Source organism: Syzygium oleosum, unplaced genomic scaffold, assembly GCF_021117445.2.
Source record: "Syzygium oleosum isolate NSW1041296 unplaced genomic scaffold, Sole_v2.1 Sole_v2.17, whole genome shotgun sequence".
Taxonomy (NCBI): domain Eukaryota; kingdom Viridiplantae; phylum Streptophyta; class Magnoliopsida; order Myrtales; family Myrtaceae; genus Syzygium; species Syzygium oleosum.
This window is the reverse complement of record NW_026607501.1, coordinates 7,325,043-7,461,090: the sequence shown is the minus strand read 5'-3', so window position 1 is coordinate 7,461,090 and position 136,048 is coordinate 7,325,043. Positions and strand designations below refer to the sequence as shown.

At 40.8% G+C, this 136,048-nt stretch overlaps 17 protein-coding genes and 1 long non-coding RNA gene across 32 annotated transcripts; 8 read left to right on the top strand and 10 right to left on the bottom strand.

Moving 5' to 3' along the window:
* The first annotated feature begins 5,724 nt into the window (after nucleotides 1-5,724).
* Nucleotides 5,725-6,961, top strand: LOC115678730 (uncharacterized). Its single transcript, XM_030602148.2, has one exon. It carries the CDS (start codon nucleotides 5,791-5,793, stop codon nucleotides 6,718-6,720), a length of 930 nt encoding a protein of 309 aa, XP_030458008.2. The 5' UTR covers nucleotides 5,725-5,790; the 3' UTR covers nucleotides 6,721-6,961.
* Nucleotides 6,962-10,886: 3,925 nt separating this feature from the next.
* On the bottom strand, nucleotides 10,887-16,811 carry LOC115678869 (1-deoxy-D-xylulose 5-phosphate reductoisomerase, chloroplastic). The gene is made up of 12 exons (XM_030602338.2): nucleotides 16,379-16,811; nucleotides 15,668-15,837; nucleotides 15,376-15,462; nucleotides 14,948-15,073; nucleotides 14,625-14,687; nucleotides 14,279-14,428; nucleotides 14,097-14,164; nucleotides 13,547-13,658; nucleotides 13,331-13,435; nucleotides 13,030-13,151; nucleotides 11,920-12,066; nucleotides 10,887-11,506 (listed from the first exon to the last, which is right to left on the bottom strand). Exons 1-12 carry the CDS (start codon nucleotides 16,470-16,472, stop codon nucleotides 11,338-11,340), a joined length of 1,413 nt encoding a protein of 470 aa, XP_030458198.1. The 5' UTR covers nucleotides 16,473-16,811; the 3' UTR covers nucleotides 10,887-11,337.
* A 2,577-nt stretch (nucleotides 16,812-19,388) lies between these two features.
* LOC115678845 (peroxisomal membrane protein PEX14) lies at nucleotides 19,389-25,510 on the bottom strand. 3 transcript variants are annotated; one of them, XM_030602308.2, is made up of 13 exons: nucleotides 25,310-25,445; nucleotides 25,088-25,139; nucleotides 23,453-23,679; nucleotides 23,161-23,200; nucleotides 22,831-23,024; nucleotides 22,268-22,457; nucleotides 22,055-22,144; nucleotides 21,257-21,330; nucleotides 21,089-21,131; nucleotides 20,924-20,991; nucleotides 20,555-20,599; nucleotides 20,410-20,478; nucleotides 19,389-20,184 (listed from the first exon to the last, which is right to left on the bottom strand). In XM_030602308.2, the coding sequence occupies exons 2-13, from the start codon at nucleotides 25,122-25,124 to the stop codon at nucleotides 19,714-19,716; spliced, it is 1,548 nt and encodes a 515-aa protein (XP_030458168.2). In that variant the 5' UTR covers nucleotides 25,125-25,139; nucleotides 25,310-25,445; the 3' UTR covers nucleotides 19,389-19,713. The 3 variants fall into 3 exon arrangements, with proteins under 3 accessions (XP_030458168.2, XP_056175147.1, XP_056175148.1); XM_056319172.1 differs by lacking the exon at nucleotides 25,088-25,139 and having other exon boundaries at nucleotides 25,310-25,510; XM_056319173.1 differs by lacking the exon at nucleotides 25,088-25,139 and having other exon boundaries at nucleotides 21,089-21,128; nucleotides 25,310-25,510.
* Nucleotides 25,511-37,953: 12,443 nt separating this feature from the next.
* On the top strand, nucleotides 37,954-39,966 carry LOC115678933 (uncharacterized). The gene is made up of 3 exons (XM_030602453.2): nucleotides 37,954-38,111; nucleotides 38,277-38,365; nucleotides 39,586-39,966. Exons 1-3 carry the CDS (start codon nucleotides 38,082-38,084, stop codon nucleotides 39,737-39,739), a joined length of 273 nt encoding a protein of 90 aa, XP_030458313.1. The 5' UTR covers nucleotides 37,954-38,081; the 3' UTR covers nucleotides 39,740-39,966.
* An 829-nt stretch (nucleotides 39,967-40,795) lies between these two features.
* LOC115678746 (anaphase-promoting complex subunit 8) lies at nucleotides 40,796-44,226 on the bottom strand. Its single transcript, XM_030602164.2, has 4 exons — nucleotides 43,920-44,226; nucleotides 43,144-43,450; nucleotides 41,247-42,497; nucleotides 40,796-41,153 (listed from the first exon to the last, which is right to left on the bottom strand). The coding sequence occupies exons 1-4, from the start codon at nucleotides 44,003-44,005 to the stop codon at nucleotides 41,064-41,066; spliced, it is 1,734 nt and encodes a 577-aa protein (XP_030458024.1). The 5' UTR covers nucleotides 44,006-44,226; the 3' UTR covers nucleotides 40,796-41,063.
* Nucleotides 44,227-52,683: 8,457 nt separating this feature from the next.
* On the top strand, nucleotides 52,684-55,491 carry LOC115678747 (pentatricopeptide repeat-containing protein At1g74900, mitochondrial). Of its 4 annotated transcripts, XM_030602165.2 has the most exons (3): nucleotides 52,684-54,750; nucleotides 54,848-55,046; nucleotides 55,131-55,491. In XM_030602165.2, the coding sequence occupies exon 1, from the start codon at nucleotides 52,746-52,748 to the stop codon at nucleotides 54,282-54,284; it is 1,539 nt and encodes a 512-aa protein (XP_030458025.2). In that variant the 5' UTR covers nucleotides 52,684-52,745; the 3' UTR covers nucleotides 54,285-54,750; nucleotides 54,848-55,046; nucleotides 55,131-55,491. The 4 variants fall into 4 exon arrangements, with proteins under 4 accessions (XP_030458025.2, XP_056175381.1, XP_056175378.1 ...); XM_056319406.1 differs by lacking the exon at nucleotides 54,848-55,046 and having other exon boundaries at nucleotides 52,684-54,423; XM_056319403.1 differs by having other exon boundaries at nucleotides 54,848-55,491.
* Nucleotides 55,492-55,849: 358 nt separating this feature from the next.
* LOC115678748 (aminoaldehyde dehydrogenase 2, peroxisomal) lies at nucleotides 55,850-61,065 on the bottom strand. Its single transcript, XM_030602170.2, has 15 exons — nucleotides 60,910-61,065; nucleotides 60,377-60,519; nucleotides 59,957-60,037; nucleotides 59,725-59,873; nucleotides 59,320-59,412; nucleotides 59,103-59,226; nucleotides 58,898-58,963; nucleotides 58,737-58,803; nucleotides 58,490-58,566; nucleotides 57,781-57,894; nucleotides 57,194-57,271; nucleotides 56,939-57,090; nucleotides 56,722-56,782; nucleotides 56,495-56,601; nucleotides 55,850-56,250 (listed from the first exon to the last, which is right to left on the bottom strand). The coding sequence occupies exons 1-15, from the start codon at nucleotides 61,016-61,018 to the stop codon at nucleotides 56,160-56,162; spliced, it is 1,512 nt and encodes a 503-aa protein (XP_030458030.1). The 5' UTR covers nucleotides 61,019-61,065; the 3' UTR covers nucleotides 55,850-56,159.
* A 3,000-nt stretch (nucleotides 61,066-64,065) lies between these two features.
* On the bottom strand, nucleotides 64,066-64,595 carry LOC115678784 (uncharacterized). The gene has a single exon (XM_030602219.2). The coding sequence runs from the start codon at nucleotides 64,514-64,516 to the stop codon at nucleotides 64,271-64,273; it is 246 nt and encodes an 81-aa protein (XP_030458079.1). The 5' UTR covers nucleotides 64,517-64,595; the 3' UTR covers nucleotides 64,066-64,270.
* Nucleotides 64,596-66,398: 1,803 nt separating this feature from the next.
* On the bottom strand, nucleotides 66,399-75,943 carry LOC115678906 (alpha-N-acetylglucosaminidase-like). Of its 2 annotated transcripts, none has more exons than XM_056319321.1 (19): nucleotides 75,513-75,943; nucleotides 75,083-75,159; nucleotides 74,406-74,617; nucleotides 74,135-74,256; nucleotides 73,491-73,579; nucleotides 73,024-73,118; nucleotides 72,515-72,596; nucleotides 72,110-72,216; nucleotides 71,968-71,998; nucleotides 70,740-70,857; nucleotides 70,555-70,602; nucleotides 70,197-70,305; nucleotides 69,800-69,903; nucleotides 68,839-68,937; nucleotides 68,218-68,328; nucleotides 67,798-68,030; nucleotides 67,400-67,637; nucleotides 67,241-67,319; nucleotides 66,399-66,953 (listed from the first exon to the last, which is right to left on the bottom strand). In XM_056319321.1, exons 1-19 carry the CDS (start codon nucleotides 75,741-75,743, stop codon nucleotides 66,697-66,699), a joined length of 2,442 nt encoding a protein of 813 aa, XP_056175296.1. In that variant the 5' UTR covers nucleotides 75,744-75,943; the 3' UTR covers nucleotides 66,399-66,696. The 2 variants fall into 2 exon arrangements, with proteins under 2 accessions (XP_056175296.1, XP_056175297.1); XM_056319322.1 differs by having other exon boundaries at nucleotides 73,491-73,576.
* A 1,143-nt stretch (nucleotides 75,944-77,086) lies between these two features.
* LOC115678763 (uncharacterized) lies at nucleotides 77,087-79,484 on the bottom strand. Its single transcript, XM_030602195.2, has 7 exons — nucleotides 79,139-79,484; nucleotides 78,817-79,009; nucleotides 78,544-78,653; nucleotides 78,316-78,394; nucleotides 78,173-78,240; nucleotides 77,889-77,955; nucleotides 77,087-77,345 (listed from the first exon to the last, which is right to left on the bottom strand). Exons 1-7 carry the CDS (start codon nucleotides 79,364-79,366, stop codon nucleotides 77,233-77,235), a joined length of 858 nt encoding a protein of 285 aa, XP_030458055.1. The 5' UTR covers nucleotides 79,367-79,484; the 3' UTR covers nucleotides 77,087-77,232.
* A 1,856-nt stretch (nucleotides 79,485-81,340) lies between these two features.
* Nucleotides 81,341-83,671, top strand: LOC115678927 (U-box domain-containing protein 38-like). The gene has a single exon (XM_030602439.2). The coding sequence runs from the start codon at nucleotides 81,596-81,598 to the stop codon at nucleotides 83,237-83,239; it is 1,644 nt and encodes a 547-aa protein (XP_030458299.2). The 5' UTR covers nucleotides 81,341-81,595; the 3' UTR covers nucleotides 83,240-83,671.
* A 1,760-nt stretch (nucleotides 83,672-85,431) lies between these two features.
* LOC115678896 (alpha-mannosidase I MNS5) lies at nucleotides 85,432-90,932 on the top strand. 2 transcript variants are annotated; one of them, XM_030602381.2, is made up of 14 exons: nucleotides 85,432-85,682; nucleotides 86,246-86,288; nucleotides 86,375-86,440; nucleotides 86,527-86,588; nucleotides 86,754-86,853; nucleotides 87,025-87,207; nucleotides 87,872-87,920; nucleotides 88,005-88,184; nucleotides 88,350-88,470; nucleotides 89,059-89,140; nucleotides 89,224-89,410; nucleotides 89,844-89,985; nucleotides 90,061-90,211; nucleotides 90,423-90,932. In XM_030602381.2, the coding sequence occupies exons 1-14, from the start codon at nucleotides 85,564-85,566 to the stop codon at nucleotides 90,642-90,644; spliced, it is 1,707 nt and encodes a 568-aa protein (XP_030458241.2). In that variant the 5' UTR covers nucleotides 85,432-85,563; the 3' UTR covers nucleotides 90,645-90,932. The 2 variants fall into 2 exon arrangements, with proteins under 2 accessions (XP_030458241.2, XP_056175300.1); XM_056319325.1 differs by lacking the exon at nucleotides 85,432-85,682 and adding an exon at nucleotides 85,873-86,123.
* Nucleotides 90,933-91,872: 940 nt separating this feature from the next.
* LOC115679001 (calmodulin-binding protein 60 A-like) lies at nucleotides 91,873-96,956 on the top strand. Of its 2 annotated transcripts, none has more exons than XM_030602521.2 (7): nucleotides 91,873-92,359; nucleotides 92,828-92,906; nucleotides 94,082-94,134; nucleotides 94,259-94,749; nucleotides 95,267-95,427; nucleotides 95,834-96,040; nucleotides 96,118-96,956. In XM_030602521.2, exons 1-7 carry the CDS (start codon nucleotides 92,283-92,285, stop codon nucleotides 96,664-96,666), a joined length of 1,617 nt encoding a protein of 538 aa, XP_030458381.2. In that variant the 5' UTR covers nucleotides 91,873-92,282; the 3' UTR covers nucleotides 96,667-96,956. The 2 variants fall into 2 exon arrangements, with proteins under 2 accessions (XP_030458381.2, XP_030458382.2); XM_030602522.2 differs by lacking the exon at nucleotides 91,873-92,359 and adding an exon at nucleotides 93,835-93,933 and having other exon boundaries at nucleotides 92,857-92,906.
* Nucleotides 96,957-97,329: 373 nt separating this feature from the next.
* On the bottom strand, nucleotides 97,330-100,926 carry LOC115679002 (uncharacterized protein At5g50100, chloroplastic). Its single transcript, XM_030602525.2, has 8 exons — nucleotides 100,488-100,926; nucleotides 100,109-100,242; nucleotides 99,895-100,002; nucleotides 99,370-99,426; nucleotides 99,009-99,074; nucleotides 98,842-98,902; nucleotides 98,264-98,307; nucleotides 97,330-97,587 (listed from the first exon to the last, which is right to left on the bottom strand). The coding sequence occupies exons 1-8, from the start codon at nucleotides 100,909-100,911 to the stop codon at nucleotides 97,549-97,551; spliced, it is 933 nt and encodes a 310-aa protein (XP_030458385.1). The 5' UTR covers nucleotides 100,912-100,926; the 3' UTR covers nucleotides 97,330-97,548.
* Nucleotides 100,927-100,950: 24 nt separating this feature from the next.
* LOC115679004 (succinate dehydrogenase subunit 7A, mitochondrial-like) lies at nucleotides 100,951-103,435 on the top strand. Its single transcript, XM_030602526.2, has 4 exons — nucleotides 100,951-101,104; nucleotides 101,273-101,344; nucleotides 101,897-101,999; nucleotides 103,117-103,435. The coding sequence occupies exons 1-4, from the start codon at nucleotides 101,045-101,047 to the stop codon at nucleotides 103,197-103,199; spliced, it is 318 nt and encodes a 105-aa protein (XP_030458386.1). The 5' UTR covers nucleotides 100,951-101,044; the 3' UTR covers nucleotides 103,200-103,435.
* A 3,333-nt stretch (nucleotides 103,436-106,768) lies between these two features.
* Nucleotides 106,769-108,351, top strand: LOC115678952 (uncharacterized). Its single transcript, XR_008818315.1, has 2 exons — nucleotides 106,769-107,592; nucleotides 107,951-108,351. It is a non-coding gene; the product is annotated as an uncharacterized LOC115678952 (long non-coding RNA).
* Nucleotides 108,352-112,102: 3,751 nt separating this feature from the next.
* LOC115678923 (uncharacterized) lies at nucleotides 112,103-113,625 on the bottom strand. The gene is made up of 3 exons (XM_030602434.2): nucleotides 113,083-113,625; nucleotides 112,771-112,925; nucleotides 112,103-112,495 (listed from the first exon to the last, which is right to left on the bottom strand). The coding sequence occupies exons 1-3, from the start codon at nucleotides 113,432-113,434 to the stop codon at nucleotides 112,379-112,381; spliced, it is 624 nt and encodes a 207-aa protein (XP_030458294.1). The 5' UTR covers nucleotides 113,435-113,625; the 3' UTR covers nucleotides 112,103-112,378.
* An 11,679-nt stretch (nucleotides 113,626-125,304) lies between these two features.
* On the bottom strand, nucleotides 125,305-131,939 carry LOC115678818 (nucleobase-ascorbate transporter 6). 7 transcript variants are annotated; one of them, XM_030602266.2, is made up of 15 exons: nucleotides 131,707-131,939; nucleotides 131,272-131,422; nucleotides 130,450-130,547; nucleotides 130,168-130,344; nucleotides 129,772-129,872; nucleotides 129,326-129,401; nucleotides 129,175-129,234; nucleotides 128,886-129,070; nucleotides 127,501-127,597; nucleotides 127,114-127,200; nucleotides 126,621-126,679; nucleotides 126,435-126,526; nucleotides 126,271-126,348; nucleotides 126,003-126,163; nucleotides 125,305-125,893 (listed from the first exon to the last, which is right to left on the bottom strand). In XM_030602266.2, exons 2-15 carry the CDS (start codon nucleotides 131,375-131,377, stop codon nucleotides 125,675-125,677), a joined length of 1,596 nt encoding a protein of 531 aa, XP_030458126.1. In that variant the 5' UTR covers nucleotides 131,378-131,422; nucleotides 131,707-131,939; the 3' UTR covers nucleotides 125,305-125,674. The 7 variants fall into 7 exon arrangements, with proteins under 7 accessions (XP_030458126.1, XP_056175065.1, XP_030458127.1 ...); XM_056319090.1 differs by having other exon boundaries at nucleotides 131,272-131,419; XM_030602267.2 differs by having other exon boundaries at nucleotides 131,272-131,414.
* Between the last annotated feature and the right edge of the window lie 4,109 nt (nucleotides 131,940-136,048).

Sequence of the window (136,048 nt, the reverse complement as noted above, 5' to 3'; positions counted from 1 at the left end):
TTCAGACTCTACTGAAATAGACACTCAATCTTTATCTTAAGATGTCAGAGACCTTCATACTCTAATTTTGAAGAACTCAGACTTTACTAAAAACCTACGCTGACTCAGGTTCTGAATGTAAAGCAAGAACCAGAAATTTTTCAGACTCAGAATTTATTCAGAAGGAAACATAACAGCTAGTGATCTGGCATGAATTTCACAAAAGGAAAGTTTTGATTGACTCAATCTAAGCCTAATTGATTGACAATCAAACATTATGACAAGTATATACCACAACGGATAAAACTCTACTTATGGAAACCAAGATTCTGATTGTATAGGTGATCAGATTCAGTGGGATTTGGATTTTATCAACCAACGACTACTCAATCCATTTTATACAAATCTGTCCAAGGTGAAGATTGGAAGATGATCCTCTGAAGATTGTCCAACAGCTAGTTTGGAAGTGGAGGAGTATAAAAGGGGACCAATGAGAAGCAAAAAGAATAGAACGAAATCAAGAATCAACAAGTCCAAAGTCTGAGCTTATTCCGATTCTATTACTTGTCTTTCCTGAGCTAAATATTGAGATTTTGAGGAATACTCTGTAAAAAGTGATTGTGTGAGATAGAGAATTCTATCATTCACCGAGTGATAACACTCAGATCTTGTAATTCTTTTGATCACATAGTGGAATCCAGCCAGTAGGCTATCGGCGTCGGAGAGTGGATGTAGGCTTGATCTAAACCGAACCACTATAATTTCTTGTGTGCAGTTCTCTTTATCCCTAATCTCCTTTTATATTGTTTACACTGCACACTATCACATTCAGAATCTGAACATTATTCAGACTTTCCTGATTATAAATCGTTTCCGCTTTAAATTCATAAAAATCACTCGAATCACCTATTCACTCCCCCTCTAGGTGATACCTGCTAGCTATAACAAATATATCATGACATTATGCAATGAACATACATTTCAATCCATAGTCCTGTGCATACATCTGTACTTCCTTCCAACGATCTAAGCTTTTTCAGCCGGATTATTTCTTTGTGCATGGAGCGAACCATCTCATCGTTCTTCCTCTATTTAATTCACCACATAACCTACTAATGAATACTGAGTCAATAGTACCTGAGGCGGTACTGCGAATCCTAGGCCTGCATGGGGTTATAAACTACTGTATCTCGTCTTCAAAAGGGCGGGCGGGAGTCATCTCAACCGTTCGAAATGCTTTTAAGTGCGGAAAAAATTTTCGTTTCCCCATTTTTTTTTCGAAACACGTCATTTTCTTTCCCACCAAAATTAGGTGTGAGGAAGCATGCCCATAGCAAGAATGAGATCGAGTGTAGACCACTTACAAAGTTGTGGAGGGAATTCCAAGCACTCTTGCTACCTTGTGATTTCATACATCTCTCAATATCGGTGGCCTGTGGCTATTAATAATATTGGTGTGAAAGTATGATGATGATGATGATAATAATAATGGAAATAATAATTATTATTATCATTATATATATTATATTATTAATATGGCTAGAGCATTATTTTTTATTTATTATAAAGGGAGTCACGGTCATCTACTTATAATGGGCCAAGCGACCTCCCACGCGGCACGCCTCACCTTCATCCTGGCCCAATTCCTCCCACGCTTCTCTTGCCCCTTGTCATGAAATGATGAGATGGGTGATGAAAATTATAAAAGCAAACTGTAACAAACAAATATATATATATATATATATATATATATATATATATATATATATTTCTTTTACTTTTTTGTATTCTTTTTCCTGCTTGATATCCAAAAAAAAATTAAGGGTTAATACTAAGAAAAACCCTAAACTGGTACACATGTAACAAATTTGCCCTGAACTAATTTTTTGACCACGAAAAATCTCAAACTGATATACTCGTGACAAATTTACCCTACGATAAGTTAGATTAATACCACCAAAAATCACAAATTGACAAACATGTGACAAACAAAAGGGTACAACCTCAAAACCGGTACACCCGTCAATTGCCACGTGTCATCCAACTTAGCAATTTAAAGATAAAATTTAAAAAAAACTAACATAGGGTAAATTTGTCATAGATATACCAGTTTGGAGTTTTTGGTAGATAAAAAATTTGTATGGAGTAAATATGTTATAGATATACCAATTTAAGGTTTTTCGTGATATTAACTCAAAATTTAAATGGCTACTCTACATGTTATATTACAGTCATATTGTAACCATGGATTTTTAAGAGGAAGTGATGATGGTCGCCATTCACATTCACACCTTCTCGTGACGAAGGATTAGGTGTCACTAATAACCCATATAATATATTTACTGTTAAAATTAACTTTTGAATTTCATAAGCATTTGATGGGAGTACATTCATTGTGAAATTCCCTTTTTTAACTTAAAATGTTCATCTAAGGATGAGGATTACTAATAAGTAAGAAAGATTGACTTCCAAATCTGACCATTCATCAACCATTCATCTAATTTTAGAAAAAAAAATCAAACTAATTACTTAAAAAAATCAGTCTTTTGGGTTAGTTGAAAAGGGAGTAAGAACATAGTTTTCCTTATTCTTCATGTGGATGTAGCTCTATTCACCTAACTAATCCATTTGAATTCGATTTCTCGATCATTATTGTTATAATTTTATATCTTTCCTTCTCGATAAATTAACAAATCTTATAATTGTTCCTTTCGTTGATGCTTTGATAGGTACATGAGCGATAATACAATGAACCATAACATATTTGTTATTGGCTTTAAATTAAGTTTGATTTTGGTACTTTTTTCGCAAAAAATGGGCGTCGACCCAAGTAGTGAAAACATCTTTCCCCAAAAAGTGAATATTTGGTTTTTTTTTTTATCAAATGGTTCTATGGTGATTTCGGATATGATTTCAGTCGGCATAACAATGAAGAAGAACAATGAATTTAAAGATAACCAACTCTAAATGATGGAAACTGATAAGGCATCAACATTTTTAAACTAATAAAATTACATTGTGAATATGTGATCTTGATGATAGATAATCGATCTCCAAATAATTACACGCCCCTTAGTTGTAACCCCGTGTTGGCATTTATTATAATGGTAAGTAACTGCACTCCCGAAATTCTAGCCTCTTATTCGCACGCTGATCTCATCCACAAACGAGTTAACCGTCGCTCGTTATCCTTGCTTTCAATCGATATCCTTGTTCTCGTGTCCTCTCCTGTGTCCAACACTTAGGCCAAATTTTTAATGGTCGGGTCTTTGCTTATTACGTCGACAAACTTCATTGAACGTCCTTTTGCTACTCATTGATGCAATAATTATCGACAATCCTTTTTGTAGATGTTGATACTCATACCGTACAAATGTCGATTGTTTAACAGCTTGAAGTGCTCTCGTCGATCAGTCTTCTTCGACCAACTACACTTAGTCGCCTATTAATAGCAAAACATTATGATCATTGATAAACTAATTGATATCTACATAATATCATTTATCAATAACCGTGTCGATGACAATAAACCAAACTCACTTAATCGACTAAATCCGCTCTTTGTCAATTTAAAAGAGTTAGGCTATATTTTGGCCTAAACATGTATTTTTCAAGAATGGGTTAATGACACAAATATTCTATCAACTTTAGCTTAATGTGCAATGTGGTCCCTAAATTTTTAATTTGTTCAATGCGGTTCCTAAATTTTAGCCTAATATGCAATGTCTTCCTTGTAACTTTTAATTTGCTAAAACCCTGAATTTTTAATAAATGTTTAAACTAGTTCATAGACTATATGAAAATATCCAATATTATGTTTTCACTATTTAAGTTCAAGAACCATATAGAACAAATTAAAAGTTCAAAAAGCGCATTACACATTGTGTCAAGTTTAAGGACCGTTTATGTTATTTTTCTTATCAATAATAACATGATGTACAGCAAAACCATGCAATGAATAGCGTTCTATCGAGCTAAGCATAACATCAGTCGAGCCAAATTTTACTTCGCGATTTTTGCTATGGAAGAGCGAGAGTGTACTTAAAACTTAACCGTTCCCTTAATTAATTAATAAATAAAAACCCAAATTCAAGGCAACCAAATGAAAGTTTTCCAAAGGCATACTCCAAAATGTTTTATTCTTTGATTGAGTTTTTTTTTCTTTTCATCTCATCGAGGATGAGGCTGATGTCCAAGCGACCCCTTCTCCTTTAATACGTGACGTGCTTGCTTACTCTATTCTGTGCATCATGCCGGTCACATCTTGACTACAAAAAGGACCTTTCTTGTGATTAATTAAGCAATTTATATATATATATATATATATATATATATATATATATATATATATAAATTACAGATTTAGAATTTCAATTATCTTAAATTCATAATGCAGAACACAACCACCGCTAATCTACTAAAATGAAAATGCCGCAAGCAATCACAATCTCATGCCTCGCCATCCCATATCCAAACGAATGGCTTTCCTGCTTCTTTTTTTTAATTTTTTTTTTGTTTTTGGCTTTTGATTTTTTTTAATGTCGACAAAGTTAAGGAAAAATCAAAACACGTGTGAACACCACACCCGTCCGTTCCGTCATGATATATGAACACAAAAAAGTTAATCCGTCAGGAATAGGATGTTACGTGTAACCAAAGCAAAGGAAAAATCACTCACAGCTTACCCGAGAGAGAGAGGACACGACACTATTGCCAAAAAAATAGGGAAAACAACACAAATAGTCTCCGAACTTTGACTCGATATACAATTTGATTCCTGAACTTTTAATTTGTTCAATATAATCTCTAAACTTTAACTCAATGTTCAATTTGTTCAATGTGGTCCCTGAACTTTTTGTACATATTCAATATAGTCTCTGAACTTTGTAAAAATGTTTAATATAGTCATTCAATTAATTCAAGTTCAGGGATTATATTGTATATTTTCATATAATTCAAGAACTAAATTGAACGTATATCAAAAGTTCAGGAACCACATTGAACAAATTAAAAGTTCAAGGACTACATTGAACATTAGGCTAAAGTTCAGAGACTACATTAAACAAATTAAAAGTTCATGGACTAAATTGCACATTAAGCCAAAGTTCAAGGTCTGTTTGTATCATTATCCCTAAAACCAAAAACTATATAATGAAATTTTTTTAAAATGAGATTATAAATCATTTAATTAAAAAGGGCAAATACCACAAAAAAAAACTCCAAATTATATCCACAGTGAGTGTGACACTAATGCCCTGAATTTTCTTTTGTGTCACTAAAAACCTTAACCTTGCCACCCCAAACTCTTTTTGTGTCACAAAAAATCCCGAACCTATAAATGTATGACAAATATACCCTGAATGGAATTGAAATAGAGGGTATATGTCCCACCGGTATAAGTTCGGGATTTTTTATGATACACAAAAAAATTCAAAGTATTTGTATTGGCTTTTGGTGACACAAAAGAAGTTCGAGATACTTGTGTCATAGTGGGCATCGTTTGGGATTTTTTACAGTATTAATTCTAATTAAAATTTTTCTTATAACCCAAATAAAAGTCACCAAATACACCAAAAAGAAAAAAAAGAGTAAATTATAGCAATAATCCCCATCGTTATTTTTTCCTGGAAATTCGCCTCTCTTTTTTCGCAATAACGGAAATTAATCAAAATATTGCTAAAAAAAATGTAATTGGGAAAAAACAAATTTCCACAACCACTTAACAGCTATATATCTATCTATCTCCCCTGAACCAACCCCACACCGTCTCCATTTCCCCTGTCTCTACGCAGAAACAGAGTACATGCAAAGATGCAGGCGTCGGCCGCGCTCTCTCCGTCCCCGAGCCTCAGCAGCTACTCCACCACCGCTGCCAGCAAGCTCGCCGAGATCGCCGCCCGCGTCGTCGGCGAGCTCGGGCTCGATCCCGACCCGTTCGGCTGCGGCTGCGGCGACGCCGCCGTGGATGATTTCGGCGGTGGAGGCGGCACTGGGCGGCTGTTGCGGCCGCCGGGCGAAGAGGCAGGGCGCGAGGAGAGGGAGATGACCCAGTTCGAGAACGGGGACGTTGAGGAAGCAGGGGAGGAAGAAGGAGAAGGGGAAGAAGAGGGAGAGTTCGAGTTCGCTTTCGTGGGGCCGGGCTCGTCTCCGATTTCCGCGGATGAGATCTTCTACAACGGCCAAATCAGGCCCGTGTACCCGGTCTTCAACGGGGATTTGCTTCTGAACGGAGTCGCGGGCGGGGAGGAGGGCGAAGACGGCTCGAAGAAGAAGACGACGACGACGAAGCTCCGGCTGCCGCTGAAGAAGCTCCTGAGCGAGGACAGGGAGTGGTCGTCGTCGTCGTCGTCCTCGACGTCCTCCTCGGAATCGGACGACCTCGACGGCCTAGCCCCGGGATCCTACTGCGTGTGGAGGCCGAAAGACCAATCTTCGGCGGCGAAGCGGTGCGGGAAGAGCAATTCCACCGGATCCTCCTCGAAGCGGTGGAGGTTCAGGGACCTGCTGCTGAACCGGAGCAGCAGCGACGCCAAGGGCACGTTCCTGCTCGTGGCGCCGAGCACCAAGAAGCGGGACAAGATCATCGGCGAGTCGAAGCGAGTCGCGGCGGTGGCAGAGGACGACGACGACGACGAAGAAGAAGACCCCGACGCAGGGGACAAGGACGAAGGCAAGAGGAAACCGCGCTCCTGCTGCCGAGGGCGGACCTCGTCGGCTTCTTCGCCAATGCGAACGGGCTGAGCAGGAACCTGAAGCTGCACCCGTTCTGAAGGGACTCGCTTCAAGTCTCGGGAACTGGTGAGTGAACATTTTTGTTCGCGTTCGTTTGCGTCTGCGTCTGCATCTCCCTTCTTCTTCTCCGGCAGATTTCGTAGGTGGGTCTGTGATTATCATAGCTTGGGTTTTGGTTTTTCTTGGTTTTTCAAGGGGGGGTGTTTATATGTGTAAATCATGATTAAACCAGAGTGGGATTAAGGTCTAATCTCGATGGGGGTCGTCGTCGTTCTCCTTTGTTGAAAGCTGCAAAAAGCAGAGCAGCTGCTGCGAGATCATGTGCAGCAGCAACAGCAGCAGCAGCAGAAGAAGAAAGATCCCTCCTTTTTCCTCTGAAAAGGAAACTCGTCCGATTTTCGAGTATTTTGAAGTAAATAGTTAATTACGATTATATTCAAATTACTGATTAATTAACTAAATTCCGTCAAGGTTAAAAAACGAGGGGATGATGCCTTGCAAGCAAGCGGGAAGCTAAGGAACTTGACGTTACCGAAGTGCGATTAAGCTAAAATTAAAAAAAAATTAAAAGGTAAGATTAAAAAACCAATCAAGAAAAATGAAAAATATCTCGTTTCGAATGCGCCGTCGGCATCAAAATACATTAAAAAAAAAAGAAGGTTAAAAAGAAGAAATCGTCAATCAAGGCCTGATTTGTTTGTTGTCGGTTGCTGTGTGGAAATCCCACCCTCGTCCGTACCTAAAACCGATGACGCGTGCCATTACAAGTAGCGACGGCGGCACGGTGGGCGGCACGGTGACCCGGGAAAGGAGATCTCCGCCGTCGACGACGCGGTTGCGTTTTGTCAGACAAAGGAGAAACCTACGGCCAGCTGCTTCGGATCCGACCAGCTCCAAGATTAGGAATATTTCTCTAACGTTAGATTTGAAAACTTCGAAAGCGGCCTCTCGATATAAAGGTTCCGTTTGTTTCGCAGAAAATAATTAATTGATGAAAAATATTTTCATTATCGACAATAATTTATGTATAAATGTTTTAGTGGATAATGAAGATGTTTTTCAATCGTTTTTAGAAATTTTTTTTTATCTAAGTCTTTCGTTTTGCACGAAATAAACGCATCCTGAGCTCCATATGACCACAAGCCAAGAGGAGTGATGTGACTATCGAAATTGCCTTTTGGTGTAACCAACGCACCCTGTCATTCTCGGTAACATTAGTTTGCTGTGGCGACGACATTCTCTTGAGCTGGACAGCTTGTGTTTTGTTCACCTGTTTGGTTCATCGGAAAATCAATGAAAATTTAGACCCTTTAATCGGAGTTTTCGAGTTCTTGAGGTGACTTTGGCGTGCTATGTATTTTGGAGCTATCCAGCTCGATCAAACACGGAAACATTTACCTCAAAAGTTATGAATAGGAAATTGCCTTCTTAGAACTCCATGGCACAAATAGCCGTGAACTTTGATCCAATTTGCAATGCCGTCCCTGAACTTTGACCCTGATATGTAATGTCATCTCTGGACTTTTAATTTGTTCAATAAAGTGCTTGAACTTTTGATAAATGTTCGATATAACCTCTAGACTATATGAAAATATTTAAAAGTTCGGGGACAGTGTTGCACATCGAACCAAAGCTGATGGACCATTCGTGTCATTTTCCCCTAACTTTATGACAAGAGACCGCGTCGAGTAAGAACCGAACTCGCACAAACAATTCGTTCGTGATTTTTTTGAAAATTCGGTACGATGGTCCCGACACTGGCTTACGCGATACGTCGCATGCTAAAAGGATAAGGAAAGGAAAGAGGAAGGAGGAGAGGAAAGGGTGTGTAGGTCAAGTCCTAACGGTGTTCCAATCCCCCCCATTTGATCCCATTTTACGCGATGACCGCCCCCCACGCATCGGAATCAACGCAAACTTCCACCTTCCCGGGTCACACACATCCTCACCAAAGGAGAGAGGCAAGATAAGGAAAGTAAAAGAGAAAGGGGAAAGAAACTTCCGTGTTTTCACGTTCATCACGAAAGCAGAAACCAACAGGAAAGAGCGGATCTGCAGTTCATATAAACAGCAGAAACAGCGTAACGCCTTGGTCTCTTTTCTAGTCATGTTATTCATGCCAATCCTGTCCCGCTTCACACTGCCATGACCTCGGAATCCGTGCCTGGCTGTCTCCCTCTTTCGCTGTGTGTGTAAAGATGAGCGAGGGAGGTGATGGAAAATTGACGGTGAAGGGTGCTTTCCCAGAAGGGGTCGGTAGTGTCGTCTAATCTCTTGGAAAGAAACCTGGACCTGGCAAGTGCGTCTGAAAGGAAAAGTGAAGTGAATTGACAGGGGCAACGAGGAAGAATGTGTCCCGGTACAGTATTCCCTTGCACAACTAGGTAGGCTTTTCCTGAATCACCGAATAAATGAAAATTTTCGGAAGAAACAAACAGAGCGGTGTGCATGACATTGCCCCTTCCAGAAAACTAGGAGTTGAATGATTGAACATGAGTAGGAAGAAAATATGAAGATAAAGCATAGAAGGCTTTTCCCGTGGTTTCTCCGGCACGTAATGATATTAGTTTTGTCGTAGTTTCAGTTCAAAAGGTCATAATGTGTGCTGGTGTGCATACCGATCGAATAGTTCTAAAGAATATGGCACGGTACGATATTCGCTCACACAACCCGGTAGGCTTCTGCTATCCAATGCCCATTACGTGATTATGATAGAACGCAAAACATTGTGACAAGAAGATATTAAGGAATCCGTTTGTTTGTAGGAAAACTGTTTTTGAAAAATAAAATTTCGACTTTCCGGTATTTGGATGATGGAAAATTAATTGATCTACGGAGAACGTTTTCATGAATTGAAAACAGCAAGTTTAGATTCGGGAAAAACAACTTCCTCTTCTGGCAAGAAGGAAATTATTTTTCCTAAACCACCAAACAAATCATTTTCCAAGGAAAATATTTGCTTTATCACGAAATTTTCAGTGAAACAAAGATGGAGGCGCATAACATTGCACCTTCCCAGAAAACGAGAATCAAATGATTAAACATAAGTAGGAAGAAACTATAGAGATAAAGCATATAAAGCTTTCCCGTGGTTTCTCCGGCAGGTAATAATGTCGTTTTGTCGTAATTTCAATTTTTTTGGACGGTTTCGTAAATTTCAATTCAAAAGGACATAATGTGTACACACCGATCGAACGATTCACGTTTATCTATTATGACCCCGATAAGATACCAACTTCCAAGAAATGATTTCTTGGAGGATCGCAGAAGTACCCTGCTTGACTAACTCTACTTTTCACAAGAGTTAGGTTGGAAATTCAATATGGACATCCAATCTTTCTAACAATCGGCTTGGTAGATATTAGAGAAAGGGCTGTGCTGGAAGATAGTAGACAGTTTGCTGTATATTATGTGCTTTTGCCGAATTGGGCATGTATAATTTGCTGTGCAGTTTGGTTCCAAATCCTTTTCATTTTGTGTGCACTTGTAGTTAAGGATTTTCTTTGTGGAATTTAGCTGGCCATGTGCACAAGTACCCCACCTAAAAAGAAAGTGTCAATTCCCTGTCAAAAGGGACGATCTTGCTAAGTTCTTTACAATCCCCAGGTCCTCACTCACAAATAATGTCTCAATTCATTCTCAATCTTCATAGACATCACAATCATTCCCCTGCAAGATGAGAGAGAGAGAGACAGGGACAGAGAGAGAATGCAATGGATAGGCTAGAAAAGGAACTCATTCGTTCTCTTTTTAGCAGAGAATTGAGCTTTCATGGAAAAAGAAGAGAGGATAAGATGCTTTAACAAAGAGCTAGCCCATATAGTTGCAACCCTATCTGTCTCTTAATATCCATTTGAGCCTTTGATCTTATTTTCCTTTTTGGGTCAGCCAAAAAGAAGTCCATCGTATATCATAGACTATTGGGCTATTCATTGAACGAAACCTTGTGCAAGCTTACTTTTAAAATTGTCATTCCTCCTTTTCATCTGCATTGAACATTCAAAAATTAAACAAACAAAATGAAGATTGCATATTTGTACAGAGCAGCCCAGATTCATGTACTGGTTCTCCTACATGCATGGTTTCACCTAGTTCCATGGCTAAACGAGGCAACTGCGTTTGATGGGTTTTGGCATTAAGACAACAAAAAAAAAATATGCCGTAGAAACAACAGATGAAATGAAAAATCCAACTTGCAGACATCAGGTTTTTCCAATGATATATGATCTATCTATGCAGATATCAGGTGCCTCCAACTTGTAGCCGAACTTCTAACGTATGTTGACATTGGAGTGGGGGTTGATCATGCAGTGAGATGTGCACATACAGAAGCTGCTCACTGTGCGAAAGATACCAATGTTTTACCACCTTATGCCCCAAAAATGCTACAACAAGTTGCGCGAAGATTACAACAAAGAGTGAAGAAATGCAGACAATGGGGAAGATGAACTTGACCTTCATTGAGAATTGTGAAACTAGTAAAAGATGTTCTTGGAATTGGTCATTAAATCACATTTTTCTCTTCCACCGACTGAACTGCCTGTATTGACCCATTTGAAAACCTTCTTCAAGGTTATTTCGTTCTACACACCATTCCAAGAGGATTTTCGCTGGCCAAGCTCTCGTTCATGTGAGAACAGGAGTCCTCCTGGTGGATTGCTGCAAACTTGCTGCATAATCCCGAGCCCACAAGTCGTAATGTATGATCTCCTCAAGGGAAGGTGTCTCGACCAGTTCTTCCCTATGCTTATTGCAAGTAAGCTCTACGACCTTGAAGATGTCCAAGTAACTTATCCTGACAATAGGAAAATCACTCGTTCAAAAAAGACCAACAATACATTAAAACTGACTTGAGCAGGGATTATGCGAGTCATGTCCATATGAAGAGAGATCAAACATACAAGTTATAATCCATATTAGAATGCAACCAACACCAGCTTTCTCCAGATCACTAGGTACCATAGAAAGCAAATAAGAAGGTTTATGCCCCTTTCACTAGGGAATTTAAGAACTTTACTTCCAATCCCCATCAGAAACAAAATGGATTTAGGAAATCTTTAAATGTTGACAAAAATTATTAAGATCTTATTAGATGAGACCCGGCCAGACTTCAAATGCTTAGAACTGGTTTCTGCAGTTATTAATACCTCCCCAGGGAAAGTCCAGTCAATTACACAGAAAAACTAAATAAAGAAACAGAATGCATACTTTTCATCGATGAACATTTCAACTGCCTTCTCATTGGCTGCACTAAGAACTCCCGTCATTGTGCCTCCAGCCCGTCCAGCAGCATAGGCAAGATCCATGGATGGATATTTTACATTGTCAGGAGCTTTGAATGTTAGTGAACCAAGCCTGTGTCATGAGAAAATGCATCTTATCAAACCAAAAAAAGAGATACTGATAAGATTTCAGCATGTAACCCTTCGCAGCCAAAATACATAAAATAGTTCAGCCATGTCACTTGTCACCTATATGGTTACCCTCATGATGCTCAAAGATATATTGCCCATGTTATCAACATAATGAGTACCAAAACAACATGAGTGCCCAACATCCCAAGGTTGGAACCAAGATCTCCAACTGATATTCTATAGATATGCCATTTTTCTTTTTCTGAGTGAATATACATGAAATGATCCCAACATTATAGATGTTTAACAAGAAAAGTTCAGTGGAAGTACACCCTTTGTACCAAAAGCAATCAAGTGCTCACCGTATCGATTGGTGCAATCTAGTTCTAAACCTATTAAAAAAAAATCAATCAGGTCCTTCCCTCGAAATTGCTTACATGGCAGCCACAAGTCACCTATCCGGCAGCCCTAGAGGATGCCACATAGGAGAAATTGGAGTATATGGTGACATGAAGGGCTTGATTGCTCTTTCTTAAAAGGTTTGGGATTTAACTGCATCAGTTAAACTTTGTAGAACATGACTGCATTCGACACAAACTTTAGGACGTCCAGTGTACTTTTCCCGATGTTCGACTTTCATGCCCATGAACAGGGGAGGACCCAAGGGTGCTCAATTTGTTATGTACTATATTCTATGAAACTTCTTTATGTCCCCCCTTTCCCAGTTGTCTGTGCACAAAAGACGGGGAAAAAGTTCATATGCAACCATTACACGTGCAAAAATGCGCAGCCAGTCCAATGCCTTTTTTCAGGCCACCAGCCCGGTGCTTTAAGGTAACAGTGTTTCCCTTCCAACGAATACTTATCTTGAGAAGTAGAGCAACAATTCTACGTTAATTCATATGTCTTAAAGAGATTTGATGAGAACTTGATAATCCTACTCTGGCAGGAAAAGGATAATTACTTGCAAAGGTCAAGGCGAGGCCATGTTATTTCAGAGCAGTAAATCCTCTCTGGCCATGACATTGTGTAGAGGATCGGCAATCGCATATCAGGCCACCCCAATTGTGCGAGAATGGATGAATCCTGGAGAGGAGCAAAAATGGAAGATGATAAGATGATAAGCAACACTCATACCCAGTTGTCCTACTGAGTAAATTCCTTAGATGAGTTAAGATATAAACTCGGAAACTGTCGCCGTCATCAGCAGTAGGATAGTTACACCAACATTAATAGACACATGGTTCAGTGAATAAGAACCGAACCTGTGTCTCTATCATCGAGTGAATTATAGATTGGGGATGAATCACAATCTCAATATTGTCATACTCAGCTCCATAGAGATAATGTGCTTCAATGACTTCGAGACCCTGGTCAAGAAGGTAAAGATTAAATGGTGCACGATGCAAAAGCACAGGCAAAAGCTTGCCCTGTTCATGGTGTAATGCTTGAGATAAGTTTGAACAGAGAATACAACAAACCTTATTGAAAAGGGTAGCAGAGTCGACGGTAATCTTTTTCCCCATATTCCAGTTAGGATGCTTCAAAGCATCAGCCACTTTGACGTCTTTTAATTTATCTACTGGCCAATCCCTGTCATGACAAAGTCAACACATATTTATTCCTCAGTCCCGGAAACTGCACATCCAAGAAGATAAAGGCTATGACCAGATGCCTTTAACGTAACATCCGGAAATTCCAAGCACCCAAATCGTACGAAATAAAGGATAGAGATACTACAGATTATGAAACAATGCACAAACTTATTTCATATGCTAACAAATCTACTCTAGCTGCATTTGCATGTACTAACCCAAGGGAAAATGTTTAGGAGGAATTAAATATAGTAGATTTTACTACAACAAAAAGCTCCGTCGCTCAAAACAAGAGAAATGAGACCTAGATTCATACCCTAGTTACAGACTTGACATCTATATCAAATTAACCCAAGTTATTTGTCCTAAAGCAAATATACTAAGCTTGAAACAAAATTTACTTATGAGCTTCACATTCTAAACAATGAATTCACACCTGAAAGCCCCACCCGATGCAGTCAAAATAATTCGCCGAAGTGCACCTTCTGGTAAACCCTGAATACACTGAAGAAAAATAGACACTTTTAAGCTTCTGAAACAAACTAATTGAGCATTCCAGAAATGAGCCATGATCAGGAAGCATATGAGTTCCAAACATTCTTGTGGAAGTTCTCACACCTGAAATATGGCAGAATGTTCAGAATCAGCCGGAAGAATCTTTACTTTATGCTTGTGTGCAAGAGGGAGCACAAAAGGACCTCCTGCAATGAGGGTCTCCTTATTGGCCAAAGCTATGTCCTTGCCTGCTTCAATGGCAGCTACTGTAGGCTGAGGATTTTAACCAATAAAAGTACGTCAACTAGAGATATTCACAATGGCTGCTGTTCTAGTGAAATATATAAATGAAAAGGGAGATGAAAACAGCACACTGGCATATCGATGCACTCAAATCTCCAAAAGATAGATGAAAGAATTTCAATATTAGCTTTCCTCAAAATTTTCAGCAGTAAATGCATTACTTTACCTTTAGTCCTGCACAACCAACTATACCTGTAACTACAGTTACAGCATCTGGATGGCGAGCTACCTGAAAAGTTCCATTATCAGTAATAGTTTGCAAGAGAAAACCTTTGAAGAGTACGTAGGTAAACCGGGGCTGGTCAATAAAATACGTATACTTAAGGGTGTGACAGACTGCACTACACGCAGGCCTTAGAATAAGTGATTTATACTCAACACCCAGAGAGAGTCTGTCACATCACAAGTGGTCAAGTTCGATAAGCCAATCTAAGTATACCTAGTGTTATTCAACTTTAAATTCCATGCAATAGCACAAAGATGAGACACCTCAATAACTCCTTGTTCCCCTGGAATGATCTCAGGCTTCTCTTCCACATCAGATAGAGCCTCTTTGAGTTCATCAACTAGTGACTCATTCCTAACTGCAACCAATTGAGGCTTGAATGTCTTAATCTGTAAAATGCAGAAAAGAAAGTTAATCAAAGCTTCAATCCAAATCAGATTACAGAGATTTGAATCCATGCTATTCTTCAGTTTATTTCCACCCACTTACTTACAGAGAAGTGATGTTTAATCGCCAAGAAAATTGAGGGAGTCCAGATTACGTAGGTGAAGAATGGATTGTGTCATATTTTGTAGAACTTTAATCATTGAAAAGATTCAAAAATTGGCAGAGTGTCTAGTGTCATTAAATCTAGCAGATTTTACAGTCAAATAGTGTCACATTGAGCATGACATGGCAACAGATTATTTACCTGATCAGATAGAAGTGTAACATTTGATCCAGCTGCGAGAGCCACAACTCTGAATTGATTAGGGTTCTCTGCTACTATGTCCAAAGTCTGTAAAACACCCAATTCAGATTGCAACAAATGACAATGCAATCTGACTAGAGAAACTGACATCAATTCAGAAAACATATCCAGTTTATGGCAGTTCCTCAAGAACTTTGACTTAGTAGCAAATAAGGGTATCAACAAGGATCTTAATACAACTATGCTTTGAATTCTCAAAAAGAAAAATAAAAAGAAATCATGATATTCAAACCTGTGTCCCAATGGAACCAGTAGATCCAACAATAGAAATCGGCTTCGGGCCATCCCACGATTTACGATTTGTCTCGGGAACAGCTCGTCCGGGCCAGGCGGGTGGAGGTGGCTGTGCCGAACAATGAATTCTTCTCGTTCCCCAATCCTTCCTCTTCACCGTAAATGCACCTGAACATCAGACGGCAGAGAATGAAAATGTTTGTCCATTGTGCAAGCTCAGATTAAACCGTTCCATGAAGTTATAGTAATAGATTGCTTTCACTTGCACAAACTGCAAATAAACCATAAGTTTAATCATATAATACTTCTGTTTTCTACACCAAGTCGAGTGCTTATACATTGAAGACAGTTCCCACAAAAGGGAAAAGGATAAAATCTGAGAACATGGAAGTGAAAAATCGGATGAACATCCAAAACTGCCACGATTTTTCCAAGAAAAGTGAGCCTTTTATACCTTGGATAAAGTAAACAGACAACAACAGAGACCCAAAAGAATGAACTTTTGACACTTCTACACTCTTTTCCTGCTCAATGAGCAGGAGTAACGCCGTTTCCCTGGCTCAGGCCCGTTGAGATTCCTGAACGATCAAAAGCAAAGACTACCCGCAACTCCAATTACAAGAACAAAGACGAAACGGAACATCCTTGAATCAAATTTCATGCCTGCGTTTCAGAGAATTTAAGCAGCTGAAGCAGAAAGAACCTCTACCTGGCAGCTTATTGAGGTGGTGATGATTGGACTTTGTAGAATCCAAGAAAGAAACGGCCTTGATTTCAGTAGGAGACAGCAAATTAAGAGCCATCGAAAAACAAAAATGCCAAAACCGAAAGAAAAGGAGGGAACTTCAGAGGAAACGCGAAGCGAAAGAGTGAGCTAATGAAACGGGTGGTCTAGCAATCGCAGGTGGGCAACGTTTATAGGCCGAAAAACACCGAACATGCGCGCGTGGCTACGAAACAAGAAGTTGGGTCTTGGTCATGTTCTTCTGGGTGGGTCACTCTGCTGTCAACTGTGGTTTTTCTTTTAATGGCAAACAGGTAGTGGGGAAGGGCATAAAGACAAGTCAAGGATAAGACGCGAGGCGAATCAAGCTCATACGACGGTCATCAAGCGCCTTGAGTACCTTCCGATACTCTTGGTTGGTTCCTTAACTAATGGATGCTTATGAGCAAACGCTGTTTTTGTTCTTGTCCTGATCCAACCAGAGATTGTTGTTACGAGATTATACACATCTTGTCCCTTGCTCACCCATAATAGATTCCTCTCCTTAGCGTGTCCAAACTCTTTCCATTTTATGGTTTAACAAGTCCGGCGATGTAGAAAGTCTCTCTCTTTCTTGCTGTGAAATCTTTTTACCCTCCTCTCTCTCTCTCTCTCTCTCTCCAGGACTTAGCTGATCAGTTCAGCTGATGGTGATTGGTGACTCGAAAACGAAGGAAGTATTCAATTTCACGAGCGTCTCTGCGCAGCAAGGCAAGCACGCTTTGCACGCGGGCCAAGGAAAAATCAGTCCTTTTCCCCAAGTGGGGTTCGTGCTTCCGGTACCTTGAAAATTGAAACTTTCTTCGTTACACGTACTGAGAAAGTCATCAGCACGACCCCAGTTAAAACTGGGTCCATCGACATGAAGATATGCAAATCAATTCTTGAAGGGTGAGAAAGTTGCATGGATCTGCACTAAAACTTCGAATATATGTACATCCATGGTTGGTGCAGCTCCTCCAGCCGATTCAAATTTATGACTCCCGACACAAAATTAGATATGTAGGTTCTATTGCTTACGATTCAGATTCATGACTCCCAACACAAAATTAGATATGTAGGTCCTATTGCTTACGCACTTGTAACTGAGGCAGCTATTAGAAGCTCGGTAAACAATCTTTTAATCCTACGAAAGCATCATTTGTAGTGTTCGAGGCGGCTATAGAGCTTTAGTTCAGAAGAGTTTAGACCGAGCAGGTTTGCGATTGACATCGAATTATGATGAACAAAATTTAGCAAAATGGGTTTTCTTTAAAGTATATGGTGCTTAACATTGACAAGTTATTAGAGTTCACCGATTACTTTCATCCATGAAGACTTTTTATAAAAAAAGAAAATCGATAGATGATATCACGTGATATAAAGTTAAAGGCGCAATGAGATATGCGCGTCGCAACCCATCGTCATCGGGTTACCAACCCAATGGAAAAAGAAGATTTTCGAGTTGGATCTATACTGTTGCATGGCATAATTCGACCAAGATTGGCATCAACATTAAGCTCCTTGCTCAGTTCCAATAGATTCCCTCACAATGTGTCCAAACTCTTCCATAGATGGGTTGGTAATTTGGTGATAGAGAAAGGCTTTCTTCCTCGCATAATCCATAACCCTTTTTGTTCTTTTGTCTGGTATGTGGAACTGGCTGATAAATCCGGTTGATTATGACATGATGGATCATATGGGATTTGTTTTTTATTTTATCACGAAAGCGTGGGAAGCCGAATGCACAAACAACAATAAACGTGCCTCACGCCTACTTTGTCCGATTGTTTGAACTTAATCCTGTGGTTGGCAAAACACATTCACCACGCCCAAATAGAAAAGCGTGAATCTGAATTAACGTGTGTCCCACGTTGCATGAGCTTCTGAATTATTTTGTTCCTGTCTTCCAGCACGACCAGCAATTCATAAACTGCGAATTATATTTAGGGAAAAAGTCATCAAAAATCATAAATTATATCTGTTGTGACATATTTATCTTCAAAGTATTTTTGGTGACACAAAAAACTTTAAACTTGTACTTATGTGAAGCATTTACCCCAAATTTATACAAGTGTGACATATTTACTCCGAACTTTTTGTTGTGATACCAAAAAACCCTAAGCTTGTATCCATGTGACACATTTATCTCAAAATTTGGTGTAAACGTGTCACATCAATATAAACTTGGGGTTTTTAGTGTCACAAAAAAATAATTTATGATAAATGTGTCACACAAGCATAAGTTTGAGGGTTTCAATGTCATAAAAAAGGCTTGAAGTAAATGTATCACACGGATTTAAATTTGGGATATTTTGTATTACAAAAAAAGTTTGAGTTAAATATGTCACGAGTATAATTCAAGATTTTTTTTGGTAGCTTTTTCCCTTTATATTTATATGCACTCTCATCTCCCTTTTGCCTCTTGCTTGTGCATCCACGAGAGACACTTCACCTGTAGCGTACCGCATGAGAATAAGACAAGAGCCACTAGAAGATATGCATGAATTTAAAACGATCGCAACAGGTCACAAAGTCAACGTTACACGACGTGGAGGTTGCTAATTGAAATGAGCAAAGTTGGCCGGTGAATATATTAGCCTATATCCACTAAGGCACTACAAGAAACAGAAGCCAAATTTCCAACACGTAATCTCTTGGGGATCATGCTTTACATTTTAATATATAAAGCAATGCGAAGACCGATAGAACAACACCCATATGAGATGGAGAAGTTGGCATGAAGGTGGATAAAGAAGAATCTGATGCTACAGGTATTGGAAACAGTTCCATCACAGGCTTCAATGACCAAAGCAAAAATACAAATCAAAAGAACAATTGCAAGGCCAATCCCATCACTCACCCCAGTACGCAATTCAAAAGAATACCATGACCACAATGACTGCAAAATTTGCATGAATCACAGCTATATCCTGATGCACAACAATGCAACTTGAATCAAATAAAGAGGGCCATATTTAGTCTCGATCCCGGTGAGGGTGATCTCATTGGCTGGTTATGAAGATCATCCTAGTTATCTCGCATTTTAGGAACACGGGTCAAGATAACCAAGAACTGTGCCAAAATAACATTTCTCTGTACATGAATTACATCGTTATTGAGCCCAGCAGCAAGATTTATTATTCCAGGTCCCTGTCCAAACAAACTATCATATGATAACCTCTGCTGATATAGTGGTATGAGGTGTATACTTGATGCCACGATCACCTCAGCAGTTGTTCATGCATACTTGACTTGGGAAAAACAGACGACATGAGTAATGTTGAGTTCTCTTAGTAACTCTATTCCTGTTCCACCTGTATCTCACTTGAGTTCATTCCCGAGCTCATGTCACCGGTACTCTCTGCCCCTCCAGACTCGGAAAATTTTGTGACCTTCTGCAGTTCATCAGTTATATCAGAAGAGCGAGACGCTGTTTCATCAGAGGATTGTTCTTTCTGAGCGGCCGGTTTTGGGCGCCGAATGGCTTCTGCAGCTTCAGGCATGGCAATAGGTGGTGGCTGGGGTGGCACCCATGCACGCTGAACTGGTTGGTCACTGGTTTGGTAACCATGAGTACCGGTTTTCAAGTCCTCATCACGGTCAATTTCAGTAATTCTAACATTCTTCTTCTGCCACCAGGGTGCAGAAGCATCACCATTTGACTGGTCAACGATTCCATTGTCTTGAGCATTGTAATTCCAAGCTTCAGCACTCGATTGGTACTGATACACATTGCTCGAGTTGTTTTGGGTCTGACCGGCCGCCCAAGGCTACTCAAGGAATCAGGAAGAAAGTGATTAATCACTGAAGGTATCAATCAAAACCCAAGATTGTACACATATACACACGCTATAAACACATCAAGTATATGATTCAAAGTCCAGAATTTGCCCAAATATATATATTGATTCATACAGTCTCCATTGGCAGTGAATTATGATCGTAGTGAAAAAAGAAGGATCTGAAATTACTGATATGTGCACGAGAAAACAAACCTTAGCTCTTGGTGCTAAGCGAGGATTGGGTATCTGCTGATGAGGATTGGGGGGCGAATCATTGATGTCCTGTAAAATTAGGTTGACAGGGAAATGAGCCTGATGTTGCCTGGCAAAGTAACATCACGACAGATACTCAATTTACCTTTACATTTGGAGGTCGTTCCCCTCTTTGGACCATGGCCATAATCTGTCATGCAATACAGGATTTCAGAGGATGTCTTTCTAAAACTTAGGAACATGATGGATTACATGGAATAAAACAGGGGAGTTGCATTAATAATTTAATAAGCTTTAAAAACATATCACGAGTTGAGCAAAGTTGCCAATACAATAATTGCATCTTAAGAAATCTATTTTCATTCTCAGTCCTCCTCGCATTTCCTATTTGCTTATGTAGCCAGCAAAACTACTAATAGCTTATCCAATAAAGCTGACAGCTTTGAAAGGGTATTGGGAAGGCAAGAATACCTTCGAAAAATGAAAAACTGGGAAAAAAAAAGGATGATTTTACCTCCATATACGACTTTGGATGAGGTGCCGCAGAGGGTTCTGAAGATGCTGGAGGTGAAGAAGATCTCACTGTGGAAGAACAGTGGTCAAAGAATACGCATAATATTGAAGGTACTCATTCAAAAGAATAAAAAATAAAGGCACTCGCGCTCTTTTATATAACCACCTGAACGTGAATCAAATTCTGCCCTCCCGTTAGCATATGGCTGCTGCAAAATATAGTAGCTGTCAACTAACAGCTCATGTATGATAGCTCTAACACTAAAATAGGCAGTTAGTTTAGACTTCTTCGATATGATTAAGCATTTCCTTTTTGTGCTTTACTTTAACACACCTTCGAACTAGTGAGTGATCCTCTGTGATCTTCATGGTTGAACTGAGAAAGAGCACCCGTAGTGTTTGCATGTCCTGAGAATCACAGAGATATAAAAAAATGACATTTAAGTATTTTACTGTGTAACACGGGCACTATCTCCATTATGATATACAACAAATTGTCGTAACTGTTTGATCAAGTCTGACGGGAGAGAGAAACTTAGGACCATACAGGGATAAGGAATAATATTAGAATGAGATCACTTCCCAACTAGCATTAAAAACTATCAGTCTCCTAAACGGGGAAACACAAATGACACAGAAAATACTTGCTTTTGTAATATATATCTAGAAATAGAAAATAGCATGTTAAAAGGCAAAGCAAATTGCACAAGGAAAACTTGATTTTCCTTCATCTTAAATCTAAACTGACAATGTAGTTAGGGCAGAGAGGAGAGCATCTAGTTCCAGCATGAGGCTAACTGTCAAGCAACAGGAAGAGGAGTCCAAGCCAACCCCAGAAAAACGGTATGGTCCAAAAAATGGGAAAAGGAAACTCCAACAGAAAATAGTAGCAGTCTTTACTGCAAGTAATCCCAATCTTTTATCATGTATGGACATCTCCAACCGCCAGTTTTCTCCAATTTCTGGTAGGCATTTTAAACTGTGATATGCCAAGTAGAGCAATGACACGTTTAGTCAGAAAGTACATGTAATCTGGTTTATAATGAAGTTCACTTCAATCTTTACTGCTCAAGTACTTTGACCACAAACTGGCCAAAAAAAATACTTTGATCACACAACAAGTGGTCATCACCTTCTAACTTCCGGATAGCAGTACTCATTGACTTCATCTCCTGTACTTGGATGTCCAGCAGATTCACCAATTCCCCAAAGTACCTCCTCTCTAAAAGTTCGAAAGTTAAGAAAAATCTCACATGGTCAACATTGAAGAAACAAAAGACAGTACATTACCAAGCATCGAAGCAGATGTTTGTTGTAAAAGACAACTATTACATCTAAGTATTACCTTCAACTTTAGAGTTCAACATCTCCTGGCTGGCTTTTGCCACGTCTGCAGCTGCAGCTGCAGCTGCTTTTGCTGCAGCAGCAGTTTCCTCTTCCAAACTTGGTCCAGCGTTAGTTCTCTTGAGAGCATCATTTTCTTCATCCGATATAACCTTGCGCATCCAAGACTTGAACCTAGGAATTACAGCATTCTAAAACAGGGAAAAGTGTCACTGATACTGAATGAAAACTATATATGAAGAATATTGTGGGATCACAGTAAAAAGATAGACGAAGCTGTGATTTAATATCTAAATACTCTAATTTCTCCTCACGCATAGACTAAACTTTGGTCTAGGACCGAAGCATGGAAAGAATAATTGCGGAGATTTGTAGGACTGCTGTCAACTATTCCAAAAACTTAAACCGTCGGATGAAGATGAGATTTAGTATTTAAACACTCCAACATTTTCATACTATATACAGTTTTAATGCACAGTATACCCTGAAGTGCTAACATATGAAGCTTGGGCACTAATGCGTCAACTTTAAAAGTGTGACAAAGATGAGATTATCTCTTGATACCTTCAACAGGACAGCCGTTCCAGCACCAGACACTGCTAGAAAACCTATAGCATAAGCAGCATGGATCCAGCGAAATCTCGGTTGAGCTGTGGTGACCGCTGAGGATATAACACCAGCAGGAGCAGTAGCAGCAGGCTTCAGAGCTTGTGCTGAGGATTGGGGCTGAATGTTTGCTGAAGATTTCAACTGTGGATCTGTGATTACCATGGCACAGCATGACAAACCACCAATAATGCAAGTTTTTCCAAATTAAAAGAGGCCAATGACTTAGGCAGCCCCTTACCAAAAAAAAAAATGACTTAGGCAGCCAATTGTGTTCAAATTCCTAACCTGGACTAACATTTGCAGGCTGAGCACTTGGAGCTGAGTCCTGCAAAGTGCAAGTGAAAAAAAAATCAGGTTCTTTTCAATTGTTTTCCTGTTTCTCTCAACAGCAAGGGTTTGAAAACATGAGCCCTGCTATATTGTCTATAATAATTAGTGCCAAATTACTGAAATTGTGAATGTCCAGTAGGTTTATGAGTCTAGCCCATTTTCTCACCCTCAAAGTCAGTATACTTCACTGTACAATAACAAAGCAACTTCTAGAGATCATGATTAATAGGACATGAGATTGGCTTACTGGAACCCGCCGAAATGCTTCATCTATTTCCTCCTTGGTAAGACCTTTCCTTTCAAGGAAAGATCGTCGATAGATGACTGGAGAACCTTGAACTTTTGGGTGTGAGAGAAATTTGACAGCATTTTGCACCTGTTCCTCTCGTATCGGTTCTGAATTCACGAACACAGAAGGCGTAGAACTTGATTTAACATCATCTGCTGCTGCATTTTGGGGAGCTTCATTTGTACCTAAATTACAAAATTGCCATGATGACAATGCATGAATTCTCTAAACATCAACATGCACAAATTCTACACACATTTAACTTCAGGTTTGTCTAACGTATAAGATTACAGGCTTTATTATCTCCCACACCCATAACAACAAAAACAACAGCTAACTCTAATCCCACTAATTAAGGTTAGTTATGTGTATCTTTCCATACTATATGCCAAACAACAAAACTCGGCCCACAATCAACAGGTTAATTATGCTGTAAATCATTCTCAGACACACTCCAGGACAAAACAAATGACCATCCTGGTTAGAATGCATTCATGGAACTTCAAATTTGGAGGTTTCCTATATCTCTATTTTCAGGCCTCTTTCTGATTACACATGAGGCCTGATCAAGCTACACCGTCTCTTCAGTGCACCCAAATTTGAGAAACTCAGATACATTTCCATAGCTGCAACTTAATTTGTTCTTTTGATCCTATATAAAGCTTCTCTGATCACGAGGCTCTATTACGCATTCATCAAGATAGTTTATGTTTTTGACATTACTACGCAATTATACATCCCTATCTAATGCTTGCTCCAAAGGAAAAAATACAAAGCCTTGAAGAATGTAACAAAACGCATTGATAGGATAAAAGAACATTATGAAAAAAGAAAAGGATAAAAGGGCAGCAATGGTCCAACTTCACTGCAATTATAGCTACGAAATTTTTCAAACTGACTAGACCAAGACAGCAAGGAGGCCCTTCTTTGGTTTCTAAACAAATAACAACCTTGTCCGTAGGAGTACACGGGAGAAGAAGACGGACCACTTTTGTAGGGGAAAGAATCAGCGCGTGGCCACAGATGCCATAGCGAGACATCGGAGGCACTGACTGGAGATTTTGAAATTGTTCATAGCAACACCATCCAAAAAATTCTAGATTCCTATAGTTCGATTTATTGGAATTTGCAGTAAATGCTCCAGCTTTTGGGCCTAAACCAGGTATAGCTAGTCCACTCTAATTGCTAACGATGTTCGTCTTTTCACCCAATCCAAGAATAACAAGAAGCAAACTTATATGCCCACTAGGAGCCATTGCAACCGTCACTGAGCTATGGCCTAAATTTTGCTCCAGAGGACGACAACAACTGCAGTAAAACCCATAGGCCACTACCAAGAATCGATTCAACTCATCGCGAGATGGATTCGAATCTCCAAACTGAAACCAGCCCAGGACCAATTTGCAGCAATCAAGTTGCGATGCACCCATCGACTCAACATGAAGAAATGTCGCCCTCAGCTCGAACAGCATACAATTGGACTCCCCGCAGCGAAAAGCCGCGATAAGAACAACTGGGTCGCCACACAAAAAGACACCCAGTTGACCCAAAAACAAAAAGGACCCGACTGGAAGTACAAGAGAGAGCAAGAACCTGATTCTTGAGGCTTATCATCCGGGCCAGCCGCCATGTCCACCTCCTCCCACTAAAACACAGGATCAAGAAGAGAGACCCAGAAAAGAAAAACGGCAGAAAAATCAAACAAAAGCAGAAAAGGGGCGATGAATCTGCCGAACCCAGAAGCATATCATGTATGTACAAACGGGAAATCTGCCAGATGAATTCGTGGGGATGCCCGGGATGGGCTATACGTACAGAGAAGACGAAGGTGGTGGTGAGCCTGAGCCTGAGCCTGAGCCTGAGAGGTGGTGGATTTGTCGCTCGTCCCGAAGCGCGTGCGTTTTTGGCTCAGTGCCAGCGGCGCTACGACGCCCAAAACGACGGAGTAATGCCCCGATTTTCTCCTCTCTCTCGTCATTTTTTTCTCCCTCTCTCGGGAAAGTTTAACAGGTTGTCAAAGGGCAGTGGGCCGGCAATTAATCTTACGAACGATAATCATTCTATTTTTATTTTTTTATTTTAAAAATAAGTTTAGAATAAAAATCTGTTTAATAACGTAATTTTAATTTTTTAATTTCTTGAGTAAATTTTGAATTCAGAAATAGATTTGAAATAGAAATAGAGTAAAAAAATTTTACTTTTCTATTTTTAGAACAAAAATGATAAAAATTCTTCTCATCGCTCGCTCTCGCTACTAGCCGGTCGCTCACCCACCGCCCATCGCCAACCACTTGCTGACCGCTGCCTCCCGCCGTTCGCCGACTCCTACTGCCGCTCGCCATCCTCCCGCCGTCGCCGCTCTCCTCCTGCCGCCGCCCCTCTCTCGCCGCTTGTCGTCGCCCGCCTTCTGCCACTGCCCGACGCCAACCGTCTCCAGCTGCCATCCTCCGCACTGGTCGTGTCGCCGTCCGCCACCGCCTTCCCCCATTGTCCGCCGCATGCTGTTCGCTGCCACCGTCCGCCTTCCTCCTACCGCCTCCCCCCTCTCGCCGCCACCCCCCTCTCGCCGCAGGCCGTCGCGTGCCTCTCGCCGCTACCCGATGCTGGCCACCTCTAACCGCCGTCCTCCACACTAGTCGCCTCATTGTCCGCCGCCGCCTCCCCCCACCGTCCGCTGCCCGCCGTTCACTGCCACCGTCCGCTGCTCGCCGCCATCTGCCCATGGTCCACTCGCCGGTCACCAAACAAGGAGAAATTTTGTGCCGTTATCATACAAATTTTTATTTCGAGAACATAAATTTTGTGTCATTATCAAACGTGCTTTTTTGCTCAGAAACTCGTCCAGGAACAGAAACAGAAAAAATTCTGCCCAAAAATTGATTTTTGAAACAAAATGGTTGTCATTTGCAGCCTCATTGAGCAGATTTGTATACACCTCGTCTAATATGTTTATACTAAGTTAAACTATTGGGAAGTGTAAGGGAAATTTTCAAATAAGGGTTTGAAGTGCTTTCATTTTCTCAAATAAGAGTCTAAAGTGGATCATCTCTCAAATAATGGCCTAAAGTGGCTTATTAGTCTTAAATAAGGGTCTGAAGTGGCTTATTAGTCTTAAATAAAGACTTTTGGCCAGGTAATAACTATCCGACGTCAGAGAAGGGGCATTTTAGTCAAAAAAAATTTAAATATATTTTTTACTTTCTTTTTCTTTTTCTTTTCGTTTCCTTCCTTTTTTTCCTTCTTCCTTTTTTCTTTTTCTCTCTTCCCACCTATGGCCATCGCCGGCGACCTCCGCCGACCGTGGGTTGCCCTCGCCGGCAATGGGCGAGTGTTGCCTTGCCTGGCCTGGGTGAGTGAGGGTGGTCCTCGCCTGAGTCCGGCGATCTCCAACGGCGACCGATGGAGAAAAGAAGGCAAAGAAAAATATAGAAAAAGGAAAAAAGAAAGAAAAAAAGGAAAAAAAAAAAGGTAAATGCCGAAAATGCCCTTCAGCCAGCAAGTTCAAGCCTTTATTTGAGACAATATTCACTTCAGACCCTTATTTGAGAAAACGGTAGCACTTCGGACTCTCGTTTGAAACAAGATCCACTTTAGACCATTATTCGAGAAAACGAAGGCACTTCAGGCCCTTATTTAGAATATTTCCGAAGTTTAATGCATTTAGTTTAATGAGAAAGGCCTTACCTTTTTCCAATTAAAAGTTCAAAAGCTTTTATAAATAGTAGTGGAGACTTTACTAAGTTGAATACATGTGGTGGACAAAAAATTAATTCAAAATATATGTTAATCTGTCGTGAGTGAGTCGTGATTCATCATACATGTAAAGTTAAATTTTATTAGGCTATGCATAATAGTATCTACGGCTTTAATTTTTCCATTTGGCATCATTTTGGCTATTTTCTGCCCGTCGAGAAAATATTAGATGGGACTTGCCAACTCATTGATAAGATACTCTAGCCAAAGCGCGACACGTGTCATTTGGGTCTCACCTATTGGAAATTTTTGAAACTCCCTCTTCTCTCTTTCTCCACTACTCTTAGCCCTCCCTCTTCACGTTATCTCTCCTCTCACTCTCGCTTCGCTTCACGACCTCTGCTCTCTATCTCTCCCTGCCTCTTCACGATATAAAGCTCCCTCATTTCATATTTAATCCAGAATTTCGTCTACGTTTATTAAGTAGTACTGCTCTGAGAAGGACGATGAGAGGGACTTATACAAGGGTGATGATGATGAGATGTTGGAGAACGAAGGACTCGAAAAAGGCAAATCAAACACAACTGTCTTCGGCAACAGCTTTGGTTTGGGATTTTTTTAACAATACATAAATTAATTTTGGATAAATGCGTAATGAATATATCAGTTTATGAGTTTTTATGATATAAAAATTAATTAGGAGTAAATATGACTCGATAGTACGAATTTGAGATTTTCAGTGCTAGACCCTACTGGACCAATCATTCAAAAGTTCAATGGCATGCATAACTTCACATCTTCGAGGCTAGTCAACAATCAAAGACGAGATGGATGGATGAGGTTTTGTCGCCGATCACATGCACCCTATCTTCTTCTATTTTTATTTTTTTTTTGGTAAGGTAAGATGTATATTGACTTTTTGACGCACCACTTACAAAGAGGGGATAGTCGAACACAAAAACCTCGTACCCAATGGGACACCAATGGTGTTCCAACGGGTAAAAGGTGTGCGACTATGCATAGCTAAATGCGATCTAAGTGGAACAAAAGAGAGCCAAAACAATGGCTAAGGGAGAACAAGAGCAACAAACAATCTAAAAGGAAGATCACTCAAAGATTGTTGATGGATGCCCCAGTTGTTTTGGATTCTCCGGTTGCGGGGAGTGTCTTCCACGGGCTTAAAGGACAACCCTCTATCTCTTGTGACCTTTATAAGGTGGTTACGAATAGCCGGCAAGGAGAGATTCTTGTTTCTGACTATTCATACCTTTTTTTTTTGACAATTTCTACTCATTTCTTTGGGAGAGTCGCAATCACATGATTTTTCTAGCAGAATGCAAAGAATATCCACAAAAAATTATCGAATCTCGATCATGTTCCTAAGTGATTCGCGACGGGCTTTAAACCATTTGGTCCATTGATTTTTAGTACATCGTACAGTCAATCAACTAGTTAAGATGAACCTATTGCGATTTATGTTCCGTTTGTTCCACAAAAATTGAATGATTTAGAAAAAAAAATTAAAAAACAATCGCTTACATCGCTAGAAATAATTAGTCTCTACTATGGAGGGAGAGAGAGAGATTAGGGTTTTGCATGGAGAAAGAGAGAGCCCTAAGGAGCAAAGAGAGAGTTTTAGGTTGGGTCTAAGTATAACAATCCAACTCATTAAATACGGGTTTAAGACATGGCTATATGATCCATTTTGACATATCAATGGTTGATAACTGATGCCGAACTCATGTTGAGAATCAACCTATGCATGTCGATCGGTGCGCGTATAGAGATTAGAGTTTGATTGGTCTGGAATGATGGCATCCCATACAATTATTGGGCTCAAATTAACTGTGACGATTAGGTGCATACATTTAGTCTTCATTTTTAAGATAAATTAAAAACTCCAAAAAAATTATTAATCGAACAATCGCATTTCTTCACCCCTTTATTTGCTGCCTTTCGAAAACTCGAGTGGCAACTTTCCATTAATTTTCTATTTTTAAAAAATATTGGAAATGAATTATCAATAAGATTTTTATCTACTAATTAATCCATTTATTTAAAAAATAATAATAAAAGGGTCGCACTTTTTCCACTCCATTTTTTGAGTTTTAACCATATTATCCCTTGTGCGACTCACCACTTATGATACAACTCTACAAAAGTAATTTTTTTTTATTATTTGATCAAATCTTTTTTTTTCTTCTGTAGGTCCCACTTTCCTTGTTCCTTTCCCTGATAGTTCTATGCACTTACAAATCGTCTTTTTGTTTCTTCTCCTGCAAGCCATTCCCTTTTTCGTGCACCTCCTACTCCTTCTTCTTCTACAAATGTCTCCTCCATATGTAATCCCCCAAAAAAATTGTTTACTTAAAGAATCCGCTCCCTCCTCATTCACTATCTGAGGTACGGTTTTGGTTGTTCAAAATCAAGTTCAACTCTACACACAACTACAGTTTAGAGCTAAAAGCAACCGCTGCAACACAAATGAAAAAACAAACGCGGCATTTTGGTAGTGTGTTCCAAGAAACTAATCTTTGAAAAACCATTTTTTATTTCAACACTCGGACACGGCCCTGAATCTATAATCAAATTAAATCACTAATTCAAATCTCGATTCATATTACCTAAAAAAACACAACTCGCCTATTGTCTTTCACTTTTATGCCTGCACATGGTGGAGACACATTTTCTTTCTCTACACTCACATGTGCAAGTAGAGGAGAGAAAAATATAAAAAAAAGAAGATAGAGAAAGCAGTGCTTCTCAATATTACCAAGAAAAGCCTGCGTGCTGCGGAGAAAACGGGCTCGTTGGGAAGGTCGTCGGTGTGTCCATTGCCGGTGCTAGCGAAAGTGTGAAGGACGACGAGGTTGACATCATAAATAGAAAACAAAGGACAAGGTTTGCGGGATTGGGAGACGTCGAAAGAAGAGAATGGCTTGTAAGAAAGAAACAGAGCGACCATTTGCAAGAGCAGAAAAGACGTCAAAGGCATGGAAAGAAAGAAAGAACAACGAAAGTGAGACCGGCAAGGAAAAAAAAGAAGAAACAAAATAAAAAAGTTGATAACTTTTGCAGAGTTGTACCATAAGTGGTGGGCTCCGCAAGAGACAATATTGGAGTATCTAAGCTAAAAGATGAGTGAAAAAAGCGCGACCCTATAAAATGTTCAAGTTGTGTTTGCTTAGTCTTGTCAACTCAACGATAAGACAAGTCGCTTAGAATGCTACACGTATTTATTGGTCCCACTTATCAAAAAAAATTTAAACTCCCTCTTTTCTCTCTCCGTTGCTCTTTAGCTGCCCCCCTTCATATTATCTCTACTCTCTCCCTCCCTCCCACTCACTTCACTACCTCCGCTCTCTCTCTCTCTCATTGCCTCTTCACGACATAAAGCTCACTTTTCATTTTCTGTAACGATCCGTTCCTGCGAGAGCGGGGAGTAGTCGCCGGGGCCAGATGGCCTAGACAAAAAGCGGCTCTTGGCAGGTTTCGAGGATGACGAAGGGGGTAGAAATGAACCGAATTTCACATCGTCTGAGTGTAGTGAGGTGAAGTGCCATATATGTGGTGGCACTTGTCCTAACTTGTAGGGAGGCTTTTTTTGGGCGTAGCCCAGAATAACAAACCGTGCGGATTCCGGTCCAAAGTGGACAATATCGTTACGAGTAGACCCTGGGCATTACAATGGTATCAGAGCCAAGCCCGGTCGGAAGTGTGTGGTTCAGGGACAAACCAGGCAGAAGCTAGTAAGCCTGTAACGACCTGATCCTACAAGGGAAGGAAGTGGTTGCCGAGGCTAGAGGGCCTGGATAAAGAGTGACTCCTTGTAGGTTTCGAGGATGGTGAAGAAGGTAGGAATAAATCGAATCCCACATGGGTCCCAGAAGAACAAAACCATGCGGGCTCCGGTCCAAAGCGAATAATATCGTTATGAGTGGACCTGAGCGTCACATTTTCAGTCCAAAATTTCGTCATCTAATACTACTCTAAGATGAAGGTGATGATGATGAGTTGTCGGAGGTCGAAGGACTCGAAAAAGGTAGATTTTTAGGCCGAAAACAATTGTCTTCAGCAAGTGCTTCGGTATGAGCTTCAAGTTACGATTGTTGGGATTTTGGTATCCAAATCCCATAAAAGGTGAATGAGAAGTGTAGTTCAAACAGTTTTGTTTTTCACCGAACAGACATGTTAGTTCAGACAGTCACCGAACATGCATGTTTTTGTTTTGAAATTTATTTTTGTTGGACATATATGTCTATTCGTGACTGTTTGCCCATTTAGTTTCGGATAAATATGTCTGTTCGTAAACCGAATGAAACTTTTTGGTTCTTCATGAATCTTCATTGTTTTTAAATAAAATTCGCGTGGCATTTTTTCTGCTGCTCTCTTATTCTTCATCATTGTCATTCGTGCGAGTAATCTGCAAAGTTGCGATCAAAGGTTTCCTTTAAAAAAGTACCGCTTCATAGGAAATGCGATCCGTTCTATCCTGAGAGACAATTATTCAAAAACCTTGGGTACCGGTGGAGGGGACAAATTGTCTTAAGGACACAACGTGAATTCGTTGGGTTCAGATCATTCGTCAACATTCGGATTATTCATCTGTGCTTTAAGGTTTGTCAAACAACTTTGTTTTTTGCATATATGTTATTTTAGAGATCAACAATCTTAAGACAATTTCTTATGTTTGTAAAGTTGCCTTTTCAATAATTTCTGTCTTCGTAACAGAAATGGCTACAACATCGATGACGCCCATTGCGTCTGTTCCGACTCATGGAGAGAAGCCAGAAAAGTTCAATGGGGCTGATTTTAAGAGATGGCAACAGAAGATGTTGTTCTACCTCACCACTTTGAATTTGGCAAGGTTCCTCATTGAGGATGTTCCTAAGTTGGATGAAGGAGAGACAAGCAAGGAAAAGGTTGCTGTTGTAGATGCATGGAAGCATTCTGACTTCCTGTGTCGCAATTATATCCTCAATGGTCTGGACAATTCCCTCTATAACGTTTATAATCCGCTGAAAACGGTTAAGGAGTTGTGGGAAAGTTTGGATAAGAAATACAAAACAGAATATGCTTTGAGGGAAGAAATTGTCGGCAAGAAATTCATTGTCGGCAAATTTCGACTTCAAGATGGTAGATTCTAAAATCGTCTTCAGTCAAGTTCAAGAACTTCAAGTGATTATGCATGACATTTATGCTGAAGGTATGATGATTAGTGAATCATTTCAAGTGGTTGTTTTCATTGAAAAGTTACCACCGTCTTGGAAAGATTTCAAGAATTATCTCAAATACAAGATAAAAGAGTTATCACTTGAAGACTTAATTGTTCGATTGAGGATAGAGGAAGACAATAGGCTTTTTGAGAAGAAAGTTGGCAGCAATCTGGAAGTCTCAAGGACCAACGTTGTTGAAGAAGAATCGAAAACCAACAAAAAAGAGGAAAAAGTATTGAGAGGGATCCACCCAAGGCTTGAAAAAGTTCATTGGCAAATGCTACAATTGTGGAAAGTCTGGATATCGTGCCAAAGACTGTAGAGCCAAGAAAAGAAAGAAGACTCAGGCGAATGTGGTGGAACAGATTTTCAGTGGTGTTGATGATATCAATCTTACTACTATGATATCTGAGTGCAACATGGTGGGAAACCCCAAGGAATGGTGGATTAATACTAGAGCAACTCGTCATATATGCGTCAATAAATCGATGTTCTCATCTTACACGCTCATGGAAGGTGATGAAAAACTCTACATGGGTAATTCATCGATCTCTAAGGTTGAAGGTGTTGGAAAGGTTGCTCTGAAGATGACATCTAGGAAAATTGTGACACTAAATAATGTGCTACATGTCCCAAACATACGCAAGAATTTAGTGTTTAGATCTCTCCTTAGCAAGGATGGTTTCAAGTTGGTGTTTGTATCTGATAAGTTTGTTCTCTCCAAAAATGAGATGTATATAGGAAAGGGTTATCTTAGTGATGGTCTGTTCAAGTTGAATGCAACGACTGTTGCACCCAATGATGTTATGAATAAAGTTGTTTTTGCTTATGTGCTTGAGTCTCCTAATATATGACATGCTAGACTAGGACATGTTAATTATAAGTCAATAAAGAAATTAATGAACATGGGGTTATTACCAAAATTTGACTATCCAAGTGAAAAATGCCAAGTGTGTGTTGAATCTAAGTTTTCTAAGCCTCATTTTTATTATATGGATAATAAAATCACAGAACCTTTAGATTTAATACACACAGACATATGTGATATGAAAGCAATACCGTCAATGTGTGGTAAGAAGTATTTTATCACTTTTATAGATGACTGTTCGAGGTATTGTTATGTTTATTTACTTAGTAGCAAAGATGAGGCTGTGAATGCTTTTAAAACTTATAAGTCTGAAGTTGAAACACAGTTAAATAAGAAAATTAAAATGATAAGAAGTGATAGAGGAGGTGAATATGAATTTCCTTTTAAAGAAATTTGTTCCGAGTTTGGTATTATTCACCAAATTACTCCTCCTTATGCGCCACAAGCTAATGAAGTGGAGAAAAGGAAAAACCGATCTTTAAAGGAAACAATGAATGCATTATTGATTAGTTCCGGTTTACCACAAAATTGTGAGGGGAAGCTGTTTTAACGGCGAATTTTATCTTAAATAGAGTACCCCACAAAAAGACACAACAAACTCCCTATAAGAAGTGGAAAGGCATAACGCCTAATTTGAAATATCTCAAGATGTGGGGGTGCTTGGCTAAGGTTGCAATTCCTAAACCTAAAAAGGTTAAAATAGGACCGAAAACCATTGATTGTGTCTTCTTGGATACGCTATTAATAGTAATGTATATCGATTTCTTGTTCATAAGTCTGAGGTCCTGGATATGCATGTTAATATGATCATTGAGTCAAGGGACGCTCGTTCTTTGAGAATATATTTCCGTATAATATAGTATATGAGCCGATTAACAATGATAAGAGGCCTCGGGATATTACACCTAGAAGCGATCCTATGGAGGATGAACCTAGACGTAGTAAAAGACAAAGAACTTCTAAGTCTTTTGGACCTGATTTTCTAATATATTTGTTAGAGAATGAGACTCGGACCTTTAAAGAGGCTGTGATATCTCCAAAAGCCCTATTCTGGAAAAAAGCTATCAATAGTGAAGTTGAATCCATCTTGTCAAACCATACTTGGGAATTAGTTAACCTTCCTCCTGGTAATAAACCACTACAATGTAAATGGATTTTCAAGAGGAAAATGAAAACAGATGGTACTATTGATAAATATAAGGCTAGGCTTGTGGTAAAAGGATACAAGCAATGAGAAGGTCTTGATTATTTTGACACTTATTCACCCGTTACTAGAATTACATCTATAAGGATGCTAATTGCCATAGCGACGGTGTACATGCTTGAAATCCATCAGATGGATGTAAAAACGGCTTTCTTAAACGAGGATTTGGAAGAAGAAATATATTTGGAATAACCTGAAGGGTTCATTGTTCCAGGACAAGAGAAGAAAGTATGTCAGCTGATCAAGTCACTCTATGGTTTGAAACAAGCACCGAAACAATAGCATGTTAAATTTGACCAAGTCATATTGTCGAATGGTTTTAAGATTAATGAGTGTGATAAATGTGTATATGTTAAGAACACTCATAATGGTTTTACCATTTTGTGCTTGTATATAAACGACATGCTTATAATGGGCAGCGATAATGAGGTTGTCAAGGTGATCAAACGCATGCTTACAAGTAAATTCGATATGAAAGATATGGGGGTTGCAGATGTTATTTTAGGGATTAAAATCCATAAGACATATGGAGGATTAGCTCTATCACAATCTCATTACATTGAGAAGATTCTTGGAAAGTGCAAGAATCTAGACATTGTATCAGTAAAGACCCCGGTAGATGTTAATTTATATCTTTCAAAGAATACTGGTGAAAGCAAAGCTCAAAATGAATATGCTAGTATACTAGGCAGTCTAATGTATGTCATGAACTGTACTAGGTCGAATATAGCTTGTGCTGTGAGCAAGCTAAATCGATTTACAGTTAGTCCAAATGAAAATCATTGGAGAGCTATGAAACGTGTATTGGGTTATTTGAAGCATACTCAAAATTATGCTTTGCACTACACAGAATATTCAGCGGTACTTGAAGGATACTGTGATGCAAATTGGATAACCGGCACAAGAGACACAAAATCCACAAGTGGGTGTGTATTTATACTTGGTGGGGAGCAGTGTCTTGGAAATCATCCAAACAAACTTGTATTGCAAGGTCTACTATGGAAGCAGAATTTATTGCTTTGTATAAGGCCGGTGAAGAAGCTGAGTGGCTTCGAAATTTCTTAGAAGACATTCCTAATTGGCCTAAACCAGTGCCAGCTGTGTGTATTCATTGTGATAGTTAAGTGGCAATAGGCAGAGCAAGGAATGTCATGTATAACGAGAAGTCCCGACATATACGTCGAAGACACGATACTGTAAGACAACTACTCTCTAGTGGAATTATCACGATTGACTTTGTGAAGTCAAAAGATAATGTTGCAGATCCATTAACAAAAGACCTAACTAAAGAGATGGTTGTGAAAACATCAAGGGGAATGAGTTTCAGGCCTATAAAATAAGTCATCATAGTGGAAACCCTACCTAGTTGACTGAAGATCCCAAGATCTAGGTTCAAAGGGACAACCAAGTTATGCAGGCTGTGTAGAGTACTGTCAACTTTTACTCATTCCCGTATGGAGACAGTACTGACATGTGAAGGTTTAAGTGTAAGCTTTTAATGATTCTGTTTTGGGTATATGTTATACCACACATTCAGAAATCACCTATGTGAGTGTAAAGTGAGGGCCGCTTCTATGAAAAATTTGAAAGGCCGAATTCTCGAAAGCACTCATGAAACCAGGCGATGTTCATGGCCAAAACGAACACAACAGTGAGAATCAATTTTGTTTGAAAGATAGTTGTGTGATTCCTATTGTCTTGACTTACACCGAAGGTCGACAGTTCAAAGACATCAAGTCTACTGATTGACCGAGTAAGTCCGATAGGTCTCACTAGGGAAAGTTCAAAGTCTCCGACTACTTATCCCAATGCAGCGTTCTCTCATGGAATAATCGCACATTAAATCTCATGCATGCACGAAGAGTCACGATATCTGAACTTCTCATTCATGTGGAGGATTGTTGGGATTTTGGTATCCAAATCTCATAAAAGGTGAATGAGAAATGTGGTTCAGATACTTTTATTTTTCACCGAACAGACATGTTGGTTCAGACAGTCACAGAACAGGCATGTTTTTGTTTTGAAATTTTATTTTATTTATTTTATTTATTTTTTGGACAGATATGTCTGTTCGTGACTGTTCGCCCATTTAGTTTCGGACAGATATGTCTGTTTGTGAACCGAACGAAACTTTTCGGTTCTTCGTGACTCTCCATTGTTTTTAAATAAAATTCGCACAGCATTTTTTCTGCTGCTCTCTTATTCTTCATCATTGCCATTCGTGCGATTAATCTGCAAAGTTGCGATCAAAGGTTTCCTTTGAAGAAGTACCGCTTCATAAGAAAGGCGATCCGTTCTATCCTGAGAGGCAATTGTTCAAAAACCTTGGGTACCGATAGAGGAGACAAATTGTCTTAAGGACACAACGTGAATTCGTTGGGCTCGGATCATTCGTCAATATTCGGATTATTCATCTGCGCTTTAAGGTTTGTCAAACAACTTTGTTTTTTGCATATATATTATTTTAGGGATCAACAACAATTGTCCAAGGGTCACAATTTGCTCTTTTTTTCCTCCCTTCTCTTGGTGGAAAATAATCCTAATTTACAAACTCTCTCAACATTTTTTCGCTTTCTTTTGTGGTTGTTGATGGCTTTGCGGGTGTTGGCTTGAATTTCTCTTGATTTCGCTGCGGGACTCTTGACATTCGAGCCAACTCGAATGTCGGACTCATGGCGAAACTAGAAAAGTTCAAGCGAGCCCCCCGCAAAACCATCGACAATGACAAAAGAAAGTGACAAAAAAGCCGAGTTCGAGAGAGTTTGTGGATTTGGATTATTTTCCACCAGAGAATGGGAAGAAAAAAAAAAGAGTAAATTGTGACATTCGGACAATTATAACTTGAAGCTTTTTGCCGAGGCACTTACAGAAGAAAATTTGTGTTTCTGATCATCATCACCCTTGTATAAGTCGTTCCCACCGTCTTTCTCAGAGCAGTACTCCTTAACAATCGAAGACGAAATTCTTTAGGTCTTGAAGAGGCCAAGAGAGAGAGAGAAGAGATAACGTGTGAGGGTTAACGGAGTAAGGGAGAGAGAAAAGCGGGGGTCGACAAAGACATTTTCCACGGCACGGACCACGCTGTGAAAGAAAGTAGCGGAAGGCGCGATGAAGTTATGAGAGGACCAACACTCTCGGCACCGGAATGCCGGTGCCGAGCGAGGGGCAACCACCGACGTGGAGGTCCTCGTCCTCGGCGGCCACGGCGACGGAGGACGGGAGGGAGAGAGAGAGAGAGACCAGGGTTGACTTTTTATTCATTTTCTATTTTTTTTACAAAAGAAATACTGGAAATTAATTATGAATAGGATTTTTGTCCGCTATAGTTAATCGATCATTTAAAAAAAAAAAAAAACATAACATGTCCAAGTTGCGAATCAGCCCATCCGACCAATCAGCTTCCAGCTCCATCTCTTTTTTTTTTATTTTCTTCTTCTTTTTTCCTTAGAATTAATTTATTATTTTATCTCCAGTAAATAAATATAAACCTAGGCGACGGGACCGTCCTCCTCCTCTCTTCCTCCTCCTCGCCGTCTCCGTCTCTCTCCGGAAAGTTCTTCTGCAATCCCCGCGCGGCTCGCGGTCTGCCGCTGCTTGCTTCCTCCAATGGCCGCGAATCGATGGATCAGGCCCGAGGTACGCGCGGTCCCGATTCTTTCGGGATTTTTTTTGGCGGATTGGCGTTGACTTGGGTTTTTTCGCTGGGGGTTCGTTCCTCCTTCGAATTCGGTGCTGCAAACGGTCCTTGATAGATCTAATGGTGGATTTTCTCTCTGTGGGTGTGTGGGTGTATACGTGCAGGTGTATCCGCTCTTCGCGGCTGTTGGGGTCGCCGTCGGGATCTGCGGCTTCCAGTTGGTCCGCAACATCTGCATCAATCCTGAAGTCAGGTTAATCTCTCTCTCTCTCTCTCTCTCTCTCTCTCTCTCTTTTGTGCGTGCGCGCGCGCGCGTGCGTGCGTGTGGAGGTTCGTGGGGTGATTTTAGTTCAGTGGGGTAATTTGGAAGGTGGTGCGATTGAAGGGTTTTGACTTCCTGTTGACTGGTGCGACCGGGTGGGGGGTCCTGGGCTCGATTAAGACCGTGGGTTGACTAATCTGCTCGGACAATGCTCCGATTTTGGTGGGTTGGGGGGGGGGGGGGGGTGTGGAATGGGACGAATGGTTCGAATTGTTCCGCCGCCCGCGAGGGGGGTGTTGATGGGCGAGCGTCTCGGGGGTTTTACACGAAGTGAGGGATGAGAGAGTGCTACCAGAACGAGTTCGACGAAAGGGTTGAGGCTTAGGGGAGATGATTTACCCGATTTAAGCACTCGGATGTGAAATTTGATCCCAGAGAATCGAACTTTGTGCCGAATTCTGGGTCCTCTTTTCGCGGTTTAATGTGCCTGCAGATCCGGCAGGCTAGAATTCCTGTCGTAGTTGTATCGGGTCAAGCATCTGGCACTCTCGAGCCCCCTCACCAACTACGCGAAGACCCGATTTTACTCGACAAGGCAAATTAGTAATCTGATGATCCATGATTTGGGACCTTTTCCATTACATTAATAAAGTAAAATTACCTCTTCTTTTCATTTTCTGTTCATTACCCAATGACTCACTGGTTGCGTTGCTCGAGGAAGAGGTTAGGATAAGTTTAGATGGACCGGTAGAAGTTCATTCTTATTCCTGAATAGAGCATAGAAGAGATAACCTGAGCAGCTCTCTTTCAGGAGAATTTTTGTAAGTTTTTGTCATGTCTACATCATTTTAGTCCGAATTCAGTGGTCAGCACTAAGCACAATCAACTTCCCTCAATCCATTTTGTCTGACAAGAAGCTTGACTTCTTTGCCATTTTACCTAGAGTTGCTGTGCATTACTTCTTACCTAGTGGTTGATTTCCTTCTCAGGACATGCTCAACTCTACTTCTCCCTCTCTGCTTATGTAGGAAATTTCCCGATTTCTAGCATTGTAATGAAGAATATAGTTCCTACTGTATTGCTATAATTTTCTCTATCAAGTTTGAAATAGTTCACATGCCTATGTTACTTGATAAAAAGAAGAGTGGTAATGGTTCGCTCCGTCTTTGGTTTGCTAACCATTTAAAATTTCCTTATGGTGGCTGACTCAGGGTGAACAAGGAGAACAGGGCTGCCGGAGTTCTGGATAACTTTACTGAGGGGGAGAAGTATGCCGAGCATTCTCTAAGGAAGTTCGTTCGAAACAGGGCTCCGGAAATTATGCCTTCCATCAACAGCTTCTTCACAAGCCCTGATCGAAACTGAATTCCTGTAAGGGAACCCTGAATTCTTCTATTCGATGAAGTAAAACTCGATTGACTTCATCGTGGCTGAGGTGATGAGATTGTTACCTTCTCATACAATGGATATGACTGCTCGGAAAAATAAACTTGGTGGACTTTCTGTTTGCTTTTGGGTGATATCATGGATGGGTGAACTATTGTTGTATATGCAACATGGCTTTTATATTCTTCTCGACGTGGATTGGTGAATATGCTTGGTTCTTTTCACTTCTGCATGTCCGCAGCAGCCGGCACTATGGCATGCTTTACTCAGTTGCTTTTGGCTCGAGTTTGGCTCATCAGCCAGCTGCTTTGCTTAGTCGAATTGATATCAGCAGGTAAAAACTCTCCCATCGTCGTGTCATTTGCTGCCAGGCAGGTTTTTCACCTCATTGTGTACAAGTTCCAGAAACAACTGAGCCGATCCGATTTCGTTATTTCCATCATGATGAGTCATCGCGAGCAATTGAAGTAGGCCTATCTTTTCACTTGCTCTCAAAGGATGGCATTATCGTTATCATATTGTCGCCATGACATGCTTCTTGCACTTACCACGAGTTACCAGAAGGAACCTTGAAGGATTCTTAGTCCCATATTTAGGCTCTGGCATTAAGTACTTGGATCTAAAGGTACCTTCGAAACAACATTCAGATTAATATTAAACACCAAATTGTTCCAGCTAAAAGTTATCTACATTGACTAGCGAGCAACAACAGTGGAATTCTCCCCAAAAAACCCTTTCGCTGTTTTTGAGATACAACAATCTAATAAGAAACAATATGAAGGAAACTGAGATGCCCAAGATTACAAAGCCGCTGCGCGCAAGTCAAGTGGCTGAGAGAATTCTCCTTATCATCCAAACTGAGAGCGATCCTACTCCACTTGAAGCCTCCTTTGCAGCGAAAACGACTTCTTCTCAGTTCTCATACTTAAGTTACTAGTGAAAAGTTATCTCCACCAGATTTTTACCCCATCTTGAACTAAAGGTAGAAAAGAGAGGCAAAAAGCTAAAAGTAGGGACACAAGGGACACAAGGAGCTTCTTATGGGATTGACATGCATTAAAATTGAATGGTCAACTATGAAATCTCCAGTTTTCTAGATGGTTTCTCATAAATGAAACACCATGACACAAACTGTCAAAAATGGACCAATCTCCCACATACTTAAGAAACCAAAAGGCCACCTTCTCTATTCCAACGCATGCAGTCAATTGGCACTAAAAGTTACAGCAAGCAGCTTGCGCAGCATTAAGGATTTGCCACACCTGCTTCAAAGATTTCACAACTCCAACTTTCATTGGTAACTTTATGGAGGAAAATGCTCAGCACTCATTGAAGGAAAACCAGGTTGTGCCGTTCTCATTCCTCGTAGTAGACTCTTTGCAGCCTCTTTCTCCTGGATTCGTAAAAACGAAATAAATGGAAAAAATCAATCAATAATGCTAGCGAGCAATATGGTCTTCCAATATACAGCCAGAGCATAACTTACCGGGCCAGTATAATCAAGAAGACGGGTGCAATACACCTCCGCTTCCTCAAATCTCTTCTGGTCTTTGCAGTGTGTGGCAAGAAAAAGCAAAGCTTCAACCATATTAGGTCCGTCCCTCTCTTCAGCTTCCATCCGCTCCAGATCCTTTTTGTAGTAAAAAGCGGCTTCTTCAGAACGCCCAAGATCACAATGCAACTTTGCTAGCTGGTGAAGAGCAATTGCTTCCCTGTCATTACAATTCGCTGCCCTCCTGTAACACTTGATTGCCTCTTCTAGCATATGAAGCTGCTCAGTTTCATAGCACTGAGCCATAGCTATCCATAAGCGAGAATCACTTGGCTGCAAGAATACAGATTTTCTGAAATAATGGAGAGCGTAGAAAGGCATGCCCATCATCTCATAGGCCTGTCCTAAACCATACCAGGCTCGGTAATCACACGGATTTATATCTACAGCCCGCCGATAGGCATCAACAGCCGCTGGAGTGTTCTTCATCTCAACGTATTCATGACCCATAAGAGTCCAAGCAGATAAACAATTCTTATTCAATTTAAGGGCCCTCCTAAAATACATAACTGACTTCTCATGTTGGCCTTTCAAGCTATAATAATTTCCAATTATACAACAAGATTCTGGTCTGTACTTATCAGTCATAAATACCCGGTGGGCGAGATAACTCAAGGCAGAACAGCATTCCTTAGCATAGAGTACATTGGAATACATATCCATGTCCTCCACTCGGTACGGATCATTTCTCAGGAGTTCTTCAAATATCACTTCTACTTGTTCAAATTCCCTTAGACTGTACTGCGCTTTTGCAATTTGTGCCTGTATGTAATTACTGAAACTGAAGGTGCCTTGCAGATACTCATATTTTGCTAAGGACTCATTGTGCATTCTGAGTTCTTGATATGCACAAGCAAGAAAGAAATCCTTCATCCAGTGGTTATTGAGAGGTAGACTGTGTAATATGTCAATTGTAGTGCACATGGACTGCAACTCTGACCATGCACTCCAGTTCCAAGGATAGCTATTCACAGATTCCACAAGAACGCTACGTGCAAGGTGTTCACTGCCTTTCTCTTTAAGAACAAGACCATACAAGTACAACCCAAAGGGATCAATGGACCCATTCTTACGTAGCATTGATAACTCCCTCTCCAGAGAAACCAATTCCTTGTTAGCAGCATCACTCTTACCTAAAGGTCCTTCAAGTTCTATATTCTCTTCTTCTTTCCGTTTTTCTCCAGCCTACACAAAACAGACGATAGTTATTACTCATATGGATGCTTAAGAGGGTCTGTGGACAGTCGGGAGTTTCATTGAATTATGCAGCCGCCAATGTGAAGTTTGTTTGCATAAGATCAAAATGGCTAACAAAAGTTGTGCAGAAACTTGGAGAGGCAGCTCCATAGGGCAAGCAGGTAATCCCGTTGTTCTCTAGGTACCAAAGTATAGATCATAACAAGCAAGTCATCCAGTGATTTGTCTAACTCAGTGATAAGTTTGCATCATACTAAATTTAAGCTACATACATCGCAATTTTTTTTTTATCACAAGTAATTTTAATATCTCCATAATATCAATCTTCACCAATCCACTTGAGCATCCAATCATGTCTTAGGCAATGATGATTGTAACAACATGTGGAACTAGTTGTTGTCACGTAACAACAGCCAACATGCTTATCATAAGTGCATAAGTCTAAACTAATCAACTCCTTTGTTGTGTGCGTAAGTTGATTCTTGCTTTGACAAATATATTCTATCCAAGAATACTTGAGACCTAGAACATATCTATCAGGCTATTGTGGATGATAGTCAGTAAAAGGAAAAGAGAAATGATAGGATATAACGAGATGTGAGATAGCTCTATACAGAAGCCTCGGGTGACAAACCAGATAAAGAGCATAACATCGTAGGAAGACAGCTTTCTTCCCGGACTGATCCCGAAGCACATGAGCAGCCCTCCTGTACTCACGGCAGTCAAAGTAAGACTTGGCCAGAAGGTAAAAGTCACCATCAACCGCGTCATCTTCCTCCATGACCGGAGTACTCACATACGACACCCCAGCGATTGGCGTTGACGTGATCTCGTTGGTGCGGAATCTCCTGCGGATGCTGGAGCTCCCACGCTGGAATCTGGTGTTTGAAGGCGTGAACTTTACCGGGTCTAGCTCGATTCCCACTAATTGTTCCGCCGCCCTGCACATAATTACACTCTTTAAGAATTCCTCTGAGCTGGAACTCAGGTGAAACATATTGAACAGAGAACAAATCCCATTTCTCCTCCACGAGATCAAGTAACAAAAAGCAGACCATGATACAGAACATTAATGTTGTGCCTTTTTGATCATCTCCTCGGGCAGCGACAGGTACAGGGTTTTTACCCACCCCAAGCTTCTGACACTCTTCTAACACTAGAAATTGGAGTGCGAAGCTCAAATTTTCGCAATTGGAGTGCAAAGCTCACACTTTTTGCAGTTCAGTCGATTAATTCAGAAACCCCATTACCCAAAACAAATTAAAAAAAGAAAAACAAAATCGAAGAAGTGGACAGCACCCACCAATGTCGGAAGTCGAAAGCAGCTGTTTTTCTTTTTTCAACATTACCCGTCTCCTACCCAACACGGAAGTATTCAAAATCGGGGCTAGGGTTTTGGGGATGCAATACCATTTGGAAGCGGAGTAGAGGCAGCGATCGCTGAGCTGGCGGACTGCGATTCGGAGCTCGTTCCGGCAGATTTCCTTCGAACTCATTGAGACTCTCTCGAATCGCGGAATCTACAACCTGCACGACGCATTCAGCGGGAAAGCAGTTGAAGTTCCGGTTCTTGCAGTGTCGAGGCTTCTACGGATTCCTAGACGTGGCAGCAGTAGGAGCGGCGGCGGCGGCGATGGCGAGGCGAGGAAAGCGGGCGTCTTCCTCCGTCGTCGTCTTCGTCTTCTTCTTCTTCTTCTTCTTCTTCTTCCCTTTCTCAAAACGTTTTCGCGAAGAAGACTGGAGAGAGAGACACTGTAGTGAAGTTTGAATGCTGGAAGAATGGGTAAACTTCCCGGTTCCTGTTAATTTGAACATTTTTGATAATATGTTTTCTTTTCAAATGACACAAAGAGTCCCTTAACTTTATTTCGATGGATAATTTGATCCCATAATTTTTAATTTATTCGATGTAGTCCCTAAAATTTAGCCTAATGTGCAATGTCGTCCTTAAACTTTTAATTTGTTTAATATGATTCATGAACTTTTGTATATGTTAAAAAAAATTTAAAGACACGTTAAATATTTTATTTATGCTTCAATGTTCGATATTGGTTCATAAACAAAGAATTATATGAAAATTTCCAACGCAAACAAGCTTTACAGCTTGTCCTTAAACTTTTAGCAAAGGAACGGTAATATTTCATATAATTCATGGACTAACTTGAACATTAACAAAAATTTGGGGACCACGTTAAATAAATTAAAAGTGCTTATTTTTGAATTTCTCCACATTGTCACATTGAACTGACTTCAAATATTGTTCGAGCAAGAATCACGATTGAACAAATTAGGAAAGTTCATCAAGACAAATAATTTCATTACGAATATCAACAATTTTGAGACTCTCAACCTATTGGGGAGTTCTTAGGAATGGAGCAAAAATTATTTGTGTCATCATCCCAATATTAAAAGCTAATTTAAAGACACGTAAAATATTTTATTTATGGCTTGCCAATGTTCGAGCGAGCTGATTGGTTTATAAACAAAGGGTAAATACACAACTCTTTAAAAAATGTCATCAAGAGTGAAAACTCTTTGGGGGGGGAGACAAAATATGAGATGTTATTATTTATAACCTCCGGTCGGATGGATTCATTTCTTGTTCGGGGATACAAAAATCGGGGAAAAATTCAATGGAGGGTGGAGTACAGGAGGATAAGGAGTCGATTCGCGATTAGCAAATTTATACCTTTGCTACTTGAAATAATGTTGGTCCAATCACTTTTGGATTTTGTTGTGATCTTTGCTTAAACCCTCAAAAAGGATTCCAAGGGTTTGAGATCATCATTTGCCGATCAAAACTCTTCGAATAGGCTTTTCTTTCATTCTTTCCTTTCGGAGCTTCTCCATTTCCCGAATGCGATTGCGCATTTAGGTCCATATCACTTCTGTCTCGTTGAGTAGAAGTTTTTCGGGCAAAGAGCAGTGCAAGCAAAAAATGGAGAGCTTTGCGGTGGTGGAAGAGAGTATCCGATTCTCGGAATAGAGAAAAATCAAGGCTTAAATTTTCCTTCTTCAAGGAGACTAAATTGCCTTCTCGAGTTTTTCTATTTCATTCTTCTGACTTTCAAGATAATGGTAGCCAAGATGCGGCTCGATTCCGAGCATGAAGTCTTTTTTGGAAATCCACAAGCATTTTTTGATGGACTCGTCGTACCTTCGGATGTCTTGTTGCACATCAATAATTTTGGAGTCAAGTGTTTTGAAAGCCTGATTTTGTGCCGAGAGTTTCAGACTACCGCTTTAGAATGTACTGGCGAAGAGCGTTCTTTTTTGGCCTTCCACGTTCATCAACATCGCATGAAGGTATCGTCGTTGTGGATCGATAAATTCTTCGATAACAGGAAAAGAAAGTGAGAACTTTCAATGGATTTAGAGGAGGAAAATCAGCTTCATTGAACATGGAGATAGATGGAAGGCCGCTGGGTTTTCGGAAAGCTAATTTTAAGTGGATAGCCAGGCTTTGAAGAAAGAGATTTTTAGAAAGGCATGGAAAGTGAGAGGATTTAGATTTCACAACTTTCCCTCTTCTGAAGTGCTTGGATCTTTTCACTTTATACCTTTTGAAGTGCTTGTTTTTTCTTTGGTAACGAAGAGTTGCAGCAATAGAATCGGCGGTTTGAGGAGCTCCAGTAAGTGAAGTTGCACTTTCAAAAGAAAGTAGCTGGGGATCGGAAGGGCAATATTAAAATTTGGATAAAGGATTACAAAGACTGTTCCAAGATTTAAAGTAGTTTGGATAGTACCAATACAAGCATGCTTTGGTATTCTAGGAACCTAGTATCCAAAAGAGCCATTCTTGCTACGACAGGCAAACCTTTTCTCCCATGAAAGGTAAGAGCAAGACGGACTGCGCCATAGTTAATATGTGAATACCCTTGTTGGATCCTCAAGACGGACAGCCATTCTTGCTGATCTTCTTGAGCTCAAAAGACGAGAATATTTCGAAAGAAAATGTTGTTCTCTTCAAAAAAAGGCACCTAGATCGCCATTACAGAGAGATGCTTAAACTCTTTTATGGCCTAGGAGCTGATCCAAATTTAAAACAAGTCTTCTTAGCCTCCATTCCTAAAGAACTCTCCCAACAGGTTGAGAGATCTTTTCTCAACAAGCAAAGAAGAATTGTTGATATTCCCTTTAGAGAACTGCAACAAGAAATTCATCTTTGTCTTGATGAACTTTGCCTCCGAAGACAGATGATGAAAAACTACATCAGAGACAATCGTGAACTCGATGGTGCTTGCTCCAAACAATATTTGAAGATCAAATGTTCAAAGAAAGATTGTGACGGATCCTGTGGAGAATATTCAAAGAAAAACAAGCACTTCAAAAGGTATCGAGTGAAAAGATCCAAGCACTTCAGAAGAAGGAAGAAATGGCGATTCCTACGGAAAAGAAGAAACTTCACTGGACGCAAGAAACCAAATCGTTGCTTCATTTGCAACAAGAAGGGCCACTTTGCCAAAAATTGCCCCCAGGGAAAAAAAGGTCAGAATCATCTCATTCATAATATCGAACTTGAGACAGGAATCTCTCTTGACAATGATGATATCGAATCCCTGTTCTCTGTCGATGAAAATCCCATTGACCAAACACTTTGCATCATTCCTTATTATCTCACCCCCAGTGAAACAGACTCTGACTCAGAACCTGAAGAACTTTTCCATCTATCATCCCAATCGGAAAATCTGGACCTCAGTATACATTCCAGTCAACTTCATTGTCCCCACTTCCCAGTCAAGATCTATCTCTCAAAGTTTGCCAAACCAATTTCAGTCATTGCCCTCATAGATACTGGTGCTAGTGCTTCAATCTTAGACACTAAAGTTCTCCCTGAAGAATACTGGACTTCCTGTGTTCGGTATTTCAACTCTGCTTCAGGAGACACTTTTTCTACAAATGTTCGCACCACACCTGTGTCCATTCAGTTTTTCCCTCAGTGTTCCATTACCACTAAAATTCTTGGATCTAGTCTTCCTAATAAAGACTTGATTATTGGGTGGGATATCATGACCCAACTTCCAGACTTGAGAATCATTCCTGGAAAAGTACTTAGGTATAAAAACCAATTCTCTGAATTCGTCAATATCCAAAGACTCTTTTCCATTCAAATGAGCCTGTTAGATCCAATCATGCAGAAACTGTTGGAATCATGCTCAGAAAATCATTTCGAATTCTCCCAAAAATGTTCTCATCCTTTGTGGAAAAATACAGAATTCTATGTTCGACTCCCCTTCAAGAAAAATGAGGATATAAATCCTACAAAGGCAAGTCATTCGGGAATAAACCCAGAGCATTTGGCTCTTGCTCAAAAAGAATGCTCAGAATTGTTGCAACAAGGCCTTATTGAAACTTCAAACTCTCAATGGGCTTGTGAAGCTTTTTATGTCAATAAACGTGCTGAGCAAAATCGAGGAAAAATGAGATTGGTTATCAATTACCAACCTCTTAATCTTTTCCTCCAAAATGACAAATTCCCTTTGCCTTCTCGAAATTCCCTTTTTGCGGAAATCACTAAAGCCCATATTTATTCAAAGTTTGATCTCAAAGCCGGATTCTGGCAATTGGGCATTCATCCTGATGACAGACCAAAGACGGGATTCTATATCCCCAACCAACACTTTCAATGGCGAGTTCTTCCATTTGGTCTCAAGGTTGCTCCTTCCTTATTCCAAAAGGCTATGTGTCGCATATTCCAGCCGATCCTATCCAGTGCAGCTGTCGATATTGACGACATATTGCTCTATAGCCCAGACGAAGAATCTCACTGTCGACTTCTTGAGCAGTTTGCAGAAATTGTGAAGAAACATGGCATCATGCTTTCTCAGAAAAAGATGACCATTGCCCAGACAGAAGTTGAATTTCTTGGCATGCACCTTAACAAAGGTACATATTATCCAGGACCGCACATTGCCAGGGAATTACTTAAATTTCCTGAAAAGAATTTTACAACCCAGCAAGTTCAACAATTTCTCGGGATAATCAATTATCTTAGAGATTTTGTTCCAAATATTGCAAGGTTGTTAATTCATTTGCAACTGATGTTAAAAAAGCATCCAGTGCCATGGGGAAAGGCACAAACTAAAGCAGTTGCGGAACTCAAAGAAATTATGCAAGATCTTCCCCCTCTGCAAATTCCATCCACGGGCAAGAGAATCTTGCAGACTGATGCCAGTGATGAATATTGGGCGGTCATATTATTCGAAGAACTTCATGGTAAGCGATATCTTTGCGCTTACAAAAGTGGCAAGTTTTCTCAGGCAGAAATGCATTATCATTCTACCTTCAAGGAAATTTTGGCAGTAAAGAATGGAATAAAAAAGTTTGAATTTCATCTTATTGGCCACCATTTTCTGGTAGAACTGGATATGGCTTCTTTTCCCCAAATGACCAAATTCAAGCAGAAGCAGATCCCTCATCCTCAGCTACTTAAATGGGCTGAATGGTTTTCGAAATACTCTTTCGAAACCAAACACATTGCGGGGAAAGAAAAATGTGCTTGCGACTTTCTCTCCGGACCAAAAGCATCGGCGAGAAATCAACATGTATATTCTCGAGCATTCCTTCCCGTTCAGGCGGACAAGTACAAGATTGAACGGTTCCGAGATTGGCCAAGCCTGGAATATCCTCAAGAAATAATTGAGCAAATTCAAAAGGATAAGCTCATTGAAAATCTTGACAATCTCATGTGGCAATGCCACACAGACCTTTTTCGCCACCATGGAGGATCTATTCTTGACTCTTCTGGATTACACTCGAGGTACCCTTTCATCCACCCATTACTTTGGAGAAAAAATGATTTTCCTGACAAACTTAAATGGCTATTATGGTATCTAACCAACAAGTACGTAATAGCTATTGAGTTTCCCACCAGAAAATTTATTCTCCAATTGACCAACTTGCTTCTGGCTGATTACGTTCAACTAAATGAACACGAGAAAAATCTTTTAACTGTACTCAAATAGTTTTACCCTCCTGTTTATTGGAAACGACTCTTTCTCGAAGAAGTGAAAAAAGCCCGAGATGATCCAGAAATACACACTGTTGTACTCTTCCACCGTCCTTGAACTTTTGTGCATAATAATGGTACCATTTCCAATACTCCCACCGCAGTAGGTACTACTACCTACAAGCCTCGATCCACAACTCCAGGTTGCACGTGTCTATAAATCGTTCCCGATCGCATTGGTTCCGTTGAATATAATTACGAGGAACTCCAAAGGATCCTATGCCAAGAAAATCGCATTATTCCAGAAGAAGCATGGGATTACTTCACACCCATCTCATGGGATCACGAAGGATCTTCCTCTACAACAAGACAAGCACTCAGAGAATACGAGCACGAACAAGCACAGGCACAGCTTGGATTATCACAAGATCACGAAATGTCAGATATAGGAGATCCAGCACAGTCATCTCAAGATCCGGTGCAGTCATCTCAGGATCCATGGGGTGGACCACTCTCTCAAGACCCCTATGACTATAGACCATTGTCCTTATCCGTTGGACTTGATGCTAGCTCTTCCTCTCACTACACACAACTAGGAAATTGGCCTCGGCCAGTTTTACCTGAACCAAATCCACAACCAAGCCTTGGCATCAGAATGTGGAATGACCTCCTGTTCCCACAAAACACTCCAAATACTGCTTTTCCAGACCTTTCGACACATGCATCCTCTTCCTCGAACCCAACGCCAGTCATCACTGAAGATAATTTCGAACACATTCTGACACAGAGACAGATAGCAGAATACGAACGTGCAAACAGTTCAGACAGCTCGGATTATGACTATAACTCTGGATGGAGATAAGCTTGTACTATTCCACCTAACCGGCATCATTCTAGCATATCATAGCCGGGTCCTGTTTCACCTATGAATAGGCTTTAAGTGTTCTACGAGTGTGTTGTAGGTGTGCCAAATAATGTACTTAGTTTAGGTGAGTTTTGTTTTATGTGGACAGAAGTCCAATAAAGTACTCGTTCTAAGTGTGTTTTGTCTTATTTGGACCGTCGTCCAGCATGTATTCCCCAACGCCTATATAAGGCCATGTAATCCTTCGGTTTGGAATAAGAGGGAAAGTTGTGAAATCTAGATCCCTTCACTTTCCATGCCTTTCTAAAAATCTCTTTCTTCAAAGCCTGGCATGATCCTCTAAGAAATGCAGCTCGGCCAGTTGGGCATAATATCATCCTGGTCACTCTGAGCGTCTCTATGCTCTGAGCTAAATCTCCGGATAGTTTTGCAGCTAAAAGGCAGTTCCTGAAGGGCTTGAACAAGAGGTTCGCCCATGTGGAATAGCATACCTGCTGTAAGCTGACCTGGTTTTCCCTGGCTCTCAGCATAGCATACTTGTTTTAGATTTGGATCAGCTCTAGGCCTAGTAAGAGTTTTTTAGATTTGCGCTCTCCTGTAATGGCGATCTCTCTGCTGGTCTAGGTGCCTTTTTGAAGAGAACAATATTTTCTTTCGAAATATTCTCGTCTTTTGAGCTCAAGAAGATCAAGCAGGATTTCCTATGAAATATAGGTAAATGATTCCAACGGCTTGGGAAAAGTCTTGCAGAAGAAGAAAAGTCATCGATGCATTTGGAAGTCGATTGCCACCGGTGTTTAAGGCTTCCAGTAAACCTTGTAGCAAATTCTAGAAGAACATCATATTGCTTCAACATCAGCAAATTTAAGGGGTAAAATTTGACGAAAGATAGTGAGGTAAATTTGTTAGAGGCGTACTTAGTTTAGAGTTTTTGGTGGTAAAAAATTTAATTTGAGGTTTTTGCCATTTGGAATAAGGAATGTCATCAAGAGTGAAAAGCTGTTTGGATGGGGACACAGAAATATGAGATGGGTTATTGATTTGGATAACCTCTGGTTCAGATGGAGAGATTGTCTTTTTATGAGAAAGTCTGCAAGCACATGGTCTGGAGAGAAAGTCTGCATGACCATGGGATTTGGTTCCATTTCATTACCCACAATCGTTTGGTGCACGCCAAAATTTCTTTTTATTAATAATATTTTTAAATATTTTAATATTTCTTTCTTTTTTTTTCTTTTCTTTTTTTTCTTTTCCTCCTTCTTGGCCATAGCATGCTCGCCGGCCATGACCGGAAAAAATATTTTTTTATTAATAATATTTTTATTAATAATATTTTTATTAAAAGTATTTTTTTCTTTTTTTTTTGCCATGGCACTAGTCGCCAAAATGACCTAATTGGTAAAATATTTTTTTATTAATAATATTTTTTATTAAAATATTTTTATTAAAAATATATATTTTTATTTTTTTGCCATGGCCAGTTGCTGTGTAGCCATAGTCAAAATATTTTTTTATTAAAAATATTTTTATTAAAATATTTTATTAAAAATATACATTTTTATTTTTTGGGCCATGGCCGGTAAAATATTTTTTTATTAAAATTTTTTATTAAAAAATATATTTTTATTTTTTAGTAGCCATCTTGAATCATGGACATGCTTGGTAAAATATTTTTATTAAAATTTTTTTATTAAAAATATATTTTTTTCTTTTTTTGGCCATGGCGATCGCAGCCATGGCCTGTAAAATATTTTTTTTATTAATAATTTTTTATTAAAATTTTTATTAAAAATATACATTTTTATTTTTTAGCTATGGCCTGTCATTTGTGGCCAGGTAAAATATTTTTATTAATAATATTTTTTATTAAAAATATATATGTTTTCTTTTTTTTGCCATGGCACAGTCACCGTAGCCATGGCGGAATATTTTTTTATTAATAATATTTTTATTAAAAATATACATTTTTATTTTTTGTGGTTCCTGCCAGAAAATATTTTTTTATTAATAATATTTTTTATTAAAAATATATATTTTTTTTTTTTTTGCCATTGTCACCGATATGGAAAATATTTTTTTATTAATAATATTTTTATTAAAATATTTTTATTAAAAATATATATTTTTCTTTTTATGGCCATGAATTTGTATACTTAAAAATATTTTTATTAATAATATATTTTTATTAAAATATTTTATTCCGTCGAGTCCGAGGCGGTCTCGTGGACAGATTAAAACAAGAAAGGAAGAAGAAAAAAAAATTGATTTAAAAATGTTCAGTATCACTCTTATTTATAATACCTTTGTCACATATGGATGTCATTCGATATATGTGATAATGTTTGCTAACCCGGCGTTTTGATACCGCTAAACATGTCTCCATCAGCACGGCCATTTCAGAAGCGCCGTCCGCCGCCAGGAGATGCTCGCTCTTCCGCACAGAGGTCCTGTTCAGACCACCGTCAACATCTCCAACTTCTTCTTCTCCTTCACCACCTCCTCTTCCCTCCCCCACCAGATCCTAACCGCCGCCGCACCGCCGCCGCCGGCACCACCGCCGGCGCCACCGCCGCCACCTCCTCCTCCTCCTCCACTCGACGCCTCCATCGCCGCCTCAATCCTCGCCTCCACCCCTCAAACCCTGCCCCGAATCCTCCAAAGCCCGCGCATCCGATGGACGCCGGACCTTGTCGACAAGACCCTGAAGCGCCTCTGGAACCACGCCCCAAAGGCCCTGGCTTTCTTCGCCCAGCTCTCCCGCCACCCCACCTACGCCCACTCCGCCTCCTCCTTCGACCACGCCATCGACCTCGCCGCGCGCGCCCGCGACTACCGTGCCGCGTGGGCCTTCGTCGCCCGGATGCGGTCCCTCCGCCTCGGCCCCTCCCCGAAGACGCTCGCGATCATCGCCGAGAGGTACGTGGCCGCCGGCAAACCGGATAGAGCTGTTAAGGTGTTCTTGTCGATGCACGAGCACGGCTGCCGGCAGGACTTGAGTTCCTTTAATACCGTTCTTGATATACTGTGCAAGTCTAGGCATGTGGAGATGGCTAGCAACAAGCTGTTCAAGGTTTTCCGGGGCAGGTTTAAGGCTGATTGTGTTAGTTATAACATAATTGCAAATGGGTGGTGTTTGATCAAACGGACGCCTATGGCTTTGGAGGTGTTGAAGGAGATGGTGGATAGGGGGTTGAACCCGAGTTCGACGACTTATAATATAATGCTTAAGGGGTTCTTTAGGGCTGGCCAGGTCGATGAAGCTTGGCAATTCTTTCTGCAGATGAAGAAGAGGAAGTGTGATATCAATGTCGTCACGTATACCACGGTGATCCATGGTTTCGGCATCGTTGGTGAGATTAAGAAAGCTAAGAGGGTGTTTGATGAGATGGCTACAGAGGGAATTCTTCCTTCTGTTGCGACTTATAATGCCATGATTCAGGTTCTCTGTAAGAAAGATAATGTGGAAAATGCAATTTTGGTTTTCGAAGAAATGTTGAGGAAGGGTTACGTACCCAACTCGATCACTTACAATTTGGTGATTAGGGGATTGTGTCATGCAGGGCATATGGACAGGGCTGTGGAATATATGTCGAGAATGGAGGCCGATGGTTGCGAAGCTAATGTACAGACATACAATATCATAATTCGTTACTTTTGTGATGCTGGAGAAATAGAGAATGGCATGCACCTGTTTGAGAAAATGGGAAGCGGAGTTTGCTTGCCAAATTTGGACACGTACAACATACTTATCAGTTCCATGTTTGTCAGGAAGAAATCGGATGATTTGGTGCTGGCAGGGAAATTGTTGATTGAGATGGTTGACAGAGGATTTATGCCAAGAAAATTTACTTTCAACAGGGTCTTGGATGGGCTTTTACTTACTGGAAACCAAGGTTTTGCAAAGGAGATACTTAGAGTGCAAAGCAAGTCTGGTCGTCTTCCTCGTCGTTTCAAGTTGTAGTTGGAGGTCTTTCTCTGTTGATCTATACTGGACCTGCCGACGAGATTCATCCCTTTTTCTCAGCTTGAGTTTCAGCTTTTCAGATTTTGCACAATATATCAGCTAGCAACAAACTTCCGGGGGGATAGGGTTTGCCATTGTAAGCACCTACAGATGTAACAGGTACTCTTTCAACTTTTTTTTTTTATTTTGAGGTTGTCTTGGTGACCCAGTAGTCAGAATGAGATAGATGATAGATGCTGTCCTGATTATACTTCTCCAGTTGGAATTTGGATGATTTTATGAAAATATCGACGAGGAGCTTGGCAGAAAGAAATCTTGGGACTAGAGTACTGCTGGATATTGAAACTTTGATCCTGTCTAATTGTTGCTTGATATTGAGCAGTAGACAAGGAAGAGAGGCTGCTGGAATCTGCAGCACTTCTGATGTCTTTAGAGCCATTTTTTTTTTTTTGCAGTAATATAAGTGAGTTAGGCACATGCTTTTGGTACTTTTCATTCTTGCAGAGACGCACTGCTTGTTCTTTAGGTGCTTTATGTCTGTTCTTTTGTTGTATTTTCAGGTGACATTGTCATTTATTCATTCACATGGAGGTCGGTTTGATATCCCTTGATAAGGCTGCAAGGCTTTTAAGGGTGATTGACCGCTTGAACTGTTTATCAAGGAGAACCCAGAAATCCCTATTTTGAGTTCTCTTTGAATGAATCTGCTGCAGCTTAAAATAGTTTATGTTCCCCTCCTCCATGAATGTCATTGGGAAGGTGTTGCTTTCATCGATGGAAGTGATGTTCATTTAGTTTTACGTCGGTGATTTTTCTTCTAAGCCAGTTTATCTTGTTTATCAGGGTTCACCATGCTATAGAAGTCCAGCTTCAGGTGTTTGCTGATGTGTGGTAAATTTAGGAGCAAATCTTTCACTGCTTCTTTAAGATTAACAGGCTGAAATTTGGGAAGGAAGCAAGTGATTGGCTCAAGAGGTGTTCTGTGGCTACTCGCCTGACCTTGAAAAGAGGACTGAAAGCAATTGAAGCTGGAATGAGAAGGATGAGATTCGGGTATGCACTTGGATGATGCAAATATAGGGCAATCATCAGCTTCGCTCCAGCTTTTGTTTTTCTTCTTATCGTCACTGAACGTGTTGTTGCTTCTGAGGCTTGAGAAATGGCAAAAACACAAATTAAGTACCGGGATCATTTTCTCTTAGATGTGCATTCAGAATCCAAGTTTAAATAAAGTTCGCCAATTCTGGGTACTTCGATGCAGATGTTCTTACACAGCGAATTATTTCTGGCTGATGCACCTCTACAAAGATGGCTTATGGTGTCTATTTGGTAAATTATGCAGGAATTCCTTGTATCGAAAACATTGCCCATCGGATGGACAGCATTATTGTAACTCCCTGAAATGACTCCCCACAGAATTTCGATAATTCTCGCCTCTATTATCTTTTTTCACGTACTGCAGTGCTAAAAGCACATACGTTAGCGAGATAAGCCTCGGATACGTGCATGAAGAAAATGTAAGCATGCAGTAGATGGGCATCGAACTAGCTTTACCCGGTACATCAAGCAACAGCACATATCAAATTCTGAGGAGTCAGCCATCCAGCAGAGCTCTGGCTTAATAATGGCAATGTGAGGAAGTAGCAACGACTATGCATCAATATGGTCTTCATATAGCATTTGCACAAGCCTTTTGTAAATCAAGTCCAATGCCAAAACGTTAAATGCTAACGAGTAGAAACAAAATGAGAAACGACATCCGCAATCTCGTTCGATATTTTTTCCTGTCCATTGTAAAGTCTCTACACAATGTCCGTTCCTTATTTTTAGTAGTTGGTACAAGGACAACATCCCGAGCTACCTCAGTAGAGTTCACAGCTTTGAGGGAGCTGTATACCATCCCCAAGGATCACTGGATATGTACTGTGTAACCTGCTTCACGCTTAAATAATTATCCATCCCCCTGCGAAAAAAGGCACCATTATCTTGTCAGTAGGAAGTTATGATCGTCAAATTTTATCTCAGTGCAATGCAAACCTACTGAAATAATGCAGTAAGCAGTTGCAACTTTGCAGAGACTCAATAGTCAAAACTACCATACAAGACAAAAATCATTCGGAGATCAGACGCCCTTTTTTCTACTAGGTCATTTCTCTATTTTCCTTCGAGTTCTGTCATTCATTTGGTCATAGAGAAGCGGACAATACCATTCTCCTAACTCCCGACCAAAACCACTCCGTTTGTTTCCTCCCCAAGGGGCCTGACAGAAGCACGGTTGTGAACAGTTGATCCACACAATACCTGCCTGGAAAGCCTGCAATTCACCACCAAGAGATAACAACAATCAAGTAATCCAACAAAGTAAATAATTTCCATGGACATCTTTTGGTCGGCCGAGGGCGAAATGTTCACATGAATGTGCTTTGAACCTTACTTTGGTCAGGCGCTCACACCTTTCCAAGTCATTCGACAACACAGCAGCACCAAGTCCATAACTGTGAAGCATCGATTGATAGTGAGATTCTCATAATCTCCCAATTTAAAGAAGTCTTCTCAGGCAAGAGTGGAGTAACAATTTAGATTACAATAAATGAGCACATTCCCCACTGTATTCTGAACACTAATAAAAGAATGAATCAAAATCAACTCACTGGGTGTCATTCGCTAATTCAATGGCTTCATCCTCTGTGCCAAATGTTTTAATGCAGAGAACAGGTCCAAAGACTTCCTCTCTCCAAATTTGCATTGATGTAGTGACATCAGTTATGATGGCTGGCTCAAGGAAGAATCCCTTCTTCAAATGCTATCAATTGTTTGTGACGATATACAGAAGTCAGGAAAAGCAATTTCAGAAGTAGAAGGGTTCTTCACGAGAGTACTAAAAGTGACAAGCTAGAGCACTGTACCTCAGGACGATCTCCACCACACAAAATAGTGGCCCCCTCACTCTTAGCCGTGGAGATGAACTTCAGTATTTTCTCATACTGATGCAAAGAAAATGAAATTATCATTTCGACAAATCCAGCTGGCAGATTTGATGCTAAACATTGAAAAGTAAAGAGAACCAATGGTCATTAAAAATCCCAGACTAAAGCTATTTCCCATGATTTCTTCCGAACATATGGCGCTTATGGGAGCAAATATTGCCTTCATTCCATGCGTTACCTCAAAAATGATCATTTGCTCCTCAGCATAGTGAATGAATGGGGCAGACTATGCCAAAGATACAACTGCTGCAATGGCTATGGGAAAGGGCTATACTACTCCCAAAAGTGAAAATAATTGTGTTAGTTATGTATTCTCCTCTAAATCTTAACTACTATTTACGATGGTTGGTACACTGATCCAGGAATTTGTTATGACAAAAAACCCTAAAGAACGCATCTCCACAAATGGGTAAGAGCCGTAAGACAATACTGTACTCATAAACATGCACCGACTGGTAGACTTCAGAACCATACAGTACCAAACCTGCAGGTAATGAAAGATATACCTGCCCCCCACTCACAACTGGTCCAAGCCTGCAACCCTCTTCTAAAGGATCGGATATTTTTATGTTTCTGCTCCATTGAACAAGCTTCTCAATGAACTGAGCAGCAATGCTTTCCTGAAATAATTGTGATATACCAATTAAATATAATGCAAAAATGGTTTGAAAGAGAGCAATCACTTCATAAGATATCATGCGCACCTAGCGGACAATTATAGTCTTCCGACATCCGAAATTTTATTTCATTTAAGGATGACTTTTGCGGGCCTAAAGTTCTCGGTTACTTCTTCACAAATTATAAGCACAGTTTTCTCAATTAAGAGCTTTTCTTGACTCCTTCCATAAGGCTGGCACAGAGGGTCGATTCGACATTAATTCCACCTCCATGTTCTGTGACTCGCAAGATCTAACTACTCAATTCACAACTTCTCTCAATAAATTGACAAAAAGCTCCTAAAACTTCAAATAACAACAAAGAAGATTCTCGCCGTCTTTTCCTTTTCTTTTTCACATTACATATGTGTCTCTAGGTCAAAACATGATATCTCTCATGCTAATTCAGGAATGCAACCAAATGCATGATAAGGTAGAAAGAAGTAAAATCAATCCAGAAGTTTTACCAAGTGCAAGTGCCAGAGGTAGGAAATAAAAGAAACACGTACAAAATGACATTGCAATGCTGAGGTAAAGATAGCATATGATTACAACTTACATGCACGATAAGTCTGGATGTAGCACTACAAATTTGACCATTCGTCCAAAAGCATCCAAAAATTGTCCATTCAGCAGCTGTTTGAATCACAAGTAGTAAGTCCTATTGTCAGTAACATTGCATACATAATCAAGCTTATTCACATAGAAATCACCCAAGAATGAATGTACCGTCGCAACTAATTTCCGAAGGAAAATAGCAGTTATATCAGTCTTATTAAGGGGTATATGCTTCAGAATGCACCAACCTTTATCAAGATCAACATCCTCAAACACAACAATGGGGCTTTTTCCACCAAGTTCCAGCGAAACAGGCTGCGAGGTCATAACACACACATGCCAGAAAGGTTACTCTCACACAAAGATTTTCCTTTGTTGAATTCAACAAAGACGTACAAAATAGCTGCACCTTGACATGTTGAGCAGCGGCAGTCATAATCTTGCTCCCTGTAGCTGAGCTTCCTGTAAATGCAATCTATCGACAAAACCCAAGAGAGTTAGCTGCTGATGTGGGGTAGATACATAGTGATATATGTAAAAAAAATCAATTTGCAGAATGTATCAGAGGAGACTTAACAAAATGTCCAAGTAATAGATGATGGGAGAATACAGACCTTGTCAACTTGCGGATGAGATGCCAAAGGAGCTCCAGCTTCAGGGCCAAGTCCAGTCAGAATATTGAGGACACCAGGAGGAAGACCCACCTCCCTACACACTTCAGCAAGCTCCAAGCATGTCCTGAAGTTTCAAGAACACGCTCAGGTGCATTAAAGAATCTATAAGGAAAATGAGTTAATTGAGTTAATGACGCAAAGTGAAATCAACACATACTCAGATGCCAACTCAGATGGCTTGAGTATCGCGGTGCAACCAGCAGCCAGAGCAGGAGCTACTTTCCAAGTAGCCATCAAAAGAGGGTAGTTCCTTCATTTCATGAGATATATCAAGTCATAAACCAAGACCATTATTATGCTTACTCTATCAAGGAAGGTCGTTGAATGATCAGAGCAAGAATCAGAATCATCATCTCCCAAACAACACAAAAACTTATGTTGCTAACGAAATGGTGAAGTCTAATATGGGCAGATGAAAACGTCACAAAAACCACAGGCCGTCATTTAGTTGCTACAGGCTGATGATAAAGTGCTAATCCAATCCATCATATCTGATGGTTAGAAAGAAAAACTATGATATATCTAGGTGGCACATCTGGTCAGCAAAATAAAGCGCCATTACCATGGAGTAATTAACGCCACGACACCAATTGGTTCCTTGAGAACATAACTCTTAAATGACTCCATAGGAAGAGAGACAGGAGCCTTTTGCTTAGCATCCAAACCTTCAGCAAGATCTGCGTAGTACTCAAAGCAACCGGCTACATCATCCTAGATGGAATTAACAACCGTATCAGTGAATTATGTGGCAACAGAGTACAACGTTGCACAACCCTATAAGTTACAAACGTGACCATGTCCCAGGCTGCTTCTTCCAGAGGCTTTCCACAGTCAATTGCCTCGAGTTTTGCCAGTTCGGACTTTCTCTCCGTGATCTGCATGGCGAAGATGAAAGAAGTTCCCACAGAAAAAAAACGCGTGAGACGACAAAAGAACTTCAGAAAACCATCGCGCGCGACATGCCAAAGCACTTAGTAGAGGCTAAAAGTTTACTGACGCAAGAACTCAGGTGATCCCTAAGCTACAGCACAGAATTCATGGAAATGAGTAGACAATGAGGGGGGCAAGCTCCTGCTTTTCTTTTTAATCAGTAACAATCTCCTACTTCGATACCATAAAGAAATGTAAGGGGACTTAAGTAGCCAGATCAAATATACAGCTTCATATTTAAAATGTTTCAACAATGGCCCCGAGCAACATTCGCAGCCCCGCACCTTAGCAGCAATAGCGCGCAAGTACTTGGCGCGTACAGCCCCCGGTGCCAGCGCCCAGTCACTCCCTTTGTTCCTAGTAAGGGCTCTCCTAGCAGCACCCACAGCAATCTCCACATCTTCAGCAGTGGCAGCCGGTATATGCCCTGCGGACAATCAACAAAGTTCCAAATCTAAGATCCCGATAAAAAGGGAAGGCCCATCGTCAAACAAACATCTACTCAATATTCAAGTTTTACGGTTGAATCACGGTAAAGAGACCACCGTCAACCCACAGAAAAAAAGGTTAAAGCTCAAGCCTTCACAGCGATCGCTGCGCACTCAAAAACACCCTCGTTCGCAAACCACCCGGTTGCGCTGCGGCGCCCTTTCTCGGCACGTTTCACGGAATATGAAGAACGGGATTCAAGCCGCGGGTACACCCCACCACTACTTCGAAGCAAATCGCGTAGCAAGAAGCGGAGAGGGAAAGAGAGAGAGAGAGAGAGAGAGAGAGAGAGAGAGAGAGAGGGAGGGAGGGAAGGAAGGGAAGAGACCGATGGTTTCCTCGGAGGAAGGGTTGATGACGGGGATGCGCTTCTTGAGGACGGGCTCCCTCCACTCGCCGTCGATGAACAGCAGACGGCTCGGAACGCGGATCGCCATGTCTCCCTCCCTTCCGCCTCGGTTGATCTCCAGCTGTCGGTCGCGAGCGTTCGACCGAAATTCGCAACAGAGAGATCGGAGCTGCTGCTCTCGCGTGGGTTTATAGTAAAGTTGGCTCACTGTGATCAGGGGAGCATCTGCTGCGACCAGCTGGACGGTGGGAAGGGGATAAAGGTCGGCGATGCCGTCAGAATCATTTTTTTCAAAATCATTTCTTTTTCCGGAGGGATTCCGTGAAATCGTGAGGAATTATTATTATAGAAGTGAATCGCGCGTGGTATTAAACCGAATCTAAACCGTCGATAATGGGTACGTTTTCCGTGCGATTCATCAGATCTGATCATCCGAATTCGAGTTAATTTCTACATCGTGTGTACGGGAAACAATTTTTTTTTTTCTTTCTAAAATTCGTGATTGGTCGATACTGTTTATTCACTGATCTCTGTCAAAGAGGGGGCCTGTTTTTTTTTTTGGCCCCTTTTTCTTTTGGGTAGGGAGGAAAATTCATTATTCGTTAGTAAAAAAGATATTACTTAGAAGAAGATATCGCTTCACGTTGCGTAAAAAAATATATATAAAACCGGCGATTCATATAAAGAAATTCTTTGTAGAATCGATACCAATTATTGAACTGTCGAGTCCGACTGATGAGTAGAAATGATGTTGTAGACAAAGTTATCGTAAATGATATTATCTCCAAGTTGATTTCCCGTAACGAAACATGAAAATATGAGGAATTATTAGATGGGCGAATCGAGCGTCTTAAACTAAAACTGGATCATCAAAAATGGCAGATTCTTCGAGAGATTCATCAAATCTGATAGTCAAAATTCAATTTAATTTTTATGACCAAAAACAAGTCAATTTAAACTTATATACTAAGTTTATTATATAATTTCTCTAAAATTCATGATTGGTCACTACTATTTATTCACTAGTCCTGTCAAAGGGGTTTTTCCCTATTTTTTGGGAGGAGGGGAGAGAAAATTATTGTCTGTTATGCTATTAAAAAGATATGATTTTACATTGCATAAATATATCTTAACATTAGTGGTTTCTTAATAAAGATTCTTTTCATATGGTAAACATGCTCGATACCAATTATCGATCAATTAATCCTTCCCAGAACATGACATTCTGCCCTCCCTACATGTTTAATAACTTTTTCGAAGACGTTAAATAGTCATTTTACAAAGTTACTCCAAGAGAAGGCATATTTGTGATAAGTTGAACAAAGAGATAATTATTTCATATTTTCTTCAATATGCTTTTTGAACTCTTTTTATTTTTTCAAACTGGACTCTTATAAAATCTCTTTTTTTTCCCGATTTTTCTACTTCATTGTATAAGTTTTCGCGGCCCTTATATTTGAGCATTATTTAGCACGGAGCACTTCAAAACATTTTTAAATATTTCAATATTAACATACAAAATAGCATACCCACTTTTCAAAAATCTACCTAACTTTCCACTTGCCCACTTTGCAGGAAAAAATTCATCAAACAAAAGCAAGAAGCAGAAAATTTATTAAAAGAAAAAAATGCCTCAAACGGGATAGTTTGGTATTTGCATGATGTGCGCCTGGGTAAAGCAAAATACCTTAAACAATATTTACTTTATGCTCATCCCTCACGCCTCTCACTCTCACTTCTCTCGGTCTCAGTCACGCAACGCTCATGCCTCTCCAGCAGCTCAATGCCTCTCAAACTTGGTTCTTGATGATCATTACAGCTTTGTTCGTGGAGAGGATCATCATGTTTAGCATATCACGAGCTTGCTCTATTAACATCGCTCGTATAGTAGTTTAAATTACGCAACATCATTTGCAGCCTTGCAAAGAATAAGAAGAAAAAAAAAATGAGATACGACCGGTTCCTAAACTCACCCGACAATCGGACTGGATTGATCGGTCCGGTTCACGGGTGGGTCCAGAACTAAGCGGGCCCATTTTTCCTATTCCATAAACTGTGAACCGGTCAACCCTGAAACCAATCAACTCTATGCTCGTCAATATGCCTTAAAGAGAGCGTGTTTCATTAGAAGCACTAGAGTGCAAAGTTTCGTTGCTTGGGCAGCTCCGTGATTAATCTCATACGGCTCCAAATCATAAGCTCCAATGAGCTTATGCACTCTCAAGCCCACTTGGAGAGGTTCAGCCCACAACAAAGCTCACGAGTCACATTGTGCCTTCCTCTCGCAATTTCGAGACACTTTTCAATCAGCAAGTCCTAGACGTTTTTGATCCGAGAATTCATGATCTCGATCTCAATGGGTCCCCCCTTTTTGTTTTTTTCAGAGCACTTTGGCATCCGATTGATGTTGAATTCAGTGGGAGCCGCGTGGACCTCATCGATCTAGAGATGATACGATGATTCATTGACCCTTGTGTCGAGTGTATGGAACGGACCTCGCAATTAAGGCGATAATGCATTTGGTAGCCCGAACCCCCCGATGAGCAGCAGATCCGAACAGATTGTTTCCTTCTTGGGTCGACTAGAGCTGATCGTTTTCCTCGTCATGTGAATAGGTATACGTTCGTATACATGTAAACCTTGGAAAGGTCCTTTCCACGAAGTTTGATACGTGCAAGCAAAGAACAGAACTTCGAAAACGATATGCTGCATCGTGTCGTCTACCCTCGACATGATGAATGGCTAGGCTTCAGCCCAAACAACATGAACACGAACACGAACAAGCATGCATGATGCATCCTGTGTATTTACGTGGGAGATGGAATGCTAATTCCCTTCTCTGGTCTGAATCTCACGATCCTATGGAGATTAAAATCGTGAACGTTCAGTTCTTCTCGAAAGAAGGATCAGGTCAATAAAGACCCGTGTAACCATTTCCTTCCGTGCGCGCTTCATTTGCATGAGATCTGCCAAAAACTAGAGTTCCAAAGCATGCGAGCAAATCCATCTTTGAACATGGATTACGTTACTCTCTGCCGGATGATATTGAGAGATACCATGCGCATCATCTGATGATCGGTCAGCGGCGCTTCGGAGAAGACGCGAACCGATTCTATCGGTAGGAAACTCGTGATATGAATTCAAAGAAAGGAAACTCTAATCCACTAAGAAATCCAAAGAGGTAAAATGATCGTCAAGCCGTATCATACAAAGGTCACACATGCGAAGGGCGCATATGTCTTCTATTATACAGATGAAGGAAAGAATCGGAAGAACCAAAAAGAGGAAAAAAAAAAAAAACTGTCACATGTTCTCCAGAGAGACGGAACTAAGCCAATGTTCAGTTCTTTTGGGTGGTCTTGTGGTACTTGTCCTTGATCCACTGGATGCCGACGGTGGTTCCTTCCTTGACCTTCTTGACGCCGTGCGATGCCGCGGTCTTGGTCTTGACGAGGCCTACCCCCATCTTCTCCTTGTACTTGGCCGCCGCGAGGCCCTTCTTCTTGTCGCTCTCCGCCGGAGCCGGATCGGGGTTGTAGTCCCACTGGTCCGCCCACGACGTGCCGTGCGAGTCGCGTCCGTCCATGGCTCGACAAAAAAAATCCTCTCCGGACTCTCCCACAAAAACTTTTCTCGGGGGCTGGGATTTGGCCTTGGTTCGGTGGAATGAGAATGAGATAGGTGAGGATTGGTTATAGGCTGAACAATGCATTTTATAAGGGAGTAAGAGTCCTACAAGCTACAGCCTCCGAGAAACGAATGAAGTCTCCCTCCCCTGAGAGAGTTTTGCGTCAAAAAGTGGAAACTCCACGCGCGTGGCCGAGAAGGAAGGAAGTCAACAAACGCATGCCCCCCCTCCTCTTCTCCTCTTCTTCTCTTCTTCCTCCCTCCCTCCCACCTTCCATCATCTAACGCCACCACAGGAAACAACAACGTAGGTGCTTTCCTAGTTGTCCAAGAAAGGGCATATGACGTCTGGCGGGAGTAAAATTTTCTTCATTGGAAAAGTCAAATTATGCTCTCTCTCTCTCACGACGTAATGGGAGCTGTTTCCCTCTTTCTGAATTGGAAGTTGGCGGGTTGTCTGAAGCAGATTCCCCTGGATCTGAACCAAGTAAAAAGGCCCTGGGAGGCGTTGTTTTTTCAATTGGATGAGATGAACGTGAACCGTGTGCTGTTGCATCAGCATCTGGAACCATCCAGAGACCTTTGACTAAAGACCCGATTATGCTATAAGAAAAACAATTCAGCTGTAGGGTAGGGGTGGTGCAAGGCGGCTACTGAACGGAATAACTATTGCAAAGGGATAATGGGCAAAATTGTTTAAAAAGTCTTAAACTTATTGTACTTTTGTCAATTCAGTTTTAAATCTTTTAAGTTTATCAATTGAGTCCTAAACATTTACACATCTTATCAATTGAGTCATAAACCTTTACACTTCTTGCCAATTATTAATTTTGGCCGGAAATCACTGACGTGGACGCCGGTCGGCCACGTGGCGCTGACGTGGACATTTTTAAATAATTTTTTGAATTTTTTATGGTTTTTTTCTCTCTTTTTTTCCTTTTCTCTGTTTTTTTTGTGGGGTTTTAGAGTTGGCCGGCCAGACGCCGGCGATTTCCGGTTGAAATTGACCGAATGGACTCAATTGACAAGAAGTGTAATGGTTTAGAACTCAATTGGCAAAAGTGCAATAGGTTTAAGACTCTTTTGACAATTTTCTCAAAGATAATGACAAGTCTTGGGACTTTAATAAAAGCCTCTGTATTCAAGAATTTGTTGGTACCACACCCACGTTACTCGGACCTAAGCAGGTCCCTTAAAAAGCTCTATATTAGTTCTCGTTCGGATCTCGAAATCACCGGGATGTATAACTTAAAAGTGTATTCTCTCTCCTAAGGGAAGACAAAGATATAGGGGGAATTGAGAAATGCATCTGTGGAGCCCGCCATTATTGTATATCAAACGAGCATGCCGCAAAGGCTCCTGTAGGAGCTTTGGCTCATCTTCTATGGTGAGGTTAATTCTTAATCAAATACAGAGAATTCACGGAAGATCCCTAATTAAGAGATTGGGCGGCTACTGAACAGAATACCTAATGCAAGGATAATGACAAGTCTTGGGACTTTGATAAGAGCCTCGGTATTCAAAGAATTTATTGGTACCACACGCACAATACTGAAAATATATCTTGATGGCTGTTTGCACGTACCTTTGAGGCAGCTGCTGTGCTGAAAGAGACCCAGATGCCGCAGTTTACAGAAACGGAATTTTTCGTTGTCGTTCACCTGAAATTTCAAAGTTCATTTAGGAATCCCTTGTCAAAAGTATACATGATTGGTCATGTCGGAGTCATTTGGACTAAAAGGACATCGTGCGCAATACTTTCGCCTTCATCTTACGAGCAGATCGTTTCTTCTCTTATAAGGAAAGGAAGGCAAATGACCACTGTAAACAGTTTGCTAGTGTGAGTTCCGCTTGCATATAAGGCACAGCCAGGCAAGAATTTCACTATATCTTTGGTCCCAAGGACATACTTGTAAGAGCTCCGTTACATCTTATCATTCACGACAAAGAGAAGAAGAGATGCCAGATGAACTTTGCATTTAGTTAACAAAGAGACTGCTGCAGACAGGTAGAACCTGATTACAAGCTACGTAACACCACATAAGCTACACAACACCGAATACCATGAATGATATTGTAATTAGCAATTCACAGTCGATCCTCCGAGGCCTTATTTGGTACTCTGCTCAGCTGTCTCAGCTACTGATCATATGTGCCGGGATCTCTCAAGTATTTGTCACATAGCCATTGCGATATGTGAAAAGCGTGACCCACGCTCTCCGTTGGGAACAGGTTTCTGCTGTTTTGCCAATCATTTGTAAGCTTTACCCACTCCCTCCTCCATTCTTTCAACCGGAAATCGTGGCCCTCCTCCAAACTCTCTCTTAGAAATTTGAAATAAAGAGCTGCTCGTGGACCATAGTAATCTCTGAGCAGTCCGCTCCAATATTTGTTTCCTAAACAAAAGGAAAGGAAGATCATTCACCTGAAAGTTATGCTCTCTCTCTCTCTCTCTCTGCAGATGAATTTCATAGCTATCCAGGATTGAAGTACAATATGTGGTAAGAAAATAATGGAGATCAAAAGCATGGAGTTCTTAAAAGTGTATAATAGATGTGACGCAACGATGTCCACACTATTGTGAATATAATAACTTTCACCGATGGAAACCAGTTACTTCCAAGGATTGTATATTCCATGCAAGCTTTAGAAGAAACAGATGCAAAAGGTTAAAATTCTTTACCATAATCACGCAGTAGACTTGCTTCCTCCACTGAGTTATCAAACCACATTGTTATCTGCGTCCTTGCATTCCATTCAAACTGTCGAAGTATCACTTTGCAGATGTTAAATTTCCAAACAATTCTAAAACTGATTGAACAGTGACTGAAAGCCTCCATACCTGTCTTTCCTGTTCTTTATCTTGGGCAAGTTGCTTAGCACTTTCTAACCAAGGTCCCAGAAGAAATCCTTCATGACAAGCCAAGAGCGTGTCCATGTCCTCAACAAGATTCAGGAATTTCTGGCTATGGAAAGCAACTCCATAAGCATCTTGTCGCTGGTAGTCTTCTATGACTTTCAAAAATAGCTCATTTGCATACTTTGCCAGAGCTTGTCTCGTTAGATCGACCAGATCATACCTATAAATGAAATTGGAAGCAAATAAGTTGCAGATTATCAAGACAAAAAAATGATGATAGAAGCATGCATTAACAGAAGTGAAGACTTGCGACTGTCTATCAACATAGCAGAAAAAAACTCCAAAAAACATTTGATTTGACATAGATTGAAGCATGGAACCTGTAAGTATCGCTAGATTGTAGTTGATCGCCACCTGCAAGGAAAAGTTCGAGCGCTCGTACCACTTCGGATGTCGAGTACCACATATGAGGATGATCGGTCAAACCAGTTTCTTCATTCAGCACTGCTCTTCTCAACAGTGGCTTGCCATAGTGATGATACCTCAGTTGTGAGAATGAAATTGAAGAAGGATCAGCATCAGGGAAAGCCACAATGACGTCCCTGTTCTTGTCCTGCATCAATGAAACAAAAAAGTCACTGGACAAAAACATAATACAATATCCTTTTGGATAATTCAGAAATACGTCAGCATAAAAATTGTTTACAGTCAGTCAATCTATGCATCAGCCAGGCAAAACTACAACATGCAACAGAACAACCTAAACGCATACAATAAATGTGAACGCAGAAGAGACTTACATATAAGCCATCGGTGCAGTTATAGATCGTGTGATAAAGGATGTTCCATGCTTCTTTTATTAAAGGAACTGATTGCCCATAACGTCTAGCTGAATATAGATCGATCCATGTCTGAGATAGAAAGGAAACACAATTTAAAACCAACACAAAAAGCTCATATTTATTCAAGTGCCCACACAATCAAATAATGCAGACAACGAAAGGAAAGGTTTGAATAATAGTATCAAAGTAATTCTGCAGGTAGCCATTTTTGAAGAAGCATAGTCTATGTCCTAACATTTTGTTCTGCTTTTACAATGTATGTCAGTGACAGGAAAAATGTAGCACTTCACTAAAACTCTGATCTAACAAGTAAGAATGGGATCCCTTTACAATGCAGCAAGGAAATTCAGGAAAATTTCATACAGAAAATGGCAACATCTCAGGCTCTTCAAAAAGCTTTGAGCAGTAGAAAGCACATGCTATGATGCTAATACCGGGATGCTACAGCGATGTCTTAAAGTTGCATCCCGCAGAGAATTATGGGAATGAGCATGAACGGTAAGACGAGGCTGGTGGGTCTTAACTGTTCTTACATGTTTGCATTTCACATCGAAGTCACACAGATATAGTTTCAATTACCTTAACGTCGACTTTCCTTTGCTGAAATGCCATCTCAGACATGAGATCATAAACAACAGGATTCTGTTCTATGCCCTCCATAGACATTCCAACACCAACCTTCAGCAATCAACAAGAAAAATAGAAGTAAATTCTTCATATTACTTTTAAGATGCAAAAAAAGCTAAGATAATTAAGAGTAAAAACAAACAGCAGAGATTAATCCTAACAAAGCATCATTTCCACATGAAGCTACAATAAATTTGGTCACAACCTTTTCTATGGGCAATTTTAAGAACCGATTTTCAACCACAGATCAACGACCGACAAAGCAATCAGAAGGTTTATGATTTCTTAAAAACACTTCTCACTCCAATTGATGATAATCACATATCAATTAGTTCAGATGAAATTCATAATCTCATGCTCAGTGCGATCTTCCTATGAAAACGAATAGGATAAAAGTTTTGGAAACAAGAGACTTCAGTTGGTCAGCCAACAAGTCAACATGGAAAAACAGTGCAAAAACCTATTGTACAAAAGATAGCCTGAGCACTTTCCCTACACATTACATATCCAAAATGTGTGATCTTCCTCAACATTATTCTTTCTTCATATATCTTGTATGTTTTGGAAGCAAGAGACTTCAGTTTGTCAGCCAACAAGTCAAACACCGAAAAACAATGCAAAAACCTATTGACAATAGACAGCCTGAGCACTTTCCCTACACATTACATATCCAAAATGTGTGATCTTCCTCAACATTATTCTTTCTTTAAATATCTTGTATGTCTGTGACAAAGGTGAGCAGGAGTAAAAATACTGATAGTTTCCCTCATACTACAGATGACTAAATTATTGCCCAGCATTGACATCCAGAGAAGTGGCCACCAGTAATAATGTGAAAGTGACTAGAATTCCATATTGCGTTTAAACAAGCAACTAACGACTAATGCCATCCACATCAAGAAAATGAATCTACCATTGTTGAGTTTTCACTCATACGAGCTTCAATTGGTCCAGATGCTACAGCATCTAGTACCCCATACATCTCAATATTTCCAGCAAAGTTGTGAAGCATGCACCTGAAATACATAAAAGCAAAAAAACAAAATAAGATACTAAAGAGAACAGTACAAATTAACCCAAATGAACATAGAAATAGGCAAAGGCTCACATTCAAGCTCAATCAATGAAGATATAAAATTGTCAAAAACCCAATTTGGTCTGTAAAAACACAATGACAAAACCAAGCTACCGTTTGTTACTTCCCGTTCCAGTCGTATACCTTCGTTTGGTGAAACTGAGTAGATTTTCACAGTCACGAGGAAATATTCTAGATATCATTACCAACATAAAGAACAAGAAGGAAACTTTCCAGATGTAAGGAACCCCATAAAACTGCTCCGAAGTAATCCATATGGGTTTCACTTCAGCGAAGAGATCAAGGACTACCAGCTTCCCCAATGGCACAGAGTGCAGAAGTGCCTGAAGCAACCACATACCGCAGTTATCTACCAGCAAATACAAGCTTAAACACAAAAAGTAGTGCGAATAAAATCTGGCACATTTACCGATATGTGAAGAGCAGCACCACAAAATATGCAAAGGTTGTCTAAATATTCAAAAAGAAGAAACCAACATAGTGGCTATTCGATATGGCTGCACAAGTTCTGTTGTTTACTTGGAGATTGCTATGCAGGCAATTTCACAGTAAAGTGATGTGGCATATCTCACCTTCACTTGGGGAGGTCTCCAGAATGGATCATAAGAAAACAACCATCCCTAAAGAAAAGTCAAAGAAGACTGCCTTAAATTGGATTAATGTGAAAAACTATAATAAAGACATTCAAACCATATATTTGGCACATAGTATTCTGATAGTTGCTGAAGGAAGTTTGTTAGTGGATGCTAATTCACACCTGCATAAGCCAGACTGCATCAGCATCACCACTCTGCATTCCTTCAAAGATTGCAGCACCTAATGAAGATATATATGCTGGTTCATCTATAGGTGGAGTGTTCTCATCAAAGGTGTCGCTGCAATAAACTCAGAAATTCACTATGTAATGCCCTACACGGAAGAGGCCTATACATGACAGAAGGTAGACAGAAAAAGGCACAAGTACTGTATGTATTTTAGATCACCAATTACAGATATATTTCGATCGGGTCAAATTTACTGTTCCAAAAGAACTAAGTTATAAACTGTAGGCTCTTAGGTTCTGGCAGCTGTCGTGTCCATTTCATCGCAAAGGCTGGACATCAGGGTGTGCCGTGACTTGCAGATTCCACAGGATACTCTTTTATTTGTAGCATTACAAATCAAGAAAATTATGATCACAGCCAAAAATCGGGGCAAGGCCAGAGAAAAAGGAAATTTTAATATTCACTGGAAGTTAAAACTACTTTAACATATTTGTGAAGAATTCTGCACAAATACATTCAACTTCAGAGGCCCAGAACCAGCACCCCTGGACCCATTCATACAATCTACCTGAAACTCTCTTCAGGGGAAGGTTTCCTTATATGACTTTTTTGTTTGCATATGTCATGATAAATCCTAATTGGTCAAAGCAAACATCCAAATATTTGGACCCACATCAAAGATACTATTTCTCCGAGGCATAGGAGTTCATGAGATCAGAAAATAGACCCAACCAGGTCTTTCTTTTCAGCCAGACTCTCTCTCTCTCTCTCTCGGACAGAAACAGAGACAGTAACTTCAATCTAATTAGAGAGCCATTTTGGAATAAACTTAATAAGTTAAGACTTAATTATAAAGAGAAAATCGTGAGACTTGTGCAGTTATGGACAAAAAAATAAACTGCTGCAGAACAAGTCATTTCATTCAGACATCCACTGCAATGAATGAAAATCTGTATCAGCCTACGGCCTTGGCCATTATGGTTTTTCTACAGCAGCCGATACTGCTATTCACCAAATAAAGATCCCAAGCAGAAAATCTAAGCATAGACTGCTTATTTAAGCTAGAACAGAACCCAAAGCTAAAAGAACAGCATTGGTTACAGGCATGTAAATCACCATATTGCACATGGATCACGAATGCCACAGGTGTGCAGTGACTACATTTTCACAACTTAAGTATTTGGAACAATACCACAAGTCACATCAGAAGCGAGTTCTTACCAGTTGTAAATGTGACCAGTTCTTCCATATTCTGAGAACGAAGCAGGAAAAAGAAGATAACTATGGAGAAAGAAGACAACTTTCACATACAACAAGCAAAGAAAAATAGACTACTCCAGAGGATAAAATGGATTATGCAAACCTCTCAGTTGTTGCTCAATGAATGCCCGTCCAATTTCAACGAAGAGGGGGTCAGTTGCGTCAAGAAGATAAGTGCAGCACCATCTTGGATTACTCTCAACAGAAAACCTAAAACATGTTGAACAGATGCAGTAAGAAAACTAAAACGAGATCCTAATGCCCATGGTAAAACAATGTGCAACTTAAATATACAAGATAATATACGCTTGGGCATGTGCTATTTTGATTACTGGGTCATGGTCATGGTTTCGTGGACACTGGATAGCCAGAAACATTCCTCTTGAGACAGTCATAGATAATCACTCGATATACAAGCTGCACACATTATTGACATCTTCTTACATACAGGAATTAACAGGGACATCAGGAGAAAGTTCTGGATCAAGTTGCCAAAGGAGGTGCTCACCAGTTCCCTAGGCGAGTGATCTTTGCTGAAGGGAATATATCTTTTAGTGCTGCTGGAACATTTCCAGAAAAGGCTGGAAGGACTGCAAGAGAGATAAAGGGTTGAATTATTGTTCACCTAGACCAAGAGGGATGTTTCTAAAGACTCCAAACTATGTTATAGTTGTGTATTGGTAAAAGCAAGTTTCTTACTAAAACCGGTCCTGCATGATTACCGTTTATATTACAATTACTCAGGGGTAAAGTTGAAAATTATCAAATGTTATGTTCAGACATCCCAAGTCCGTAAGTGCCTACATGATTCTAAATGAGTTCAATCTAATTGTGAGATCATGAGCAATGACAATCAACTGACATCAGATGAGACGGATTTTTTCTTTTTTGCAGGTCAAATAAGATTAAATTGGGCCAAAATAACATCTATCAAATCAATCCACATTGATGAGAAGCGTCCTAGTGATAGAAGAAGTCAACTTCAAAATGCAGGTCAATATTCAGTTGACCTAGTACCTGGTGTCATCCCAAGTTCATACATTCTTCCCAGAATTTTTTTCTGCAGATGTAATTGTTTGTCTAGCCAACTCTGTGGTAGTGGTCCACCCCATCTGCGCTAAGAAAAAGGCTCATTAATTATGACAGGAACTACTGAAATCAATGAGAACAAAGCGCAGAAGAGAGTACTTGTGGTGGCTAGATACTAGTTGACACACACATTCTTGATGGAACATTTGACAAAACTTTATACCATTTCAACTATCTCAACCTGATTATTTTGAGGAGCAAAGGACTATCTGAAAAGATGACACACAAAAACACAAACTGCAAAGTCAAAAGCACAAACTGTCATGAAGAGCGTGCAGATCATTAAAAAAGTTCTGATGAGAAATGCCGAAACATAAACAACTCAATTACTGAACTAAAAACGTTTTGATGAGAGAACCAGCAGTAAGATCAGCAAATGAGAAAATGTAGCTAACCCGTGCAAATTTCCCATGCGAGACCAGGCAAGAAATGCAGGACCTCCAAAGAAATCATCCAAATCTGACGTGCTTATGTTAAACTTCTGCTGAATAAATGTGGAGGAAAATACTAAATCAGACATGATCAAACATGTTAAATTGCAATTATCAGAGAAATACTATGTAATCCTAATGTTCATTGTGTGAATTAAATCAACAGCAGATGACTCAACAAATTAAGCAACAAGATCCAGAGTCAAAGTAACAAATCCAAGAAAAAGCTGCGGTGACTTTATAGTATTAAAATATTTTTACAAGGGGTTAAAAATAGCTTTTGAATTATTCTTTCTCAAAGCACTAGTGAGGGGAATCACAAATATGAACAGGGGCAACAACAGCATACATCCTATATTAACTGTGTAGAGTTGATTTATGGTATCCCCTTCCTTCTATGCTAACTTAACTCCCTGGGGGAGAAGAAAGATATGACTGAGAGCCAAAGCTTCATGCTGATGTGCCAAGCAGCCGCTTGCATCTTCATCCATCAGAATTAAGTAAAAAGCCGAGAAAAGCAAATTCTTTCGAACAGTGAACAAACCAAAATTTGCCTAGAACGAATGTTAGTTTGTCCATATAATTTTATCTAAGTGCAAAAACAGTACCTGAAAAACTTTTTGCCAAATAGCCTCCTGCCCAGTGAATGCTAGCGGCAAGTTGATACCTTGGAGAGCCATCCAATCAATTTCCTTCTCCCATCTTCTCCAATCCCACCAAGAAAAAGAATCTTCCCAAATAACATTAGATTTAGTTAGGCTAGTACCAAATCAAAAAATACAACCTTATCATCATTTTCATGTTGCATCAGTAGCTCATAAAATTGCCATAGGATGACTGCCTAAAAAGTATAGGTTAATAGTCTCAGTAAAATCTTACAGCTTGATGTAACAGCATTTTGATAGTAACTCCAAGGATTGGGTCTCTGAACAACAATGCCAGCATCCTGAACACGGGGAAGAGAACCAAATTTTGGTATTGAATGCATTTGCAGACCACCAGTTTTATCCCAAGAAATGTGTGAACCACGCCAGTACTTCAAGTACCAGTGTAAACCGGCCAAGACCTCCACCCCAGTTACTCCAGAAATCCTATTTAAAAATTAAAACCGTTATCAACTATAGAAAGAGAAAGAAAAGGCTGAAAAAACAGAATAGGCAACACTCGAAATAACAGAGGAGCTATTTGTCCTTCTAGCGCTTTCCTCGACAAGTTCTCACTCATAATCCTCCACGAGGATGTCCAGCATATTTCATGTAACCCCAAATGCTGATGCGTGCTCAACTGCCAGAGCAAGATGAAGACGAGGAATGGACGGAGATCTATGAAACATTGATTTCGATGAGGATAAGATGAGGGCTTTGAGGATTTGGGAGCGAGTCACTCCGCGATTATGACGTAAAAATTCAAGCTGTACCTACCCTTTTGAGTGCTAGCAAAGTGTTTATGGCATTCACCGAGAGTGTGACACCACAGAAACTACCAGTGAACTGACTAACATGGTATTTAATACTTTAACAGGAAAAACAACATCTGAGTAAGGGATGTTGGCATACAATATCTCGGGAGTGCCTCGTCTGCTGAACGAAGGATGATTTGTAATCACAAAGCAAATCTCACCACCGCATTCATCCTGAAAGAACCAAACATCAGTGAACTATCTAACCTTCCAAATGAAAATAGAGAAAACCTTTCTCCACTGCAGATCAATCAAAAAGTCAACCAGTAAACGTCTATAAACTTCGATCAAATAACATACAGCGGTTCTGATTACAGCACTTTCATGCAAGTTTCTTATGGCAGGTTCATGAAAGACATGCACCCGATTACCGGACGCAGAACTTTACTCTCAAAACGAGAGTGATCGCGCGCTAATACACTGACTCAGTCCGATCATCTCATGTCGCGCAAAATCATTTCCTCAAAAAACTTGTTACAAGGCTTGCAATCCCAAGCAATAACGCTAATCCTCGTGAACTGAGTAACCTTAGAAATGATCCGGAACTCGAAGCTCGAGTAGAGCGCAGGCAGCAACCGCCGGAGCACGCCGCGGGCCGCGGCCAGCTGGACCGCGGCCGGGGCGCGCTCGCGGTCCTGAATCTCGAGGAGCCGCGACATGTATCCGACTCCGGCGGTGGAGCACCGAGCGGGGGCGGCGGCGATGCCGAGGACGAGGAGGAGGGCGAGGGAGACGGCGGGAAACGGAGGCCGAGCCATGGCGGCGGCGGAACGGAGAGGAGGAGGAGGAGGAGGAGGCGAGGGACGGGGGAGCGCGGGAGTGGGAGAGAGATGGCGTGGTATATAGAGAGAGCTTAGGCATTGTCGAACGGTTGGAGTTCAGATTCTCCGATCAAGAACGAGACAAAACTTCATGGCCGGCCGGAGAGAGAGAGAGAGTAGTGCAGAAGAAGACTGCAGCTTGCGCTTTGCTGAGGAGGCGTCAACGAGGATGACGTGGCGGTTTCTTTTGGATTTTTCTGGTCTTTTTGTTGCTGTTATTGTTATTATGTTAAAACGTTTTTTATTTATTTATCTATTTTTGGTTTCTTCTGCATAAATTTCCCTTTTTTTCGTTGCTTGCTATTGGTTAAGGTGTAACTTCACCGGCCGCGTCCTTTTATTAACATAACATGCGAGTACATACACGCTTCGCACTTTCTAATTCCCTCCCTATCTTTATCTTCCCGGGAGAAATGGAATACTTTCTAATTGCTTCACATGCTAAGGACTCTAACGTCCGTGCTAACCTTAGGATGAAGCATTTTAAAGTCTTGTTTAGGATCATTCTTTTTTCGTTTATAAGGCCCTGAAGCAATTGTCGATCGGGTTGGACTACGCTAAGCGGAAGATTTGAATCGATTCACAATGGCTACACCTCTAGTACATCCAACACGAGCTCGATACTGATCCGTGCTAATTGCGTCAGCCGATAGTGTTATCAATTGCATTTAGTTTGGTTAATCCTTACGGACGCACCCAAACTGTGCAGAGGGCGTATCCCTTTGAAATGAGCAGGCGACGTTGTGATTCGAGCACTGGATTTGCTTGATCCGAACCGTTCGTTTGCCCAGTCGACCAATGTTAGCTGGGGAAACACCTCGTGTGGTGAGTTGTGTCATTACACGGAAATAATGGTTTCAAATACTGTTTTATGAGTTTCCAGTGAATGTTAAGCTCTGTCGCTATCTTGACGAGATGGTCATGAACTGGAATGCATTCGTTATTCGCATCGATCGAACGTCGAAAGTGCACCATATTGATATTGCACCATATTGATATTCAAAATGGAATCAACGGTCTATCCTAACGAATATCCTTGCATTGGGTATGAATTGCCGGCAAAGCTGGCAAAATGGTCCATAGGTACAAAGTCTGAGTCACATATAGATGCACAAAGACAAAGGTCACAAAGCTCGTCTCCATAGACAGGCAGTATTATAAGCCTTGAAGATGTGTACACTGTAATTTGAACTACTCAAAAATCTTACACCAGATGTTGCATGTGGCAGGTATAAATGCTCCCTCCATGCTAAGTAATGGCCTAACATTACAACAATCAATTCATTGATAAGCTACTACTGGTAGTGGCGGCGAATGAAATTGACAAAGAATCACACTTTCGCACAAACGAGTTATATTGTACAACAGTTTCGCAGGGAATTACATTATATAACCTGCGATGATCGGCAGATGGCCACCTGAATATTTACAGTGGGTCTTTCGCTGGTGTGCCTGCATGGCGGGGATACTTTCTGGGTGTGGGGTGACCCTTCAAACAGATGATGGCAGTTCGCTGCCCGTATGGACCATGGGATTCAACTGGATACAATCAAAATGAATACATCAATTTAACTTGTGAAACAAGCAAGATTAACTCGCATATCGAGCATGAAGTGGAATGGATCCTCCAAACTTCAATCTCGATCAGCAGAAGAACAATGGCACAAAAATCATCCTCCCATAGCCAGAGGAGAATGCTGACAACATGGAGACAACTAATTTAGTTTGTTCAATCTGAGTGTCTTAGATGCAGTGAACTTGGCTTCACATCTCCCACGAATATTCACATCCACTTTCAGCTGCGCCCGGTCAATTAGTCCTGGACATGAGACTAGTGGACCTAATACTGTTATTCCTTACTATGACAGCATATCACTGTCCACGAAATCTCCCTTTCTTTCTAAATTATCGACACTACAGTTTTCAGTAAGAAGTTGTATTACCACTAAATCAATCAGATAAAACAAGCCTGCCTGCCTGCCTGATTAACAACCACTACAGGCACTAGCAAACGATTCTTATGCGGAGATACAAACTCCGGGAATATTTCCATCGGCTAGGCTAGGGAAACAGAATATTTACCGGGACAGACTTGCAAAAGGGAAGCACCCATCGACCGGATTGCCGTTTCAGCATTTTTAACTTCATCCTGCTCAAATTGCCAATGAAGAAAGGTTAATGCAACCCTCGCCTCATACCTAAGAAAAAAGGTAATTTTACAGACAATCTCACACTAGCTGGAATTTACTCCTGTGCATCATTCCAGAACTTAGGTGTCCTTGAGACAAGAGTAATAGACCAAGTTAAAGTTTTCGGCCAATTGAAGCACCAAAAATATGGATGAAAGAGGAAAAATAGATACACACCTCCGGATTGTGACCCTTCGCAGCCACAAACAAGCCACCAACACGAACAAGTGGAAGACAATATTCAGCTGGAAATGCGACAAGTATAAGCACTAGCAAACCAAGAGAATGGAATTTGATTCTAATAAACATCCAATCATCACCTAAGACTCTCATCTCGGCTACAGCTCTCGCAACAGCAACATCAAAATGTTCTCTGAAGTGCAAATCATTACCAATATCCTGCCCAAGAACAGATTTTCAGAAGATGCACCACAGCCCTGATATGTACAGTGTTACCAGAATGCTCCAAACTTCCAACATAAAACAATGGAACAGTCTCGATTCTTACGAATAAATCCTTAATCGTAGAAAAGCAACGGAACTCGTACCTCGGCTCTTCCATTCACGACCTCAGCATTGGACACCCCGGCTAGATTGACCGCATGCTCCAAGAAAACACAACGTTTTCTCATAGACTCAACAAGAGTCACCTGCCAATCTTCAGTGCAGTTATAACAAGAATCAAAGCGTCCCACCAACCCCAAAAGTGAACAAAAACCACATCGAACATGATGACCATGTATCAAATCCAACCTACCAAGCGACCATGACTTCCACAAAAGTCGGCCATAACAATACAACTGATGAACTGAGGTACTTACCGGGCTGCGCAATTGCCAAGACCAGTCCAGGAAGCCCGGCGCCACTCCCGACATCGACGACGCTGATCTTACCGCAAGAAGCATCGCAATGCGAAAGATAAGAGTCCCGTATCGGAGGGATAATCGATAGGGAGTCCTCGACGTGCCTCTCCATCACCTCATCCGCCTCTCTGACAGCAGTCAGATTCATTCTCTGTGCCATAATTTCCCTCGCCCTTAAATCTCTACGCTTCAAAGCGACAAAACTCTAAACAGAAAACACACCTCTTCTTGTTTTGTCGGTGCGTGTTTGTACAGAGGAGGCAAAGAAGAGACATGCAACCTGGTTCCACTCAAGGAGAGCGTCGACGTAGAGGCGTATCTGCTCCTTCTGATCATTCGTCAGGGCCCGGAACTTCGGACAGCGAACGGCTCTGCCCTTGGCTCCGCCTTCTGCATCGACCAGAGCACAGTGCAGCCTCGTTGATATGGGGACCGCCAGGTGTTTGACGAAAGTCCCGACAGACAACGGCGTGGAAATGCCGGGAAATTTGCACCGCGAAGCCAACATGGCCGATGCCAGGATTGCAGGGTCAGCTCCTGCTGCGATCGTCGTCCTTCTTTGCTGAAGAAGAAGGGACTCGACTGCTGGAACGAGACTGACGATGAATATCAGTTTGCCTCTTAAGCTTCATGATCTGTATCTTCTTCTTCTACATTCCGTATTTATTGCATTTTCTCTCGTATTTTTTACAAATTTTCATCGATTTTTAAATCAATTTTGATACAAAATTCTAAATAATTAGTATTTTCTTCAATTAAGTATTTTTGCTCCACAGGCCTCCTATTGCTAAAATATATGTCACTCTAAAAGGATATGTATATCTACTCGGGACATTTTAGGGAGTATGACTTCAGTCAACCCTTATTCAAGATATATTTTAAGGATCACGTCTATACCTAAAAAATTGGTAAAATATTTGAAAAAATTCTAATGAAAAGACAAGGATGATATGATGAATATTTCAGATAGGAAGAAGGGAAAGTAAAGATGGGCAAAAACAGAAATATCTTTATAGATTTGACCAAAAAATAAGTAAAAAAGGGGTCGAGGGAGTGACGCATGTTTTTTTTTTATATTTTTTTCAAGAAAGTGACGCATGTTATTTGTTTTCATCTATCTTTATAGATTTGACCAAAAAATATATATCTTTATGGATAGGTGAAAATGACACAAATGGTTCTTAAAATTTGGTTCAATGTGATTCCTAAACTTTAACCATGTATACAATATTGTATCTTAATTTTTAATTTATTCAATTTGATACATGTTACATTCAACGTTGTTCTTCCATTTATTCAAATTCAAGGACAACGTTGAACATTTTTATATAATGCAGTGATTAAATTGAACATGTATTGAAAGTTTAAAAACCACATTAAATAAATTGAAAGTTTATGGACGATGTAGCACATTGAACTCAAGTTTTGGTACCATTTGTGCATCATTATATATACTTGTTCCTAGCTTGTGTTGTTGGCATGATTTGTTTACCATTGCAAAGAAATTAGATTAATCATCACTTGAAAATTGTCATGATTCCCAAGGAAAGATAGTTTTGTCGATGAGCACATTGGGCTTAGTCTATAAACACAAAAAGATGCTCCATTGCTTGTTTTGTAGTAAAAGCTCACATATTTTAAATTCGAAAATGTTGGAAACATTTTTTAATAAGAAATTCACATAAATTTGTTATAATTAAAACAGGAAATTATAGGAATGCTTTTTACTTCGTTGAACCATTAATAAATAGATAGGCTCTTGAAATCCCACCTTAAATATGAATTTACTAGACGCCCATAAATATATCCATATGAAGAGGTTGTCTATGTCGAATACGCGAGTGCGGAGAAGAATTTTTTTTCCCCTAATTTCACACACACTCAAATGATTTTTTAAAGATATAAAAAAACTCGTGGAATCACGCAAGCAAAAGAATCTAACTTGTATGAATTAGGAATAGTCATATAAACAATTCTTAAACTTTGGCTTAATGTGCAATGTAATCCCTTAACTTTTAATTTTTTCAATACGATCCATGAACTTTAACCCAATGTTCAATGTAGTCCACGAACTTTTAATTTGTTCAATGTGGTATTTGAACTTTTGGTACATATTTAATGTAGTCCATGAAGTATACGAAAATGTTTAATGTAGTCCCTGAAATTGAAATAATGGAAGGACTATATTGAATACTTTCATAGAGTTCGGAGACTAAATTAAACATGTATCAAAAGCTCATTGACAATATTGAATAAATTAAACTTCAATGACCACATTGAGCAAATTAAAAGTTCAGGAATTATATTGTACATTAGGCAAAAGTTCAGGGACTGTTTACGTCATTTTCCCATGAATTAAAAGTAGAAGGACTCAATTGCACAAAAAATATAAATTGGAGGACGAGATATGATATATCACACAAAACATTAGAAGAAGACAAGGCTGTCTTAACGGACGGTCACGGTCGGCTCCTCGACCACCTTCTGTTATACCGGTCAAAGTCAACTCATGCGCAGTCATCCTCCCCACTCCTCCCTCTTTCTCTCTCTTTATAACAGTCGCCGCCGCCGCCGCGTAGAGGGAGAAAAGGCATAGCGGGCGGACAGAATCTCCGAACTCCACCACCACACGGCCATGCCCCATCTCCCCATACCCTCAGCTCCGGCCTCCTCTCTCGCCTGAGCTCGTCCCGTCCTCCGCCACCGCCGCCATCGCCTCCCGCTCCCCGAGCAAGCAATGGGCGGCGGTAACGGAAGGAAGCACCGGTGGATCATCTCCTTCGGCCGCTCCTCCTCCTCCTCCTCCTCCGCCTCCGCCTCCGCCGCCGCCGTCTCGAAGGACCCGCCGCGCGAGTTCCTGTGCCCGGTCACCGGGTCCCTCATGGCGGACCCCGTCGTCGTCTCGTCGGGCCAGACCTTCGAGCGGGTCTCCGCCCAGGTGTGCAAGGACCTGGGCTTCTCGCCGGCCGTGGACGACGGTTCCAGGCCCGATTTCACCGCTCTCATCTCGAACAAAGCCCTCCAGAGGACGATCCTTAACTGGTGCGACAAATCGGGGTCCCTGCCCCCGCAGGCGCCGGATTATAGCTCCGTCGAGAGGGTCGTGCGGTCCCAAATCGCCGCCCTGGATGGGGGAGAGGAGGAGGAGGAGCCGAGGGGCGAGATCAGGGCTTCGGAGAGGGAGCTGCTGAAGGGAGTCGCGGAGAACCCGCCGGTGATATTCTCGCACGCGGTGAGCGAGGTCGGTCCCCGGGTCAACCACTTCTACTCGAGCCCGTCGGAGGAATCCGTGGTGGTCGCGGCTAGCCCGGAGACTCCATTGCCGCTGACCACGAGGCCTTCCTGCTTCTCGCCGTGCAGCTCGTCCGAGCTCGTGGAGAGCGAGACCTTGGGCTTGGCTCCTAATCCGGAAGAGGAGAACTTGTTGGCGATGCTGGAGAGCTCCGAGCTTTACGACCAAGAGCAGGGCGTGCTCTTGCTGAGGAAGATCACGAGGACGAAAGAGGAAAGCAGGATTTCTCTGTGCACGCCGAGGATGATCGCCGCGCTCAAGCCGCTCCTAGCCGCACGGCACAACACGATGCAGGTAAATGCCGTTGCTTCGCTGGTCAATTTGTCGCTGGAGAATGCGAACAAGGTTAAAATAGTGAGGTCAGGGATTGTGCCCCTGTTGATCGATGTGTTGACGGGAAGTTTCGGCGAAGCGCAAGAGCACGCTGCAGGCGCATTGTTTAGTTTAGCTTTGGATGATGATAATAAGATGGCGATTGGAGTCTTAGGTGCTTTGCCACCTCTTTTACACGCGCTTAGATCGGAGAGCGAGCGCATGAGGCATGACTCGGCACTTGCTCTGTATAATCTGACCCTGGTGCAGAGCAATAGGATCAAATTGGTGAAGCTTAACGCGGTGCCGGCTCTATTGGCGATGGTGAAAGCTAAGAACTTGGCCAACCGGGTATTGCTCATTCTGTGCAATCTTGCTGCTTGCGTGGAGGGAAAGTCGGCTATGCTCGATGCCAACGCGGTGGGGATTCTAGTCGAGCTTTTGAGAGGGAAGGAGGTGGAGTCTGAGGCAAGCAGAGAGACTTGCGTTGCAGCACTCTACGCAATGAGCAACGGGAGTTTGAGGTTTAAAGGGCTGGTGAGGGATGCAAAGGCAGTGGAGGTCTTGAGGGAGGTCGAGGAGAAGGGGACCGATCGAGCGAGAGAGAAGGCTAGGAGGTTGATCGAAATGATGAGAGGAACGGAGCAAGGCGAGGAAGAGGATCCCGACCGGTTGGTGCCCTTGGAATCGAGCGGATTTAACAGGACTCGATACCGATTCGGCCACTTCGGGCCTGATGGGAGGAATTTGTACGGTGCAAACACTACCGAGTTCTAACTGTTCATTACGTCAGTTCCCTTTCCCAATTAAGTCTGGTAAATTAAGTTGCAGTGGACAAATTCAGCTACAAACTGCAGGTGGAAGGAAGGGAAACTCGTGCTTTTCGTTTCATTAAAGCTAAGTTACCATTTTGCGGAGTGAAAATGGATGCCTGGCATTGCGCCGAAGATACCCTCAAGCAGGGAATTTCAGTCCATTGCTGGAATTTCCAGTTGCTCTGGTTAGGCGAGTTTGTGCATATGTAGGTGTGCATATTACTTTACTCAGCGAGAGAGTGAGTGATACTATTGCTGTGTTGCGTTTCTTCTGCTCCTCTCTTTTGCCTCTTCTTTTGACTCATTTGTTCTCTGTTCTGTCTTCTGGATGTTATACTGAACATATCTGATTTTGGAAGGGCCATGGGCAATAAACTACATTGACTTGTTCTTAGCTTTTCTTTCCTCGCTGGCCTTCCAGTTCTTTTTACAAGCATCGGGTCTTCGTCGCCGATGTGCATTTCATGATGGTCGTGGTGGACAATGACGGTTTCAATGAAAAACTTTTGGCCAGAGGAAGCAGAAATGCGCCAAGTCAACCACAAACGTGTGTGGTGATCTAGAAGTCAACGAGTGCATTTGTCATTACTAGACCTGTCAAAATGGGTTATAAATCCATTTCTTAATCCATATATTAGTAAATGAGTCATAAATGGGTTAGTTATATTTAGTAAATGGATCATAAAGGGTAGAAGTATAATATTAGTATTAAATGGGTCATAAATGGGTCGTAAATGGGTCATAAATGAGTTTACAACTGATTTAAACTCAACTCATCTCTCTCACCCTTACTCAACCTTGCACTCACTCACTTTGCACTCTCATCTCAGTTTGGATATGAATTTTTCTAAATTTAATTAAATATGAAAGTGTTTTAGCAATATGGGTCTGATCGGGTATGGGTTGAGTATGGGTCGGGTCGAATATGGGTCAAGAAAATTGCATTACGTATAAATGGGTTAATGGGTCAATTTGGGTCGGATCATTTATGACCCGACCCAAATCCGACCCGACTCACCCATTTGACAGGTCTAGTCATTACTGACGAGCGAAGATGACGTTTGCGAGTGTGAGGCTGAGTCCGAGCTACGCTAGGGAAATTTTCTCCGCTTTGAATAGATTTGGTCCATGAAGCAATGGAAAGGATGCTGATCAATGACATATGCAGACTTGCTTGAGTTTATTGCTGCATTAAAAGACTAAAAAGTTGCTATTTTACATGACAAAAATGTGGTCTTTGACATGGAAAATCAGCTAACCAGATGGAGGAATTACTGATTTTTTTCGCAGGTTTAAGGTTACTTTTTCGTCGCTAAACTTACGAATCACTTAAGAAACTTACTAGCTACAAAGGGTTAAAGGTGCGGAGTCGCGCCTTGCGAGCTCGCTTTCCCATCTAAGCGCGTGTAAAAGTGACGGCAAAGCACCTAAGACTCCAATAGCCATCTTATTATCTAAATTGAACAATGCTTTGAATTTAGGTAATAGGGGCACATACCTGACCAAAATTACTGGACGTAGAACTTGTAATTTAATATAGGGTTAATATAACGAAAAGCCTCCAAATTAATATTCCTATGATAGATTTACCTTGAACTAATTTTTTGACCATAAAAAACCCCAAATTGGTACATTCGTCATAGATTTACCCTCCGTTAGTTTCCGTTAAATTTTACCTTCAAATTGCTGAGTTGAGTGACACACAACAGTTGATGGGTGTACCATTTTAGGGTTTTTCCCCTTCGTGTGTCACAAATTTACGAATTTGTAATTTTTCGTGATATTAATCTAATTTTAAATAGGGTAAATTTGTCTCAAATGTTTACTAATTTATGATTTTTCGTGATATTAATCTAATTTTAAGGAGAGTAAATTTGTCCTAAGTGTACCGATTTGGAGTTTTTAGTGGTCAAAAAATAAGTTCAAGGTAAATCTATTATATGTGTATCAATTTAAGATTTTTCGTGGCATTAACCCTATATTAAATTGCAAGCTTTATATATCGAGTAATTTTGGTTCCCGGGTTTCATTACCTTTTTACCCCTCTCGCGATGCGGTCAAAATAAGCGCGTCCCCTCGAACCAATCGCCTTCCACTTCATCACGAGATCACGAATTCGCGAATATACCACTACAGACAAGATCCGTACGGCGCGTATAGCGCCGTTCGCAGCTCGCACCGCCTCGCGGTCCTAAAGCAAAAATCCACCGCCGGGGCTTCCCCTTCTTCTCGTCGCAGGCCCCCACGCGCGCTCCCGCCCGAACCCACGTACGCCCCGAGGACAACATGGTTCCTCGCGGTTTCAGGACCCTGCTGCTGATGCTCCTCGTGATCTCGTCCGTTTCCGAGCCGGATTCGCGCCGGGAAGCGAAGAGGAGGCTCCTGAGGGAGAAAGTCCGCCGGATGTATGTTTGAAAATCTCGCTACCCCCTTGACCCACTTGATTCTTGTTCCTTTCAGGCCACGATGGTCTGTGCCGATTCTTGAACGTCTTGTTGGGTGTGCCGTGTTCCTGCCAATGGGCTGCTGTGTAACTTTTCCCTTTTTTCGGTGTGTAACTGTGGTTCGTGAGGATGTGATGGGACTGGACCAGCAATCTTGCAATGCCCTTCTTTCTCGAGATTTGATAATTTTGCCGGGATGGGTTCTTGCTTATGAGTTTCTTTGATGAAGTTTTGATAGATTGAGAGCTGTGTGGGAAGTGAACTTGATGTGGATGTTGCTTCCACTGTTATGGATTTGAATATGCCTGGGACTTGATTGTGATTGAATCTGCATTCTTGCTGACAGTAATCAGTCTGACGAGAATTGTGTTTCGCACGGCAATCTTGAATAAAGAACGATGTGTAATACCGGTTTATCTGATCTTCAAGTGTTCTTTTTCATTCTACCAGGCATGAAATGCATCTTGATTGATCAGGGGCTTTGGGATTTCATTTGACCCCATTCATCATTTGTCTTCTTTCAGGTTTTACCATGCATATGACAACTACATGACCCACGCTTTTCCGGTCAGTTGCTGTTCTTTCCTGATATTTGGAGATCGAGGGACTGCAATTTGAGTGTTCTGCTGAATGATGCTTCTTTTTTCTCACAGCATGATGAGCTGAAGCCTCTAACGAAAACTTTCACAGACTCTCTTAGTGAGCTTGGCAATCTTAAGGTGATAACGGATTGGCTCTGTAATTGAGGAATAAATCAGTTTGAGATGCTTGGTGACAACTCATCCTCCCGGTGTTTTCTTTTCAGCTTGAGCACCTACCACAAGACTACAATGGATCTGCCCTTACGCTGGTAGAATCATTATCTAGGTAAGTTGCAGATCTTTTTGTCAGCTGTTGATGTCATTATTCATGTGCACTGTACACTCTTGTTTTTTCACAAACTGACAGCATTTATCGTTTTGTGCATTGTTAGCTCCAGTTTCTGGTCCATCTTGCTAACATTCTTTCTGTCTCTGTCTCTCTCTCTTGCAGCCTCGTTATATTGGGGAATAACACTGAGTTTGAGAAGGCAGTTTTTTGGCTCTCTGAAAATCTGAAATTTGATATTGATGCACGAATAAATCTTTTTGAGGTATTCGGTTCTGAAAATCTGAAATAATCTGAAACTACACTTCAAAAAAAATTATGTATGTTTGTGCTTAATTAAAAAGAATTGGTCCAGCGACGTTGCTTTTAATGAATATCGTGAGATTTGCAATTGAAATCTTTAATAATCTTTCTTTACCTGACTGCTATTGTGTAGTGCAACATAAGAGTTCTTGGAGGACTTGTTTCTGCTCATATTCTTGCCACTGATTCTACAAACAGGTTGGTTCAAGGATCTTACAAGAACCAGCTGCTTTTCCTAGCAAAAGATCTAGGCAAACGCTTTCTACCTGCATTTGATACACCGACTGGATTGCCATACGCTTGGATTAATTTGAAGGTACAATATAGGGATGTTTCAAGGCAAAGATATAGTAACCAACAAAGACAAAATTTTAGCATATGCGACTGGTATTATAGATGATCACCAGTTTCTCATTCCAAGTGTTAATGGCATGGCAGTTTAACCTTCCTACAGTTTCATTGAGTAAAATATCAAGGTCTATGTGAAAGGAGTATCTGGACCTTGACAGTGTTATTGTGAACTAATGATGACAGTGTTATTGTGAACTAGTGATGCATTATTTCTGTTTGTAACATTAATTTAAGGCAAGTCTTCTCTTCCATGGCTAGAATGAGTTAGACTGAGCATGTGGTTGTATCGGATAGTTATAAAAGCTGTTCTGACCGGTAATATCACAGGAAAAAAATCCTTAAGGGGTTGGGAGATGCTGGTTGGTTTCCTTTGTGCATATATACCTCTTTTTTCTATGCCTTCCTTTTGTTGTCGGCATTATTTTATGTCAACTAGAGAAGCTGAAGAAAAGTTTACTACATTGGACTAAGTGGCAGAGATCCTCATTTCCTTTAGCTTATCCAATGCCTTTTAAAGAAATGCATTGTCATGGTTATGGCTGCTGTAATAGAATATGTTATGTATTTTTCATGTGCCTGTCTTTTCTGTAAGATTTTCACTCTGGATCACTGCAAAATCGTGTTAACAGTATGGAGTAACGGCTGATGAGACTACTGAAACGAGCACCTCTGGGTGTGGTGAGGACCTCACTATTTACAGATAATTATGACGTACTGTCCCGTGTTGCTGCTGACATTTGTTCGCTTTTGTGGCTGGTTCAGGTTCACTAATTCTCGAAATGGGCACATTATCACGACTAACTGGAGACCCCAGGTTTGAGTCTGCTGCTTTACGTGCACTTCGCAAATTATGGAGCATGAGGAGTTCCTTAAATTTACTGGGGACAACTCTAGATGTGGAAACGGGAGAATGGATCGAGTATTCCTCTGGGATTGGGGCTGGTATTGGTCTCTTTACTTGTGTAATTTAAGGTGCTGTGTCTATTTGTTAATTAGATTTGTTGAAGAAGCACCTTTATTACCTCGTTAATTATCTAATTTGAAGTATCTAAGTGCTTGCACGATGACTGTAATGCTTCTGATCTTTGCTGCTGTATAATCTTGCAGGAGTTGATTCCTTCTATGAGTATCTATTCAAAGCTTATATTTTATTCGGGAAGGAGGACTACTGGAGAATGTTTCACTCTGCTTATCTCGCCGTGCAGAAATACTTCAGACATGGTCCTTGGTACGATGGACACTTTTATTTCACTGTTGATATTCTATTTATATTTCTGCCTAATCAAATATTCATGCATACTAGCTTTGCTTTGGTGGAAAGTTGTTGACAGCAAAGCATTCTCGTGTTTTTTTGTACACATGTAGAATCCAGAGGTCCTTCATCATTTACCAATAGAAGATAAATTGCATGTCAGCTTTTGTGGGCACTTTCTTGATTATGTCCTCACTACACTTCACTTTGTAAGGAAACTGCTCTAGAGGAATTTAGTGAATTTACTCAGTAAAACTGTCCTTGTTTCCACTCTCATTGGCATTTTTTCCAAATGACATGATGCAAGAAATAGTTGACTATTGACTTATTAAAGAAAATTAGAGTCACCACCCGCCTAAAAAAAAAGAAAAAAAGAAAATTAGAGTCCTTAAGCACATGTGAACTGGATTTTGTCTGACTACTAAAGGAGTTAGACAGGGCAGCATTTAGTATGGATATGCTTGTATTTTACCGTCGAAAAAAAGGGGGCTAGCTTATATTTACTAGCTTTAAAAGTTGACTTGTGGTGATAAAAATGGAATGATCTTTTGATTTTCTAAATAGGTATCATGAAGCTGATATGAGAACGGGAAAAGCAACTTACTGGCAGCTGACAAGCCTTCAAGCTTTTTGGCCTGGGTTACAGGCAAGTAAGCTATGTCCTATAGGGAATTATTGTTTGAAGCTTCGGGAACTTTCATAAAAAAAGTGACACTTTAACATGATTAGGTTCTTGTTGGGGATATTGCTGCTGCAAATTCCACACACCGTGAATTTGTTCATGTGTGGAAGAAGTTTGGGGTAATACCAGAAAGGTACTTGCTTGATCATCAAATAATTCATCCTACAGAGAAGTACTACCCTCTTCGCCCTGAATTGGCTGAGTCCACATTCTACTTATATCAAGCAACCAAAGGTCGGTAATTGTGTGTCATCTGTCTTACTTTCAACTTGATGTGATGGAGGTGATCGAGAGAGAGAGAGAGAGAGAGAGAGAGAGAGAGAGAGAGAGAGGGGGGGGCGGATATGGCTGGGATGATTAATTTCTTCTCTTGATTTGTTAGATAAACAAACTTCACCTCAAAACTTTCCTATTTAGCAAGAGCAAGCAAAACATAAGATGAAATGCTCGAGTATTAGATACCACCAGTTGTGATTCATCAGTTTTCATGCGTACTTTTAGTGTGATATACTAGGAAGAGGTGCTTAAGTATATTCTTGCACGTCATGAAAGCGCAATTAATCTGCTGGTCTCAGTGGCCATTGATGGTGTAAAACGTCTATTTGGGCACCTTGTTGTACTTTCTACATCTTTCTCCTGATCATGTAACTATTTGACATGTTATTAGATCCATGGTACATCGAAGTGGGTGAGTCAATGGTTAATTCCCTTAATCTGTATACTAAAGTGGAGGGAGGATTTGCGAGCGTCAGGGACGTGACAACCATGCAACTGGAAGACCACCAGCACAGTTTCTTTCTCGCTGAAACGTAAGAGGGCCTTTTCAATGCATATATGCTCCCATGAACTAGCATATGCTGAAGTTTCATTTGAATTTTCTGCAGGTGCAAGTATTTGTATCTTCTCTTTGATGACCAGTTTTTGGTCAATCAGAACTATGTATTCACAACAGAGGGTCACCCTCTTCCTGTAATGAGAGATTGGCAAGAGAGGCTTCCCGAGACCTTCATCCCTACCAACTGGACCTTTTTCAAGGTGCTCATCTCTCCTTATAGCCAAAAACAAAATTGACCCTTTGTAACTCATGCTTCGTTCAATTCATAAGTTGCTGTTGCTTACTTCCTTTAGCTTTTTGGTACTTATCGGCTGATCAACCCTCATGGTCCCTGCCCCTTGGTGTTCCCTGTTCCGAGTCCTAGAAAGTGTCAAATCTATGTAAAATCTTGTGCATTTTTGGCTTAAGCAGACGGACAAGCGAACAAGAGGAGGAAGTGCTATGTCTTTGCAACTCTGTCCTGCATTGAGCACCCCTTCACACGGACAGAGAATGGAGAGCGCCTGTCACGTCCCCGATGCTCGTGGCAACCACCGGTGTTTGACCGATGAAGACTGCGGCATCGACTCCAGCACTTGTAGACGGAGATCATGCAGCATGGCAGGCTACTGCGGGCTCTGGTTGTCCTTATGATACCGTGTACATTGTGTACATTGCGAAATTCTTCTTCTTCCCCCCCCCAGGGAGCAATGATCAGAGGCCGGCGCTACACAGACGGTTCGGCTTACAAACACACAGGATTCTTTCAGCGTTAGAATTTAGGCCTCGACTAGATCAGTCATTAAAAATAGAAGTAGGATTGGCAGGATACTTTGTGTACCTACCCTCTCATCCTTGTACCGTAATGAGTGGAACCCCCTTCCCCCGGGGCATCGTGCTGTCGGGTTGAAGAAACAATTAATTTCAAAGACAATTGCCAAAGGACACTTTCTTCATGTCTGAAGTTGAAGGGCGTTCAGTACAGTTGCACTATCAGCAGCAGTTCATTGATGCTCATTGTGTGGACATGATACAAGCAGCTGGCGATGCGGAAAGCATCTCTCCTTTTCAGCTCTCTGCTGAAGCACCAACATTGAGTGGGAGTCGTATGCTGTCCGTGGAAATTCATCCTTGCATGACAATCCTTCGAGGGGGGTTCAGCATCTGCTTTGACTTGACTGAAACACTAGTGCTGCTTGAATGATATTCTGTTGACTGGGAAAAGAGAAAAAAAAGTGACTACAGTGTTTTGTCCAGAATCCATCCATTGCGTCCCGCTACTTTCCACCTTGTTAATCCAACGGCCATCCTTGCTTACCAAAAAAAGTAACGGTCTTGATGGGGCCCACCGATGGAAATTCTTCAAAGCTCCCCTTTTTCTTTTTCGAGATAATTACACAAATAATTTATGAATTTTGACTTCAGATGCAATGTCGTTCTTCAACTTTTAATTTATTCAATGTATCTCAAAATTTTAACTCAACATGTAATGTCGTCTTTGGACTTTTAATTTGCTCAACATGTCCCTGAACTTTTTGGTGAATACTCAATCTAGTCCCTGAGTTATATGAAAATATCTAATATCGTCTTTTCATTAATTTAAATTCATGAGCAACCTAGAACATTTTCATATAGTTTAAAGATTAAATTGAACGTAAATCAAAAGCTAAATGATCATATTGAATAAATTAAAAATTAAAATGTGATATTTCATGTTGTGCCAAAATTCAAGATTATGTTTTAACCCGAATTTTTTTTTGTCCCAAAGAAAAGCACAAACTGTTATTCAAATTTCAAATTTGACTCCAAATTTAAGGTGGAGTTGATTTTTTTTTTTTTTTTTTGTAAATTAGCCCGACTATATAGAGTCTACTTTGTCCCACTGACGAAAATTATTCAAAGCTCTTCCTCTTCTGCTTTTTCCGTAACGCGCTTTCTCCGGCCCCACTCCCTCTCTTCTGCTCACGCGTTCGCCGGCGGAGCTCGACCTCCGATCTCCATCGACGCTCCGGACGGGACTCCGACGACGAGCTCCCGCTCCCCCTCCCGTCGCTCGCTCCCGAATCGAGGACGGCTCGCTCCGCAGGATGGTCGCGGCGTCTCGCGGGGACGGAGCGTCGCCGTCGCGGCGGCGATTGAACGCCGACAATGGCTAGCGAAGCAGCGCAACCACGATTGACCGCGATCGCCGACGGCCGCCGCCTCGTCGCACGACGCTAGCCCGATACTTGGCTTCCCGTTTCTCCCGTCGCCCCGCGCGGTGCCGTGTTTTTCTGTCGTTCTCTGTAATTGATGTCGCAGAAGCGGCAGAAGGAGGATGGCGCTCATAGCCCCCGGGATAAGCGTCGTCGGCTTCCTACCTTAAGGCAGTGAGTGGAATCTTTCGCCTTCTTCTTACTTTTCTAGCTTCGTCTTGGGAATCTGTCTCTGTTTGGATGGCCTCGACCGGTGGCGTGAATCCTTAGTCTGTGCTAATGGTAGATATCAATCGAGAGTGGATTGTCGGATTCTTCGAGCCTTTGCTTGATCAGTAGAAGCTGCGCATGCTCTTCTTTTTTCGCTTTAGCGGCAAAGCGTGATGGTCAACTAGCTGATTTCCTTCTGGAAATGGTCGCTGTTGACCTCGGTGCATAGTTGCTCAATGATGGTTCGGGAAATTCGAAGTTTTTGTTGTGCTTCTGCTGCTAGAATTAGGAAGTGAAAGATGATTCCGGCTTGATTCTCAGAAAATCCTGCCATTGGAGGAACGGCCTACTTTAAGCATACTGGTTCATTCAATACTGTCCTCCTTGAATTACTTGGCTTAGATAATGATTTGTAAACTTGGTTGTGTGTAGTGTTATTTCGGAAGTAATGAGGAAGCAGCGCGTGCAAAATTTCTTGGAGCAAATTCTGGAGCCTTTGGTTCGTAGAGTGGTGAGTATCTTCTTCTTAGATTGTGCCGACGAGCTAAATATGTGAGTTGCCGTTCCAAGTCATCCTGTGATTAAAGCACGAGTTGCTTTTGTTCTGCCTACGGATTGGTCTGTTCTGACCTTGTTAATTCAGCCCTTTTGTCTTCCCACCTGGTTTGCTTCTCGATCGAATTGACTTCGCATTATGATAGCTGCTGTCATTTTGTGCGGTCTGCCAAGCCTAATGAGAGTAACACATTAGATTCTTAGGACAGTCTTATCGTCAAATTATTAGTCTCTCTCACAAAAGGGACACATGAGAGGAGGTGTCTTTCAATTGTCTTACATGGTCTTACGGGTATTATAGTGGTAATCCAACCTTAGAGAACAGAATTGAAAATATTTGTTTTTCGAAAAATTTAGGCTACATTTCTCAACAAAACCCTGGAAATACAGAAATTAAAGTTGGAAGTACTAGCTATGAAGATGAGAAACTTCTTTTATACGAGTACTTGTTATTGTTGGAATAATTAAATATTAAATCACGCCTTCATCTAACAGTTGAAACTTTTAGAACAGTTGGCAGTGGTCCCACCAAAATCTCACATGGTATCAGAGCTGGAGGTCTCGAGTTCAAATATCTCTAGGCCCTATTTGCCTCCCCAATTAAATATGTCCACGCTTAGTACTAGACAAAAAAAGACCAGACTAAGCGTGAGGGGGAGTGTTAGAATAATTAAATATTAAACCACGCCTTCATCTAATAGCTTAAGCTTTTAGAACAGTTGGCAGTGGTCCCACCAAAATCTCACAGTTATGATCTTCAGTTGATCTTGTTTGCTATGTATAGAGCTGGTTCTCACAAATTCTTTTGTATATGTGCTCATTGCCCTCATAAATTAGCCCACGAAGTTGTAGGTGGATCTGAGTTGCTTGGATCTTTTATGTAGGTGGCCTCAATATAATTGTTGTTTAGGGAACTTGAAAATATATCTTGCATGCAAGGACTTGTTGTGAGATGGTGTTGATGCTTAAAGTGCTGCTTAAAGGTCCGTTGCTAACGCTTTCACATAGGCAGTAGCGTATGTTCTTTGTTATTCGTCATATTCCATGTTTGTCGGTATCTATTTCGTACATTTTCATGCCATCACTGCCTGCTTATTAGAAGTATAAGTTGTTGACATCAAGTCATTACAGGTTAAGGAGGAAATCGAGGCTGCTCTGGGAAATCATTTTACTGCAATGAGTAGGTAGAAATTTCTTTCCATTCTGTCAAAATAGATATCTATTAACTCGACTAAAATGGAAAAGGAATGAGAAAATACTTGGGCTCAAAGCTTGTAAAGTCTTAATACAGTCATGTACTTATTACAGGAGTTGCGAGAAAGAGGTGCATCCTTCTGAATCAAGAAGCTTACAGTTACAATTTTTAAATGGTCTCTCTCTTCCATTATTTACTGGTGCTCGACTTGAGGGTGATGACGGTTCTAAGATGAAGGTAGCTCTAGTGGATGGTTTTACTGGGCGAATTGTTGATACTGGCCCTGAATCATCTGCCAATGTAGAAATTGTAGTTCTTGAGGGAGATTTTGATGGAGATGAAGGCAGCAAGTGGACAGTTGAAGAATTTGAGAATAATATTGTTAGAGAGAGGGATGGAAAGAGACCCCTTCTTACAGGGGATGGAGTTGTGAAACTCAAAGATGGAGTCGGCTTAGTTGGTGAAATTGTCTTTTCAGATAACTCAAGCTGGACAAGGAGCCGCAGGTTTAGACTCGGGGCAAGAGTTATGGATAAATTTGAAGAGACTAGGATAAGGGAAGCAAAAACAGAATCTTTTGTGGTCAAGGATCACCGGGGAGAATGTGAGTTCATATTATCCCAGGTCGTCTGGCTGTCATTTATCAAGGTGTTTGACGTCATCATTCAATGCTATCTATTTCAATTTTTTTCTCATTTTGATAATTTTATCCCAATTTCTCTCTAGAGTCTATTCCATGTCATCGTGCGTGAATGGTCATACTTTTAGGAGCATAAATGAGCTTACCCTTGCCATACTTCTTTGCATTCATACTCCTGTTGTCATGTTATTTATTTCAACAATGTTTGATATTCCTCTTATTTGACTAATATTTTCTGCATTTCTCGTCTGATATCAGCTTCTGCCTTTTCATCCAAATTGGAATATTGTTATCAGCAAGGGCATAGCGTTGTAACTAGTATCTGTGACGTCTTTAATTTCATGAGTTGGGAATTTGATACTACAGCTCTGGTCAAGTCGATAATGAAAGCATCCACCATTTCTACACCTAGATTATTCTGCGCTATAGAGGCAAGGCATAAGTTTAAGACTTCCTCCTGAACTCTGTTTTCTGCTTGCAGTGTACAAGAAGCATCACCCTCCTGCTCCGTTAGATGATGTGTGGAGATTAGAGAAGATTGGCAAAGATGGAGCTTTTCATAAGCGTCTCAGTGAGGCTAATGTCAACACTGTGAAAGATTTCTTGATCCTACTCTCTGTTGATCCTTCAAGGCTCCGAACTGTAATTGATCTGTTTTACCTCGATTAACATTTTGAAAGGTTGTTCACATTTCGCATTGAGCATCTGCCTCAAGGGTGCAATATCAGTGTACGAGACATGTTCAACAGTGTGAACTCATGGCCTCCTTCTAAGAAATGTCATGTGGAGGCAATAGTCTCTCTTAGCTCAGGCATACTTCTTATTTCAGACACCGTGCCTTTCTGTTTGACAGAAATTCGGTATCTACCTGCTCGAAAATAACTTTCTTTCTGTCTACTTAGTCGTCCTAACAAGCCCTTGGGTTTTGTAGCAATGCCAGTTTAGATGGTTTCAACTTTGGACTGATTTGTAATGAGTCATTCAAAGATGATTCATTTCAGCTCTTGAAAACTACAATTGTTTAAGCAGAGGATTTCCTGATCTGCAGATTCTTGGTGCTGGTATGTCTCGTAAAATGTGGGAAGTTACTGTTGAGCACGCCCGAACTTGTTCTCTGGACCAGAAAATATACTTGTACCGCCCTCCCTCCTCAGAGCCAAAGGCTGGTGTTCTCTTCAACATGGGAGGGCAAGGGATGGGAAGGCTTTCTGATGATAAATATATTCCCTCGGAGAAGCTATCCGAAGCTGAAAAGGTGCACTTTTCTGGCTATTCCCGGTAGTTCTAATAGCTGTCATCAATCTCTTATAACATATATATATCTTCGCTCAGGCTGATGACAACGACATGGTAATATCCGCAAGGCAACACTGGGAGGACGTAGTCGCTTTTGGTGATGAATCTTGTCCAACCGGGCTTTTGAATACAAACAGTGCCCTTTGTAGCCCGAGCTCGCCTGGGACCTCCAGTTCTGGTAGTTTAAGGCTTCTGACGAGGAATCAGATCGGTGGATCTGATTATGCACAGCGGCACATGTCTTCACCAAATACCTTTTCATCTATCTTTACCATGGATGATTATTCCTTTGATTCTTTAGACGATGTGGATCTTAGATTCAATCAGTCTTCAACTATCTCTGGTCTAATCGTCGACCCGTTGATTCATGATCCCGGCCCGTTGAGCCAAAGTTTTGCCGATGAGGAACATTTTCAGTTTTTTGACACACAAAGTCGTTCTCGTTCACCGCTTCTATCTGATGCCCATGACAAAGCTCAGAGGAGATGGAGAAAGCTTTTCAGCATCTTCAAGTGGTTCTCCATAAGAAAACTTGTGCTCAAGAGAAAATCATGCGCTGCATCTGGAATTCAAGATATATTATGAGGATGTACATATACCTTGTGATAGAACCTCATTAGATGCTGCTGGCTTAAAGTGCAGCGGCTCGGGTGCGCTAGCAGATGTACAGCTGGTGCTTACGAACTTGTGGCTGTGTTCGGTTTTCCCGAATCAAGTGCATAATTTTTCTTCCGGATACAAATCCGACATACTCATCGTCGGCAATGACGGCTTAGCTTGGAGCCGCTTTAATTTGTGTACAAGCTGCTACCTGATATTTGCAAATTCTCAAAAATTCAAAATAAAAGATGTCAATGGGTGATTTGTGTCCAGAATCTTATGATGTACTTCTAGAATTTCGCTTGAACAAAGAGTTGGGGAATAGTAAGCAGCTACAATTCTGCTGATATGTCGCATATTATTGAGATATGAGATTCTACAGTAACCGTTGATGCAGGGATAACTAAGGCAAGTTTCTTGTGAAAATAAGAAGAAGAAGAAAACCGTGGCAAGCTTGACGAGACTACAATTATGCTGGCAATCGATTATTTACCTGCTGTGCACAAACTCTATTTGAGAAGGGTTGATCAATCAATTTAGCAGGAGTCTACTTCTTGCTAATGCGCTAGCAAGTTAAAGTCTTTGTGCAAACATCTGAATGGTAAGTATTAAAGAGAATAGTCTAAACAAACTATGATGTGCACCAGATTGGATATGCATTTTGATGAGCCAATTTATTCACGGCTAGTCATCACTTCCACAGACCCGAGATTTCGTGTTACAAAATAGGGACAATGTAATCTTCCTATAAAATTTGACTATTTGATGCACTAAATACATCGGCGATTTCCGGAACAGATTTTTGTTACAAAAGCAACGAATGGAGCTCCTCTCCCCAGTATAGAAAAATTAACCTTCGCCAAAGGTTCACATCTTACATTTGTCGCTGTCATTACACATTTCACCCTGCAACGGTATCAAATAAGCAAGCATACCAATCAGGATCCAGTTACTTCAGAAAGCAACGCTAGAATTGCTTGATTATAGTCACACAATCTCATTTTTGACGCCTGCAGAATGACTACATTTCACTAACAGACCTCGAATTTCAGTTTCAATCAGCAATCTTTAGTACAATGAACCATTGCTCATTGGCAAAGGGCTATATAGCATATTGTCCAGTTAGGTTCAGCAGAAAACAAGTTCAAACAACCGAGAGCTTTTCTATAAATGGAAATAAATGCTAGGTACCCCAAAACAATGTCCAATCATTTTAGGTTCTCAGTGCTACTTCTATGTCAAAGAGATAGGCGACGCTCCCCTGCTAGATAACGAATTCCCAAATGGTGAACATCTTCTAAGACAAAGAGGTAATCAAGTGTCAAAAGTCCAAATTCAAGAAATGAAACGATTAGAATTTTTACCATAACAACTGAAAAGGTGATTTAATCAGTACAGCTCTGAGTAGTTACCAGAGTTCTAGAGGCGTGGGTCAAAAAATGACCAAAAAAGACATCTTTGCATCCGAATTTCACAAGCACTCAAATGCATCCGAATTTCACAAGCACTCAAACACAACAGAGAGAGAGAGAGAGAGAGAGAGAGAGAGAGAGAGAGAGTCCACATCACTATAGGGTCCTACCTTACTCTTTCGTGCTTCCAGTATCTCTTCTAACGGTGGGCGCCCTGTCAAAAACACGGTCCATGAATCACAAAACCGAATCATTATCTTATTTACTGCTAAATTGAATATACCAATTTGAAGCAAAGTCCAGATGGCAAAGGCAGAAGCTTTGCAGGCAATGTGCTAGCATCGGCCGAAACCAGAATTAGATGAAGGAAAGCATAGTCCTTGCTGCTAATGTAATCTTACGTTACAGAAAATTACAAGAAAGCATGATTGCATGTTTAATCCAAACAGGAAACTTTCTGTAGATCTAATGACGTTCAAAATGGGATAATTACACAGTAGATATAAGCCGTTGAACTGCAGAAAACTTTTACTGCTCAGGCATGCCACTTTTAGTCACAGCAAATCAGTTACATCAAAGAAAGACCGGCAATGAGGTTGATCATACATGAATGAGCAAGTTCCTGATTATTTCGGTATGAGACAAGAAGTCATTTGAAAGTCCAATTTATTCTTTGGATAGTAAACGATGAATAAGAAATTATAAACACCACGCGGAGTTTTGACGATTTACTTAAAAGAGAACTTACCAGTAATTTGCAGACGATATTTAGCCCAAACTCCATAAACCGAGTCAGCTATGGTTGCAATCTATGAAAGAAGCACATAAATTAAGCTCGGAAATGCAGAGTTTGGCAGCATATCAATTTAGTATAACTGTTAGACATGCATCGTGAGCAAACTGAAGAGAACCTACCGGTTCATACTTGGTAATGGCATAAACCCATCCAAGACCCACTTGTTCATAAAGTCTTCTAAATGCCTGCAAAAGTAGTAGAAATCACTGAAAATGGCATATATGTCTATGCTGAAAGACTGTATACCTATAAGAAGAGGTCCAATGACATGAAGAGCTCTTCACTAAACATTGGCTTGTTCTTGCAGTCCTTTCCTTCCTTTACTTTTGCAATGAAAGTATAATTAACTATGGTTTTTTAGTATATACATGTTTTCTTTCTGAGGAGAGATAATTACTAACTTATGTGAAGCCAAAATAATTTAAACCAACAAATGCTTGACAAATGCAAATTAGCATGAAGATTCTGAGAGGATCATACTTCCACATCAGTCACAACAGTTCCATCCGAAAGAATTGCATGGATCCTCCCCATAACCTGGAAACAAGAAGAAGCAAATCTTGATAATTCAGTGCCGAAAGTTGAAGAGCAAGTCTATTGTCACGTTACATTTATCTCTTTTCTCCTTCAAAAGCCACGACAGTATCAAGATGAACGAGTTTACGAAATTAGGATTTTGCAGGTTGACAAGCATGTCAGTGGCATAGGCCCATAACTAATTAGGATGGAAGTTTCACGAGCAACATAGCCATGAAAATTCTTTTGTAGTTTCTCAATACACAGAGAATGCGGAAAGTAGATTGCTAGAATTTCAATCTTTCATAACGGCTGGGAAATGGAAGAAGCAGGAAATTATAGGTCGACTAATTTCTGCGCATTATTGATTAGCTACTCAATTCGGGCGTCTAAATAACAATGTAAAAGTTTCCTTTTCTTTTTTACCTTAATGATGCAGTGAAGATATAAGAGTGAAGGCCCTAATAGCATCATAGTTCAGTCTGATACCGTTTTGTAATCAAGGCCCTGATTTTCCTCAGACGAATAGTCGGCCGAGCTGATGTCGACAAACTTTATCGTACCATACTGCTTATTCCTCTCTCTCAGCATATCAACCTAAAGTCACACACGGGAAACAACCGCCGAAAATCAGAAGAACAACTCAACCAATAACTCCCCTGTCATAAACAAAACATCCCTAATGATATCATCCGATAAAGACCTCGCGCATGCAAAGCGGGCAATCGCCGTCGTAGAGCATTTTAATCTTCCAATCCCGGAGCGACTGCCGCTCATCCTCTTTCTTGGGAGCAACCGGCTCCGCGGCAGCTCCTTGAATTGCCCGAACAGATCTTCCTGAAAAACAGCGAAACGGCATCAAAACTCAAAACTCATCCTCTTCAGCGTCAGCCTTCATTCATCTCTTTACCCTGATATCGTCAGCCAAGCAGCACGTACGCATAAAAATAACGACAAATTGCAAATCAAGAACCGACCCAGAACTCGAAGACATAAACCAACCCAGAAAAACAAAACCAGAACAGCATACGATAGAGCTGCATGTTACAGGCTAACCATCCAACAGAGAGTCCAGAACTCACCAGCTTGGTGTTGAAGAGACGACGAACCGAATCCCTGCGGGGATCTTCGGAGCAGTCCACTGGGTATCGAAATCAAGCTCGAGGAAGCGTTCCTGTGCCTCCCAATGCACACGGCCGCAGCTCCTCTCAAGGCCATTCTCGGTTCCTCCTCCGCGGCGAGGGGCTGTCGGATCGAGACAATGTTCCAGTCGAGAGAAATCGCGATCGTGGCGCAACGAAAGCCGAGATTTTTGTGCTGACCCAAGAGACAGTTTTCCTCGTACAACCGCTCCCCGGCGCGCGCAGAGGCGTGGCAGCCTCTGCGTCGCCCGTGCTCTGCAGCCACGCAAGTTTCTCCTCCTCTGGCTCGCCAGTAGGGGGAAAAAACGACGCCGCGGCGGGAGGGGGCAAAGCTGGTAATAGGGTGGAAGCGCGAGGGCAACATTGTAAAAGCGCGGCTTCAGCCCTTCAACTCAGGTAGAAGTGACAGCGCGACTTCCTCTTCTTCTTCTTCTTCTTCTTCTCGTTCGTCTTGAGCTCGCAGGGTTGGAGTTTTCTGCATTTCGGAGCGATCTTCAATGGCGTTGTTGCTCAGCAGGACCAACCCCGTCCTCTCCCATCTCCGATCCCACCCTCAGGTGAGCTCCCCCGATCGAGCTGCTGCTTCTTCTTCTTCATCGCTACGCGTGCGCGTCCCGTGGCTTTCGGTTCCTTGTCCTTTGCTGTCGTTCGATCGGCGCTCGGTTCCGTCGCGCAATCTTGTCGGCGTTTGTTTGATGATTCTCTCTGCTCTCTCTTTGTTTCAGAGGACGGAGGATGCTCTCGCGCTGCTGTCGCGTCGCGGATTGCACGTCGACCCGGGGGCTCGCGAGAAAGCTGTGAGATTCTCTGCTCTCTTTTCTTGGGGCTTTCCAAGAGGCTCGTTTCGGTCTTGATTTCTCGAGTTTGCGCATGATTTGATTGCGGGATTCGAGAAAAGATGATTAGATGATTGCTGACATTTTTTTGGTAGCTCGGATTGGTCGATTAGTCTTCTGGGAGGTTGGCGGAAGGCCTAGGTTAGCTTTTTTCGGCCCGATGAATGAAATGAATTGCTAAGACTGTTCACGTTCATGCTTGCCATGGTTCTGTTCTCGGTTTTTATGGGGTACTTTTTTGCACATTTTCCTTCGTGAGATTCGCATAGCTTTGAGATTTTTCTGATCTTTGTATCCTGTCTCGAATGTCGCCATATTCTTGGTGTTGGGTTGGGGGTTGCAACAAGTATGATTCAGATTTGAAAATCTACAAATGGCTTTCCAACGGATAATTTGTCGGTTCTATGATGCATACCCTTTTCCAGTCAACCGGCTAGAGCATGCGCTCAATCGCTCTTGTTTATTGTTCTTTTGATTATGGAGTTTCCTAATTTGTACGACTGTGAATTGCAGCTTCTGGCACCAGATCCGATCCTAAGCCGTTTCAAGTCACATAAGAAGGGTGTAAAGCGGTTGAAAAGAATTGGAGATGTCCTCACAGTCGTTGTCGTTGCTGGTATGCTTTTAGTTGCTATGATGTGGATTGAACAGTCTTCTTGATACTGTCATCTGTGCTTGATCTTAGCATTTTACATTATTACCTTTGACAAATTGGGATAGTTCGAACTTTTTAACTGATTCCTAGGATGTCTTTGCTTTTCAAAGAGGGACCTTAACTGTACATCTTTAGCACAATCATCTCAAATTGGAAGTGGTACTCTACCGTGGAGTACTTTTCTCAGCATAGTTGATCTTTCCTCTGCAACAATTTCCTTGGAAAAATGCTGACTTTTGCTTTTGTTGTGTGTTGACTAAGTTGTACTTGGATGGTCTTCTATGAATTCCAACATACAGACTAATACTTCGCAACTTCACCGATATTAGCATGTGTTAATGCAAATTTGTCTGAGTGTTTTTTGAAGCATCACCATTGATTGGCACCGACACCTTCTACTTCCCAATTGGTTATATCACCTTTTTTAGGGCAATTATGCCGACCCAGTGCTTAGATGAAGCTTATGATTATCGTGTTTTGATTGTCTTTTGATTAACATACTCAGAGGCTGAATAGCATGTTGAGACAAGCATGGTTTTACTATGGTACTTATGTTTCTTTGAGTAGTTTGACCCATAGTCCCTAGAATCATAACAATGCCTCTGAGACTGGGTAACCGGCTTAGTTAATGGGGGTTGAGGATGTGGACAATTGATCACAGATTCGAAACCCCTTCCTTTCGAAAGCTTTGTTTACTCCAAATCCGGGTCTCTGATTAAAACTCTCTCAAATCATTCTTTTTCTTGAAACGTGCTGCAATTGATAAATCAATGTGTGAGGTATTACTTCAAGTTTGTTTCCTTGCTCATTGCCACATTTCGTATCTTTGTGTTCCAATTTCAAATGATAAAGTTGCTTGTTTTGCAATTTGGTAGTACTTTAGTTTTTCATCGTGATGCATTTTCTAGTGTTAAAATGCTACTGATATCGACTCATTTGCATCTTTACATGTTAGATTGTCAATTTTGGCTCTATTTTAAATGGAAAATAAAAATTCATGTATGCAGAGTAAATAGAGTTCTATTTTCTTTGTGTAATGTTACAGCTCTGATGCATTTCATGCTGCATTATGTTTCAGGATGTTGCTATGAGATCTATGTAAAAGCGGTGATGCGAGAAGAAGCTCGAAATCAGGGGAGTGCCTCTGGTGAAAGTGCTTAGTTTTCCTGAACTTCTGTATGTTTGTTTAGCCTTAGTTTGGGAGAACAGTGGCCAATAAGCAGGACAGAAAATGCTCCTCAGTTTGAAGTTTTGTATCTCCGTTTCCATTTCTCTTTTAATTGGATGGAGCACATTTCATCTGTCGGACCAGAAAAGGTTAAATTGCCTGACTTAGCTTGGTATGCGAGACAAAAGGCTCTTCGGATGGCCAATGGCGAGGGAGCACAATTGGTACATGACTCTGTGATTCATTTGTCTCGCGAGTGCGACCCATTTTACCATCCACATCTCCTAAAAAGAAGCTTTTTTCCTTTCAATTTGGGTCTGGTCGAACTCCTTTTCACAGATTCTCTTTTGACACAGCACAAGAATGCGAAAACTCGGACACAATTGGAGCAGTGATTAATCATAAATACGCAGAAAAAAGATATGGATAGTCCCTAAATTTTGGTACAATGAGTAATGCCGTCCTCACTCCTCGGCCCTTTAATCCGTCCAATGTTGTCTTTGAACTGTTTCTAAACACTCAATCCAGTCTCTAAACCTTCCATTTATTCAATATAATCCTTCGACTTTCATGAATAAGTCAAAATTTTCCATAATTACACTGCCATTGGGATTTTAGAACATCCTCATTTCGATCCATTTTTTAAATCAACAAATACAGCCATTTGTCTATTAATTTTTGTTGTCTTTATAAATTTTTATCTAATGATCTCTGTAATATTAAAAACTAGATGCCCATTTCGAGTTGTATTGAGTTGATGCATGCTATTTTAATTTCCTAATATGCAAATTTTACTAAATTTAAATAAATGAAACACGGAGCATGAAAACTTGAAAATTTTATCTACATAAAAAATTGGGAATAAGATTTAAATTAATATAAGTACAAGAAATCTGTAGAGATATTCATATTGTTATTAAATAAAAACACTTATCTTTAAAATAAAGGAATATAAATCCGATATAACTTTAAATGAGGTCATACTTTTACTACTATAGAGGCTATAAGTTAAAAGTACTTACAAAGACCAAGAAGGTGAAAAGGTAATAAAAAGACGAAATATCTTATTTTGTTCATTTAGGAATTGGTTTGAGATGAAAAAAATAGTCTAAAATCTGGGCAACAGTGTAGTTATGAAAACTCGTTAATAGTACCGAAGGGCTGATTTGACTTTGTTATGGAAAGTCGAAGGACTATATTGAATATTTAGGAATAGTTTAAGGACCATATCGAATAAAACCAAAGTCCGAGAATGACATTGTATATCGGATCAAACTTCATGGACTGTTTGCGTCATTTTCCTGAATACGCGAATCACGTGAGTGAGTGCTCCCAAAACATTTATTAGGAGATGTCGAACTTTCGAAAAATTTGGTTATTTCAGGTGGCAGACAAGATTGCTAAGACTCAAACGTGCAAATCTTTGCCTTACAATTGGGTATTTAACCCTCCCGAAACCCTTTGGAACCTTGTATGTGCTGAAGCTCATCTTGATGAAATGAAATGATTTTGTTTTGAAAAAAGAAAAAAAAACAAAGAGCTGCTACCGATGTTTCACGAGCTTTTTCTTTTCAATGTTTGAAATGGCAGATAGATGTTCAGGAGTGGGGAGCGAGCTGCGCATCGTGCATGCACTCCAAGTATTAGCTGTCCAGAGAAGGAGGAATAATCCAGCCGAGGGAAGCATGAGAACAAAGACCCAAAGACAAAGAGAATCAATTACAAAGACACAACAACATAATCTACTCCGAATCACATGCCCTTCGCCTCTCCACTTCCCATTTTCTGTTTTCAAGTGTCATGGACTATCGTCCAGCCAATGAAGCCTATATCCATTGCTAACTAATTCCCTTAAGACAATTGTAAGAGAAATATTTGAGGTTCGAAATATTGATGTTGCATATCAAGGGGGACAATCCACTGAGAATTGCAATGTCTTTTGCATTTGATTATTCGTTAAGCGTTTCAATGACACTTTGGAATCCAACAAGTTCGAATGTTGTTGTGCGTGTAGATGAGACAAAGATTGGCCGGACGGCATTGGCACTCCAAGTTACTTGGGACTTGTTAATATACAATAAGTTTGAATGTTGCACGTGAAAATGTTAAAATTCACCCGCTAATGATAAATTTTCGTTAAATTTCTCTGTGTCATCAGTTTACATGGAAGTTATAGTAAGATACATGTGATTACAACGGAGAATTACGACGGGGATCAATTTACTAGGGAGATAGAAGCTCTCCTCAATGCAAGGCCACGGGAGAAGTCCGTCGAACGAAGGCATTTCTGTAGATTTCAGTCCACTAATCATCATCTGCATTTCCCCATTTGAAATTTTACTAGAATGACCACTAGTATGGACAATCAACGTCTATCATGGACGATATCATTCATTCTTTCTTCTTGCTTTTATTTGTCAGAAAGTCTAAAGAACAATGACCCGTGGCCTGTTTGTCTCTGCCACTGGTGTTTCTTTAAGTCTAGATAGATAGAGAGGAGCACTGAAAGTCACCAAGAAAAGGGTCTTATCTGGTTTCTTGATTGTCTTTTTTGGTTTTATTTGAGAGTTTACTTCATTCAGAGGAGAGCCGATGAGAGTGGTGATCGGAAATGGCAACAACATTTGCAGGGACGACACAGAAGCGTGCAAGGCCTGTGACAAGACTGTGCATCTGGTTGATCAGCTCACTGCTGATAACAAGGTCTTCCACAAGGCCTGATTCAGATGCCACCATTGCAAGGGCACTCTCAAGGTCTCTCTCGCTGTCTTTGCTTTTATTGCTTTTGTAGTGTTACGCTCTTCATGAGTGTTCTTGTTTGTGAATATGAAGTTCTTTCATTGCTGGAAAAGCTGTTTCTTCAGCTCCCTTCTTCATTCTATTCTGTCAATACGGTTATGTGGATCTGCTTAATCTAGTCTTTGGCATTGTTAATGCTCGTTTTTTCACGATTATTTAATACATGGAAGTTATGTCGAACATCATCCATGGTTAACTCTTTGGTGGCATTTATTGGTTCCTAGAAATCTTGCTTGTCCATATGCATGAGTACCTTGTTCTCCATCTACACCACCTTAAAAACAAATTGAAAGTACTCTAGTCTGCTGTCGCAAATTATTGATTGGATAGAAGGTGGACGGTATCTTTTTTCAGGGGGTAGTCAAAACCAGATAGCTTCTTTTGATCGAATCTGGATCCATCATGTGGGTAGTGTTTAAAATTGGCGATAGCATATAAGACGAGAAGGCATTATGACGGGTCGATTTGGCATCATCCGTGACTACTAATGACGCTGCCGCTCTGAGGCTAAGTCCATTTGCCTCAAACAACTAAGAGATGAAAAGCAGAATCATTCATCTATATATTATAGTATTTGATGTGATCTCCCTTATTAAGATTGAGGACTTGAGAGAGAAGTTTTAGTCCGGTGTAGTCTGGTCAAGGACAGCGGGAGGGAGACGAATTCAATGTCGTACCGTTTCTTCTGTGTCTTTTTTTTTTGTGGGGGAGAGGAGGGGCGGTGTTGGCAATGAGGTCTCAATACTCTTCAAGCACCTAATCCAACTTGAGTCTGGCAGTCCCTCTGTACTGACACATGCTAGGTAATCAGTGGAGTACTCGAGCAACCCCTTCGAGTTACAGTTTTCGTGTATGTTGATTATGACGAAAATGACGGTCTTGCTTGTTCGCCTTTCACATATTAATGAGACTCTTTCATGCGATTTGGTCTATTGTATGGGTTTGAAATGTTCAGTGTTTGCCAGTGCATGCACGGTACTGAAAGGTGATCCCTTTGCCTTGTTATATTATTTAGGGTCTCCATATACGGATAATTGAAGTTTCAGTGTGACAACTATCACCCCATCTGTAGGACGTTATGTGTGTGCTTTGTCTCCAATGAAGGCATTTTGTTGCTGGCGAGACATCTCTATAACTCTCTTATTCTTCTGCATTCTGCAGTTGAGTAACTATATTATATTGCAAGCCGCCTTTCGATCAGCTCTTTAAGATGACTGGGAGCTTGGATAAAAGTTTTGAAGGTAATGCGCAAAGATGGCTTTTGTTCTCACTTATTCATGTATCTCTGCTGCTATAGCCCCGTTTATGCTTATAGATAGATAGATTGTTCTTCCATAGGCACTCCAAAAACTGTCAATAGATCTGCTGATCAGGTACCCCCCAAGCTTCAATTTTCCACTTACTTTCTTTGTTCAATATGTTTCTGAAATGTTAGTCACAGTTAGATGTCCGTAGTATCACTACAAGTTGCTTCCAATAATGTCTGGACTTGTTCAGGGCCACAGTTATGCCAAAGTTTCGAGTATGTTTGCTGGAACTTAAGACAAGTGTGTTGCTTGCAAGAAGACTGTTTATCCCATTGAAAAGGTAAATCTAGGAGAAATCTATGGTGAGCTCTTCCTGCCCACATAATCTTTCTCGATGTAGTTTCAATCTATGACATGCCAAGTCTTTGAGCCTTGCAATTTCAATATTCCTCTTGTTATTGAAAAGATTGGCAAGGCCTACTCATCGATATGCGTTTACTGCACTAATCTGATATATTGTCATATCTTGTGTAAATTTAATTTAGAATCGGAAAAAAGCTCAACATTTGATAAGACTACCTTCTCTAGATGTTACTAATAAGTAGTTATCTCTCTGTTCGTGTGTCCACAAACACTGAATTTAACCTAACAGTTTATCAACCTTAGTAGTGTTCATGAACTGACTGCTGCTTTGCCAGGTGGTTGTTGATGGCACATCATATCACAAAACCTGCTTCAGGTGTACTCACGGCGGTTGCATAATCAGTCCATCAAACTTTGTAGCCCACGAGCACCGTCTCTACTGCAGTCACCACCACAATCAGCTATTCAAGCAGAAAGGAAACTTCAGTCAGCTCGGCAGCCATGACGAACAGCTTAAAGAGTATTTAGGGGCAGAGTGGTCATATTTTGATGGTCAAGTCAATGTAGTTATCAGTCTCCTTTGACAAAAATCATGGATTATCAACAAGATGCGGATTCGGTTCTAAGGTATACAAAAAGTTTAGTGTTGATTTTTCTATTCTATGGAGATAACTACGTTCATTGTAATTTTCGAGTATGCAATCTGAATGGATAACTACTGGAGACTTGCTGCTCAGTTTCTCGAGTGAAAACAGTAAAACAAAAATTTGTGTGATTTTGTTTTGTGGGTTTTACGTCGAAATCGGAAAGAATGGAGACATATCCTTGTACTCAAGATAGTTGTCTATTTCTTGTTTTTCTTTTCCAATATTCTCCATACGTTTGAGTCATCCCTTTATTTGCAAACTCCCTTTCCTTCACTCTGGTGTAGTGCTTGCCAAGCATTTGGAAATTAAACTCGCACATTCCCACTGTAAATCGACTTTGTCAATACCTTCTCGCTTTTCGTCCCTCCCATAAATCTGATAGCAACTTCTTCCTTTGTTTCATTCGTATGCTATGTGCATTCATAATGAATGCCTTCACATGTGTTCAACCACATGTCAGCTTGCAAAATTCGTATCCCTTATGTAGCCATACGTCAACTTGGATTGCTATTCTCTGGCGACAGTGCATAAAACAAATGTCTTTTGAGGATGAATTGATTGCCTTGTTCCCAGATAATCCAGTTATTCTAGGAATGTCGACAAGACCCAGGCAGGATTAAGGAGCAAATTCAGTTACCATACTGTGATTGTCTCATGGTAACGAAGGAAAAACGAAAAAGAGCACACAAATGAAGCAGCTTCACTGATGTTTACTTTTTCCTTATAGAAGAAAGGTATTTGACACATAGTTTGTTTGTGATGAATCCATTCCACACATTTCAGCACTCCGCAACATATTAAATAGCCTCCAGTCATATACAGAGTAGATTCAGCTCCCATAAAGCAGGTCAGGTCAGGTCGATAGCGAACTGTGGGTGCTGTGCCGCCCCACAAGCTCGGCTGCTCGGCATAGATCACTCCCATCCTTCCACCACCACCTTTCAAAATCACCTTCCTGAATTCTAGCCAAAGAGAATTTGTTCTTCTCCTAGTAAGATTCTGTCTCTCAACTCGGGTCATAGAATTGAGAGTATGTTGAATTATGCGTAGAGGAATAACTTTTTCTTCCCTGTCTAAGAAATGAGACTTAGAGAGAGTTGGAGTGAGTCATCTCCTGATAAGTTGGAGCAGCAAATGAGAGGACAATAGGTGGGCAATCGCGGGGGAGGAATAATAAAATCAACCCAGTTTATGCATATCGTTCTCCACCCTCACTAACATGGCTTCTATTGCACTCCAAAATCTCTTGATTTCATCTTGGTACCATTTCTGGCTGTTCCGTCGCTGTCAGTTCCCTGCCTCCGACGGCATCATGTCACCTTCAACTGCTAATTTGGCATCGATTCTTCTTTGACTCAAATAAATCTATCAACTTCCTCCTTAGACACATCTCGCATAGATCCTCCCTCCTTTATCAGAGCTTGCTATTCATCAGTTTTTAGTCGCCAAGTGATAAGAAAGGAGTCTATTTGTGTGTTAAACTGTCTCAATCACCCAAGTTTTGATGTTTTTACTTGTATATAACAATGGCGAAAGAAGAAAATTGGTGATCTTGAAGGTGTAATTTGGAGGTTGTATCCTGCTGATGCTATAACTCAAAGCCAATTACTTTCAAAGAAAGCAAGTGTCTTCAGAGACTATTGGTCTTTGTGTATCTGCAAGTACATTTGCTGGGCTGCAATAACTTTAGGTAGTTGCTTATTCTTTCATAATTTTAATGCAAGGATGGCAAGTGGGTCGCGGTGCAGTTACTTTCAATGAAAGTGATGATCTCTGAAGCAAGTTTTTGAAGGGGTCAGTTCGACCCAAATTGTATTCATACTCAAAGCTAACAAGAATCATAAGTTATTCAACTGCTTTGTCAACAAAATTAGGAATCATCTCCCACAATAATTTCTGAGAGAGATCCTGACAAGTGAGAACATGTACACCACATCCAGCTCCATCAAAGTACAGCAAAGTATATATGCCCCTTTCCCATTTTATCAGCTTTGATTTGTATTTCTCAATGATTGATCAGAGTGGAGACAAAGTTTTACAGGATATATGACACAAAAGTTGGTGCAAAATGCCAGCGGTTAAAGGCCCACTTTGAAAGATATCTGAATCTGGAACTCTTTATGATCCACGTTTTGTGATGCTCTTAAATTCTCATTTTTCTTTTCTGCCCAAGTGTTTTTTGAAAGGTGAGTTGGCTGTGGTTGGCCTATTCAAGAGCTCCCATTAATAAACTCCATAATTCCTTTTTGTTCACTGAAAAGGCACTGAAGTGAAGGGATTCTCTTCTTCTTTTTTCCATCCTTAAAAGAATATCTTTATTTGGTGAAAAGGCAAAAAAACTAATTAACCCATGTTCTTCTTTCGAAAAAAGGGGGGAAAAGGAATTCTTTTTTCAGTCTTCAGTAAAATTAGTCTGCCTTCCATGAGTGTGCTTTAACAAAAGATGAGGCATTACAGGTCTTTTAATTGGTGGGAAGCAATGTATTCTGCCACCACAGGCATGCCAAATATAATTAGCAGTCATCCGATGGCTGTCCTGGAGTCAAAAAAGGGCTTGAACCATGATTAAAAGGAACTATATTTTAAGGTGGCCGCTCTCTTTCCATGCCCACAAAGAGCATGGAGGGGTCAAATGATTTCTTCCTCCTTACGTTGGCCATGGGAACATTTGACTCTAATCATGTTGCTTGGGACAGTGTGATATTTCATGTGACAAATGCGCTTTGTTCCTCGCAAATAACCTTGTTTCTGCCTTCAACTTTTACTTTTGGAAGTCTTGTAGGTTATGAAGGAGAAAGGAGGATACAAAGGGACAACCAGCCAGTAACCCCTTTTTTTCAGCACCATCACACAAGTCATGCTAGCAAGTTGGAAGCAACGCATGACTTGATTCAAGTGCAAAAAAGCATGACCCATCGTCCCTTTTGAGCTTGCTGAGAGTTCTAAAACATGGTTTTGTTTTTTTCAAGAGGCTTGTTTGGTGCTTCAGATTACATTGCTCACCTAATTCCTTGTATAGAGAATAAAATTCCTGCACATTTGGTGATTTAGAGCATGATGGAGTTGGGAACAATGGCCCCAGAGGCAAGGGTAATATTCAATTCAATTATGAAGCTACAAAAGAAGGGTCAGCAATAATCACTATTATTCCCTCTCCCTAGGGTCAAGGTATAGGGGGTCAATCTCAAATGCTCAGGCGGCAGGTGAGAAAGGCTTTTCCAAGAAACTTTGGATGCCCATTGGTCCCGAACTCCATCTGGAAATGGAAATTATAAATGAAACCGACAGAAACACTACCCCTATTTTCATCATTTCACCCAAATTACGGTAAAACGTGGTATAGCTATCACATGATGCATCAGCGTAGGTGGTCTTTCAAACTCAATCTTTTGTTCAAATGAAGGCGTCAGAGAGGACTATTGACTGTGCACTTTTAATGGACGAATAGACCTCTATCACTCTGCTTCTTGCATTTTACTGGCTTTGGTGTTTGTGTAATATTGCATGATTAGCCAAACTGGAAGTTGGGTTAGATTTGTATTCTTTTTTTTTTCTTTTCACAAACTATTTCCTGTCTGGAGTGCTGGAGATGCATTCTCTGCATCAAATATTATGAAATGGAGCTTTAGAAATGTTGAATAATTTTCATCCATCAAAGTGGTTGGTGGTGGTGGTGGTGGTGGCTGATGGAAGAACTATGCATTCTTTCTTGCGTTAAGGCCAAAATAGAAAATCACTTTCTGACATGAATCAGAATATTTAAATCAATGGGCTCCTGAGGAGAGTAATGAAAAAGTACAGAACAGTAGAAGATAATGTCATCCAAGCTCTGAGTCAATCTTTGTCAATTGTAATCCTGCCCAAATTTCATTAAGAAGAGCAGCAAATTGATTACATGGGATTGCTTCATCTTTTTCCCCTCTATACAAGCAAAGATTTGGCAAATATCAACACTTCCAAGATGAGTTCTTACTCTCTCTCTCTCTCTCTCTCTCTCTCTCTGTGAAACATCTGAATTTCCACTATTCGAAGAAAGACCCGTTGAGTGCATATAGCAGAGTTATCAGAACCCACAAGACACTTCAATCATATCTGTCAAACATCCAGAAGAAAACTTCAACTTGCTGCCTCAGAGATGCTCTGTAACGAGGGTTGCCACGTTTTTGGCCTGTTGGCAGCTGAATTACTTGATGCTGTACTTGTCTTCTGCCTGTGTCTCTCATGTCTCGCCACCTGAATTACATCAACAGATTATCATTGACAAGAGAAAGAGACTGAAAGGACGAATTTAACACTTTCTTGAGTTGTAGTACTTCACTCAAAGCTTACTTCAAGCAGAATTTTGCAGGCACATACAAGTTATTACCCAGAAGTTATCAACCAGAAAAAAAAAAAACAAAACTTTGAACTGGAATCAGAAAAAGGTTCTTCTTTTCTTTTGTTGGAGATTTTCTTGATGTGTCCGCTGAAGAATGGGATGACATTGTTTTTCTTTTTTTAATTTCTACCTGGTTTTCTTTCCTCGTTTCAGATGAATCAGATCTTCTTGGTGCTATTATCTCCAGCCCAGATGAAGACAGCTTCTCTTCATGCTCCACCTTGATCTCATGCTGGCCCTTCCTCATCTTTGCATGCTTCTTAGCCGATAAAACCTTCATAACCTCTGCAGAACAGGAGAACAAAAACACAGAAACACTCGGCATCAGTTCAGCTGAAGCCACAGAGAGAGAAAAAACGGAGTCAACTAGGCGCACTCAATTTCCGGAACCAAAACGAGGCCGGTACAAGAATCGGGTGTACGAGTAGGCAGTGACTCGAACCTTTGGCAGTGATGAGCCTATAAACTTGGCCAAGAGCAAGAGTATCCGTGGGCCGGAGAAGCTTAATGCGGGTCACGCGGACAGAATTACTATCGGTCGCCGCGGCAGCGGCAGCGGCAGGGGCAGGGGCAGCAGCAGGGGCAGAGCATTTCTCCTTGGCATGAGCGGCGCTGTTATGCGGCTGCGGCTGCTGCGGCGGACACAAGGCGGTGGAGATGAGGAGAGCCACGTAGTAACCGGGGTTCATCTTCATGATCTCGCCGGCGCAAACGGGCCAGTACAGCTTGTCCACCTTCCCACATGGGTGCTGGATCACCAGCGTCGCCGCATCAATGGCCTGGCAATTCCCCATCTCTCTCCCTCTCTCTGTCTCTGCCTCTGTCCCTGTCCCTGCTTCTTCCTACGGAAAACAGCTACAGAACTCCAGAGGCAGAGGAGGGCCGTGCGGTGTTTGGTGGCTGCTAAAGAGCAAGAGAACGAACAGAGGAGGAGAAGGAAGGGAGAGAAGAAGGGGAGAAGGAGGGTGGTGCAGAGTAATATGAAGGCTCTTTATAGCTACCACCCACTTTTTTCAAATGGCAAGTACGTAAATGGCCTGACTTGTTATTTTGGAGATGTACCACAGACTTTATCAAAATCTTGATTTAATTAGACTGCCTTAAAAGATTATTAAATCGGATAAATGACATGGAAGGTCTTCGAACTTATAGTCCCATTTAAATTTATTCGATGCGGTCCCTGAACTTTAGTCAAATGTGTTATGTCGTACTTGGACGTTTGGAACACGTTCAATTTAGTCCCTGAATTGTATTAAAATATTCAATGTTGTCCTTGAACTTGAATTAATGGAATGGCAACATTGAACATTTTCATACAATCTAGAGAATGCATTGAACAAATTAATAGTTCGGGAACGACATTGCATATTGGGTTTAGTTCAGGGACTATATTGAACAAATTTAAAATTCATGGATCAAATTGCACGTTAGGCCAAATTTTAAGGACTACTTGTGTCATTATCCCTATTAAATTTGACCCACTTAATTTAGATTCCACTTTTAGTCCGATGTAAATACATTTAGTAAACTAGTTTTGATAAGCTCGTTTCTTTTTTTTTCCTCTTTCCATGTCTTTGTGGCCGTCTCCTGATCTCTTCATCATCCAGCGCGCAACCTCGAACAATTACATGACGCGATCATAAAAAGCACCTGCTTCCGGTATGCATCAAGAGAACGAGCAAGCATCAAAGTGCAGCGCGTCGAAACCTAAATATTGAACGAGCACGACTTGCCAAAACCGACTAATCCGTCGGTGTCAAGGAAGCTTCCGCGACGCTCATTAAGCAGCTAAGTAAAGGCTATTGTTATCCTAATGTATTGGAGCGTGCGATCAAGGACCTTGATCCGGACATAATGTAAACCTAATTTTTGCACTTGCACACAAGCAGCACACGCATCAATGGGGGGTCACTATCGCAATGAAGAGTCGTTTTGAGTACAATAAATGCAGAAAGATGGTACACAAAATGACGCACCACCACCGCCCTCTTCAATACCCCTCTTGTGTGTGTGTGGGCTCGTTTGCGTGGAGACTTGGGTTGAAGTTATTGCCCCGATGGAAAAATGTTAAAAACTCGATCAACATGTGAAAATGATGGCGTGTCAGCTTTAGGGCCTATAATTCCTTTTGCGGAAAAAAAAAAAAACCTGACTTTCTAGGTCCAACTCCAATTCTATTCAGGATTTTTTTTTTATTTAACAGAAAATTAGCAATATTTACTTTAGTCCCAAATCTATCCCGCGTTCAGGAATCGTTGCTGGTTCCTTCGAGATTATCAACGTCGGGAGGCTGCTGTTATCCCGTACGAAAGCGAGGGTGTTGGTGAAGATGCGGGAACCTCCAACTGGTCTCGATCGAGATAATTTTTAAAAAAATTGGTGGTGATTTTTTGACACAAGGGCAGATCTGGGATTATAGTAAAAGTTTGTGATTTTTTAAGAAATAAAAAAAGAGTCTAGAGTAGAATTGGGATCGGACCTAAAGTTGAGGGTTTTTGTCCCAATTTTTTTGTATTTATAGTTGAAACAAAAAGTTTAGTATACGTAAAAACTTAATGATTAAAAAAATTAGACGAAAGATATTTTCATTGTTTACGAAAATATTTACAGATAAATTGTCGTTAATAATAAAGACATCTTTTTCGATGGATTATTTCAAACGAAATGAGCAATCAGTTTTAGAAAAATATATTTTTTTTAATATTTTTAAATTCGATTTATTTGTACTTGATAGGTTTCTTCTTGGGGGTGGGTCGGTCACCCGTCAACACCGTTGCATAGAAGACTGTGCGACGTGCCACGTGGAAGGGGAGTTACGCAACACTTAACGGCTGTTAAATAAATAAATAAATAATTGGTCGAAATTGAATAAATAAATCAGTAAATAAAATTATAAACAAAAGACACGTTACTACGAGTTTCAGTTTTACACGGGAAAACGTTGCACTGTGCAGACTGTAACGCGTAGGTCGATTTTGCTTTTCCTTTTTTTTTAGTTTTTTAGCTGATTTTTTTTTGGCTTTTCGCAATTATGTCTACACGTATCACATTACGTCATTTGATTATGACGAATGATCTTCACTTCATATAACTTTTTTTTTTTTTTTGCCGATCCTACTCTAATTCTCAATTCACTTTCGGACTTTTATTCTATCTCATACAGAACGTGAGAGTCGAAGCCCACATCTGAAACTACACGTCCCCACCCTAGCCCCTTGAAAATGCGGGAATTCGAACTCCTCACCTCTCCTTTCCCAAATAGAAAGGGTGGCCACTGGGACAAACCCCAGTGGTTCACTTCAGATAACTTCAGTGTGATAAATTTTGATAATTTTCTCCCATATTTTTCAAGGTGTAAAATACTCGTGTAAAACAATAATGGTTAGAGCTAAAGATGCATGAAGAATTGAAATAGGATGCGAAGAGTTCGCAGTCGAAATTTTTGTTGTAAATATGGATCAATGGCTAAACAAAAGTGAGTAAAACAGAATCCGTGGCACCACGGCACTTGGAGACGACATTGCAAAGCCGGGGTTGTTGTGAAACAAAGCCGGGAGAACTGACTATATATAGCGCCGCAGCGTTGACATGACAGAAAGTAGGGCGCTCTACTCAACTGCATGCAGTTTTTTTGCGTTGGTGTTCTTTGTATTTTTTAAATAAAAAAGGGTTAATACCACAAAAAACCCTAAACTGGTACATTTGTGACACATTTACCTCAAACTATTTTTTGACCATAAAAAACCCTAAACCGGTACACCTGTGACAATTTTACCCCAAACATACCACAAAAACCATAAACTGGTACACATGTGACAATTTTACCCCGAACTAATTTTTAATATTATTTTTTTGAATTTTTTTGAATTTTTTCTTTTCTTTTCTTTTCTTTTTTTTTCCTTCACCTTCAACCTCTGGCCGGTCGTCGGTCCGGCGACCGGCCAGAGGCCGAAGCCGGCGAGGGCTGCCCTCGCCGGCATCGGGCGGCCCTCGCCCGACGCCGGATCTGGCGAGGGCGACCCTCGCTCGAGCCGGATCCTGGCGAGGCGACCCTCGCCCGTCGGGCAAGGGCCGTCCTCTCTCGCCCGGGGCAAGGGCGATCCTCGCCCGATTCTAGCGAGGGCGGCCCTCGCCCGACGCAGCGAGGGTCGCCCTCGCCGTGATCCGGCGAGGGCACCCTCACCCGAGCACGGCGAGGGTCGCCCTTGCCCTGGGTGGGCGAGGGCGGCCCTCGCCCGACGCCGGCGAGGGCGGCCCTCGCTAGCTTCCGCCTCTGGCCGGTCGCTAGACCGTCGACCGGCCAGGGTCTGAAGATGAAAAAAAAAAAAAAAGAAAAGAAAAGAATAAAAAATAAATAAAAATTAGAAAAAAAAAATTTAAAATTTTAATTCAGGTTAAAATTGTCACATATATACCAGTTTGGGGTTTTTTTTGGTAAGTTCAGGGTAAAATTGTCCCAGGTGTACCAGTTTGGGGTTTTTTGTGGTCAAAAAAATAGTTCATGGTAAAATTGTCACAGGTGTACCAGTTTGGGGTTTTTTATGGTCAAAAAAATAGTTTGGGGTAAATGTGTCATAAATGTACCAGTTTAGGGTTTTTCGTGGTATTAACCGAATAAAAAAAACACGTCTCTTTGTATCATGTCCTTTCGAACTCTATAAATTGAAATCAACTATTCTTCATTTGACACAAGATACACAACGTTTCCGTGCTTAGAAATTTGTTTCAATCTCTTTGTTCAAAGTCATATAAAGAATATCTTCTCTTCAATTTGTCTCTTTGGTTAAATCTCTAAGTGCGTCGGTCCGAGCAAAAGTTCAATTGAGTCTTGTTTGTATAAACATGTTCGAGGTGTTATATATTGGGAAGCATGGTTCATAAATATGTAAAGCTTCATTAGCAAGAATTAATTGCCTTGAAGAGATTCTATAGTCCTTACCTCACCTCCTGTTTAATTTTGTTACAATTTTATATCAATTTACTTTTAAAACCTACAACTCAGATCCCGAGGTTTCCACTTTCATACCAATTTGCATACTTACAACCCAATTTATTTTCAGAAATTGCCATTTTTCTTTCCAAACTGCCATTCATCAAACAAAAACCTACAAATCAGGGCTAAGCTCGCTTCTCATGCGAGTCCATCCCTAGTCAAGCTCGGGGCTTGTGTAAGCTTGACTTCTCGTGGTTGCAAGTCGCGAGTTCTGCAAGAGAGAAGAGAGAGGGTGGGTTGTTGGGGGCGACGGGGATCGGAGGCGGCGTCGAGCAACAACGGCAGTCACTACGAGGGGTTGGGAGAGAGAGAAAGCCCATGGTGTGACCGAGCGGGATGTATTCTTTCAATTCGAAGAAGATACAAATCAAAGTTTTTTAAGAGCGAAGAATGATTTTTGGCATGTAAGTATAAACTTCAAGATGGTTTTTTGCAATTTCATGTAAAATTGAAATTCAATTTACTTGATTGCGAAATAAAATTAAATCTACAAAATAGAGGGGGGATCTTGTTAATGCAATATTGGGCCATGCGTGGCGCGTGGTGGGAGCAGGGCCCCACTTATTACATCACAGGCAAAGTCCCGAGTCCCAACAACATAAGTGGGTGTCGCGCGTGGTGGCTTCGCTTCTCTCACTCACATAAAATAAAAAAAAGGACTTTCCTTTTCTTAATTTTCTCCAACGTTCCAAAAGGCTTTTTCAGAAAGCAATAATTATAAAGATACGAGATAATCACACGAATAGTCCATTGACTTTGGCTCAATACGTAACGTGATCCCTAAACTCTTTTCAAGTTATCGCACTGAATAAATTAAAAATTCTGGGAAGACATTATGCATTAGGCTAAAGTTGATGGATCAAATTGAATAAATTAAAAGTTCAGCGATTACATTTTACATTGGATCAAAATTTAGGAACCGTTTACGTCGTTTTCACCGAAAAGATTTCGTGAAATGGGGGAAGGTTAACACGCACCCAGTTTTCGTCCAATGCCCACAATTATGTTGTTGTTGTCGTTGTTGTTTCCTAAAATTAAATATATCCTTCTCCCTTTTCTCACTCGCACGCCGCGGAAAGTCACAAAAGTAATTTCCTTTGCCCCCTGCCTTTTTCTTGGATTTTGGGGATTCAGTGAATTTGAAACCTGCCCAGAAATAGAAAAAGCAAAACCCTTTCCTCCTTTCCTTTCCTTCTTTCCTTCTTGAAACCTGTAAGGTAAAAGAGGGAAACCTGTATGTACCCTTCATCTTTGGCTAGTTTCTTTATCTTTTTTCTCCTTGTTGTGGTGGTGTTCTTATCTCTTTCTTTTTCTTTTTCCTTTTGCGGTTGTAACTTGCCGTAACTTTTGAAAAAAGGTTCGCCTTGAGTGTTGGAATTGTTCGCCTTAAGTGCTGTGCTGCATCAGATTTCCGGCACTCGTGATGAACGTTTTTCCAAAAAGTTTATGGCACTCGAGTGATCGATCTGTGAACATCGCGCAAAAGTAATGATCTTATGCTCCAATCATCCCTTTTAAAGTTATGGCTTTTAATGAATTCGACTGGATCACAGAATCAGGCATTTTTGTTCAGATTTTTTAGGGTAAAGAGTACTTTTACTTTCTCAGTAAAAGGGAAAATTTCAAATAAAGATTTGAAGTGTGATCAATTTCTCAAAAGATGGTCCAAAGTAAACATTGGTTCGAATAAAGATCTGAAGTGGACATGTTAGTTTCAAATAAGAGCCCGAAGTAAACAAGTCAGTCTCAAATAAAGACCTGAGCATGTCAACTGGAAAAATTAAATGCTCGCCAGCTGAGCTTATTTGAGAATTATTTAGCCACTTCATACCCTTATTTGAAACGAACTCCACTTTTAGGCCCTCATTGGAGAAAATCATTCCACGTCGGGCCCTTATTTGGAATTTGCCCATAATAAAATTTCGAATATAAGCCAAATATAAAGAATTATTAAAAATCATACATGAGTGATTACCTTTATTGATTTATTGAATTTGTAAAAATGCCCTTGTTGCTAGTCCCTATAGAAATAGTTCTTGTATTTTTCTTTTGGGTTAATACCATGAAAAACCGTAAACTGACATCTGTGATAAATTTACCCATAACTAATTTTTCGATCACGAAAAAATCCTAAACTGGTACACCTCTGACACCTCAAACTAATTTTTTGACCACTAAAAATCTTAAATCGGTACACTTATGACAAATATACCCTTCATTAAATCGGATTAATACGATGAAAAATCCCAAATTAGTGAACCTGTGATAAATAGAGGGGTAAAACCCCAAACTGGTACATCCATTAACTGTCACGTGCCATCCAACTCAATAATTTAACTATAAACTTTAACGGAAACTAATAGAGGATAAATTTATCACAAGTGTACCTGTTTTGGGTTTTTCGCTGTCAAAAAATTAGTTTTTGGTAAATTTGTCACGGACGTACCAGTTTGGGGTTTTTCGTGGTATTAACTCATTTTCTTTTTTACTCCTGGAGAAATATTATGAGTTAGCTAGTTTTTTTTTTTCGCTCTATTAATAGCAAAAGATAGTCCAAAGTAAACATTGGTTCGAATAATGATTTGAAGTGGACATGTTAGTTTCAAATAAGAGCCCGAAGTAGACAAGTCAGTCTCAAATAAGGACCTGAGCATGTCAGCGAAAAATTAAATGCTCGCCAGCTGAGCTTATTTGAGAATTATTTAGCCACTTCGTACCCTTATTTGAAACGAACTCCACTTTAGGCCCTCATTGGAGAAAATCATTCCATGTCGGGCCCTTATTTGGAATTTGCCCATAATAAAATTTCGAATATAATCCAAATATAAAGAATTATTAAAAATCATACATGAGTGATTACCTTTATTGATTTATTGAATTTGTAAAAATGCCCTTGTTGCTAGTCCCTATTAAAATAGTTATTGTATTTTTCTTTTGGGTTAATACCATGAAAAACCCTAAACTAACATCTGTGATAAATTTATCCCGAACTAATTTTTCGATCACGAAAAATCCTAAACTGGTACACCTCTGACACCTCAAACTAATTTTTTGACCACTAAAAACCTTAAATCGGTACACTTATGATAAATTTACCCTTCATTAAATCGGATTAATACCATGAAAAATCCCAAATTAGTGAACCTGTGATAAATAGAGGGGTAAAACCCCAAACCGGTACATCCATCAACTGTCACGTGTCATCCAACTCAATAATTTAACCATAAACTTTAACGGAAACTAATAGAGGATAAATTTGTCACAAGTGTACCTGTTTTGGGTTTTTCGCTGTCAAAAAATTAGTTTGGGGTAAATTTGTCACGGATGTACCAGTTTGGGGTTTTTCGTGGTATGAACCCATTTTCTTTTTTACTCCTCGAGAAATATTATGAGTTAGCTAGTTTTTTTTTTTCGCTCTATTAATAGCAAATCATTATTAAATCATTTACCTATTGGATTCTTTTTTGGTTGGATATTTAGATCTATTTTTTTTTTTGTCTCAGTAATATTAAATTGGATCCAATTTGACGTGGGAAGACCTTCAACGTTAAGTTTACCTTAAAAGGCGCAAGCACCCACGAATGGAACGACCCTTCTTTTGTCCTTTCACTACTTTACATTATCTCAACCTGACGATTTCGACAATTATACAAAATTTATATATGCGATGCCGACATGTAACCCATGTTTATATATTACGATTATTCTAATCCTTATAGTAGTAATTCGTTTCGATTCGAGAATCCGTGTCACGAAACTCATATAATATCCCAACAAATCTCGGCCCCCATTTTTCTTTTCAATTAGTGACGTCGGCAGTGGGCCCCACATCGGCATATTCCTTTTAGTCTTGCCGTGACACGTTTACTATGAATTTCTTTTGTCACATCAAAAACTCTAAATCATGCTCACTATGACACATTTTCCCTCGATTTTTTTTTTACGATATAAAAAACCACAAACTTATACTCATGTGATGCATTTATCCACTTTCAATGTTCCGTCAAATGATTTTTCAATCAAAACAACGTCGTTTTTATTTCACTTCAACTACGCGAGCGCCATGTCAACAACGTTTGCTTTCTAACGCCAATGTAGGTGGATTTTTAACGATGATAAATATGTCACATGAATACAAATTCGTGATATTTTCTGATGGCTTTCGCCCCAAAAAATTAAATTTCTCCGCCCCTTTTTTTCCGCTGTTTCTGCCATTTTTGACCTCCAACTTTGAAATTTTTTTTTTTTTTGGGTTCAGACCAAGTTTGATTTTTTTTGAAAAAGAGGAAAATGTTTGTTGGGGGGTGGGGGTGAAAGTGAAAGTGAAGGCGACAGGGATTTATGGGAGACATCGATTAGGCAAATTGGACATTAAATGAGACCAAAGGGTCGAACCATATGATTCCTTTTCCTTTTTAATGATATTTTCTTTTTCCTACTTTTCCCCGTGCGTGGGGGACCATGATAGGGTCCCATGCTGGGTCGTCCGATATGGCGACAGAACCTACAGATCATCGATCTCCGGTGGGGCCCCCTTCTGCTGTGTCAGAATTTCTGTCCCTCTGATGAGATCTCACCTCACCACTTTTTTTTTTTTTTTTTTTTTTTTGGGGGCTGGTAAGAAAAAGTTTGCTGCCTGCCTCCACCTGTGAAATTCTCCAAAAGCTCTTGTTCTGTGATCATGGTGTGGTCTCCAATCTTTGATCAGCCTTTTCACACTACTTTGTTTTGAAAATCTAAGTAGTGTGTGCTACTTTTTTTTTTTCTGGTTCATGTTTAAAGCACGTCATCCCTTTATATCTGTTTCGGGTCGAGTATCGTGGTGACCCGACTTCATCAAACCGATCCGTTGACATCCCTGTAATTTGCTAAATGCAAAATTAAAATCGTTAAGTATGTTTTAGCCACGTGCAATTTAATCAGTTACTATAAGGGGAAATTTTGTTATCATAACTTAAGTTGATGAGGATGTGCTTAATACATGCGGCGCGTGGTTCGATATAGTGACCATGTTTATAAAGGGGCATATAAGAAGTTCGAGTGAATCGGTCGTGGAACGGGGAGCTAGCAGTTTGGTGGTCGAGTGGAATTAGTGGTGGTGCGATGGTGGCGGCAGCGGCGGTGGCCACGGAAATGGTGGTGGTGTCGGTGGGCACTGACGGGACAACCGTAAAAATGTGTGACAGATTGAGATGTGGGCTCGAAGAAAATGGCTAATGATCATTGTGGAAGCAGTGGTCCCGATGAATGACACGTGTCGCGATACGTATGTATCGAATTCATTGTGATATTGACTTTGGAGATATAAACACATTAAATTTCAGCCCCACTTCCGTTCAACACAAGTCAGTCTTTCATATTGTTGAGCCAACTCCTAGGTTTTTGTCATATTATTTGAAATCTCCACTTGCCCAGAAAGACTTACAAAATTTATATATATAATATATATTATATATTTCCGTGATAAGATTAACCCAAATCTCCTTTTCCCTCAAATAAAATATTCTGCTTAGTCTCATTTTCTTCTCCATAAAATTAGGAAACAATACAAAATCATGCCAGTTTAACACAGTTAGACGATTAGACTCGTTTCATGCAAATCGAACCTCCTAACTAGGAGCTCTCTTACTTACCACACGAGCTGACAATCGTTTGCACACCCGGGTTACAATTTACGATCCCATGTACACAATCCCCCGGCTTGACTTCCAATATCGTAGTCTTAAAGAAGACACGTAAATTCAAAGAAATGTTTAGATAGTATAATATTTTGCATAGTCTCGTTTTCTTCTCCATAAAATTAGTAAACAATATAAAATTACGCCACTTTAATACGATACGACGATTAGACCTATTTCACGAGGGTCGAACATCCTAACATAGAGCTCTCTTGCTGACCACACAAGCTAGCGACCATTTGCACGCCCAGTCACAACTTGCAATGCTGCGCACACGATTACATCGGCTTGAATTCAGATGTTCGTGATCTCCAAAAAGACCCGTAAATTCAAAGAAACGTACTAAGTACTACAGAAGATTTTAGTGATTTGATTACATAAGTTCGTCACATCGATCAACGGGTGGATCTGAATCTTCTTCGTACACCCACAAGATTGATGAGCGAGTGGGGTGGAATGTGCAAGCAACAGCTTTGCTTCTTCTTCTTCTTCCTCCTTGCTTCTAGGGTTTCGCAAATCTTGGAATTCCACAGTAGTCTGCAGAATCACCACGTTCTCGAATCTTGAAACCACCACCCCCCCTACAAACCCGCACGTGAAGCTGGTCTCTCCTCTCGAGAAGCCGTACGCCCTTGCTCTGTTTTCTTCTCTCTTTTTAAGGAGTGGCCCGCTAACCAAATCAGTGTAAATTATTTCATTTAATCTTTGATTTCAACAGTGGCCCGTGAAATGATGCAGCTTTGACTCTTGCAGATTCTTTAAATAATTCACCTGGTACATTCCCATGCACTCTCCAATGTCGGCGAGAGAAAAGGCTGCCCTGGCTACGAAACCTCACTCCCCTGTTGTTTCTTCTGTCCCTCGTGCTCTTCCACTCATGTGCTTTTGGGACAAGCGTACATTCACTGGTACGCAATTCGGCCCTACTTAGCCCTTACCTGAGATGGCGCAGCACTTCCCTAGTTCGTCCGAAGCAGTAACCTTAGCCTGATGAATCTATGATCTCGAGGATTGCCTTCCTTATAGGGCTGGGGAAGGTGCCTGGGCATAAATTATTCTACTTGGGTTTAATCTAATGCAGTGGAATTCATTTTTTCAGAACGTTCTAAAATTTGTCACGAAAATAAAATTGGGTACTAAAATTTTTAAAGAGTGCAATTAAATCTTAGAACTTGTCGAGTTGGTGCAATCAAGTCATTCCATTAACTATGTCCAACTTGACAAACGGAAAATGTTAAAAAAATTTTAGGACTTGATTGCACAAACTTGACAAATTTTATGATTTGGTTGTACTTTCGTGACAAGTTTAGGATTTTTAGTACGCTTATTTCTAAGCTTTTTGTCATTTCCTGAATTTTCTTCTTGAGACTCTCTACGTGGCACCAGTAGGACTTTCTTCTTGATATGAAGGCTATGCAAAACTTCTAATTGACCCGGGACCTGAAAATCACAACATGGCTTGATGTCAAAAGCAATTGGGGCCACATGAAGTGTTTGTTTGGCACTATGAGCTTCCCCTCCCACCTTGAATTTGTGTAGCTTTCTCATTTCTTTGTTTGAATTGGTTTACAGAAGAAAGAAGATAATTGCAATTGGTGGGGGGGGGGGGGGACTACCGATATTAATATATCAGGGAAAGATCTATGCTTTCTTTGGTGGAGTATCAGGACAGCCACATAAATATACATGGAATTGTCCAACTTGTTGGTTGTTTATATGTACCTGGATTTTGGTATTCAAAACCCTGTGGGCAGCATCCAACTTCTTCTCCTTTTCATTGGAATTTAATGGTATGACAGCAACATTTCTTGGTCCCATTACTCTCTCTCTCTCTCCCTCCTCAAAAACTGCAAGTAGAATGATTCTGGGGGACCTTGCATTATCACTCATCGAGAATTTGTGTTGATTTTGGTAGTCTGGGAGTTCTGCACATTTGCAATTTCCCATGGATTTGTCTAAATTTTGGAGAAAAATATGCAGGGCACTTAGTGGGTTCTGCAAAGTCAAATAGAAATTATATTCAGTGAGTTTAACACTGCATTAGTACAATAGAAAAGCAAGAAGAATTGCATTTTTTCATAGGTGTACATATGGGAAGAGAGAAAGAGCAGAGAGAATGCAACACCAAATCACTTCACTGCAGCTTCAAAACCACTTCTCCCACTTAATTTACACGTTACTACCAAAAAGAAAGCAATGAAATAAATGTTTTGGAATTCCTATAGAGGATGGACTACTTATATCATAACCTTGCCGTGAGATCCTAACGCAACAAACTACGGCGTGATTACACAGTGATCGACTAGCTTTTGACAACGTTCTGATGGGGGTAGGGGAGGTACTTGGCACCGCGGTATGATGACTCACACCGATGGGAAGTATTTGTTCAGATTGAAAGGCAAGGAGTAGAACTCTTCGCTTCTCGTATCGCCCTTGAAGGACCGGAACTTGTCCCACCAGTGCTTGCCCCTGTCTTTCCTCACACCGCCATCCTTTCGGTGCAACGTGTTATCGAGGAAATACGCTAAGCATCCAGCAACAAACGGCTCCGAAGATAAGGGAACGTTGACTATATCGTTGAACTGTCAGGAGAAACGGGCATATAGTATTCGTTAAGGGAGGGAGTGAAATATTTACTTAATGAGCATAAAGGGAGGGAAAATGGATAGAGTTATCAAAGTCTTTGCATACCCATCTGCCTCCAGTGTGAACTGGACCATATCCGTTGATTACCGTATATTCGTTGAAGTATTGTGGAATGGACAAGCCCATAAAGACTGAGAACCCTAATATGAACTTTGTTCTAAAGCTGTTGAGGTTGCAAAACTGAAGAAAGCTTAGTCCCACAGAACCTGAACATGCATGCGAGGCAAGTTAAAAATCAAGATCATTTATTATATCAAGCAGCATTAACCGGGAGCTGCGAGCTGCTCATTGAAGTGCTACGTATGGACCTTACCCACATATGCAAAGAACAGACAGTATAAGGCGGCAACGATGGGCGCAGGTATTGAAGCAAAGACGGCTCCAAATTTCCCTGCACAGTCCAACAAACCGGCAATAAGAACAAAATCCAACTGAAGATTTAAGTTAATATTTTTTAGCGGGGGTTTACTGACGCACCTAGAATGGAAAAGAAAATCATGAACCCAGCTGATATTTGCACGACCCTTCTGCTACCGACACGTGTCAAGGCCAAAAGCCCAGCGTTTTCTCTGCAGGGAAACCAGAAGAGAAATGTACAGCTGATGGGCCAATTCAATTCTTTATCATGTTCATAGGATATTTCCTTCCTGATTGAAGACTTACACTGATACGGAGGAGCCATTGACAGTTCCAAACAGGCCAGAGATCAGAATGCCGACTCCCTGAAGAAAGATTTAGACATTAGGCGACTGAGACAATAACTTGAAAACCACTAGAAGCTGCATTTCTGTAAGCAAGCTATCCCTAGAGGGAGCCAGGGTATTCCTAAGAAAGGCTAGACCGGAAATAACAAATGTAATCTCTCTCTCCTAAACCAGTTCAGTGACAGCTAAAGTGAAACCAGTGGAAAGCATGCACTACTTTAGTATTCTCAGGTATCATGAAAGATAATTATCCAATTTCCCCTCTTTCCCACGTATCAGCACATGGATTTATAAGGATGGTTTGGACAATTAATCCAAGGATCCCAACAATGGACTTATATTCAAAAGAGAGCTCATATGTTAGTATCTATGAGAACTCAACTTGCCAAGTGCCACAACTCACATTGTTCAGCAACAGCTATAGAAGAGAAAACGACAAGCGTTCCAATTACCTGCCAACCAACACCGCGGCTGAGAACAGATGGAGGCAAATGGGTTGCGCTCGCGTATCTTGCCACCGCCATGAAAGCACCAGTCGACTGCTTGCATTGAAGTGATGCATGCAATTCAAGGACTTTTGCATTATACTCATTAATACTCAACTAATTTTAGACCACACAAGATAAGAAACAGAGATAGTAGTCTATAAGAAGAATTAAGCCGTCAACACCTCATTTATTGATTTTCTTTTTGACATGGGAACTCCACCTTAGATGGAACCCATGTCAATAAAACATCACACTAACCCATGGATCAGGCAATATGCGACTCAGCTTGGAGGATGACCGCACAGATTCAGAAGCATGAAAAATAGGAAAATAATAGGAATGACAACAAACCTCCACAAGAGCGACAAAAGAAGCCATCATCATTGCAAAGGCTTCACCAGCATCAAATGAAGGCGCTCCCCATTGAAATGGATATGGAACTCTTATCCTGCAAACTTACCCAGTCAATATGACTACGATCCTAGTCTCGAGCGATAATATCATACGACAGCAGAGAGAACTCCACTTTCTGAATGAGCAACACAGATCTTCACTATATCGGTGACTATGGACATGTCTAGATGGACTTTTACATTTTGCTTAATCTAAATATTGCGATGCACAAACTTTGATTTTTTTAATCCTAAGCGTTTGAATCTCACACTATACAAATGTCGACATGTAGATTCTAATTATTTTGAAATTAGGAAAATATTTTAAATTTTGGTGGGAAAGCAAAGAGTACTATTTACTTAAACTTAATTCTAAACAAACAAGCCCATATCAAATGTGACAGCTCTTGCAAAATGAGAATGATGTCGAAGGGGAAAGTTTCGTCTGAGAGGAGTCCTCCCTTAGAAGACCTAAGAGTAAGAGTGGGATCTGCTTAGTTAATTAAAATTACATGTACTTCTCCCACATAAAAGGCTCATCAATAAGAAATTGTCACGACTGACACCTAGATGCTAGAAATATTAACATATCTATCATCATTGAAAGTCAAAAGTAGCTATCAATGAGAGATAATGCAGATAGAAAAGGGTGAAATCTGTACTTTGCCAGTTATGGAAGCTGCAGACACAAGTCATCAATCATAATAGTGGCTGAAAGGCTATATGTGCTAGTACTCAATGCATGCGAAGGTAGCATGCAAGGCTTCAAAGTATATACTAGAGTGGAGTAGCGCTTAATGCATCAGAAAATTACTCTTTTTTATCTTTTTCTTTTATAAGTAGGGGAAATTGCCTTGGCACCAAGGGATTGCCAATCCATATATGAAAAGAGCTCATTTAGAAGACAAGTATCCAAAATCGCAATTACATCCGTGAAATATCTCTTCCATTCAAAAAAGGTAAAATTTTTTTTAACCAATATTCAGTAAGTGCCCGAAAAATGCTTTCTCTTGCCATTCTTTCCTGACCAACCAAAAAACAGAAAGGGGAACAGCAGAAATCAATTTCGACCTTGTAGTACAAGAGCTACCCATGGGTAGCAGGAGGACACTTATCGTATTCCACAAAGTCTTTTAGCGAACTTTGTGCACACATTTCCCCTTGATCCGAAGTAGGTATATTATCAACAACAACATGAAAACAGTCAAACATGTCTTTTCAACATAATGTTTTGCATGAAAGAAAGCGAGCCTAAAAGTCGCATCAACATTCTTTATAAGAGATATGAGGATCCTTCAGGAACTGATAAAACCAGAGCAGAAATATCAAAATACGCAAAGTTACCATGGAGCAGCATCTATAAGCCCAGCACGATCAGTTCGGCAGCTTGCTTGCGTCTTTGGTGCTGCGTCATTGTAAGCCCCTCCAACGGTAAGCAGGTGAGCATAAATCCAGACAATCACAACTGAGAATATGACCGCGAATTTGTCGAATAAATGTTTTCCTGAGTGAATCACATGAGGCAGATACTGCAAAACAATCATTCACAATAACCAATTCAGCTAAAGTATAACGACCCATGGTAAAAATCACAGTAACCATGACAATAATGAGATCACTGTGCACATCATACCTGTGAAACGAACACCAAGATGACAAGCTCTGGAAGTCCAATCTCCACACACTTGGCGACCTGACATTTAAAGATAGAACATTAGAATAGTTAACAACGCAGTGCTTTCGGCACATGAATATGTCCCAAATTTGTAGCAAATATTACTTACACCAGGAAAGCCTAGCTCATAGAGACCAAAGCCTACTAGTGCTACCAATGGGACAGCCGATAATGGGCTTAAGAACCTGGAGGCGGGACAGAACAAAAGAAATCATTACAAGTTAACATGACCGTCAATGCAGAAAACTTATCCAATCATCAAGCCTGAGTTAACAGCATAGCTAGTGCCATAAGACTTATTTTATCTCAGTCAGCTCAGCTATAGCTTAGACTGAAGCAAAAGTAAGCGGTGTTCATGATAGCCACATCAAGTGCATTAATTAAGCTTGCACTATCCCACATTCCAACATGTTCAGTAGAGGGAGTACTATTTTGGTTGAGGAAGTGTCGTATTGAAGTTTGATAGAATGATACACTTATAAAAAAATTGCAAGCCCAAGTCAAAGTAGGACATCCGCCAAATTGAAGTTCTTTTCTTCATTTAGTTAAACTGACCTTGTAACATTCCGCCAAAGGCCACTGAAGCCAAGCACAATCTGAAGAGTAGAAGCGACAATAAGTGAACCCTGTATTGCTCGCATAATCTTCTTGAATCTCTGGCAAAAATAGAAAACACAGTTTTTGAACTTGAAATTAGAACCACATATAGCATTGATGCCAATCACATTATGACCGATACTAATCCAAATATTTCTAGTAAAAGCTATCCAGATTGTATATCTTGCAAGCTATAAGTTCAGTGGAAACTTTAAACATGTGATATCAGGTTACTGGATGGATATAGATGATACGGCAATGCAAAGATTAAAAGGAGCATCAAGGTAGTTCACAGTCAGTTCAGAAATCACGTGAAGATGTCAGATAGAAGTAAATAAGGTTCAGTGACAGTACATCTACAGGGTCGGAATTATCACTGAATCGACCAGCGAGGATGATTGATATCGTGGTTGGGACAAAGGTATAAGACCCTCCTATTACAGCAGGTAGTCGGGTCCCAAACAACGTTTGCTGCAATGTGTTGATGCCAGCAACAAAAAGTAGCGTCTGGATGACTTCCGCCTTCTCTTCCTGTATCAGAGGCGGTTGATGAGTCACAAAGCCAATTATTTAAACTTGAGTTGGTGCAGCATTAGGTTAACACATTTGCCTTTTACAACCATAATATCATCTTACATTTCTACCTCCCATCTGGGGGACAAGGGCAGTGGGAATGATGACTGATGTGCCGAGCATCACCAGAAAGTGTTGGAAGCCGAGGAGAATTGCTTCCGCTGTATTAGACACACAAGACACGTCAACACATAGATTTCACAAATATTGTTAGTCTCGATCAAAGACAAAGAAATGGGACAAATGAAGAATATCATGCTTTAGAAATAAAGAACGCTCAGCCTGCGTTGGCAAGTTCATACGGACTCCGAGGACAGATTGACAGCAAGTCCCTAAACAAATGACAATGAAAAGAGAATGCATCGAGTGGCACCCACGGAGAATCGAAGAATCGTTGAAGAATATCAGTCGAAGCAGAACTTTATGACACAAAAATTTAAGGAAAAAGAAGCAAAAAGGGGAAAAGTTAAGGACCCAAATCACCATCAAGCTGCTCATCAAAATAATAGCAATTCTAAATAAATTTAATTGCTCGTTAAAATTAAAAGAGAAAGTTTGCGCTCCCGTCAATAAGTCCTGGAATTTTCGGTGAGCGCAATTTTCTTTTGCTAAAAGCATTTCCCAACTCTAAAGTGGGTATCCGGCACCTGAAAGAGAATTTTTCAAAAAAGCTACTTTCAACAATTAAAAACAGGCGTAGAATATTCACAGCACCAGACAAAAGAACACAAGCAAGCCTCCTTCAGATATACCACATCAGATCGGCAGAATCATCCCCTGAAGCACAAGATAATTTTATGAACTAATACTTAACTTGGGAAAAAAAAAAAAGGAGATCCGAGGGCCAGAAAAAGAGCTCAAACTTTTCACTGTAAAGACACTCACGCCATGGAGGAGGACTAGTTATGCAGTATGAAATGTTGGGCAGCTGATCTTTTGGTGGGTGTGGCGCTGGCTCATCTGACTTTGCTGCTCCTCCACCTCCCGCCATTTTCTCTTCTCACTGTTCACTGCTTCTGGAAAAACCCCTGCTCTTCTTGATCAATACAAAGAAAGAACCCCACTCAATCAGAGAGAGAGAGCAACTAGCACAGCACAAATCTAAGCACAAGCTAACTCAGAGCATACCCAAACACCCACAAACCAGTGAAAGCAGGGAAGACACTAGGAAATGACAGTATCCCAAAAGGTAGAAAATAAGTGGGGGTACCAACAACAAAGATAAGGCACTGTGCAAGAGTTGAAGTGGGAAATGGAGGGTGGATGGGGTGACGAGAGGAAGGAAAGGAGAGCAGCAGAGCAGAAAGCAAAGGAAAGCACCTTTTCAATCAATCTTCGGGAGCAAGATCAAGTGGAGATCAATAAAGCCGGGAACTTTATTGGGTGTTACCCCACACAGCTGAAAGATTGCTAAACGCCTCAAAAAAGTGTCAAGAGAAAGTGAAAACCCCAGATGGGGGGTGAGGTGTAGTGGAAGGGGAGGAAGACAATGTGGAAGGAACAGGGATGTGTCGACAGAGCGAACGTGATAGCATGGTACCAGGTTATATAAAATAGCTACTACCACCCACAAAAGGGCAAAAGCAAAAACCTCTCCAGCTTTTACCCTCCCCTCTCTCCGTGTGAAAAAAGGAACGAAGTTTTCCATTTTGAAATTTCCTTTTTACTCTCGAAGCTCCAGTTGTCTGTCTCTCTAGCGCGAACCCACCCACCTGCGAAAACCCTTTTTAACCTTTGACAAATCTTTTACGTTTGTTTTAGACCAGTGCAGTGCAGTGCAGTTTAGAGGGTCCATTGTCCATGAGCATCTCACATGGGAGCGAAAGCTTTGAACTTCGGGGGGAAAAAGATGTGGACGGTGTCGCAAAACGACAGACGGTACCACACCCCCCCTCCCCCAATCCGATGCGCTCGAACGACGCCGTCCGCCACCCTCTCGTCTGCCCTTTCAACGAGTGGGGCAAAAACCCATCAAGATCCCAAAAGATGAACAGCGGCCAAAAATTTGCCCCCTTTAATCCCACGAAGCTGGTTAAAACTGAGTAGTAGTAAAGTTCGCTCCTTTTAACCGGCGATGTTCGAGCTGTTAATCTTTTCCGTACTGCGTGGCAAAGCGACTAGCGAGCTCCAACACGTTCCCCCGCGCAGGCGGGAAAAGGACGCGAACGGCGCGCCACCCACCGGAGTCAATCATTGAAGGGGCGGAGGGCAGGATGGTCATTTCGCTGCCGCCGGGGGGAGGTGTCCGATCACGTGCGGTGCGGGTTGCTCCGCCCGAGAGGAGGAGGGCCCGCGGTGGGGGGGGGGGGGGTCGTCATCCCCTGCGGCGGAGTCCACGCGGGGGTTTCCGGTGCGCGCGCGCGAGGGGAAGGGGACCGGCGACCGACATATTCCCCCCCCCCTCCTTATCCCAATCCCTGATCCGCCACCGGATGGCCGACACGTGTTCTTCCCCAAGCTCGGTTGCACTCCCCCAACCCCGCGCTCACAGCTGGCGGAAAATTGGGAATTTCCGCGGGCCGCTTTCCATTGGTTGTTGGGACACTAGGGTCGGTGCCCCCCTCCTGGTTTTTGCTTCCGCCGAAGGATATGCTCACATTAGTCGTATTTTGGTACTGATTACAAGCACTTCTTCTTGACTTTTTCATCACATGAGATTCAACCATTGATGTGAAACCCGATTGGTCGAAATTAGCCTCTCATTTCTAACCCGACATGTAATTTTACCCGTCTCTCCCGAGAAAAAAAAAGCAAAATTCAATCGTAGTAACGAGCTTCTTCGAGTTTCGGGGTTGCGTGTGCTGTATTCCGGGTGTGTTTGTTTGTGCGGCAGGATGATTTCCCTCGCGAGAACTCTCGGATGTAAATCATGGAAAATCACGTCGTGACCCGAGAAATAGTACCATTTTTTTTTAATCGGAAAAGGTCGATTTAGCCCGATACGAAACGATCCCCCTTTTTTCACATTTTATTAGGCAGCGAAAGACACTTGACTGTGTGCGAGGAAATAAGAACAGAAGTTAGAATTGACCGGTTGTTGGATCCTAGGATTATATTTTGTTATTGTAACATGAGAGGTAAGAAAAGGGGGTCCCGTAAGAGATAAAGTTTGACAAATGCAAGATGACGAGAAGGCAAAACATTGGAGGGGGAGCTTTGACCAGGTTTTGCTGATTTTCAGGGCGTGATTAAGGCCACATAATAAAATGACAAGCCAAGTAAGATCTTACGTGGGGCAATGGTCATTAAACCAAACGCATACACGTACTCATCCCCCTTACAGTGACTCTCTTCTGGTGTGGTATTGTTATCTGTCATCATGGATTGGACGAGGTCGCTGTCTTGCGATGGGCAAAGACATCATCGACCCTTTGGATTGATACCAAACCAGGAGTCTTTTGAAACCTGTGGTTTCACGTTCGAGGGCCAAAGGAATATGAATTGCAACGTTACCCAGAGGGTCGAAGGTTAAAGAGCATGTTTGGTTCAGCATTTGAATGCTGCTTTGAGGGTCTAAAGTCCTTTGGGGGGGGGTGGCCGCCTTTTTTTTTTTTTTTTTCATATCAACAAAAGTCTTTTACAAATAATTTTTACCAAACGGTATTTAGGCCAAAGTTGCTTTCAAATGTGATTTTAAAATACACATTACCAAACACTACTTGCATTTCGAAAAACACTTTTAGCTCAAAGGTCTTTGCATTTTGCCAAATGCATTTTTCAAGAACTGAACCAAACAGGCCCAAAGATTCATTGCATGTTTATCATAGATGTATACCTAATCTAATAGTTTTGTGAAAAAAAGAATAGACAAGATGCTTGTCAGTCAAAAGATTAGGATTAGAATAAGCTTGTGAACACGAGTAATGACAGATACAACATCGATCTCGTATTGTATATGCGCCCACTTACTTCCTGCACCGGCAGGGCATGATTGTCTCCCTCTTGCTTTAAGGTGAAGGTAATCATACCCTTTTTTTTAATATGGGGTTGCTCACTTGATTGTTCTTTTGACAGATTTGTCAACCCATTTCATGGAAATTGGGCAGAGAAATAAAAACAAAAGCAGAAAATGAGAGAGAGAGAGAGAGACTATTGAGATCTGGTTGGTGATATTTGAATTGGATGGGGAAGAGGAGCTGCATGATCTTGTCCTCTTCTGGGATGACCCTGTGGAAGATATTCCATCAGGGCTTTGTGAGGGCATCACTACATGTCAAAATCAGATCGGCAGGGGCTTTCAAAGAAAGGGAAAAATTGCCAACAGTCCTAAACCTTTTCTTTCTCGATCGAGTCTAACCTTTCTTTGCTGGGTTAGTCCAAACTTTTCATTCTGCAATTAAGTCCCATCCGGTCAATTTTGACCGGAAATCGCGTGCGTGCTGGTGGACGGCCACGTGGCTACCGACTTGGATATTTTAATAATTTTATGATTTTTATGCTTTTTCTTCTTCTTTTTTCCTTTTGCTCTATTTTATTTTTCCGGGCTTCAACTTGCGAGGGCATTGCGGCCCTCGCCCAGAGTCGGCGAGGGTCGGTCGGCCCTCGCCCGTGGCTGGCGAGGGTCGGCCGGCCACCCTTGCCGGCCCTAATTTCAAACCTAGAAAAAAAAACAGAGAAAAGGAAAAAAAATAATAAAATTATTTAAATATTATTTAAAAATGTTTACGTCAGCGCCACGTGACCGTCCGGAGTCTACGTCAGCGATTTCCGGCCAAAATTGGCCGGATGGACTCAATTGGCAAGAAATGAAAAGGTTTAGGACTTAACTGGCAAGAAATGAAAAGGTTTAGGATTCAATTGGCAAAGTTGAAAAGTTTAAGACTGAATTGGCAAAAGTACAATAGGTTTAGGACTGTTTGGACAATTTCCCCTTCAAAGAAAGATATCCAAGAAACACATCAAAACTCCTGATTATGAACATGATTTTGAAAAGTTGTGAGAAAGGGTACGCGTTGGAGGCAAAACGACAGTGCGGAGTGATGGATGCAAGAGGGGAGAAAAATGGGAAATGATGGGCATTCTTGAAACTAAGGAAAAATGGAGGTGGGAAAATGTACAGATCCAAGGAGGAGGAAAACGAAGATAAGGAACATGGAAGTTGCTTTCACTTGTTTTACAAGACAATCCAAAATAATAGCATACTTTTGTGGGGGCTTCCCCATGCAAAGGGACCACATGTTTGAATTGGCCAAAAATTCTCTGGCTTGTTCTGCACTTTTTTGGCGTCCTGAGGAAGAGAGATACGGTGGGTGGGCGGGCGGTTCTTGGTGGGCACTTCGCTTTCTGCTCTGTTCTTCTGCAAAGTCTTCTCCGTTTCTGGCCCTAGTTTTTGATGATGGCGTTCGTTCAGGCCTCAGGCCTGGACAGGGGAGGTTCAGGGAATCACAAACGATAGCAGAGAGGGGGGTTCTGCGCTTCTTGCATGTATCGATGGGATCAAAGTTCCTTCTTTTGCACTCGTTTTTCACCCACATTGGGACTTCAGGGGTCTTGGGTGTGTGTGAGGACTTTTGATGTGGTCCATGTGATTCTTAAGCCAGGAGGGGTTGCCTGCAACAAGAAGGTGTGGGGACAAAATAGTGAAAAACCGCCTTTGGTTCTTGCCAAAAGACGCGACGAGGTGAGCTTCCATACGTGATGATACATGATGTAAGAACGATTC

Bases quoted from the DNA above. Each gene is read 5' to 3' on its own strand.
- LOC115678763 (XM_030602195.2), bottom strand. From the start codon at position 79,366: ATGTTGGCTTCGCGGTGCAAATTTCCCGGCATTTCCACGCCGTTGTCT. The intron at 78,654-78,816 runs GTAAGTACCTCA...ACTGCACTGAAG, and splicing joins CTTGGCAATTGCGCAGCCCG to ATTGGCAGGTGACTCTTGTT. The intron at 77,956-78,172 runs GTGTGTATCTAT...CAATTTGAGCAG, and splicing joins CGAAGGGTCACAATCCGGAG to GATGAAGTTAAAAATGCTGA.
- LOC115679002 (XM_030602525.2), bottom strand. From the start codon at position 100,911: ATGTTGCCCTCGCGCTTCCACCCTATTACCAGCTTTGCCCCCTCCCGC. The intron at 100,003-100,108 runs GTCTTTATCGGA...GTGTGACTTTAG, and splicing joins GCCCGCTTTGCATGCGCGAG to GTTGATATGCTGAGAGAGAG. The intron at 98,308-98,841 runs GTAAGTTCTCTT...TGTTTTTGACAG, and splicing joins ATATCGTCTGCAAATTACTG to GGCGCCCACCGTTAGAAGAG.
- LOC115678748 (XM_030602170.2), bottom strand. From the start codon at position 61,018: ATGGCGATCCGCGTTCCGAGCCGTCTGCTGTTCATCGACGGCGAGTGG. The intron at 59,874-59,956 runs GTCACGTTTGTA...AATTCCATCTAG, and splicing joins AAGAAGCAGCCTGGGACATG to GATGATGTAGCCGGTTGCTT. The intron at 58,964-59,102 runs GTCTGTATTCTC...TTTTGTCGATAG, and splicing joins CTCATCCGCAAGTTGACAAG to ATTGCATTTACAGGAAGCTC.
- LOC115679001 (XM_030602521.2), top strand. From the start codon at position 92,283: ATGTCGCAGAAGCGGCAGAAGGAGGATGGCGCTCATAGCCCCCGGGAT. The intron at 92,907-94,081 runs GTGAGTATCTTC...AAGTCATTACAG, and splicing joins AGCCTTTGGTTCGTAGAGTG to GTTAAGGAGGAAATCGAGGC. The intron at 96,041-96,117 runs GTGCACTTTTCT...ATCTTCGCTCAG, and splicing joins AGCTATCCGAAGCTGAAAAG to GCTGATGACAACGACATGGT.
- LOC115679004 (XM_030602526.2), top strand. From the start codon at position 101,045: ATGGCGTTGTTGCTCAGCAGGACCAACCCCGTCCTCTCCCATCTCCGA. The intron at 101,345-101,896 runs GTGAGATTCTCT...TGTGAATTGCAG, and splicing joins CGGGGGCTCGCGAGAAAGCT to CTTCTGGCACCAGATCCGAT. The intron at 102,000-103,116 runs GTATGCTTTTAG...ATTATGTTTCAG, and splicing joins CACAGTCGTTGTCGTTGCTG to GATGTTGCTATGAGATCTAT.
- LOC115678730 (XM_030602148.2), top strand. From the start codon at position 5,791: ATGCAGGCGTCGGCCGCGCTCTCTCCGTCCCCGAGCCTCAGCAGCTAC.
- LOC115678896 (XM_030602381.2), top strand. From the start codon at position 85,564: ATGGTTCCTCGCGGTTTCAGGACCCTGCTGCTGATGCTCCTCGTGATC. The intron at 86,441-86,526 runs GTGATAACGGAT...TTTTCTTTTCAG, and splicing joins GTGAGCTTGGCAATCTTAAG to CTTGAGCACCTACCACAAGA. The intron at 90,212-90,422 runs GTGCTCATCTCT...TGGCTTAAGCAG, and splicing joins CCAACTGGACCTTTTTCAAG to ACGGACAAGCGAACAAGAGG.
- LOC115678906 (XM_056319321.1), bottom strand. From the start codon at position 75,743: ATGGCTCGGCCTCCGTTTCCCGCCGTCTCCCTCGCCCTCCTCCTCGTC. The intron at 70,306-70,554 runs GTGAGATATGCC...TGGTTGCTTCAG, and splicing joins GGAGACCTCCCCAAGTGAAG to GCACTTCTGCACTCTGTGCC. The intron at 68,938-69,799 runs GTAGATTCATTT...TGATTGCTGAAG, and splicing joins TGAGTGAAAACTCAACAATG to GTTGGTGTTGGAATGTCTAT.
- LOC115678845 (XM_056319172.1), bottom strand. From the start codon at position 25,472: ATGACGAGAGAGAGGAGAAAATCGGGGCATTACTCCGTCGTTTTGGGC. The intron at 21,331-22,054 runs GTGATGACCACT...TGTGATTCTCAG, and splicing joins TGCTATCCGGAAGTTAGAAG to GACATGCAAACACTACGGGT. The intron at 21,132-21,256 runs GTGTGTTAAAGT...TATATTTTGCAG, and splicing joins GATCACTCACTAGTTCGAAG to CAGCCATATGCTAACGGGAG.
- LOC115678927 (XM_030602439.2), top strand. From the start codon at position 81,596: ATGGGCGGCGGTAACGGAAGGAAGCACCGGTGGATCATCTCCTTCGGC.
- LOC115678869 (XM_030602338.2), bottom strand. From the start codon at position 16,472: ATGGCTCTTAATTTGCTGTCTCCTACTGAAATCAAGGCCGTTTCTTTC. The intron at 14,688-14,947 runs GTGTCTCATCTT...GGAACTTTTCAG, and splicing joins GGGAACAAGGAGTTATTGAG to GTAGCTCGCCATCCAGATGC. The intron at 13,436-13,546 runs GTTTGTTGTATT...CTTCTTGACCAG, and splicing joins CTGCTACCCTTTTCAATAAG to GGTCTCGAAGTCATTGAAGC.
- LOC115678746 (XM_030602164.2), bottom strand. From the start codon at position 44,005: ATGAGTTCGAAGGAAATCTGCCGGAACGAGCTCCGAATCGCAGTCCGC. The intron at 43,451-43,919 runs GTATTGCATCCC...AATTATGTGCAG, and splicing joins CTCTACTCCGCTTCCAAATG to GGCGGCGGAACAATTAGTGG. The intron at 41,154-41,246 runs GTAAGTTATGCT...TTACGAATCCAG, and splicing joins TTCTTGATTATACTGGCCCG to GAGAAAGAGGCTGCAAAGAG.
- LOC115678747 (XM_056319406.1), top strand. From the start codon at position 52,746: ATGCTCGCTCTTCCGCACAGAGGTCCTGTTCAGACCACCGTCAACATC.
- LOC115678933 (XM_030602453.2), top strand. From the start codon at position 38,082: ATGGCCGCGAATCGATGGATCAGGCCCGAG. The intron at 38,112-38,276 runs GTACGCGCGGTC...GTATACGTGCAG, and splicing joins ATCGATGGATCAGGCCCGAG to GTGTATCCGCTCTTCGCGGC. The intron at 38,366-39,585 runs GTTAATCTCTCT...TGGCTGACTCAG, and splicing joins TGCATCAATCCTGAAGTCAG to GGTGAACAAGGAGAACAGGG.
- LOC115678923 (XM_030602434.2), bottom strand. From the start codon at position 113,434: ATGGGGAATTGCCAGGCCATTGATGCGGCGACGCTGGTGATCCAGCAC. The intron at 112,926-113,082 runs GTTCGAGTCACT...CCTGTTCTGCAG, and splicing joins TAGGCTCATCACTGCCAAAG to AGGTTATGAAGGTTTTATCG. The intron at 112,496-112,770 runs GTAGAAATTAAA...GATGTAATTCAG, and splicing joins AAACGAGGAAAGAAAACCAG to GTGGCGAGACATGAGAGACA.
- LOC115678784 (XM_030602219.2), bottom strand. From the start codon at position 64,516: ATGGACGGACGCGACTCGCACGGCACGTCGTGGGCGGACCAGTGGGAC.
- LOC115678818 (XM_030602266.2), bottom strand. From the start codon at position 131,377: ATGGCGGGAGGTGGAGGAGCAGCAAAGTCAGATGAGCCAGCGCCACAC. The intron at 126,527-126,620 runs GTAAGTCTTCAA...GTTTCCCTGCAG, and splicing joins AATGGCTCCTCCGTATCAGT to AGAAAACGCTGGGCTTTTGG. The intron at 126,349-126,434 runs GTGCGTCAGTAA...TGGACTGTGCAG, and splicing joins GATTTTCTTTTCCATTCTAG to GGAAATTTGGAGCCGTCTTT.